At 33.6% G+C, this 141,932-nt stretch overlaps 13 protein-coding genes, 1 long non-coding RNA gene and 1 other non-coding gene across 15 annotated transcripts; 8 read left to right on the plus strand and 7 right to left on the minus strand.

Moving 5' to 3' along the window:
• The first annotated feature begins 3,566 nt into the window (after window positions 1-3,566).
• Window positions 3,567-5,816, plus strand: LOC133193217 (uncharacterized). The gene is made up of 4 exons (XM_061329183.1): window positions 3,567-4,255; window positions 4,348-4,557; window positions 4,668-4,768; window positions 4,907-5,816. Exons 1-4 carry the CDS (start codon window positions 3,682-3,684, stop codon window positions 5,666-5,668), a joined length of 1,647 nt encoding a protein of 548 aa, XP_061185167.1. The 5' UTR covers window positions 3,567-3,681; the 3' UTR covers window positions 5,669-5,816.
• Window positions 5,817-5,995: 179 nt separating this feature from the next.
• LOC133198019 (uncharacterized) lies at window positions 5,996-7,421 on the minus strand. The gene is made up of 2 exons (XM_061334172.1): window positions 7,084-7,421; window positions 5,996-6,874 (listed from the first exon to the last, which is right to left on the minus strand). The coding sequence occupies exons 1-2, from the start codon at window positions 7,126-7,128 to the stop codon at window positions 5,996-5,998; spliced, it is 924 nt and encodes a 307-aa protein (XP_061190156.1). The 5' UTR covers window positions 7,129-7,421.
• On the minus strand, window positions 7,166-8,037 carry LOC133198025 (uncharacterized). Its single transcript, XM_061334186.1, has 3 exons — window positions 7,481-8,037; window positions 7,214-7,369; window positions 7,166-7,181 (listed from the first exon to the last, which is right to left on the minus strand). The coding sequence occupies exons 1-3, from the start codon at window positions 8,035-8,037 to the stop codon at window positions 7,166-7,168; spliced, it is 729 nt and encodes a 242-aa protein (XP_061190170.1).
• Window positions 8,038-8,705: 668 nt separating this feature from the next.
• LOC133193318 (myosin, essential light chain, adductor muscle-like) lies at window positions 8,706-13,982 on the minus strand. The gene is made up of 5 exons (XM_061329269.1): window positions 13,857-13,982; window positions 11,053-11,199; window positions 10,681-10,848; window positions 10,267-10,353; window positions 8,706-9,054 (listed from the first exon to the last, which is right to left on the minus strand). The coding sequence occupies exons 1-5, from the start codon at window positions 13,882-13,884 to the stop codon at window positions 8,996-8,998; spliced, it is 489 nt and encodes a 162-aa protein (XP_061185253.1). The 5' UTR covers window positions 13,885-13,982; the 3' UTR covers window positions 8,706-8,995.
• Window positions 13,983-14,794: 812 nt separating this feature from the next.
• On the minus strand, window positions 14,795-21,546 carry LOC133193377 (dynein light chain Tctex-type protein 2B-like). The gene is made up of 5 exons (XM_061329318.1): window positions 21,394-21,546; window positions 17,409-17,542; window positions 16,966-17,035; window positions 16,356-16,419; window positions 14,795-15,139 (listed from the first exon to the last, which is right to left on the minus strand). Exons 1-5 carry the CDS (start codon window positions 21,462-21,464, stop codon window positions 15,092-15,094), a joined length of 387 nt encoding a protein of 128 aa, XP_061185302.1. The 5' UTR covers window positions 21,465-21,546; the 3' UTR covers window positions 14,795-15,091.
• A 6,502-nt stretch (window positions 21,547-28,048) lies between these two features.
• LOC133193185 (guanine nucleotide exchange factor DBS-like) lies at window positions 28,049-65,850 on the plus strand. Its single transcript, XM_061329157.1, has 26 exons — window positions 28,049-28,511; window positions 36,808-36,894; window positions 38,393-38,507; window positions 39,013-39,103; window positions 39,416-39,529; window positions 40,935-41,051; window positions 42,427-42,686; window positions 43,500-43,614; window positions 43,936-44,058; window positions 56,020-56,211; window positions 56,558-56,749; window positions 56,991-57,218; window positions 58,176-58,336; window positions 58,589-58,655; window positions 58,922-59,037; window positions 59,340-59,409; window positions 59,635-59,730; window positions 60,247-60,339; window positions 60,643-60,771; window positions 60,896-61,099; window positions 61,983-62,075; window positions 62,202-62,280; window positions 62,434-62,512; window positions 62,679-62,877; window positions 63,498-63,705; window positions 64,046-65,850. Exons 1-26 carry the CDS (start codon window positions 28,088-28,090, stop codon window positions 64,120-64,122), a joined length of 3,729 nt encoding a protein of 1,242 aa, XP_061185141.1. The 5' UTR covers window positions 28,049-28,087; the 3' UTR covers window positions 64,123-65,850.
• Window positions 65,851-68,095: 2,245 nt separating this feature from the next.
• Window positions 68,096-76,196, minus strand: LOC133193266 (heparan-sulfate 6-O-sulfotransferase 3-B-like). Its single transcript, XM_061329227.1, has 2 exons — window positions 75,670-76,196; window positions 68,096-72,402 (listed from the first exon to the last, which is right to left on the minus strand). The coding sequence occupies exons 1-2, from the start codon at window positions 76,146-76,148 to the stop codon at window positions 71,808-71,810; spliced, it is 1,074 nt and encodes a 357-aa protein (XP_061185211.1). The 5' UTR covers window positions 76,149-76,196; the 3' UTR covers window positions 68,096-71,807.
• On the plus strand, window positions 75,172-75,246 carry Trnah-aug (transfer RNA histidin (anticodon AUG)). Its single transcript has one exon. It is a non-coding gene; the product is annotated as a tRNA-His (tRNA).
• A 6,774-nt stretch (window positions 76,197-82,970) lies between the features above and the next one.
• LOC133193310 (F-box only protein 36-like) lies at window positions 82,971-89,611 on the plus strand. Its single transcript, XM_061329262.1, has 5 exons — window positions 82,971-83,118; window positions 83,328-83,439; window positions 84,049-84,221; window positions 85,355-85,489; window positions 88,174-89,611. The coding sequence occupies exons 1-5, from the start codon at window positions 83,005-83,007 to the stop codon at window positions 88,240-88,242; spliced, it is 603 nt and encodes a 200-aa protein (XP_061185246.1). The 5' UTR covers window positions 82,971-83,004; the 3' UTR covers window positions 88,243-89,611.
• A 108-nt stretch (window positions 89,612-89,719) lies between these two features.
• Window positions 89,720-92,884, plus strand: LOC133193355 (mitochondrial fission 1 protein-like). The gene is made up of 5 exons (XM_061329299.1): window positions 89,720-89,858; window positions 90,237-90,369; window positions 90,565-90,644; window positions 92,095-92,200; window positions 92,512-92,884. The coding sequence occupies exons 1-5, from the start codon at window positions 89,814-89,816 to the stop codon at window positions 92,598-92,600; spliced, it is 453 nt and encodes a 150-aa protein (XP_061185283.1). The 5' UTR covers window positions 89,720-89,813; the 3' UTR covers window positions 92,601-92,884.
• A 3,497-nt stretch (window positions 92,885-96,381) lies between these two features.
• Window positions 96,382-101,594, minus strand: LOC133193299 (SPRY domain-containing protein 7-like). The gene is made up of 5 exons (XM_061329250.1): window positions 101,453-101,594; window positions 101,215-101,331; window positions 98,328-98,488; window positions 98,010-98,112; window positions 96,382-97,676 (listed from the first exon to the last, which is right to left on the minus strand). The coding sequence occupies exons 1-5, from the start codon at window positions 101,592-101,594 to the stop codon at window positions 97,579-97,581; spliced, it is 621 nt and encodes a 206-aa protein (XP_061185234.1). The 3' UTR covers window positions 96,382-97,578.
• A 675-nt stretch (window positions 101,595-102,269) lies between these two features.
• LOC133193206 (leucine-rich repeat-containing protein 63-like) lies at window positions 102,270-109,244 on the minus strand. The gene is made up of 11 exons (XM_061329176.1): window positions 109,182-109,244; window positions 108,245-108,944; window positions 107,792-108,026; window positions 106,888-106,976; window positions 106,227-106,312; window positions 105,787-105,870; window positions 103,999-104,150; window positions 103,605-103,688; window positions 103,339-103,483; window positions 103,146-103,240; window positions 102,270-102,953 (listed from the first exon to the last, which is right to left on the minus strand). The coding sequence occupies exons 1-11, from the start codon at window positions 109,200-109,202 to the stop codon at window positions 102,734-102,736; spliced, it is 1,911 nt and encodes a 636-aa protein (XP_061185160.1). The 5' UTR covers window positions 109,203-109,244; the 3' UTR covers window positions 102,270-102,733.
• Window positions 109,245-114,778: 5,534 nt separating this feature from the next.
• LOC133193277 (guanidinobutyrase-like) lies at window positions 114,779-119,118 on the plus strand. The gene is made up of 7 exons (XM_061329237.1): window positions 114,779-114,953; window positions 115,941-116,066; window positions 116,568-116,752; window positions 117,298-117,498; window positions 117,797-117,941; window positions 118,126-118,220; window positions 118,774-119,118. Exons 1-7 carry the CDS (start codon window positions 114,794-114,796, stop codon window positions 118,873-118,875), a joined length of 1,014 nt encoding a protein of 337 aa, XP_061185221.1. The 5' UTR covers window positions 114,779-114,793; the 3' UTR covers window positions 118,876-119,118.
• Window positions 119,119-126,898: 7,780 nt separating this feature from the next.
• LOC133193416 (uncharacterized) lies at window positions 126,899-128,094 on the plus strand. Its single transcript, XR_009721935.1, has 3 exons — window positions 126,899-127,020; window positions 127,094-127,164; window positions 127,498-128,094. It is a non-coding gene; the product is annotated as an uncharacterized LOC133193416 (long non-coding RNA).
• Window positions 128,095-134,131: 6,037 nt separating this feature from the next.
• LOC133193239 (monocarboxylate transporter 12-like) lies at window positions 134,132-139,697 on the plus strand. The gene is made up of 5 exons (XM_061329203.1): window positions 134,132-134,214; window positions 134,628-134,771; window positions 135,086-135,229; window positions 135,952-136,938; window positions 139,317-139,697. Exons 1-5 carry the CDS (start codon window positions 134,166-134,168, stop codon window positions 139,487-139,489), a joined length of 1,497 nt encoding a protein of 498 aa, XP_061185187.1. The 5' UTR covers window positions 134,132-134,165; the 3' UTR covers window positions 139,490-139,697.
• The last annotated feature ends 2,235 nt before the right edge of the window (window positions 139,698-141,932 follow it).

Raw genomic sequence — 141,932 nt, forward strand, 5'->3', positions numbered from 1 at the left:
AAGCATCAAATATATTTAGCATTTTAAAGTATTCCCACAAAAAAGAGTCCAAAGAAAACGGCAAAATTCAAGATAGAAAATGTAGCTCTATATGATACACTTTTAATACAATCTGTACACTTGCCTATACTTTTCTATGCATTATTTAAAATTTATTTTTCTACTTTAATTTTCAGTGTTTAATTGTAAGTTAAATATAGTTCAAATTCATTGAAATGAAAATCAATGGTGTCGGCGAAGGGACCGCCCCAGTAATTTTTGCCAATAAATAAATAAATAAAAATTTAAAAAAAAAAAATAAATAAATAAAAAAATAAAATAAAATTATTTAAAAAATTGAAAGGCGATATCTGTTTAAATCGGATTGGAATTTATTATCAATAAATTATTTGATTTAAAGACAAACGCAACAAATATCTAAAATAATAAATTTAGTAATTATTTATGTATGAATGCTGACCAAAAAAAAGGGGGGACGTACACACTTTACGTGCTGATACCCTCTGGATCTTTGTCACGTAATAACTTCACATTTTATCACAAAAATGTGAAGTGCAGAAAAAAATCATAGTGTCATTTGTAAATGTATTTAAAACAAATTCACTTCTTTTTAAAATTTTTTTTACAATTTAAGATTTTTTTTTAAGAACTAAGTTCATATCCGTAAACTAAATACATTTTGTTTTTATATCTTAAGCACGCCCATGCATGAACTTTTTATAAAATCATAAATTAATTAATACATATCAGATGAAAAACAAATTGATTTGTAACAACAACCATTTAGACGTAGTATTAAGCAAATTTTAAAAACTTATATGCATAACTTTTATATATTTTATCAATAGGGATTTATTCATCATAGCAATGGAAAAAAATGACGTCTCATTTTCCCATGTGCACATTTTAACACAACCACAAATAGATCGACCGCTCCTGCGGCCGATAATTAGCTTTGGTATTCTGTATATATACTGATTATACTCTCATTATTATAGCACAGCAAACGTAGTTGTGTTATCGTGGAATCACCTTCTGTCTGCATATACTAAGTCTGTCTGTCTGTCAGTCTGCACGTCTGTATATATTTTTTATCCACTGATGATCCGGTTCTGAAACTACTAATTCTTTTTTTTTTCAAACTGTAGAATTAATTTATACTATTTGAACTTGTGTCACCTGATATATTTTCAGACTGGTGTGTCACTGAAAAGAGGGTATTGCAGAAACTTACATCGAAGACATTTAAATACGCATGAAGCATTTAAGAAAGAGAACTCGAAATGAAACTGCGAATTTTAAGAAAAGTTTGCTAATTTTAAAATTCAGACCAATTCATATCAAAATTTATGCAATCCCAATAAAAATCAATTCAAAAAAATTAATAAGAAAAAAATACTACAGTACTGCCTATCTGAGGTAGTTAGCTTTAAAGTTCAATTATAACTATTACACCCGAGCAACCGTGTATTCATGTGAAATTGTTATGCATTTCCACTTTATATATTTCTAGATAGAATCGGTTAATTTCGATCGGTATTGGTCCAAAATTCTATAAATTCATATATCAGTATTTCTTGAGTTTTGCAAGTTTATTTCAATTTCTTTTTAAAATACAATTATTTAATATTTCTTTCCAATACGTGGCATGTTTCTTAAAGATTTTATCCATATTTTAAACATGTGTTTTTCATTTTCATATTTTTATTATTTACAAGATTTAAATGTCTGACTTTTTTGACAGTATGCATTAATTAAAAGAATTTTTTTAAAGCTCTAAAAATCTTCTTTGCAATCAAAACAATTTTTTACATTTTCTCTGAAAAAAATCAGATGAACTAATTATTAAGAGCTTATATCGGTCTATCAATATTGAATTCATATTCCATGCAATTTTTCAAAAAGAGATATTTTAAAGATCTGGTAACTATGAAATTCTGGTACAGAAGCGACATACCTTTTTAACTGTCCAAACCCAACATAGTGTTCGTTAGTTAGTATTTAACGTTCTTGCATTTCGGAGGGGTATTTTTTATTATTTTTTTTTAATGTGCCTCTCTAAAACAAACATTGGAAACGACAGTTTTGGGAGAAAAAAGGCTTTTAATATTCATATCAAATTAATACTGTTTTAAGGAGGCGTTTTTTCTTTTTTGTTTTTTTTGTTTTGTTTGTTTGTTTGTTGTTGTTGTTTTTTTTTTTTTTTTAGAACAAGGGAAACAACGGGGATTCCTTTTTAAAAAGCACAAAATTTGTCATCTTGACTATTTAACATATCATTTAATGATAAATTAGAAATTGAGATGAAGTTTAAAAATACAATTCTATTTTTTGTGGTAAAATCGTTGTATCTGCCAGACTGTAAAAAACAAGCATCGCTATCTATTACTCTGAATTGTTATTATTTGTTACTAACAAAATAATTGTAGCACATCTTTTAAGAAGAAAGATATTCTTAGGATCTCATTACATAATTCTTTTGACAGAAAAAAGAAATTCTTGTTTGGACATAACTTTGTAATCGGGAAACATTTAGAAATTAATACATAATACCACGGTAACTTAATCTTGAATCCAAAGATACGTGCCTTGACCCTGTACCATGGTCATTTTGGCGAGATGAAGGTCACTGTGCTCAATGGTATTTCCTGACATTGGGGGCTTACAAATATTTAACACTTCATGCACTTTGATATGGAGAAAAACATTAGAAGAATGTACTATAGGTACGAAGTATGTTTTCAAGAGGAGGATGTGTAACATCCCTGCACCACAGTTAATTGGACAAGATCAAATTCAGTGGATTTTAAAGTGTACAATTCTTGTCCATAACATAATTTTTACAATAAAATAACTTCCAAGGATCATATTTGCCGGAATGTTGGTTTTGATCATAGAATATGTTATATGATTCTGATGAAAGGTCATTTATACAGGGTCAAGGTCACAGTTCAGAGAAGTGGCAAATTTTGAAGACCTCAGAAATGCAAAATTCTAAAAGACAGAGCTTTTTATTGGAAGAGTATTAAGAGGTCATATTTGACATAAGGTGAATCCGTATGTCATGATTCTATGTCATAGTTAATTGCATAAGGTCAACCAACTGAAAAGTGAATGTTCTTTAAGCCATGATATTTTGATGCTTGGACTGTGGATGGTCTTAATATTCGGACTCACACAAAAAAGGCATGTTACAACCTTCAACTAACTATTATAATTCTATATTGCCGTCATATTGTATTGTCATATTGCAAACCTTGTATTTACTGCCACCTGGTAAATTAAAAAATTACAAAATGACATTGCTTGAAGATTCAGGCCATTGGAATTCTTTTTAAAATTTTTATTTTTATTGTGGCGATAATTGTATACATTTACAGAGTGTGACCCTCTGAATTTATTGTCATCTTGTCAAGCTGATCATGGCACTAAATCATACTGCAATAGTGGTTTATCGAGTTTTCTCAGTATTTAATGCCCTGTTCACACGGAGAGTTTAATTCGAATTAAACGTAAGTTACTGCGAATTAAATTTGATCCGCGTTCACACAATTGCATATTACCTAGCGCATAGGGGGCTTTTTGTTCTAGCACATAAGCGATAAAGCGGAAGTAGGTTCAACACCGGACAAACAAGCTTGACACAGTTCATTGTTTTCACGTGTTCTGCGACGTATAATAATGCCCGTAAAACATTGCTGTTATGGCGATTGTAATAGCGACTCGAGATATATCGGACGGAAGTCAAACATGGATGGTGTAAAGTTTATTCCCTTCCCGAAACCGAAAACGCAGCTTGAAAAATGTCAACGTTGGGTCAGGCTGTGCGGAAGGAAATACTTCACTGTTGAGAGCATTCGGAAAGAGACCTATATTTGCTCAAAGCACTTCGTCGGAGGAAATGGGCCTTCGGATTCACATCCAGACCCGCTACCAGCAGTAAGTACAGAATTTGAGAGAAATTTGCTGTCGGCAAAGAAAAAACGAAAACCACCAACCTCAAGACCGTCACCTAAGAAGCGCCCTAGAAAGTGTTTGATTAATGACGAGGACGAATCTCAAGACAGCGCTGATTCATGCATTGAATCATTCATTTTAGAGACCGTTTCAAATGAGCATGATTATACCTGCTTAACTTCCAGTAGCACTAGTGTTGAACATGGACATGAAATATTTGAATCTACAAGTTATGTTCAGGCACCTGAGGTTGAGGAGATTTGGTTTGATGCAGCCAGTGAAGTTCCATGTCTAGCAGGTAACATTTAAATATACAATAAGATGACAAATTTTTTTCTCAACATATTTCGAAATAAGTGTAAATAAATTTTTTTTTTAATGATATTATAGGGGAAGAAGAAGTTACCACCACAACTTCTACTGATGCTCTTGTTCAGACAACATGTGTTTCAATGTCGGATGTTGGAACCCAGACATGTGTGCATTTCCAACATATTCACAAATATGCTGACGAGGAATTGATGGACAGAAACCAAATGAGTAGAAAGTTGTTTCTGTCATCAGTACTGCAGGATAGCAACAGCTGCAAATTTTACACAGGTACATGTATGTGCCACTGCATGTTTTAAAATTAAGGAAAATAGCACAAAATTTGGGTGCATATAAATTATGATCACATGCAAGTTTTTTTCTTTTAAATTCAATTACAGGCTTAAATCTGTCCATCTTCCTGTTCTTATTTCAATGGATTAGACCAAAAGCAGAAAAGCTGAACTACTGGAGGGGACAGGATACAACAGATTTCAAAGGAGTGAGTCCCCCCCCCCCCTCTTAAAAAATCGATTTAATTATGCTTTTCCATACGTTATAAGTAACTATAAATGTATTTCAATTTATATAAAAATATAAGTACTTGGTATTTTTTATTCTATTTAATCCAATTTTGTAGGCTCGGAAAGCTGGTCCAAAGAGGAAACTTTCACTGAGAGAAGAATTTGTGATCACTTTGGTTCGTCTTAAACGTGGGTTAGATGTAGAAGTGTTGGGTGATTTAGTTGGTATTCATCCATCGAGTATCAGTCGGATTTTCACAACATGGATAAATTTTTTGTATCTGGAGTTGAATTTTTTAATTTCATGGCCAAATAAAGAGCAGATAACAGCTAACTTACCAAAAGCATTCAAATATTTCCCAAAGACCAGATCAATTATAGACTGTACAGAATTTTTTATTCAGAAACCAAGTTTACCATCCTCGCAGAGAGTAACCTGGTCTAATTATAAACACCACAATACCCTGAAGGCACTTATCTCCATTTCTCCCACAGGATCATTTACTTTCATTTCTAAACTTTTCACTGGTAGTATTTCAGACCGACGTATTGTTGAGGAAAGTGGTTATCTTGAATATTTAGAACATGGAGATGATATTATGGCTGACCGTGGATTTTTAATACGAGATCTCTTAGCCAGAAGATCATGTACTCTGAATATACCGCCTTACTCTATGGGTAGACAGTTGAGCAGTAGAGCAGTGACAAAGACAAGACGGATTGCAAGTGCCCGGATTCATGTGGAGCGTGCCATTGGAAGGTTAAAAACATTTAAAATTTTACAAGGAACTATGCCTTTAAGACTACATCCTTTATTTGATCAAGTTTTGGGTGTTTGTGCCTGTATTTGCAATTTAGATTCAAAGTTAGTCAAATGAAATGTAAAATCAATCTGAAGCATGTTTAGTAATTATAAAATCAACATGATTTAATGATCATATAATTTATGAAATATGTACAATTGTATTGATCAACTCTTAAGTAATCTTTATATTTCATTATTTCATACATTCATGTATAATTGCAAATGAATTAATGCAAGCAGAGTTCAACTGTTAAGTCTATCATCAATTCAATCTTACATTTTAAAGTATATAATTATTTGCTCAAATACCAGGTATCTGACAATATAATAAATGAAAAACTGAAAAATTATGTATTAAGATGAAAAATATATAAAATAATATACAAGGAAAATATATTTGTTATTGTTTTAACAGCACAGGAAGAACATACATCTTGTGAAACAATACAAGTTTCTGTGCCATGCTAGAGAAAAAATTTTTATCAAAATGAACATGAGAGACATGAATTCCTTTCTGTGTGTATATAACCAGATCAGCATTTTCATAACCATAAAGACCTAACTGTCCCTGTATTTGTGCATAATATGCTGAATCTGGAGTTACAATCCAAGTCCCAGAGCTTTTGTCATAAATACATTTTGACTTGACTGCCACATCCTTTGGCTTTTCATTACGCATAGAATAAGGGCATTTTATTTCAACTATTTTTGGTGGGTGAGGAGGAATGCATTTACATGTGCATATGCCATCAACACTGCATCCAAGTACTGGAAACTCTTCACTTATAAGAAGCCCATTTTCTTTTACTCTCAGGCATCTGTGTTGGCGACGCCGTAATCTGAAGTACATGTCACGGGCCACATTTTCCTTTTCCCTTCCCCATTTTAATGGCGCGGGTAAGGCGTGATCTTCCATTCGATTTTCACCCATCAAGCTTCTCATAAATGATTTTGATGGTTCTTTTTTGTCATCGATATACTTGTTGGCTTGTTTAAAGTTTGAAGCTGTTAAAAGACCAACCCTCATCTCATACCATGCTTCATTTGTAGCTTGTCCTTGGGTATATTCATTAATGTTGGATATATCTTCTTTGGAATAGTTGATGGAATTATAAAAATCTTCAACGTCCATGTTTCCAGCATGGCTTTCCATGAATTTCTTTGCTTTGTAAGAAATAGATAGTTGATCGAGGTCTTGCAATTTTGGATCAGGATGACTTTTGTTTGGAAAATCCTCAGGGTTAATCAAAATATCAAGAGCCTGGGCATTTGCAGCTATCTAAAATGTACACGTTGTATATTATGTTGGGGGAAAAACAGATTGCAAGGAAATGATTTAATTGGAAGTACTTTTTTTTATTACTTATTAGCAAGTTGAACAAGTTCTGTTACTGTACAAATATATATATATATATATATATATATATATATATATATATATATATATATATATATATATATATATATATATGTATATATATATGATACCTCTTGTAATTTAAGGCCAAATTCCCTCTTTTCTTGATCTTGCATTGTTTGTCGTTTGTCCAATGGCCTTGGGTCAAACAAATCAATGTGGGGTTTCCCTGGTACATGTTGCTCTTCTTCACAAACATACCTGGCTTTCGTAACAGTAAGATGTCTTACTGGCAAGGAGATGTCATGCTTACGAGCTCTTTTTTTCCACTGGTTTTCCCCATCAGTGCATGACTTGGCCTGAAATGCCTCCAACTCATAAAGAGCTGCAGCTAGGTGTCTGCATGCCCCATCTGACCTACAAAATTAATGTATAATATTATAAATAGAATTCATTAAGTTTATCATAATTTTAATATTAGTTTAATACATAAGTATGAGAACTCCAAATATATGTATATTAACTTACCCTCCCAAACACTCACAATGCCCTGTGATAACATCACCATCTTCTTTATCAAGTGAAAACCACAATGAATAAAAATCTTTATTGAGATATGTTTTATCTCTCTGTGTTGGTTTCACTTTAGCTTTGAAAAGACAAATTTTATCAGTTTCCTGAAGCGGGTTAAACAACAGACTCTCTACATGTCCGTCATAAAATAATCGGTAGTCCTCAAAGGATTTGTAACCCTTCAGTTTTCGTCCATCGTAATCAGATTTGTTAAATATTAAATAATTAAAAACATCTATGAGTCCGAAATCTGGAATATGCGCAAAATCTGACGTATACCCATCCATTTTTAAAGGATCTTCATTTGGAAGGCCGGCTTTCTTCAGTTTTGATTGTATGTCATTATAAACAGAATCTCTACGAAAATCTGGGTCAACAGGTAAATCCAGCTGTTTAACAGCGATTGCGATCTCCCTCAAGGTGCGTTTGTTATAGCCCGACACCGTAACGCCCCTTGCTCGCAAATAATCTTGCAACTCAGGTAAACGACAGGTATTTAAACACAGTGACATTTCAATCGATTAGTATGTTCTGTCAAGCGAAACCACGTTTGTTTGTCCGGTGGAACTCTTCTGTGTTTTAAGAACGATAACTCTAAATGCTTGTTCAATGCAAGGGAAAGATAATTGGCAAACGGATTAGTAAATTAATGCGAAGTAAAATGATGCGAATTAAACTAATGCGAATTAAATTGCGTTCACACGACAGCTAATGCGAAGTAAACCTAATGCGAATTAAAATTTTATTTATGGCATTAGTTTAATTCGCATCATTTTACTTCGCATTAATTTACTGCGAATTAAACTCTCCGTGTGAACAGGGCATAAGGTTCATTGATTCTCTGATAAAAAAGACAACTCTTACTGGAGTAAATGACTATTATTCCTTTATAAAATTTTCAAAAGGCAATTTCTGTCAAAGTTTGCCCCGCAAGGTATGTTGAAATTATGTATATTCTAATTATAAATTTGATTTCTTTGGAAAATTATTAGAGCTATTTAAAGCAAATTTTTATTTGAGTGAAATTGAGAGATGATGAACCTTAACTTCAACAAAGAAAAATAAAATGGAGCACTCGGTCTTCCTTCATTCCTATTTGGCTCCAGCTTTCGCATTTGAACACTGATGTAGTAGTGGTCGCGATCTTGGTATATCTTAAATCGTTTTAAACCACTGTATATAACATTACCATACAAAGATTTTATTCAAAATATAAAATAATTATACAAGTATATACAGTTGTACTTTATACGGTATTTAATAAATACACTTTTGATATACATGTACTTATTTCTAATCTACAAAAGTCAATGTTGATAGACACTGTCTGTTTGATTTTTTGTACAGGTAACAATTAATGTACAAAATAATACAGAGTATAATTGTTTATCTCTGGATAACTGGCCCAACACCTCAAAGATCCCTGTCGTTTACTCTCTATCGTTGTTTCTGTCCAGAGTCCCTCGCCTTTCAATATGTAAACTCGGGCTTACCCTCCGGGGGCCCTTTCATGACTTTCTTTATAAATTCTACAAAGACAAAAAATAATCACTTTTAACGACACCAGGTCATGTTACGTGTTTCACAAAACGACGAAGTTTGTTTGTTTGTTTGTTTATTTATTCCTTAAGGCATATGGCTTATCAGATTACATAATCAGTAAAGTGGCATTTATAAACGTTTTATGCGTTATTATGTTCTCTTAGGTCTCGTTTTGTTTAAATACTATTGAATTTCATTTATTGACCTTTGTCCTTTTTATATGGTCCCTATAACCTTGACCTCTGACACCGACATCAACTTCAGAATGTATAATCCTGATATGTTATTCCTTTCTATCGATTTTCTTCTATATAATACAAACCCTATTGTAAAATCTACGACAGTAACCTATCAATTGTATTTATTAGATTCTTTATCGTTATCTCTAACGGCTGATCCTGGTATTACATTTGACCCATCTTCGCTAGCCAAATGTTTCTGATCCGTTATCTACAACATTTCCGACCGAAAATCTTGGCTAGCAAAGATGCATTTCACCCGGATGATGATTTTTTTTTTATCACATTTAATGTTTCCTCTGTATAAGCAAACCTTAACGTTTGACCCCTGTAGAGATCTCTGGCACTGACATTTGACCCTGACGATGACTTACCACCATATTTAATGCCTCTGTATACTCTTGACACTTAACCGCGGTTGAAATCTCTCTCAGAATGACGTTGACGTTCCCTCATATCTAATGTTTTCTCCGTATATAGCTTTGACATTTGACCCCGTTGAGATCTTCCTCTGTATAATCTTGACATTTGACCCTGTACAGATCTCTGACGATGACTTACCATCATATTTAATGTTTCCTCTGTATAATCTTGACATTTGATTCCCGTTGGGATCTCTCAAGGCTGACGTTGACATTCCCTCATTTTTTTTATTTTTTCCCCTGTAAAACCTTAAAATTTGACCCTGTACAGATCTTTGAGATTGACATTTGACCCTGACCATGACTTACGGGTCCTCATATTTAATATTTCACCTGTAAAACCTTAACATTTGTCTGAGATTGACATTTGACCCTGACCATGACTTACCCTCATATTTAATATTTCCCCTGTAAAACCTTGACATTTGTCTGAGATTGACATTTGACCCTGACCCTGACTTACCCTCATATTTAATATTTCCCCTGTAAAACCTTGACATTTATCTGAGTTTGATATTTGACCCTGACCCTGACTTACCCTCATATTTAATGTTTCCCTCGTAGTCCACATCCAGGTCGATGCTCTGTAAGATATCTTCCAGCTCCTCGTCCGTCAAACGGTCGCCTGCAAAGCAATCTCACACATTTGATTTACCAATCTAGTTTTGTCACAGAAGTATTTAGAAGACTGTTTTATATAAAAATATTATCAACATGTATCTTTACATTATGTGCATATTGATCCAGCCTAACACATTTATTTGTGTCCAGAAACAATAAGTACGTGTAACTGTTCTACAGAATACAAAAAAAGAAGAAAATTCATAAGGAACATTTTAACAGGGTTACTCTCTCTCTCTCTCTCTCTCTGAAAGCTAAAAAACAGCCGGAGATTCTAAGTAACAGGTACCCCCTAGTGATAAGACGAATCAGAGACCTTGCCCTCACTTACCCATTGATGTAAGGACGTGCCTTGCCTCACCCAGGGAGATATAGCCTTGTCCCTCCCTGTCGAAAGATTTGAATGCCTCCATGAACTCCTTGAAAGATCCGGTGTCCCTTTCTTTTACGACCTGTCGAACAATGGATAGAAACTGCTCCATGGTGTATTGTTTCTCTCCTACATCGGAAAGAAAGAGTTATAGCTAGTGGTGGGGATCAAACAGTAAAGAATTGTCAAAAGTACATTGTAGTGAACACGAGTAAAGAGGAATTGGTGTTTTTAGGGGGGCATTGGTTAAGATTCAAACTTATTCGTCGATATTTCACATTGAGGGTTGGGGTGGGATGGGGGTTAAGTTTTACCCGCTCTCGTTATAAGTACCTGTTCTCTTGGTTCCCCCATTTTTGTAGATAAGTGCATTTGTTGGGTTGAATCCACAACATCGAAGTAGGTCACCCAACTTTACGGCATCAATCAGTCCATCTCGACCGTCCCAAAAGTCAAACAAATCGAACACTTCTTTCATATCTGAAAAAGAGAAGTCGAACACGTTTAAAACTAATAATCAGAGAATAAACAAAATCTGAGTTCGACATATTCGGGAAAAAAGTCGCCATAGCACACTGCATCGAAAATAAATAAAGTACAAACACCTCAATGTTTTTTGTTTGTTTGTTTGTTTGCTTTTTGGTTGTTTTGTTTTGTTTTTGTTTGTTTTTGTTTGTTTTAATCTGACTCCAAACATGAAATTGCACATGGACAGAACATATATATAATTTTTATGTGAACGGTGAATGACAATTTGTTAAGTTGATACTTAACCTGTCTAAATGACTGATTAATTCATTTAATTATACTAGTATTCTTCACTAAAATAAGACAAAAATTCTTATTTGGATCCTCATGCATTAAATTTTTATTTATGCTGTGTATTTGAGGCGATGCTACTATGTTGAAAGAATTTTAAATATGCGAGGTATCTGATTAAATACATAAACTTTTAAAGTTGATTTAAACCTTTCATTTTCCGTCATGTTACATCGCAGTGAATCCAAGTTCTGATTTACTGCAGAGAGCGCGCGGTGTAGGAGTCTTATCAGATGCACGTTCTCCGCGCGGAGGCTAACTGGCTTGTTATGTAATAAGATGAAGAGCTTTCAGACAGAAAAGAATCTACCTTCTGAGGATTCTAAAAATTCTGTCAGTTTATTTTCATTCGTTAAAATTCATGTCAAGGCGATTTGCTTTTATTTTATATAAACTTTACTTTTTCGTTACATTTCTCCAGAAGTAGTTCCAGCTATATACATTTAAAAGAACTAAATTTTATTCATTGGAATTATTTAGGAATAGTGGGTTCAGCCTCTCCCCTTCATTGAGAGAGAGAGAGGGAGAGAGAGAGAGAGATCAATGTCTGAAAATTGTAAACGTCTTTTACTCCACGTGTTCTTTATTTCACGATTTTCTTTACGGGCACATTTCATGGTGGTTTTTAATTTCGCGGACACTATAAATTTTTCATTATTAATATAATTTAAAAGAAATATTCCTTAAAAACAAATAAAGTTACGTTGAATTATATATAATATTTTAGGAAATTAACTTTAAACAGCCTTTGTTATTTACGAATGCCGGATAGGCTCATTTTTGACAAGACAAAAAAAAAATATTTAACTCGTTATAACGAGATAACTATCTCGTTATAACGAGTTAATTTTTTTTATCCTGTCAAAAATAAGTCTATCCGGCTTACGTAGTTATTGACATGGCGTTTCCAAATGTCAGATTATCAATGCCAAGTTAGCTCCTTCACAATAGGCGCGGATCCCGGATTTTTTCCAGGACCCCCCCCCCCCACCCCTTCTAGATCAGCGCATGCATTAATATGGAAAATTAATATGGAAAATTATGTTTTGTAAGGTATATGGAAAGTATACTTGCATTTAGTGTATGAATATTGCAGTTATATATAGACAATATTCACGGTGGCATAATTAATGTTCGCGGAAAATGCTTTGATCGCGAACAAAGTGAAATTGAAACCATCGCGATATATATACATGTATTCCTCTTTTACAGCATATGTCGATCGCATGTTTTCTGGTAAAAAAAATTTCAAGTATATATTGTCAATCAATTTATGCAAGTGGACGACAGACGGACATAGCATTTTTCTTTCTACTTAATAAATATATCATTTTATTTGAAAGGATCAACTTTGCTATTACAAGAAATTAAACGCGCAATTTAAAAAAAAAATTATCAATGAAAGACAGTCAAATCATGTGATCGGTGTTTGAGAAGTTGTGTCCAAAGAGTAGAAATCGAGTGTTTCCTTTGTAGGTAGCCAAAAGGACAGACTGACCTTAGGCTATTCGAACGCACCCCCACCACGAAGATAAGTAACAGTTTCAAGACCAGGCTTACTTCGTTTGATTTTTAAAAGCAGAGATTTATTTAAGAAACGCTCTATTATTAAATAAGCGCGTCTTGTCTTTTAGATCAAGTCCATCTAAAAACTTCATAAACCGTGTTTACACTAGCATGTTTAAGTTCCCGCGAAATCAAAGAGCGTCTGGAGTCTGGTATTGCTGGAGGTACGTGACTGACCCCCGTCCCGGGGCCCCTGGTGGCAGGATGCGAGGGTTATCAGACCTTTTCTATCTAGTTTGTGAATGAAGAATTGGCATAAACATGTGTTCAGAATGTTTTATAAAGATACAGATCGGATGTTAAATATTACTCTAATTCATCCTTTGGCGGAAAAAAAAAATTCGCACGCAACCTCCTTCCTTACAAACGGGCGGGGGTGGGAGGGGGGACATTCCAGTATTAGTAAAAGTACATGCTCTATAAATAATAATGTTAATTCTAAAATCGTTATTTCGTTTCGTTCGGTTATTAAGTCTTCATTCGAGAATAAAAAAGTTGTTCTCAATCGCCAATTATCCCCCCCCCCCCCACCTTTTCCTTAAACAAAGGTGGAGGCGGGAGAAGCAAATGCAAAGCTACAGTGAAAAACATTAGCTCTATTCTTCACAAACTTCTCATAAAAATACTTGATTTTTTTTTCTTTAGAAAACGTTCTTTACACTTTCTTCGTTTTAATCTTTATTTTCTTAACGAACGATTTGTTAACATATTCGAATATTAAAACACAGTGAAAAGTTGACTAAATTAATTACCTTCAATATCGGGGAGATCAGTAGTCATCTTGTAGATAATAGCCTCTTTAATTCTGTCCACCGGTATCCCCTTCTTGCCTGGCGAGAGCTCCCTCTAAACTAACTGTGACGGAGGATAACAAGTTTCTCATGCAGAGAGGGTTCAAGATTGTAAATTACTCAACCAAGTTAAATTTTTCAAACGTTCAAAAAACACATCTGCTTCCAAATATCAACACTTAAAAGTCGGGCGGCGAGTTCTTACTTTTAAGTGCGTAGAAACCCTATTACATAACAGAAAAGAAACTTATTTCCAAACTACCCTTATGTCCTTTCATCCACATTGACGCTCTTTTTTTCATGGAATATCAAAAATCACCCCATTTCCGAGGTTTATTTAGAATGTGTTTTTTTTTTCATGTAAATTTATTCACGTTATTTTCGTGGAAATTCAGCAACCGTAAAAAATTAGATTCACCAAATAATTCGGAAACATATAAAACCAATGGTTTTATATGTCTCTGGTATAGTGAAGTAAAATAGCAACCAAAACATCAGATATTAACTTTATGCATATCTGCAAATCATGGGTGGATGATTTTCAGTGTTCCTAATTTTTTTCAGTAGTAAAATATGCTGAAAAATGACAAACTTAGTTTAATATATGTGAACATCACTTCCTCTCTTGGTCAAGGCTAGAGTTATCTTTTCTATTCCAATGCATTGTCAAAATTATCTGTATTGACAAAGCAATTTGACCACACTTCAATAAAGGTCCAATTGTCTGTAGCATGACAACTAAAGTTCATGATTTTGTAAAATAAAGTAAGAAGTTGGGCAGAAAAATATATTCATCTTTTTTAGATCAGTGTCCTTTAAGCTATAATATATCAGCAAGGAGTATTAGACAAAACAGAGAAATCAACCAAATATGTAACTGAAAATACAAATTCAAACAATTAATAATTTACATATTTAATAATTCATCAATAAACAATGTAAATTTATGGATTGTGTAAACAGTGTCATGACATTGTAGAATCATAAATTTCCCTTATTTAACAGAAACCAATAATTAAACATCACTAAACACCGAAGAAGGTGTCAGAATTCAGTGTTTTAAACACCTTTTCTCACAATATTATACATTTAAATACAATAGTAATGTATAAACTATAAATATTTCTTGTTCATGCTATAATCCACAGTCACAACATCATTATTGAAAAAGTCTGTTAGTTTCTTTATCACACAGTTCAGTAGTAGAAACATCCAAATGCTGCTGCCACGCAAAATATAGAATCCTGAAAAACATTAAATTGTCAATGAATAAATTAACTTTGAACATTGCTACTGTGCTAAAAATAACCTTTACCTAGTCACTGTACTACCTGATTCGTATGCATTGTACTAACCAATGATATTTATACATACTGTTAACCAATAAGATTTATGAATCGTATAAACAAATGAGATTTATGCATTGTATCAACCAATAAAATTATGCATTGTACTAACCAATAAGATTTATGCACTGTTTTAACCAATATACTAACCAGTAAGATTCATGTATTATTATGCATGCACTAACCAGTAAGATTTAGGGAAATTTTAAGGAGTGACCCTTTGTAAGAGAGATAACTCTTATTTAAAAGTAATATCTATCTTGACCCATGTCAAATCTTGTTTCTTTTTACTCTTTAACTTCACTGGTTTTCATTTTTTTTTATCAACACCATCTGTTGATAAATTGACTTTAAATATAAAAAAAATCTCTCTCTCTCTCTCTTAGTTAGAAGATGACTGTTATCCTTTACTGCATCACAATTGTATAAGGGGAAGGGGGGGGGGTCTCTCTTAACAAGTCTAAATCACAAACAACAGCATTGTATTGTTTTGTATCTTTTCACTAATTTGTGAATCATGAAATTTGCTCTTCAATTGTCATATGATTTCACTTTATTGGCATGCTTCCTGGATCAAACTTGTACTCGTTTAATTGATTGCTTACACATATTACATACTAGTGATGGGAATCGATAAGAATTTCATAATCGATGATTGGGCTGCTGTAACTTACTAATTATCAATTATAATCGGACATTTACAAAGTCTGTCAAAAATGGTAAGAATGGGTGAATAGCGACTTTCTGTGGTGGTCCAGCTGGTTTTTCGTTCATTTTGCAGAATCCAAAGTACGTCCATACCCGGGATTGAGCGTTGTTACCCGGGTATGAATACAATTGTCCTTTCGTCTGCACCATTACAATACACAAATAAGTTAATAGATAAGTCGCAGCTGGAATATTGGGCTTAAAAACTATTACGCTTGTAAAATAAAAAAAAAATAACCTGATTAATCGGAATAAACATTTTGTAATCGAGCGCTTGGATTATGCCAGCAATCGACTGATTTCCGATTATAGTCGATGATTGGAACACCACTATTACATACAACTTTAACAGGCAAATGTTGACTCATTCATACATGTTCCTCATTAAATTGGATGCCTCACTTACATTCATAAATATATCCTGAGCATAGCTGTCTGTATCTGAGTCCCAGAAGCATCTACATCCCATTCTACAATGATAAATGTAAAAATAATTTAAGAATCCACCTAATGGTCTTTACAGCTCAAGATAAAAATATTTAAAATAACCAAACACAGAGTTATTGTTACTTAAATCTCTTTCTAGTGATAGGGGAAGATTCTACATATTACAGATTATTTCTTAAGGTCTCTTTGACACAATATATAATAGATGTATAAATATCTTTTATTCTCTTTCAACAAAGTTGCAAAGGGATAAAGTAACTAGCCTGTAATTTCTGTGTGTCCCTAACCATGTAGTGGACACAATAGATGGGGAACTACTGGGTATTTGACCTTTCACCTCATGCTTGCTGTAGAGGTGATAGATGATGAGAAATCAAATCTTATTCATTTGAGATCAAAGGGGAAAAGATCGAAGTGAAATTTATGATATCTTCTTAAGAATGTGGACACAAGAGTTAAACAATTGACAAGTTTGAGTCAAACTTGTTTAAGTGGTTGACCAGAGAGAAACACACATCTATTCTTTTGAGCTTCACAAGTTAAACGCTGCAGAATATTGCCATACTTACTTGACCCCCTCTCCCCTCTGCTCTCCAATAACCACTTGAACAACAAACTTATATCTGTCATATCCAAGATCTGAAAGTGATAAATCCTTTATTAAGATTGTATCTAAGATCTCCTATTATTACTTTCTTTACATGTATGTGTTTATTTTAAACATGAGCACAATAGTAGTAAAGCATCCAAGCTATTATATATATACATTTCATTTCATAAATTAAAGATCTATTTTATATCAACCTTTGTCTGATATTAACTTTTAGTTTGATATCATCTGATATTTGTCCTACCTTTTAACTTTACTGATATCATATAAATTCTGTCCTTTTAAATTAAGTTTGAAATCACCTGATATCTGACCTATACCTTTAAACTTTACTCTGATATCATCTGATATCTGACCTATACCTTTTAACTTTAGTTTGATATCATCTGATATCTGATCTACCTTTTAACTTTAGTTTGATATCATCTGATATCTGTCGTGTCCACTCTGTGGTTTCCTCTGAATCATAACTTTTCCCACTGAGGTGCTCATTCAGTACATTATGTATGGTTTCTTTCACAATCACTGGTCTAAACCTACAATACAACCACATATTCTGATGTGTATACATAAGAAATAAAGTTCCCCCTTTTCAATGACATACTTATTAGTTCTGAGAATTTTTCCCTAAAAAAAATCATATGAATCTAATTAATTATCTCGTGTGAATTGTTTTTCAATTGTGTATATATAATATATTTGTAAAATGCTATGACAGAAGTAAAAGACTTAAAACATGCCACAAAGAAAGTACCCTGTAATCAAACACTAGACCTGAGAAACATATCTCAGCAGGGGAGGGCATATGTTACCCTTGTTTTAATATTGTAAATGATATATTGTATTGAGTTGTAAGAATTGTGTCAGGTTTATTTTTAACTCCGTGGAGGTGTGTGGCCTTGAGAATTTATCTTGTTTTAATCATGAGAGGCAAGAACAAGATGCCCAATATATCAGATAAACCTAAAAAAAAACAGATTTACATAGAGTAGACTTGTCGTTAACATATTTTTTATTCAATCAACAAAACGATGTGAAATAACAAATAGCCAGATATACTTTGTAACAACCATTGCCAAATGTATCCTCATTCCTCAAGTACTAAGTACTACCTATATACTATCAGTGTATGGTATTAGTGATCAATCTTTGTTCTTGAGTCTTTGCTGTACGTGTTTTGGTATGGGTAGGTTGAATGAAGCTGTTGAAAATTGTGGGCAAAAGTGAAGTAGACAACAGTGAACTGAGCAAGTACTAAAATAAACACCTATAGCTAGTACACAGTGCCAAATATTAAGGTTACATTGTTCCATAGTTGAATAAATAAGTTGTCATAAAACTCATTCAATTGAAAGTAAAACTTCAACATTAAAGCAATGTTTCTAGAATTTTATTGGACAATGGGACTGTGACAGTTAGTCCCCACTAAAAATTGTGAATTGAGAGGCGCCAGGGTAACAGACAGTTTAAATTTATTTTAACTATGGCATTTTCTATAGCATTTAGATAGCATTTAATTTTTTATAAGCAAAAGTTGTTAGCTCAGGAAAAACATCAATTTGTTTTGATAAAACAAAAACCAAAGAGCAGCATCAGGTATATCTCACAGTGAGTGGACTGATATTTGAAACACCATCAACAGGTGTGATCCTTGCAGTCTAATTAAAATTACATCCTACAGCAAAACAAATAATAAAATGTAGACTAGTGTCTAATTCTAATTAGACTGGTGATCCCTGAGACAGTGCTGAGAGAGCATGACCAGCACTATGAGTTTTATTTCACACAAAAATCATCAACTGATGTTATCTAGCTCACACTGGCTGAGATAATGGCATCAGCTATAGATCTTGCACAAAATGAGACAGCATTTATCTATCTTAAACTCACAGAAACTAAGGATTAAAATAGCAAAACATACGAAGAAATTTACATAATCTTGCAGTGATTGGCAGTCGTATGTTATTTTGTATTTTAAAAGAAAATTTAGATGATAATATTTCTAAGGAAATGTTCAGAATAGGCTATTTTATACAATATTTTAGACACTGGTAAAGTGGTTTGCAAAATAACAATACTGAATGTGTCAAGAATGAAAAATTGAATGTACCTGTTTAAGGACAGTGGAAATCTGTAAATTTTTTTTTACAAAAAAAAGTTGTTGGTCAAAATAAAACATACTAGTGTTTGGAGCAAGCCAATGAGAAGTGGTGACTACCATGTAGAGCAACAACGTGCAATTTAGGGCCTATATATATTGGGACCCACGCCTCATTTCATAGCAGCAATTAAGTGCACTGCATGTGCCGTACCGCCAGTATGTGTGTAAACTGTGAATATTTTGTAAGGCTGTTTAAAGTTAATTTTACGTTTAATGTCACCCGCGCGTGTAGGTTTAGGAGAAATCCGTCTTTGAAAAAAAAACCAATCAATTCGGAATTTCATATATCTGTTCCAGTTTGGTTCTACATTTAGTGACTTAATTCTGCATCCCGTAGTGACAGAAAATGTGCTTTGATACCGCAGTTGGTGTCTTATTAAAAGAAAACTAGTGAATTAAACAGTATGGGATCATAAATGTAAGAAAAAAATAGATGGTTTCATGATTGAAGTTAATGACAAAGTCTAGTTTGTTAAGTTTTTTGTCAGTCTTTGTATTACAGACTCTTAGTTCGTGATTATATTGGCTGAACTATTCATTGTATTTTGAGAGAATTGCAAAACTTTTTACATGTCCGAAAAATTTTCAATAAAGATCTAATACTGTTAACTGAAAAACTAAAAATAAAGTCCATTACATGTGCATGATGTTATTTATAAATACAACAAACACATAAAACAAAATTTTATCTAGACTTTCTGTCCTGACAACATAAATGCTGCCAACATAAAACAGAATCAGAATGCAATTAGTGAACTTCGATCCCGATCCAGTGTACTCAATTACATTAGCGATCTATATCGGGATCGAAGTTCGGTTTTTATGTACTGTTTCCATCTTAAAGTACCGGTAAACTTTCAACAGTCATTCTCTTAAATATTTAGAGACTTCTTTACATAAAAATGCACTTGTCCAATGGGACAAGTGCCCAGCAATATTCACTTGTCTGTATTTTTTTTTCACTGGTACCGGACAAGCGTTAATGTCGAGCCCTGTACTATGAGTAAAAATACAGCATAATTTAATTTCAAGATATTTTTAATTTAAGAACATATTAAATATTGTCATCATAATTTTAATTGTACAGTAGATATCGATCAACTATTCCCACTAGAAGAAGCATTTCCCTACAGGGTACCATGGACGTGTGGCTATATAAATCCAAATGACAAATGAGGCCTAGTTAAAAGCCACTCTCTTGCACATTTAGTCTACACTGTTTGCTCACAAAAGGATTCAAACCAATATACATACTAAGGAAAAACTATGCTTGGGAAATTAGACTTAGATGTCATATCCAATATTCTTATTACTCAATAGTGTTTTTTTTTTGTGTACTGAATAGGTTAATTTGAATAAATTCACAATTGTTTAAAATTTTTGTTTGTTTATTTTTTTCCTCCCTCCCTCATAGGTTTTGAACTTTAGAGGTGACGTTAAACGTAGAATTTACTTTGAACAGCCTTAAAGAAGAATTTTCTATAATTTCAAATTTATCCATATTGGCATTTACAATGTGGCAATGTGAAAATATTGTTTAAGAAAAACCTTTATGTGTTATTTTCAATTAAAAAAGTAAAATCTGCCCACTCGCCCCAATTTTTAAGCAAATATTAGGATGAGAATCTAAAGTTTAAATTTATGTGGCCTAACATGTGAAAGAGTTAAAAGTTATGCCTGTTCATATTGTAATGTAATGGAGTAGAAACTGTGATATTAAGACTTCATATGGGGCTGTTTAAAACTGTTGAAAGATAAAGAAATAAAGGAAGGTAAAATATATATTTTATTTTACTGACTGATACACTGTACCATGCTTTTGGCGAGGGAATACATATTGTGAAAAATAATACCCAAAATTGCACATGGAAAAAGTTGTGGTAAATCAATTCTTCAATGGGTGGACCTGTAGCTCTATGATACATGTATGGTTGTTCGAATATTTTAAATTATTCCCAACAGAGCTGCAGTTCTGCATGTAACATGTGCATGACTTTACATAAAATGTGATCCCAATCTGCCACTTCGTCCGGCTTGAAGTCTCTTGAAGTTATCTTATACACTTGGAAAAATCCAAAGCATCAAAAATATATACCTTAAACTATGACTGAGATTTTTAACTGCAGGTACTGTATTCTTTCTTTAATGAAGCACTTGCTCACTTATGTTCACCAGTTGCCCTACTTTTACATCTTTAAATGAAAAAAAAAAACGCGGAATACTAACTTGTGCTGGAAGTTCGGTCGTATGATATATGTATTACTAGTGGTCGTGTCCTCAACAGCAGTGTCAGTCATCTTAAAAACGTGGTTTTTGTTACCTCTTCATCAAAACAAGTGAAAATGGAGTCCCTGACAACGTTGCATTGTGGGAGAAACCGGAAGTGCGACTTCTCAACTTTGACCTCGCAGGTGTTTTGAACTTGAAGTAGGAGGAAGGTGTGTATTCATAGTAGTTGAACGTTAAGATGTGTTTAAGTGACAAATTTAGAGACAAGAAGAAATATCGTTGAATATTTTTGGTTATAGCCACGTAACCCAGGATCATTTATCAAAGTTCAAGTGAGTTTTCATTCATTATTTTGCCAGGTATACGTGTCATCGATTTTCCCGCTACTGTTAAGATGACATCGATTTGTTCTAGGATGCTGTGAATCATTATCTTATTTTTATCAATGAAAGCATATAGTTTTTAGTTGTCAGGAATTGTAATATGATTCTTGAAGAATCTCAATTTGAGCTAGTAGGCCTAATTAATTACCTGCAAACTTAAGTCAAGCTAGACGTGTTAGTAAAATAAACATTAAGTGACATACAGTGCTACCTCGGTATATTGCCAACTTTTGTCCAATACAGATTTTGGCATTAAAGCGAGGGTGGCAATATAACGAATTCTGCCATAAATTACAATTCAGTTGGTTATCAAAACAAAATAAATATATTACGTAATTTATTTCAGTTACAATCTATTTATGTTACATGTGTACAGGGACAGCTCTCATTTCTTTTTTGGGGAAAAAAGTCATTAATATTGTTTTTTTTTTCTTTGTTTACAATATATTGACTGAAAAGAAATAAAATACCAGAATATTGAACACATCAATTTCCTTTCGTCATGCTCCAAGAATTTAACAACCAATGACAAAAGATATCAGTGGCTGTTATGGCCTCTTCGTATAAAAAAAGTTTTGAGAATTTTCATTAATTTCATCTGAATTGAAAGTAGATTATTTTAGCGTCTCAAGAATTTCTGAATCAGTTAAAAAGTTCGTTTGTTAAAGCATCATGACTGACGAATGGTAAGTCGCATGTCAGAATGGTTTCTTAATCTAAGGGGATACAAATTAATTCTTGCATTTATTGTGGTTTTGTGCATTATCCATGATAAGCAATAATCGGCTATTTACAATCAAATAGATCGAATGTTGATCAATCTTTTTTTTTCGTAATCCAAACTTGTACGCTTTCTCTCGCCTGACGTTTGCATTATTGTGATGAAATAATCTTCTATCTTATAAACACACGCCAAAGACATTGCTACTTTTGAGTTTTATACAACGATTATCTTTAATTTCGCTAAATTCCTTGTCCAGCCAGTCACGCTTCACCGCAACCACTGTCAAAGCACGGGTGTGGTGTCCAAATTACCGACACGCGCTAGATAATTGGCATTGTAACCGAGTGTTTTCCTTACATAATTTGACCTTTTGTTTCCCAAAACCAGTGGCGGATGGCAATAAGCGGGAATGGCAAAATAACGGGTGTATTAACACAGGGGGAAATCCGTTCTTCGAGAATTCCTGGCAATAAGCGAGGGTGGCAATATAACGGAGGGCAATATACCGAGGTACCACTGTACATGTATTTGCTAATATTAGCTGAATAAAGGCTGTTTAATTGAATTGTTCAGGGGTTGGTGAATGTGTTAACTATATAATAACATCATAATTTGATCCTTTATTAATTCATCATGCCAGTCATCATTTTTACTGAATTCATCAAATGATATCTAATTCATTACATTGAAACATAAGTAATTGAAAGTCAATTTTTGGAATTCCCATGAAAAGCAGTTTTCATTTGAATGGTGATAATAGATTTGATACATCATTTGCACCTCATTAAAGGGGGGCAACTTTACCCCCACACACCTCCTGCCCTCACTTATATGTTTATGAATCCTATAGCCTCTCAACAAGATATCCTTTAAATTGTTGGTTATCAGATCTGTGGAGTTTTAAGACATACAAGGTGACCTTACAACTACTTTGGAATAAGCTGTTGTCTGGGAGGTGGCATGGAGAGGGTGGGGAGTGGGGAAGCTTGTCAGTTCTGAATGAATGTGTTCTCTCTGAATTTCTTGAGCTTCCACTGAGAATGAACTTTCTAAATAAATAATGTCTAAACCTAATGAGCTTAATTGTTCCTTATATATACACATGTACTCTAGTCATGATTAAGGCAAGAAAGTTTTCATGTTCTCTAAATTTGTAACATTGAAATCTTTTCTCAGGTATTTAGAAAAATGCTGAAATTAACATTCAAGTTCAAGGTCACAATTTGTTCTCTCACAATTTTATGGTGATGTACTACCACTAAACACTGCTAAAAGGACATAATTGCAGTTGTGTTTTATTGTATAAATTTTCCTAAGAGAGATAAAATTCTACATAGTTGGACAATGATTCTATAATAAAATGAAATTTATGTACATATTTACATACATGTTTTATGCATCAGTCTCCTAGGGTTCTATTTATAAACATAATGTCAGTCACCTGTGCCATGCTGATGTCAGTGAAGGTGAAAGCTATGCTACCTGTAGGCTTATCTGGGAATGGTTTCTGGGGTTGCAGCTAGAGTTAAGAATTAGAAAGGAAGGGTAATGAATATGTAAACAAGAGCAAGAGACATTGCAATAATTGCTGGAGAGATAACCATGCAATAGAAAACTATTATGTGAATATAACCAGGTGCGGATCCAGGATTTGAAGTTAGAGGGGGCGCAAAAACTAGGCAGGGGGTCTGGGGGCCGCAGCCCCCAGAAGCTCCTGGATTCTAGAGATTTTTGTAGGTAAAAATGAGGTCTACCAAGTAGAAATTTTTACATTTTCTCGACTAAACTATGATTTACGCTAACTTTGACAATTTTAAGGGGGGTGCCCCCCCCCTTTAAATCCGCCACTGATAACATCATAATAGTACAGTAAAACTTGTCTAATCCAGACACCACTTGTTCCAAAGAAAGTGGCTGGATTAGACATCATTCCGGATTAGACAACATTTAAACAAATGAATTTACTGAAATGGACTTAAAGTTAACATTAAGCAAGATTTTGGATTACACAACACCCAAATTAGACAAGTTTCACTGTATATGTTTTATATTAAACATGAACTGTTTGTGCAAAGGTATCAATTCAACATAATAATACTTACAGATGATTAGTTGGTGGGGAAAGTGAAAGAAATAATTTAGAAGCATAGGTCTTTACTGTCGAGAGGGGAACCATCCAGCTACTTCTACCTCAACTTTAACCAAATAAATCTAGGTTACCCAAATGACGAATAAGGTCAAAAATAAATTTTAATTGTGCAAAATATCATATATGCAAATTAAAGGTTGATTTAATTTAATTCTCTGTTTTACATCCCTTGGTGAGAAGGTTTTCAGAAAAATCCAGACCAAGTAAAAAAAAAATTTAAAACAAATGTTGGTCTTGGGTCTTCTTTATAATGTTGGTCAAATTTTGGGTTCTTAATTTACCTGAAGGATTCAGACAACTTTTTATTAGTTTACATATAGACTTGTACAAGGAGAAAAGGTCTCATAACTTTTAAAATTAAAACTGATTTAAAAAAATCAGTATGAGCTAAAACAATTAATTCCACTTAACATACATTATAAGAATCTACATCACTGATAGATTTCTGACTTCATGTTCCTAAAACTGTAATAAAAAGTGTAAAGCCAAATACTCAATACACATTTACATACATAGTTTACATTTTAAAGCCACATGAATGGATATATCACTGTAAACTTTAAGCAATGAATATTTATTCCATGTGCAACAAGATGCATTTATTTGTCATGTTTAAAATGGGGGAAAAAATTGGGTGGGTGTAAAGAGAAAGGGCCGGTCAAATGAAGTGAATAGTGTGAAGATGAATAGTGAAGAAAGAAATGTGCCTTTGATCCATTCCTAAGTGATTCAGACACTTATGAATATGTCTTCACGGGAGACAGAATATGACATATTTTCATATTAACAGCTAATTGTATCTATTTTTTATTTAATGAAAAATATATATATCTATAATATTTGTGGTTGTCTGGTCAGAAAGACCAAAGCTGTTTGATTTGTTTTGTGGATTCTGTCCTAAGTTTTCAGAGGAAATGAACTTTTGGTATTCACATAATTTTGTTCAGCTCTTACGCAGGTAGGTTAAGGCTTCCCATAGAAAATCACAGTGCACTCTGTCCCTTCACTCCTCTGAACTACCAAAATATGACGTCATAATGGAAAATGACGTCAAGTCAATGCCAACTTGAGGTGTTATGACGGGGAGAGTGTCATGAATTTTACACTTTATTTTAAATTGCATGTAAAATGCTAGATAACTTTTGCAAAATACAAGGGTCGTTAAAGGTTTTTTAAGTCTTATATGTCTGAATATTTTAAAAATACATCGCTTACGTACCCTTGATTGAAATTCATCATGTTCAAAATGCTTTCGAAAAATTTCCTTTTGAAATGTACCCCGTGGTTTGAGGTAGAATTTATTTTGTGTGTATAAAATAGTCTGGCGCAGGTGATTAATGAGGATTAATCTGAGATTTTTTGTGAAAATCTGTAAGAAGAGGTTGTTCTCTAACTGAATCTTGCTTGGGAAAAATGTGTGATGGCTTTGTTTTAATACAGATTACAATATTTTGTGGAAAATACCCTCAAATTTGTAGGTAAGTTGAATTCCTCACGATACATTTTGTACCCAAGTAATACTATGACTTTTCCCAAGCACATTTCGGATACACAAGGAAACGATGAGTTTATTTATATAACAAAATGTTAATAATTATTGTGTTAATCAGTTGCGCCGAAGCGATTTATGTGAAGCACTTCGAAAAATTATAAATGACCGTCACGTGATCAACAAAGTCATGTGATATCATAACAAACATGTTAATATAAAGCCGAGGGAACCCTCTATACAAATTGGATGTACTAAAGTACAAAACTTAGAAATTAAAACCAAAACCGACCTCGCAGTGAAATATTATGTTTTGAGCGCATTTTAAAGCTTCGGGAAGCCTTAACATAGCTGCGTACTTTCAGCTAAACAGGTTTTATCTATGAAAGTCATGAAGTCATCTAAATTAGTCACCATATTTTTTCCTTGTTCAAGTTACTTAGATATCTATAGGTAAACACTTTATCAAATAAAAACTAGATTTTTGTAATATGTTTTCCCTTTGAATTCAATGGTAAATTTATATAAAGGTTATTAATATTAGGTTTGGATTATTTAAACATTTTAGTTGATACCTCAATAGGGCAATAGACATGTTGGTATTCTTTTTATGAAAAAAGACAAAGGTTACTGTTGACAAGAAAGACGGACAGGAACAGAATTTGGCAGTGTGTCTGTCTTGTAGAGAATGGTGAAGTGGTAAAGTATGATGTGTGAATGTCAGAAGTTCGAAACCTCGGAGTACATTGCCTTTAGCAGTAAACAATAAGCTTGGGAACTTGAATATCAGAGGTAACATTATCATGTCTTCTTGCTGATTCAGAAAATGTTGTGCTGAATCTTTGCTATAAAGTTAAAGAAAATGAAAGTATTCAGTTGCATTCTGATTCTACTATGTGGCTTGACTTCATATCTGATTTAAAAATTTCTAACCATAAGCAATATAGTGACTGTGACAATTTGATGGAACGTGAAGACAAGTTATCTTAATGTTGTTTCCCCGTTAACATGGATAAGACAAGCTATATATGTAAACTAAATCCGTGCTGATACATTAGATCAATGATATAAATACAGCATTATTCAGAGGTACTGTAACATGGCCGTATTGATCAGGACGTCAGCTGTCTAGCAGAGAACAGAATAGGAACCTCTCTGTCTAAAATCGCCCCAAAGTAACACAGATTTTCATGTCCCTCACTAATGTTACAGATCACAATGCATCACAGATACACCTTCTCTCTTGTCATGTAGTGCAGACATAAAACTTTTACAAGACATTTTAAATTCATTTGTCATTCTTGACTGGAATTGAAACGTTTAAGTTTACTGTGACTTTAGTTTTCCTCTGTGACTGACTCCCTTTGGCGGCCTGATCTCAGAGAAGCTGTTTGAACTGAGATTCTGAGAAGGACTGGCTGCTATGCTTGGTTTGTCACCTTGGGAGTCAGTTACCTGTAATGGCCATCAGAGCATGGAGGAATGAGTCATCACAGTAGTGTGTACAGCTTTCAACATCAGTCAGTCAACATCAAAAAACTAAAACGGATATTATGTGCATCCCTGAAAAAGTTCTAAGATTTTATATTTTGTGCTTATAAATAAGGATGCTAGTGCAATCTCTGGATATAAATATCTCGCCTTGAATGACCATGTTTTCCAGAAATTCTTGATGCTGCAGTTTCATTGATTTTTTAAGCATTCAACAGTGCACACAATGTATTAAGTAAAAAGCAATAAAATTGGCAACATTTGTATGGACACAATTTTTTGGGGGACCAGCAGTATTACCATGAAGGATACATTTATTGTGCCCATGTTTGAGCATTGAGTCTTAGTTTGCATTACATATTTTAAAAAATTGGGTCAATGTGTTGTGAGGATCAAGGATTAATGAAAACAATGCAGACCAAACCTTAACTTCCTGTTGATAACTTTTTATTACCATGGCAACAGGGAAAAGAGATGTAAATACAGTGAAGTCCAAGTCATCAAAATCTAAAAAGGCTGGAGGGATACAAGTGTCAAAAGTGGAACATGACATTGACGAATTCCTGGAGAATTTCCGAAGAAAGAGTTCTACTTTGGACCAGCCGCTGAGTTGCGACGTTCATGACACCCTCAGACTTCCTCCTAGGAGTTACAGCTCGTCTCAGTGTTCCACAGATGAGTGCACGGACGAGAGTCCAGACAGATCCTATTTTACGGCTCCTTCAATGTTTGTGAAGGGTCACCATCGCCAACACAGCAATACGACAAGTGAGTCTGAGTGGGGACCCGACTATGATGAAGAAAACACTAAAGAGGAGATCATCGAGAAACTCAATGCTCGAGTACAGCACTCAAAAAAGGAGAAAATGGTTGAGCAAGGTAATGTCAAAGAACTGACTCAGAAGGGAAGGGGATGCTAATGAATGCTGAGAAAATACTTTCATAATGTATACATATACTGTGGATCTTTTATTTATTTTTATTAAGTACAAAGAATTTTGAAATTTTTTTGTTCGGGGAGATAACTCCCATTTGTTTACAATACATGTACTAGTTGATCCATCATATAACCGGGAAGGGGACAGATAGGTGATAAAATTACCATAGAGGGAACATGGTTTACCTATTTCATCTGGCCAAATAGTGCTGTGCGTTTATACCACAATAGATTGCAAGAAATATGGGATCTGTATTGCCTGTGCTAAAGTATTGAAGTACTGAATTGGTCTATTGCTTCTTAGTTATTTTTGTAAATTTAATCCAAAATTCAAATTGGCTTAAACCACTGTAGCTGTGCAGCATTTTGGTTTTTGGTAGACTTGATGTATAACTGCTTTTCCAATTTTCACTTTACATATGATGCTACCTATATTGCCGTCAGTATTATTGCTAATCATAATCATAAATTTTTAAATGATTACATATTTACACCAAGGTCCGCTACCGTATATTGTAGGGAGAGGTGTTTTTTGTTGTTATGGTTAGAATTACCAGACACAACACTGAACTGTCAACAGCTTGCACAGATGATTCAGGAAAGGTTTATGGAGATCCAGGAATTAATATATTGTCTCTGATGCTGAACATTAATCTAGTGATTTATTGTTTATCTTCCCAGAGGCCTGAAAGCCTGGAGAGACTGGATATAACAATCATACAATGTCTGCTTATTGTCAAGTCTTTTATTATTTAGAATTAGGATTCATTGATCAATAGCCCACAGTGGAGTTTATGATGAAAAACAAATTTATTTTAAGTTGATAGTATGCTGAGCTTGTTTTGAGTGTAGGAGCCAGTTATTAGAAAGTTCAGAGGAGACCAGCTAATGAAAATGAGAGGGAAAAGGGAGTTGATTAAAGGTAGCAAGTGGGAAAATACCCTTTGAAAGTCCTGTTTAGAAGTTTGGTAATCTGAATTAGTCTTTTAAAGAACAAACATACTAGTGATAATTATCATTTATGATCATTTATGATTTGTTTGATTTTATGGATTATCTGAGCCACCTTCATCTCTTTTTTTAGGTCACCTTAGTCACTTGGGTGACCTATTGCTGTCACTGGCCAACCGTCATTGTCCATTAACTTTTTAAATGATTTCAAATTCTAATCTGGAACTGTTTGGACAAATTTCAACTGAAATCAGTGTGGAGCCTCTATTTGTATTATTGGGCTACAAAAGTTGTGAACTTACTATCCCCCCCCCCCCCCCACCACCACCACCACCACCGCCATAGGGGTGGAATTAAAATGGCATAAAAGAATGCAACATTTAAAATTTTAATTTCTTCTTTACTAGCAAGCATAGACTTACATAAGAGACATGGTGAAATACATAGTTAAAACCAAGCAAAGGTGCCTCATTGATGAACCCTTCCCAAAGTGTCCAGGTTGAAGGACAAGGCTATATGCAATTAATTATGACTATTTCATGTTTAAAAATCTTCTTTTACCATATATAGCAAACAGGTTCTTTGAGACAAAATGAGTTTATAGCAATGACAAGCAAATAACTGTTATTCAAGGCCCCAGGGCAGAGCAAAATGCACAATATAGTAAAAATGCATTTCATCTTAAAAATAATTTCTCATAGAGTGGCATGCATCTAGGATCTAGGACAGAAAGTTGTGTTGAAGAATTACTTAAATGCTTTATGGTTCAAGTCCTGTACTTAAAATGTACTGAGGTTAAAGTTACATTGAACAATAGATGCTGCAGTTCCTCTGGTTACCGTTAACACCCGTGAGCCTCTTGTTAAAGTTTTGCTAAATGCTTCAAATTCTTTGATCCTGTTTTCCCCATGTTAGGAAATATTGTCACAGATTTCTATACCTGGTCAATACGACTATTAGCTTGTCTCAGCTCCCAACACATGTTGAACTGTCATGTCAAAAATTTATCTTCAAATGAAATAAATTAAAATTTAATGAGTTTTCTTCGAACTATGATGTATGTCTGTTGTTTGGTTTGGAGTTAAAAATGGTACACATGTAAACATTAGGATAAACAAGTCGTCATGGTTATTCGTGATTGTAAAATCCTGGACCCCTATACCAGAGATAAGCCATTAAATATGTAGTACAGAGATTGTGGGAAATTCCTGAATGAAATCATTGATCGAAAGGTGAATTAACTCTTAATGAGCTTGATCAGGTAAGATGCTATAAATAGCTTACCGAAACTTTGCTTGAAGTTATTTTACAATGTTTCAATTGATAAAAACCAGGATTTGAAAAGGGGGGGGGGGGGGGGACTGATTAGCAGGGGTAAGGGGGCTGCCTCATATATATGATAATTTTTAGACCTAAATACTGTACAGGAACTTTGAAAGTTATGAAATTTATGTGAAGGTACTGTATATTGCTCATCAAAAAACTATACAAAATATCAATCAAAAATCAATATAAAAGATTCATTTTATAACCAAAATTTAAATCAAAAAATGAACCTCCTCATGTATATAGTGTGAATAAATTATTGCAAGCAACTTTTGCAGCATTTAGAATTTTAGCATTTTTAGTGTACCACCTGGATCCCATGAATGGGGTCAAAAATACATGATATTTCATGTACAGTCAGTACATATGAAATGTATGGGGCTGCCTAGAGGCAAAGCCCTGGTGGGGGGCCAGGGGAAGAAGCCCCAGGAAGCTTCTGGATTCTAGAGATTTGGGCAAAAAAAAAGGGTCTTCTAGGAAGACTTTTTACTATTTCGTGTAGACAAAATGAACGATAAGAATTGCTGTAATAAAACTACATGTACTTATATTTTAAGGTCTATGGAATCAAGCCCCTAGTAGTCTACCTTGCAGAAATAAAAAATAAGGCCTTTTATCCATATTCGTTTATCCACAAATTCCATTCTTTTCAAAGATAGAATAATTCAATTAGGAAACAAAATCAAACTGGAGATCGATCACTTTATTTTCGTGACATCTTATATCTTATTATTGTGAGATTATTATTTGGTATTCATAAGCGAGACAAAATTTTCATGTATTTCAGTCAATTTGGTGAGTGTCAAGATCACCAAATGAGACACTGTCATTATCCTCAATTATACAACCATCTATGTTTCTTTTATGATCGCATTCTGTTTACATCACCAGTTTTCTTCTTATAAGACATCGACTGCGATTTCACAGCACATTTTCTTTCAATATGGGATGCAGAATTGTGTCGCTAAATGTAAAATCAAACTGGAATGGATATGTTAAATCCTGAATTGTATGTTTTTTCTAAAGATGGATTTCTTTTAAACCTCCGCTTGCGGGCGACTTAAATGTAGAATTAACTTTAGACAGCCAAATTTTACAAAAATCAGGATGACATAGCTCTGGAATGACGTAATAAGTGGTACATTTTTAGGACTGAACAGGTGTATATGATACATTAAGTACAGGCATAGAGACATATGTTTTGCTCTGTTAATTTCTGATTTTATGTTCAATAGTTGAGAAATCCTGATGCACATGTAGTGTTTACATTGTTTACTTTGTAATTATAGCTTTTGACCTGTGAAATCAGCTCTCTCCCACCTGCACATTATCAACTATAATAACATTAACGATTATCATTAATTAATATAAATACATGCATCACATTAATTGTCACTGGTCATCTGCAATGTTTAACTCAATATGTAGGTTAATGATGACATTTAAACCTTTTTTATCCTCCAACCAAATTACACACCTTTGAACTATCTGCTCATGTGTTACCTGTAAGGTGTAAATACAAATGCTTAGTTTTTTGCTGAAGGTGAGATTTTATCAAATATTTGTTTGATGTGGATAATTGTAGTACATGTTTTCATTTTGCTTTGAGGTATTCTCTTGTCAGCTATTTACATCTGTGTCTTATATTTATCTACCTTGTGTATATATTTTTCACCTGTGTTTTGTACCTGGCTACTTTGTATGTATATATTTACTGTGATGGATTAAGAATCGAGGTATTAAATTCTGGGCCTGGACAAGGAAGATATAATATAGCTATCAAAAGTGTAATTAAAGTGATATCATGAAGGAACAAATATTCATGGACTGTTTTTTCAGGCACATGTATCCATTTACCTGGGCAGATAGATATTGAGAGGTTTATTTGCAGGTAACAAGATATGCAAGCACATGATGTGAGGATGTATATACAAATGTATTTTGAAAAAATTTCACCTTGAATGTGAAAAGATATACTGAGATTTCTAGGGGATTTTTGTGAAAATTAAAAAAAAAAAATATGCCCATTGGTGGAAATGCAAAATCATGAAAATGGATTATTAGCATTGTATGAAAAATGTCTATGCTCCACAAATTGGACATCATAATAATGATTGAAATTTGTACAAAAAAGGTGGTTAATTCTAATTCTGTTGTGATTTTAAATGGACAAAAAGTAAGTATGTGCTGAGTGTGCAATAAGGATATCTTCAATGTCAAGGTCATTTCTTTTAATTCCTCCTTGCTGACCCCAAATCTTGTGAAATGATTTTTTTTTTTAAATTTTCATGGAAAGTGGAAATTATTCAACAATTTTATATTGAAGAAGTTAGGAAATTTCTTCTCATATCAACAATTCTAACTTTAGGGAAAAAAAACTATAGTTATCAAAATGAATAATGGTTATTTTCTGGTAGCTAGGTGTCTCAATCTCAGGGGGACAAAGATATTTGAGATATCTGAGCTAGGTTCAAGATATCAGAGTTTATTTCAAAGTTGGGATCATGCTTGTTTTGACATTTCCTTGTATTTCATATATAAGTGTTTGAAACAAGAATTTCATTGTTTAAAGGTTTAAGTGAATAGTGAGGGCAACGAGCTCTTACTGCAACCCCTGAGTGAAGAGAAAATTCAGACTATTGCACATTACTCCTATAGATTTTTTTTTTCTGCAGTAAACTCAGTACCCACAATCCTCCATAAATTGCATATGGCTGCCCAAACAACATTCTCAAGATAACCAAACAAAAGTTTAAAAAAAAAAAGCAGTTACTCATTTTGCTAAAATGGAAATACCTATATAGTAGATTAAGCCCCTATTCATTAAAATTTTTTACTTTTTTAAGCTCCGTTATGCAACTAGCGTACAAATGAGTTGCATAGTTTTTAGTTAATTAACATATAATTATTACCTCCAAATGTTACAGTAATATCTTTTAAGCATGTAGACTTCCTAATGTAATAAAGAAATGGGGGCGTCTTCAGTCCTGAATATCTTATGTGCCTCATGATTAAAAAGATGCAAATTAATATTTAAAGCTTTCAAATTAGAGTAATTTTTTGCAATTTTAGATGAAAGTGTTTACCACCGATGGAAGACCAAGATTCCATATTTTTATGTGGTGGATCTAAAGTTTTTTTTTTCAGTCTTAATATAATCTGTTAACCTAATCACTGTATTATTTGAAAGGTTTTCCACTTCCTCAATAGATTATGTGCACGTTGATAGGTTTATTGATTCAAGAGACATTTAAATAAGAAAACAGAGAAACCTTACAATTTCCCTGTGGACTTTGATAGTTTTATAGGAGTCTGAGATCCAATATATAAATATAGGGCTGTCAAGAAACCAGGATGATATTGGAAATACATTATCTGTATCCCTGTGTACAATGACTCAGAATTATTTATTTATGAGAACTAATTCTGGTTAAGTCCAGTTCCTAGAAAAATATCAGAAGTAGATATAACTACGCCATCATGGTGTTTGATATAAGTTAACATGTGATTGGTGTTGATTTACTATATTGATTTAATAAATGTCTGTTAAGTGCTGTTTTTGCTAAGCTTCCCATTCTGACTGTAGAATTACACAAGGCCATCATATTTCTTCCTTACTGTCAGTATGTGCTATAGTAGACTTCATATTGTATGTATTGTGTAATTGTCCTGGGTCTTATACTTCACTCTTCATCTTTGTTTCCATACTGAAAAGGTTTTAAGTAATCACGAGTTCAGAATCCTTGATTAGTAGGTGGAGGATTCAGATTTGTTAATTAAGCACTCAGGAATTGTTTGGGAGTAATCCAGTGTTCAGTATGTTAGAGGAATACTCTGAGAGCTTGGGACAAGGACAAGGATGTCCTTTGTAATTTTAAATAATTTTAAATAATTTGGCATAGTGACATTATAAGTTTCTTGTTGATTTGGCATTAAGTTGGGTAAGCTTCATCTTTGAAGGGATGATGTAGAAATAAGAGGAAAAATAGCTTAATTAGTGTGGAACTATTTGTGTTAGTGCTCAAGAGGGAATGGGTCGCTTGGTCACTTAGGGTATTAATTCAAACTTTAATGAAAATTTTTGTGAAAACTTTAATGATAAATTGTTCACTAATTGATATACATTTTGACAATGATTAAAGATTTTATCCTCATACCAGTTTATGTACTGTCTAGATCTTAGAAAAGCACCCCCATCTTCTGAGAGTATGGGGAATACAAGCTTATTGTTTCAATGAAAAATTATCCCACAACATTAGCTCCAATCTATTAATTAACCGACTCCATTCCTACATATATCTTTATCAAATCTTCATCATGCTAATATGACTTTAAAATGACCTTTACTCAATACAAGGTTCTGAGATCTACAGACAATTAATTGCTAACTCATTAACTTCTAAGTCTTGACTAGCTAGACATCACTTCAATCTTAATTATCCATACACAGATTGAAAAGTCTGAGCATCATGGTCCCTTTTGCCTGAATCCTTAGTAACTATTTTATCATGTCACTGAATTTTTGCACATAAAACTACTCCTCAAGGGAAAGCAGGGTAGGAGTGATGGGAGCTGAGTAGCTTGAACTCTCAGGGTGGGAGTGATAGGGCTAAGTACCTTGGACTTTCAGGGTGGGAGTGATAGGGTTAAGTAGCTTGGACTCTCAGGGTGGGAGTGATAGGAACTGATTAGCTTGAACTCTCAGGATGGGAGTGATAGGAGCTGAGTAGCTTGAACTCTCAGGGTGGGAGTGATAGGAGCTGAGTAGCTTTGACTCTAAGGGAGGAAGTGATAGGAGCTGAGTAGCTTTGACTCTCAGGGTGGGAGTGATAGGAACTGAGTAGCTTTGACTCTCAGGGTGGGAGTGATAGGAACTGAGTAGCTTTGACTCTCAGGGTGGGAGTGATAGGAACTGAGTAGCTTTGACTCTCAGGGTGGGAATGATAGGAGCTGAGTAGCTTTGACTGTAAGTTTGGGAGTGAATAGGAACTGAGTAGCTTTGACTTCTAAGTTTGGGAATGATAGGAACTGAGTAGCTTTGACTCTAAGTTTGGGAGTGATAGGAGCTGAGTAGTTTTGACTCTCAGGGTGGGAGTGATAGGAGCTGAGTAGTTTTCACTCTCAGGTAGGGAATGATAGGAACTGAGTAGCTTTGACTCTCTAATTGATAAGAGCTGAGTAGTAGACTTTAAGTTTGGGAGTGATAGGAGCTGAGTAGCTTTGACTCTCAGGGTTGGAGTTAGAGGAGCTAAGCAGCTTGTACTCCTAGGGATTAGTTCAAAATTAGGGAAGTTAAAGAACTTACCTAAAGGGAATCAGATGAAGTGAGAGATGGACAGGTCTAGATACATATTATACTTTCATTTTTAGCTCATCTGAAGGAAAGGCTCAAGTGAGCTTTTCTGATCGAAATTTGCCCTTTGTCTGTTGTCATTGTTATCTTCATTTCCTGAACCACCAGGCCAATTTCAACCAAACTTGGCACAGAGCATTCTTGGGTGACGGAGATTTAAGTTTATATAAATTAAGGGCCACACCCTCTTCCAAGTGGAGATAAGAATTAGTGAAAATGTAATGGCATCTCTTTAAGAACCTCTGTGCAAGAAAAGATGAAAGTTATGTGAAAGCTTCATTACATAGCATTTTTTTTTTTAAATTATAAGCCAAGATATTAGGGTTGGGCTGAAATCGGACATCCAAATTCTACATCATGCATGTGTACAGGAAAAAAAAATCTCCTCCAGAACAACAGGGCCATGTTGATCATATTGATATTGAGCATCCCAACGTTGTGTGGATTCAACTTTTATTAAGTCATAGCTCTCTTAGGGCTAGATTTTGTTTCATAATACGAAGTCAGAATTTTTGTGAAATTAAAAAAAAATCAGCTAATGACAATTAAAAGGGTTAAAGTGTCTCAGGTGAGCACTGTGGTTCATGGGCCTCTTGTTATATTTACAGAGAGTGACTTGATGGAAGAACAAGAATGTCCGTACAGTGTACTAGATGTAGCCTCCCTCATACAGTCTCGATATGCTTATATCACAGGTAAGTCAGGACAGTGTACTAGATGTAGCCTCCCTCATGCAGTCTCAATATGCATATATCACAGTTACATCAGTACAGTGTACTAGATGTAGTCTCTATCATACAGTCTTGAAATATATATATCACAGGTAAGTCAGTACAGTGTACTAGATGTAGCCTCCCTCATACAGTCTCGATATGCTTATATCACAGGTAAATCAGCACAGTGTACTAGATGTAGCCTCCCTCATACAGTCTCGATATGCTTATATCACAGGTAAATCAGTACAGTGTACTAGATGTAGCCTCCCTCGTACAATCTCAATATGCTTATATCACAGGTAAGTCAGCACAATGTACTAGATGTAGCCTCCCTCATACAGTCTCGATATGCTTATATCACAGGTAAGTCAGTACAGTGTACTAGATGTAGCCTCCCTCATACAGTCTCGATATGCTTATATCAAAGGTAAGTCAGTACAGTGAACTAGATGAAGCCCCCCTCATACAGTCTAGATATGCTTATATCACAGGTAAGTCAGTACAGTGTACTAGATGTAGTCTCCCTCATACAGTCTCGATATGCTTATATCACAGGTAAGTCAGTACAGTGTACTAGATGTAGTCTCCCTCATACAGTCTAGATATGCTTATATCACAGGTAAGTCAGTACAGTGTACTAGATGTAGTCTCCCTCATACAGTCTCGATATGCTTATATCACAGGTAAGTCAGTACAGTGTACTAGATGTAGTCTCTATCATACAGTCTTAATACATATATGACAGGTAAGTCAGTACAGTGTACTAGATGTAGTCTCTATCATACAGTCTTAATACATATATCACAGGTAAGTCAGTACAGTGTACTAGATGTAGCCTTCCTCATACAGTCTCGATATGCATATATCACAGGTAAGTCAGTACAGTGTACTAGATTTAGTTTTATCATACATGTAGTCTCATATGCATATATCACAGGTAAGTCAAGTTTATTGTGTACTAGATGTAGTCTCTCTTGTACAGTCTCAAAATACATTTATTGTAAGTGAAGTTCAGTGTATAAGACTAAGCTTGTCTTGCACAGACAAAGAACTTATTTATCACAGGTTTATCCACAACAGTGTAATTTAGTGGTATTATACAGTTTTAAATTAAATTTGGTATCTCAAACATTTATATCTTGAATACTATGGATATGTCAAAGTGTGATTGAAGTCCCCACCATTTTTCCTTTATATATTTTAACCTATATATCTTCTCTCCTCTGATATCTGGAGTTTTTTTGAGTTCAAGATAACAAGGTTTGACTGTATTTAATTATGGAGTAGGAGGAAGATTATTCATTAGAACATTCTTTTTGTGCTTGATAAAACTATATGCTTTATATAAAATTTCCATTTATTATTTTTAAAAATCTAAATCTTATTTCATTTTAAACAAAAAAACTAAGAAGAACCCATGTGTATAGTATACTATTGAATTGAACTTAAATGCAGATTTCACTTTTATTCAATTCAGGTGGAAAAGCAAAAAATGGTGCCTTGATTCTGACATTTCCAGAAAATCCTCAGCATCCACAGATACCTGACGAGGAATACCGAAAGCTTGTCAACTTCCTGTGCTGTGTTCCGACGTAAGTTATATTCTGAAGGATACAGACCTATCACAGATTGACAAGCCTTGTGTCACTTCATATTACATCTGAAGTAAAACATGTTGAGATTTGGTGAAAAAAATCTTATATGATTTTAATTTTATTTGGACATTTGTACATGTATATAGCAAAAAAATAAAAAATGATAATAATAATAATAATATTAATACAGTCAATCCTCAGTAATCCAAACTCCAGTAATCTGAATGCTTCACCTTTGGGACAGAATATATCTACAAATTATAAAAAGTATGTTTCAGTAAGCTGAAGGTGACAATTTGCACAGGAACACAAGTATCCTTATTGACAAGGACTCCTCTGTACACCGATTTCTCATTAATTGTTTAAAAAAAAGAAAGAAAACAAAAGAAGACATTAGTGTCATAGAAAAACTAATTTTGTTTGTTGAAAAAAATCACATATTTTTGAAACTGATGGCAGAAGATTCAGTGTATACTGTATAAAGTTTTTTTCCTTGTTCCAGGTTGGCTGAATCTGAGCAGGGTTTTGTAATTGTGTTAGACAGACGACAAGCGAGCTGGAACGATGTCAGGGCACTCTTACTAAAAATGTCGGTCAGTGCTTACAATAAAACTAATATACAGGCATTAAGATTACATCTGATTCATTATTTGTGTACTCAAACTGACTGGCAAACAATCCAAAGATTGTGAAATTTCCGAAAAGTTTGGCACATATTACGTATTTTAAAGAATCCTTCTTGACAAAAAACAATAATCAAAAACTCATTTTTGCTAATTATTTCCTAATTTTGGAACTCATTGGTTTTTCATAATATAAAAACAAAGGAGGTATTTGAATTATCCTGAAAAACTGACATATTGCATGAAATTGTTGTCTAATTCTGAGATTGTTGTCTTTGGCAGGAATTTTTCCCAAAACATATACAAGTTGTGTTCTTGCTGCAACCAAAAGGGTTTTTCCAAAGAGCATTTGCTGACATGAAATCCAAGTTTGTGAAAGAGGAACTAGAATTTAAGGTTAGATGACTTAACAAAATTTCCTTCTAAACAATGCCTAATACCTAGTACTTGCATGTACTACAAGTTGCTTATCTGTAAGTCTGAGTGTTTTAATGAAAAAAATAAAATTGTTCTTGTCAAGTGAGGTACATAAACTTTTAGATAAATTTACAATACAGATGCAGTGCCGTTATTTCTTAATTTTTTTTTATGTTTGCTTCTAAAGTTATGGGAAAAGAGATTTTTTTTGGCTTTTAAACCTAGCCATTGACAAAATCTTTTTTATTCCCTGCCCTGAATATGGCAGGGGAATATTGTAGTGCTTTCCATCCTTTTGTCTTTCCATGCTTCTGTCCTTCCAATACTCTTTACATTTAGCTCATTTTCAAAGAAACTGTTCAAAATATTGCGAACAAAATTCATACAATGGTACATATTCAAGAGAACTATTCAACTGTGGCATACTCTTATGACCTTAACCTTTATGACTTTGACCTTCTGATGAACTTCACTTTTGAAGATTTTATAATTAAACTCTATACAAATATACATACAGTAAAACTCAGTCATAATGAACTCACTGATAAGGAAATCTCAGTTTTAAGGAAAATTTTACTAATCCCGTAGAAGACTTTCACTATATGTTCTTTACACAGATATAAAGAATCCCAGTTATAAGGAAGCAAACTGAGGTCCCAGTGACTTCCTTATAAGCAAGTTTTACTGTATATTAGTGGAAGCAATTCAGCTGTGTCCTTATTTTCTTTTTTTGACCTTTCCATTGACCCTGATCTCACTATTCCTTCATTTTGCATTTAACTAAGTTTCAAAATAAAGTGCTCAAGATATTTTCATCAAACTTTGTATACTGATACAAGCTTATGAGAGAAATAAAAGTATGTCATCATTTTTTGAGCTTGAAATTTCCTATGACCCTGATTTTCACTTTTTCTTCATTTTGCTCCAAGTTCATCTTATCTAAGTCCTTAAAGAATTACTTCACAAAACTCGGAAAAATCTCAGAGCATTTAATCATACATACTTATGTACTGAAGGTTTAAATTCTTGTATGAAAAATATGAAAATTATTCCTTCTTTCATCATATTTTACTATTAGTTCAGACCATGGAATCAAGGTACATTTTTTTTCTTGCTGCAATACAATGTACCGGTACCTAAGGAAGGCATTCATGTCATATGGACATATTTGTAGAGAAATGAAAAATGTGTTAAACAATTTAACAATTAAACAATAATCTTATCTTTGAAATTATGTACTAGTTGAACTGCATTTGAGCCATTTAATACATGTGAAAGGTCATAAACTTTAAATAGACTGAAATTTTATTTGTTTTGTCTTATTTTAATTTTTTAAATATTTTTTTTTCTCTTAGCTTAGAAAGTAAGATTATTTACCTTTCAGGTTGTGTTATGTAATGAGCCGAGTGAGATGTTTGACTACATAAGCGAGGATCAGTTAACTACAGATGTGGGGGGTAAACTCGAGTTTGACGCCAATGAATGGACTCAACACAAATCTGTATGTAATTGTAGGAACATCACTATAAATGTAAATAATTATTAGTCGGTGATTGGGAAATTGTACTAATTTTTCCTCAAGCAAGTGCATAGCACTCTTAGTTCTCCAAGTTAAAACTTATATTAAGGTGCCACACGGTAATATATCCTAAATAATGCATCCATGAGGGTAATTTATCCTAAAAGCACCTCAATGAATGAATGGTCTCATCTCCAGCTGATTTAACATGCAGAAGTAAATAATGAAGTGAATGTTGCATTCATGAGTGGACAATTTTGCCAGTATCTTTATGTTGGTAATGATTCATTCATGCATAATTGATCAAGATTGTTTTTCAAGCTTCATAAGTAATTTACCAACAAATTATATAGACCCAGTTATAATCACACTAATATCTGATATACATCATTGTACAGCTGAGTCATTCTGTATGGTGTAGATTACTAATAACACTGATATCTAGATATGATTGACCTTCATCTCGCTGTATATTTTAAGTTATCACCTGGAAGGAAGGGGCACCTGTTCCCGCTATATTACACTTTATTATTTCATTAAGATTATTCTAAGATATTTTCTGTAATCTTTGTTTATACACATCAGACACAGCTGGGGGAACTTGTTGAGCTCTTAGAGGATGTTGATAAGTGTGAATAGATTACCTTAATAGATTTCCTGTGTGTTAATTCAAATTCAGAATTAGTTAGATATCTATATATTATTATGTACTATTTGTTTTGACACAGATAAAAAAAGAAATTGATTTGATATACATGATTCCTAAACTATAAAATACTCATCTTCCCATGTTTTCTGGTTAAACTTTATTTTTTTAAATTTTATGCTACAAGAGTTCTTGAAGCAAAATTTTGGGTGTTTGCAATTTTATGTAAAAGTTTTTTTTTATACCCGTATACCCCCAGCTTGAAAGCAGGGGACAAGGGGTATATATTGATGGAGGTGTTTATCTGTTTACCATATCACTTGAGGGTACTCATCTCTTAATGTCCTCAACTCTTGCTATACCACTGAATAAAATTTGATGAATCTTTCACAGAGTCTTTATTACATAGTGCCAATTAGTGCACCTTCTATTTTTTAATTCAATTGGACAGATATTTGGGGTTTCCAATGGCAAAAACTAAACTCTGCCATTATACTCATACGGGAGCGGGGGATATCATTTTGTGAGCTTAGTGCTTACAGTATCTCTAGTTTAGGAGGTACCCCTGGTAATTTTTTCCTTCAGATGAGTGGCATATCCTGCACCCAAACCAAATACACCAACACATACACATGCAATGAACAAATTGTATCTGGTAATTATGACTGGTATCACCTTAAATTTATCGTTCCCTTCTCTCATTTTCAACAGGCTGTAGAGAAGTTTGCTTCCAACACTGAGAAGATGGGTACCGCGGTCAAGGTTTTAGTGAAGAAATATGAGGAAATAGAGATTCCTAACGATGTTCCCGGGATGGAGAAACTGATCCAGGACCATATCCAGGGGCGTAAGGAAATCCTCGACGACCAGGCCTCCACGGTTACCCACGGAGAAACGCTGCTGAGTTGTATTAGGGGGGATAACTCTGAAATCCACTTTACTCAGGCTACACATGTTAGAAGTCTAGAGAAGTATGTCAGAATTTTTGTCTGTTCTATTCTATTGTTCAGCTCTACTTCTAAGATTTTTTTTGAAATTATTTGGAAGAATTTCCTGGAAATTAAGATATACTATGATCAATCTGTATATGAAATAACCTAAATCCATTTTCAAAAAAACTCTTGAGCAGATTATAATGAAAAAAATATGTTGTACGCTTATATATACATTATACTATGTTGGGAAAACAGCGAAAAGAATATTCTTATAATGGTATCTACGTAGTATATATGCAAGAAAAATAGCTACTTTTGTACATTTTTAAGAGAAAGAATTTTTTTTGTGATTTACAGAGTGAGTAAGTCAAAATGATATATATATACCATATAAAGGGTAATTTTTCATGCTGTCAACTTTTACTAATTTTCACTTGTTCAATAATTTCACAAAAAATAAGCTTGTATCTAAAACCACAGCAGTAAAATTTTATGACAGAAAGTTTAGATCACATTAATTTAGGCCATGTACATGGTCACATATTTTCCGCAGGAAATTGTCACAGCGTACTTTTAAGTACATTTAAGACATAGAAAGGCAGTTAAAAAAATCTGTGTAATTTTCTACCCATGGATTGAGCAGAATTAAATTATAGTTTTGCAGAATAATGACCCTGTGGTAAAAAGTACGTTTACAGTATATCCATTGTCTGAAAAGGAAGTCGACAGTCTGACTGGATATTCAATAAAATGATGGTTTTACTGAATTCCTGATTTTAATCTTTAAGGCAGCAATCTATTACTCATATATTGAAAACAGGACTTTTGAGTCAATCCTTGTACTTGCAGACTTCTGATAAAACTTGAGGAGATTAAGAAAGAGTTTGAGGGATTCTGGGCTCGACATGAAAAGCGACTCAAACAGGCACTGCTTCTACGGCAATTTGAGGAAGAATTCAAATTAGTAAGTAATTTAAATACACAGGCACTACTGCTTTGGCAGTCTCAGGAATATGCACTTGTAAAAATGAAGATAATTGTTATGGAGCAGGTTCAAAGAGTAATAAATAAAAAAATAAAACGTTTATTAAATCAAGTCAAACGATATAAAATATCTGAGTTGTGTACAAATAGGTGAGAAAAATGTTAAGTTCTTTTTCTTTTTTTCTATGAAATTTTTTTTTTAGACAGTTGATTTTAGACACACAATTTCAATTACTTTAAATTATAAATCCTTTAAAATTCATCAAGAATCCTTATTTCACCACCATTTTAAATTTTCCAGTACCAGTATAATGTGGAACGTAAGCTGGAATGGCTACAGACCAAAATGTCCCAACTCGGAGACTCTCTGGATAAAGTCGAGGAGCTGTTCCAGGAATTCGAGGAGTTTGAGAATGAAGCACAGGTAAGATTTCAGGTTGGCAATCACAGGTAAAAGTCATGTGGATGAGGTACAATTAAGTGTAGATTACAGGTGAATCCATTAGGTGGTATGTTGTAGGAGTTAGTGCCCTTTGTACAGAATACAGTCTATAAAACTAAAGAGCGTTTAAGGTTTATACCTATAGACAGTTTGCAATTATACTTAGTCTTTTTGTCTAAATTAGATTCTTTTTCAAGATTGTTTTTCACGTAAACAAAATTAATTAATTTCCTTTTTGTACCTTTGTCCAGCAACGACCCCTTCAGGTCGTTTTACACTTTAAGGTGAGAAGTTCCTCTGTGAATGAGAAATTTTCTCACCTGTATTACCTGTCCTTGGGACTTTAATTAATTCTTGTTAAGAGTTTACACAGTACACTCTTCCTACCTGTTCACAGTGGATTATAGTTTGATTTCTTAATACTTTAATCTAATTGAATTACCTGAGAATTTGATGAATAAGTTGCCCACCAACTAACCTAATTTTATCTGTCAGTTAGAGACCAAACTGCTCGGATGTGGAATACTTCTGTCCAAATTTGTAGGTCTGTATTTGATTCTTTTCACTAATCACTAGAAATTTGATGCTAATTGGGGAATAACTTATATAACTGAATGTATGTATGAATGTTTTATAAAATAACAAATAATCATTAATACCAGGCATTCAATGTTTTGTTTTTTCAACTTTTCAATGCAATAGAATGAAATGAAAATGTGTATTTGTGTTAAAATTCCAACTTGCTGATCAGTGTAGAAATAATTGTTAATATTGGTAATGAGAGTAAAGAAAAAGTTGTTTCACTGAGATAAACACATGACCCTTATTTATTATGACAGATATAAACTTTATTTTTCCCCAGTGCTTGTTTAAGTGTGACAAGAATCAGCAAACTTGTGAATTAAGCTTTTCTGAATGTGTATACTTTTTTCCTGTGCTGTAATAATGATGCTCAAGTATAGATTGATAGGCTTTTGTAGGTAATAGTTTTGAGACTAAAATTGAAACATTTTTTTTTCAAAATAAAATGATTGGTCAATTCTTTATAATCTTAAAACTGATCCAGAAAAATAGCAGTCTACTGCTGTCCTCTGGCTTTTATATATGACAATTACATGCTGTCACAAACTGTGGTTGAAAAACAAAACAAAAAATGACTGGAAATATGTTGGATAATTAAGCTGTTTCTTGTGAAATAAAAAAGATATTATCAGGAGTAGAGAAAATGTATTCATGTAACTTTTATTTTCCCTCTATCTAAAAGAGAGTGTGAACCAGAAAAAATAAGAATTTGTTAAAGTCTTTGTGATTGTTCAGATGATGGACTTATTGGAGTATTTGTCTTGCTTTGGATTAAACCCTTGATATGAGTCTGATTTGAATATTTATTCAATCCATACTTCTAATGCAATAGAGTTTGAATGAAAATTGCTCTGTCATTGTCTGAAATTATGGCTGTTTACAAGTTTATATGTAAATTGCTTCTTTATAGAAATAAAAACAACAAAATAAAATGTCCACATCATTATAATAATGATTGAAAAAGTCTTTAATATAATTTGGTACATGTGAAAAAGGCACCTGTCATCAATATCTAAAGGAGGTTATCTTTATTTCTAGCTGAACCTTGCTATCCTATAATTTGTAAATTTTTTAATCCAGAAATTCATTAATTTTTTACTGAGTACATGTAATTGAGATAAGTCACGGATCTGCATCAGCCATGACACATTGTCCTATAAATATACTTAACTGCTAGGGAGAAGTGTATATTTAAGTAACTTACTTTGTCTATATGTGACCAGTAGCTAGGTATGATATCTACCTCTGTAGAAATCACCTGTAGTATTATCAATCCACCACCTTACCTATAGTGTCCCTTATCCTCTGTCTACACTCCCGTAATCTGACAGTTTGTGTGACTCGTGACAACTCAAGATAAACAGAAACTAGAGAGTCTTGTTTTCTCCCATCAAAATTTCATTATATACCATTTTAGTCAGACTAAAAGGATATCTGTTACATTTGGCATATAGAATAAAAACTGGTTGTCTCTCCTCCTAGATTACCTCCCTTTATCTCTCTGATACAGGGTCACAGGAATGGCTCTCAGATTACAACTCTGTTTTTCAAAAGATTTGTTGATTTGTTTTATAGGTCTTCAAAAAGTTTTTTTTTTTCTAATTCTTTTACGTACGCATTCATTTTGTTTCTAAATCAAGAGTTCCCTTAATTTCAGAAGACATGACTATTAAAATAATTACTATGGATTTCTGTGGTCATCTGAGGATTGATTTTCCATCTTGTTAATTCACATTTCTTTACTTTTTATTCTCATATAACTCCAGAGCACAGATGTAAACATTTGTTTTGAGATGATAAGCTTTGAAAAGGTGGACTTTTTTGGTGATTACAATTACTCAGAATTATGAAGATGAATGAAAAGAAGAAGTTTTTGATCATCAAGGACAAATGCTACATACAAAACATTGGTTGCATATACTGGTATATTATTTTTGGTTGTACACACTGCATATATCAAATCTCTAAGAGATTAAGAAATTGTAGACTTTCCATGATGTTCAAATTTCTTCCTTTATGTCATCACCCTTATAAATCTATCATAATACAATTTTTTTTATCACTTTATAGGACATAATTGTGAAACTTTGAATAAAAAATGAAACTTTATGCAGCTAAACTTATTCATTTAAATTATTTGACAAAAGTTTGTTTGTATCATCTTTCCCTAAAAATAAGGAAGATTTTGAGTAATTGTTTCTTGAATATGACTGTAAGTTAACCAGTAATGCACAAAATTTGGGCCTTAATATACAACTGTATACTATTTATCTATCACATACTTATACATATATTTACTGACAAGCAGTATCTTTTTGTAAGTGTTTTTTACAAATTTATTTTTTAAATCATGAGAATCAGTTGAATCACATGTAGGAATCGAAGTACACAGTCATGCTTTGATTCTTTTATGATTAATGGATCATAATATTTATATACAAATGTCTTTGTATTTTGAATTGGAGATTTAAATATATATACATAAGGACTGTTTAATTTCCTTTAATCTTTAGTACAAACTGTTGATGTATTCAGTTATTGATAATCAATTAATCAATGTAATTGTATATTGCATACTGAATGGGCCCTCAGATGTGTTAAAAGTCATAACCACTCAAGCTGAATTATGAAAACTTATGAAAGTGTGTTTCATTATTGTGGGTTTTACCACTGCTTACAAAAAGCTAATACAACTTGATTGAATGGGCCTTTACAACATAGATTGTACAATGTGAGGATAATTAATCTATGGTCTGTACATGCCTGTTTTGGATTCACACATTGTTTGTTGCTGATTAGTCCCTCATTAAAGAGTTGACGATCGAGTCTAAGCATGCAAGAGACAGGATCCCCAATCCTTGTTTTTGCGATAATTGAGTTCTCTGTAGGTACAACCCAAAAGATTACAAGTACGCTTTACCCATTAAGTTCCTTGTTTGGACTAGATATCTACCATATATCTATCTTAAGAATAAAAGGGAAAGAGATTAGGACCATGTTGGGGTTGTGTAACAGCTTTATGGTCGGTATGGTCACTTTTGAAGACCCTCTTGATGGTGTATATATGTTTTAGCAACTGGTGGGTGTAAAGAGCTAATTGTCTTTTGATGTGATTAGAGATAATGGTGTTAAGGTGAGAGTGCCCCAGGGTTGAATTGTTCTTTTTATGTGGACCTTAGTTTCTTGTAAAAATAGATTCCACAACACTTCTTTGGAAGATTTTGGTCAATTTAAAAACATTAAATGTTCTGTTAGTTTAAATCATTTCTCAGTGGAGCATTTCAGGTAACTGCAAATCTTCTACAGGATATTTTTCTTGTCGTTACGTGTACAACCATAACTAGTGGATTCCATCTTGGGTTGACATTGCTCCTTGAGGACATCCAGGATAAATCTGTTACTGGCACATGCAGTTATACCAAGTTTGACATAATTTGATGGAGTAATAAAGTTGTTATTTGATCTGGATACACAACAGAATAACCTTACACAGCCACTATAGTGATCCATCAAAGTTTGTAATTCATTTGACATGGGATATAATCTAGTGAAATCATGCCCGCATTGAACTGCAGATAAACTAAATTCAATTTCTTTAAAAACATTAAATGTTCTGTTAGTTTAAATCATTTCTCAGTGGAGCATTTCAGGTAACTGCAAATCTTCTACAGGATATTTTTCTTGTCGTTACGTGTACAACCATAACTAGTGGATTCCATCTTGGGTTGACATTGCTCCTTGAGGACATCCAGGATAAATCTGTTACTGGCACATGCAGTTATACCAAGTTTGACATAATTTGATGGAGTAATAAAGTTGTTATTTGATCTGGATACACAACAGAATAACCTTACACAGCCACTATAGTGATCCATCAAAGTTTGTAATTCATTTGACATGGGATATAATCTAGTGAAATCATGCCCGCATTGAACTGCAGATAAACTAAATTCAATTTCTTTTTTTACGTGTCATAATTTCTTGTTGGAAGTCAGAGGACACACTTTTTATGAGTTCAGAGATCAAGTGATAATTGTTTTTACACATGGAGAAGTTTTGCCGGAGGACAGTGATATATTCACTGAAACTATTGTATCATGACTGACATAGATTATACCCCTGGACACTGTGTATAATCCCTTAAATGTTAAGATTTCAGGAAACGTTGTCATTTTTTATTTGCCTTGGTGATGTTCCACTGATTTTTTTAGAACAAAATTTTGATTGTTATTTTTTTGGTTTACCTTCAGTTATGATCTTTATGCAGTCGTAGTTGGATATAATTTTTTACCCAAGATTTACGATCCTAATTTTTATTTTCTGTGCTACTCTACCTGGAATGTTGTAGTGTTGTATTGTTCTCAAGCTGTTACAGTGATATAGAAATAGGTAACCACGCAGGAATCATCAATTTTAAAGGGCTGGTTACGCAAAGAGAAATAAAAGACAAAAAGAATTTATTGCAGTGTGCATGTACAATCTGCTGAACACAAACTCAGTCGAGACAAAAGAGACGAGGATTATACATCGGTTGTTCCAACACGTCGACTTCTAGTGCAAATACTGTTTCCTCTTTTTCTATTGTGCTTTTGCCATCAATGTGGTTTTAAAGAACTGTGGATTGAATTGAACAGTTGATTTTTATGATAAGCAAAAAGTGTTGAAAGAGTGCTGCAATATCAAATGCATTGAAACCGGTTTCTTCAAATATTTATCAAGTATTATTGATTTAATTGCTTTTTGTAATGTTAATTGGAAAAGTGGGTTATTCTCTCTGTGCACTGTGTAAAACACTACAGTCATCATAATACTTTGGAAGTAAGGTCCATAGGAATCTGTCAGTAGAGGATTTACTAGTTAATTAATTTACAAAAACTGTTAATTAACTATCAAAATGCCTCTGTATCGTCGCTGGAGATGGTCCACCTCCTGTGTTCCGAATTTATACTCTCAGGTGAGTTTATTTTTTTTACGTAACCAAACAAAATAGTTTTTTATCTAGGTAGCTAGTGAGAACTTGTGTATCATTTCCTGCGAACTGATCAGGGTCTCTGTACCCTTTCTTTGTTCCTTACATACGATCAAGCCCACTCGCTAGACTGTTTCTGGTGACGTGATTCCAATCCCATTATGCAGATGCACATTGTGTGGTTATTCATTTCTCTCACCAAGCAGTTGTAGAAGCAGTGTCACCATTCAGCTCTTTAGTAATTCAAGCTGTTCTGACATGCAGACAGGGCAATAGTGAGAAAAGAGAATCTCATTTATAGTTGGAGTCTCTTAATCGATCATCCTACATTTCAAAGATTTAAAAGTGTAAGTTAGACTTGTCAGAGGTCGTCATCCTCATTGAACTGGATTGTGAATACGATTATATCCTGTACTTTATGCAGATAAAAGACCAGTGTTGTCTCCTTTTACCTGAGATACCTGTGACCTATTCATAAAACGGAAATGAAAATAAAGCACCTGTGCGTGGAGGGGGGAGGCCGAGTATTGTCCTGAGTCATCAGTGTGTAGAAATGTTCGCGTCCCTCACACAAGTTTTTTGAGAACTTGATTGTTTTGTGGATGTGTTAATGCTGGATATTACACTTGCTGGATTATTATGTTGCCAAGTTGGCATAGGAAAACTCAGGTAATATAGGTAAATGATATGTCGACAGACAGTTTATTTTGTTAAACAGACAAGTGTTATGGAAGTTTTGGACCATTTTTCCTCTGTTTGTATACAGAAGTGTACTTCTTAAAGAATTGAGTCAAAGCACATGTTTCCTCAAACAAGGGGGCTGTATTGTCAATAGTATATTGTCTTACATGGTTCATTTATTAATTATGAATGAAACACCTGCACTTTATGATGGTCAAGTATAATAAGTGTATAAGATTATTAATAAATTCATGGCTACTTGAATGACAAGGTATAATTAAATAAAATAACATGGATCAATTTATTAGATAGAAGAAAGGGAAATCTGTTGTCTATTTACATAGACTGAAGCCATTAAATCTGGACATTTGTACAGGTTAACACAACACAGTGTTTATATTTACAAACAATTCAGGTAGATTATGTGTGTTATGCCACTGTTTACCTATTTACCATGAAGTGTTCAGAATTAATCAGCTTAGGGGAGATAACTTTGTACTTGACCAGTCAGGCAGTGGAGAGATGACCATCACTGAGTGACCAGTGGTCATTGTCCATTAGATTTCTTGTCATTACTGGATATTAGTATAAAACTTCTATGGTGGGTGTTGCTCAATTCTCTGTAATACCTTAACAGGTGGACGGTCACTGACCTCACCTGCAGAATTAAGCCCTATAGGGCCATATTGACCTGTAAAGTACCCCTGTAGGGCCCATCAGACCCAGGGTTAATTTGTCACTAAATACACATTTAACACAGAGATTATTCTGATCTATGACAATATCATCATACACCCAGGCTCTGGGCTAGGAGGTGTTGTACATAATACCCCTTTGTGTAAGCTAAAAGGTGGACACTTGTGTATTCAGATATCTGTTTGATCCTAGTTGATTGTAAATAAAAACAAAAGATATATCAAAATCAATATAAAAACAACAGATATATCAAAATCAATATAAAAACAACAGATATATGATGTCAGAGAAAGCAGTATTAACTAAAGTGACATTAATTGTAAAGGAGCGCCATTTATCAAGAAATGAACTGTAGGCAGTTTTGTAGTGTAATACATTTATAATTTTTTGACCTTTTGACTAAAATATATTATAATGAGACATAAAATCTCTTTTTATCTAACACGTTAAGATATGTAAATGAAATATTTTGTTTTCTAGATAATCTGTGGTGTGCAGGTTATTCCTGGAAAATCCATATATGATTCATAACAAACTCTGTTTTTTAGTTTATACCCAAGACATTATTGATAAAACAATATCATATGTTAATTCTGTCTTTAATTTCCATTAGATATTGTAGGCATATAGCAATGGAATTGTCTCTCACAGCAGCAGGATCATTGAATAAATGGTTTTTCTGACACAATTTTTACTGTTTCTGGTTTTATTCCTAGCCATTAATTCAAGGCGTATATAATTAATTAAGAGAAAGCCATTCCATATATAAAATAAATTTCTCCATCAAATAAGTTCTTTTCATTTGAGGACCGAGCAGGGAACTTTGATGCTATTGTATCATTGCAATAAAAACAGCACAAAAATATACTTCAAATGAATCCAGTGTAATAACTTAATTAGTGTAGATTAATTAGCAGTAGATTTAAAACCAATGTAGGTAAGAATTCAATGAATAATTGCCATCCCTAGTCTCGTTACAAAGAGTGGTATAATACATGTACTAGTGCTACACAGTTCCTAAACACCAGAGAATTCAGACTGTGGAGGCAAAGCACCATTACAGCTAGATAGGGGGATCCTCCAGTCTAGTCTCTTGTCATTATTTGAGCCTATGATGGATGGACTGCTCTAGAACTGTGGACATCCAGTGTCATCAATTTGAAATAATAGCCTAGCTACACATTTTGCTAGATATATTCAAATGCAGAACAAGTATTCTTTTAAAAAGGAATTATTGAGGATCCCTCATACTGTGTTTACTTCTTTTAAAACTATAAACTTAAAAATGGTGAATGCATAGAACAATTCAATAACTTCCTGAATGAGTTATCTTTCCCTTAAGGAATTGTATAAACAGTTTTTGGGACTTTGAGAAAATACTGTACGATAGAAAGTTTACATATTAAGTTTATCCGTACCTGGCATATTTCCCCAGGATAAATATTAATTGATTAATGAAGTATTAGTAACAGAAATTACTGTTGTCTACCAACAATGGGAAAACACATGCAAATATTCTATTCAATACCCTTGTACAATATCTTGGTCTAATGTGATATGTTAAGAATACTCGAATCAATTTCAAATTGTGTCATTTACTGTAGATTTTTGTAAATGCCATCTTACATCAAAGGGTAGATCACTCTAACTGCGTAGAAGTGATTTAGAACTCTTCAATGCATAGTAGTGACAACATCACAATTGCACACCAGTATTCTGAATTATATTTTTTTAAGTACTGAGTTTTCAGCCAATATACTGTAGATCACTAAATTTTCGCGACACCTTATGTTCGCGAGATAGTCAATGTCTTTTTATAAGCGAGACAAAATTTTCACGAATTTTAGTTATTGCTCTATATAATCATGAGGATTACTTTAATATGTGAGAATGAAATTTTCGTGAGCACACTGTCTTGCGTAATTATGCAAAAATAAAGTTTTCGTGAATAAAAAGTGATTTACAGTATTAGGATGGAGAATAATCTTTGTTTATTTGTTGATGTTAAGTTAATTATGATGTCATAATGGTAAACAACAATCAAAACCACATTGTTTATAAAAGAAAATGTTGGATTTGCATAGCACACTCGAGAACAATATTTATATTGGGTACTGGGAACAGTTATTGTCATGACCTTCTCTGGATATGACTTCATGTTAGAACTTGTATGATATTTTAGCAATTATATTGACAAGAGTAAATGCATTGAGAAGAAAAAAATCATACAAAATGATATGTAAAAGGTAGCTGTGACGAGTTTGTTTTTCCTGGGAAAAAATATGCAGTGCACATTTTTTGTGCTGTAAAAAACATGTACCAAGGTCTGTATAATTAAGAACTAAAACCCTGATTTGATGGGCTTTTACAATTCTAAAAATTTCTGTAAGCTTGGAATTTGGATTGCATGACTTTAATTGTCTAGACAGTAATCTGACTGTGTGGGGCCTGGTATCAAATGTTTAGGTTTCTTCGCAATTTCAATGTTAGCTTATAAGGATTCTAAATTTAGTATAATTGTTTTATTTTATTTTTTGTTACGGGATATTTAAATTACTCCAAACAAGTATTTGTATTTGAAAAATAGTTGCACATTGTACAGTACTTTACGAGGGTCATTCAAAAAAATATGTAGAAAATGTCGCTCTTTTATAAGAAATTCGAGATCCACACATTATCATTTTGCTGCAGTTTCATTTGAATTTATCATGATACATTATTTTAAAATTAACGTTTTGTCACCACAGAGCACTCTTTTCAACGTAACATCAAATCGTAATGTCATGACAGTTTCTCAAAAATGCACTACCTCTTCATTTTTCACACGGTCTGTGGCACCCAACCCCAATATTTCTAAGTTTAAATTTGCTAATAATTATTCAAATATTAAGATAATTCATCAATGTCTTCATTTTTTACCACGTAACTGCTTTCACTAGTTCCACAACTGTGAATCGCATATCCCTTTCCATGTCGTTACGGTTTTCACCAAGTTTTTACTGATAATTCACTTTCTTAGAGGCAGTTCATCACCAAAGACAAAGTCACTAAAACTCAAAAAAATCTTTTGACATTTATACACACTTGCAAAGCTAATTTTTTATTTATTTTCTGCTTCCTCCAGCTTTTTATGAGTTCGTTATGGAAATTTCCGACTGTAACACAAAACTCACTGCTCTGTGACTTCATTTTTTTTTCCTCTTTCAAAGAGCACTATTTGTCTTCTGCAATGAATTTCTGTTCAAAGAAACAATATATAACATCACAATTTGGCACATGAAATAATGTAACCATACTCAACTTGAATGTTTATTTTCTATTAAATTTGAAAATCATTTTAAATAGATATTTCAGATTATAGACTTTTTATTGTGTATTGGCTATTGCCATTACAGTACTAAATTTTGACTGTGACCCCATTTTTGTAGTTTTATATTTTATATATATATATATTTTTAAAAATCATGGTATATTAAAATTTTTAATTCAAATTATTCTGATATATTTTTGAAAATTTCTACCAAATTTATTCATAATATGAAATTGAAATTAAAAAAAAATTATGGCAGAAGTCTATAAATTTTTGGATTGACCCTTGTACTTCACTGAGTCTTGTTCCACTTAATATTTAAAAGCAAGTATTAAAAATATTTTGTTTTTTTTTTTAATTAAAAAAAAAAAAATAAAAAAAAAAGAATTATTTACACATGCTAACAAATACTGGATGGAAGGGTCTTCTTTATGTCATGTCTACTTTGGGTATTTATGTCCTTGAGTGTCTCGTTAGCTAAGGAAATATAATGTCCAATCGTGAAAGGCATTGCTTAAATTTGCTTCCTAAGACAAAAATAGGAATCTACCCTTAGCCTTCCTTTAGTTTTCCAGAGATATTGTTAAACATAATGGAGCAACCTTTTGGGGGAAATCATTATACATTAAAACTCAAAAACTTTTAGATCTCTGATATTATAAACCAAATGTCTGTTTTGCATTATACAGGAACATAAGTACTAGCAAGTTTAGTTATTGTATATCCAGATATATGTTATTTTAATTTTGCGGGGGTAATGACTATAATTAACACATTCAATCATGAAAAAGATACCTTTTTAAAATTGGGAATGGAGCCCTTCCTATTCCCTTGAGGGGCCCCAAATGGGGCCTTTCAATGGCCCCGACATAGGCAATCAAGAATTCTGAGATAGATACTTAAGATATACATTTTGGTGAGTGGAAAAGGGGGGTGGGGGTGGGGTTTGAGGGTTATGAGTGAGAGGTGGATAAGCTCCAGGTATTTCAGAATTTTAAAGTTGACTACATTGAGCATGGAGTTTATAATCTTGATTATATTTTTAACTGATAAATTCATGTCCTGATTTTGATTGTGACAGTGGATATCTACACAATGATCACAGAGTGTTAAAAAACCATTTCTGCCTGATTGAGTAATAGATCTGACAATGTCTAAACAATACTGTCAAACTTCTTAAGAATTCACAAGGACAGTCTGTAAATTCCAGATCTCAAATTCTGTGTTTTAAACCCCACATAGTAGTTTTGAAGAATGAATGAATTTGTCTTAGGTGGGCAGAAAATAAGAGAATCGCAATATACTAGTCTCATTCATGATTATTGACTTAGTCTTGATTTTGAGTTTCCTCAGTGAGGCCCGAGTTTTTACCGAGTGTGACATAGTAGCATCATTGATTGATTTTCTTACTAATGTTTGTTTTATTTTTGAGGCATTAATTCAGAGTTGAGTTGTTTTTAACCGAAAGTTTTCATATTTTAAAGGTACTGGGGTATTAGAATTGTTATCTACAAAATATTAAAAATTCATAAAGTCAAGAATTACATTTTATACATTGATTCAAAAATTTGTTCATGCTTTGACAAATTTTTAATTATACAGCCAAGTAAATAATTTTGCTTTTTGTTGTCACACACTAACAAAAACTTTTTGTTGAATTGATAATCTTTGTCTTTTCTAACTGTCCAATAAATTTTATTTGCAGAAGGACTTGGAGCAGGCAGACAGAATGCGTGGGACAGGGGACCAGCTAATTTCCCAGGACAGCTATGCGGTAGATTCAATCCGCCCAAAGTGTATTGAGCTTCAGCGAATGTGTGACCAGTACAAGTCACTACTGAGGAGACGGAGGGAGATGCTCAATAAGTCACATGATCTCCAGGACAGAATTGATAAGGTCAGAGGTCAAATTACTTTTAGTTCCTTGTTCCATAATATTGCTCTCCATATACCTTTCCATTTACCAAAAAATGTCTCGAAAAATAAATTGCTGTGAACCTCTTGTTGGCAGGACTATGTAATGTCAAAAAAAAAAAATTCCTACGTAATACAAATGATATTCAGAAATTTTATTTCAATTTTAATTTATGAGCCCCCAAAAGAAGAATTAAAGATACATCTACAACCTGATTTTGGTTTTTAAAGGCTTTGACTGGTTATAAATTTATTTCCCTTTTCAGTGCTTTTTTATCAATTGTCAATTAATATAGAACTGTTAAATGACCTAGATTTTTTTGTTACAGGCCAATAAATGGTGCAATAAGGGAGTGGAGCTGTTGTCTAACCTGCCACCAGAGCATTGTCAGTCAGCAGAGGACACACGGTCTGCCATCGAAGACATCGAGAACTTCATGACAACATCCAGTCAGCTCCGACTGAACAATCCCAAGGAGTTCCGACAACTGTTTGAGAGCATGATAACTCCCGAAACCAGGGTAGGTGATGGTATAAATTGTGTTTAACTTAGTATATGTATTAAAAATCATTGTATGAAATAGTTATATTTTCTGTGAGAAAATATGGTTGAATTGATTAAATAATAGTTAGCATAGTGTATCAACAAGACCCTAATGCCTGCCCATTAGATTTTTAAAAATAGGATTTTTTTTTGAAAATGTTTTAAAATATTGTTTGCACATAGATTTCAAATTTTTCAGAAAATTATTTTATTTGTAGACGGTAGTTCAAAAAGTTTTAAAGAAAATGGAGGACGTTAAAACGATGTTTGAAAAGAGACGACACAACTTCCAGGCCAACATCCATAACCGTCAACCCTCCAGCTCCGGGCCGATTCGAGCCGTTCATCCTGGGACAGACAGGAGTTCCGCAGACCGTCCTGAACGCTTACCCAAAGTCCCAAATGAATCTAACAAACAGATAGATATATACAACAAGTCTGCCAGAGTGAGTTTGTTTGCTACCGTAACTTGTAAAAAACAAAACAAATCCAAACTTGACCATACTTGAACAGACATTTATTAGATAATGTAAGTAGGGTTTCTTTTACACTGCCTTAGGTTTAGACTTTGGACAATTATTTACCATTTCCATTTTTGAAAAAGGTTCATACACTAGTATGATTTGTCTTTGTATAATTTTTTTTTATGTTCACGTTAATACTAATACTATAGAATATTTGATATTGACATTTATCAGTTACTCAGTAAAATGACTAGTAGAAAGTAATACTTTCTTATCTTTCTTGTGAGGGCTCTACTTTTTGACAAGATTCATCTTCTATCTATTGTATGCAAGCGGTCAGTTATAAAGTTTGAATTGATGTCATTAGTTCAAAAGAGTGCTGGCCAAAAAATCCTCAATAGTTGAACTCTTACCGTTTTAATGTGAAGAAGTTCGGCTACATCATGTATATATCGTAAGCCTCTTAGGGGAATTATTTTTTATTTTATTGGTAATATACAGATCAATGTTTGTTGGTTTGTTTACAAGTGTACGCAAATTTAAATGTCTAAAATAAATATCTTTATTAAAGTGTTAATACCCATGCATGGTGTGGTCAGTGTGAAATATGGTTTTTGAAATGAACATTAATCAGTCATTGAAGTGGGATTTAAGTTTATTAAAGTCCACTCAGCAGGGATATATATTGGACCAGACAGATCCTCTAGTGTTTTTGATCAGTTTCTTATGATAAAGCTGTCTCATAAATTTTCTTCTTATTACTTTTCATATCAATTATTGACATGCATACCTATACATGTACCAAGGTAATGTCTGTAAGATTTTCATAAATCATGGACTGTTCCTAAAGACCATCTATATATATTCAGATACTCTAATTATTTGCTTTAATGTTTGATTAGATATCAAGTTGTATTATCTACTGTGTGAATTTTACAGATACGGACAGATATGCCTTCTCATTCCCGCGCTTCTCAGCACACTGGCACCAGTGTCAGTAACATCTCTGACACAGGAAGTGAGAAAACGCGGAGCTCGTTGTCTTCCATGTCGTTAGGATCATCAATATCAGATATTGACACATTACTAGCAAAGCGAAGGTTAGTTAAATTTGTTTTATCAAAACTGTTTGGATTTGTAAAATGTATAACCAAAAAGATATTTAAAAAAAAAACTTTTAGAACTTAGAATTTTTACTGGTAATAGAATTACCAAGTAATCTATCATTATAGAGGTAAAACTCTTTTGACTATTTGAAATTTATTTTATATGACATATTTGCAGTGTAACAGAAAATGAATATATTTGAGTCGTATTTATTTTTTAAACATTTTTGATGTTCATTTTTGTAGACATGTATTGAATGAATTGATTGAATCAGAGAAAACCTATGTCTCACAGCTGGCAGACATTGTACATGTAGGTGGATTGGATTATATTTACATTGAAGTTCCTTTTACCTCCTCAACTTTATAAAATTTCAGTTCTTTGTTATAAGTATCAGATCAAATACATAAGGAAAAGGAGCATCACAGATGAAAAATTAATGCCATAACTGTCAATTTTTTAATAATCAGAGACTCCAGTCACCTGCTTATCTGCAGAGAGTGCTGTTTTTAATCAATCATTCATCAGATGAGATGATTTGCATGACTGAATTTTAATTTTTTTTGTTTTTCTAACAGGATTATGAACGTAAGCTGGACGACCCAGATATGAGACACTTGGTACCCGATGCCCTCAGAGGCAGAAAAGAAATCCTATTTGGGAATTTAGAACAAATCTACAGGTTCCATAAAGAGTAAGGATCTCCATATTTTATTCTTTTATATCTCCAACAATTAAATTAATTCTCTTGTAATTCTGAAGCTAATTCTGCTTATTTATTGACTTTTGTGTGGAGGAGATACATGTATTTATCAGCTTTGCCTGTTGTCAAATCCTTTTGATTTCTGTGAATAAAATATTGTTTTAATTAAATTAATTTATTTAATTGATTTCCCAAGATACTGATATGTGATTATCCAGTGATTTCATCTAGTGAGTGGTTGTCTAAATGACTCTAAGATATGGGAGGTAACGCTCATTGACTTTTCTTTACAGTAAATTTCTCCATGAATTAGAGGACTGCCATGATGCCCCAGTTAAAGTGGGACAATGTTTTACAAATAGAGTAAGTACTCAGTCACATTAATTAAATGTGAACTACCTAATGTTTGCAAATACAATAAAATTATTGTCATGTTTTAGTAAACTTATGATTTACAAACAGGCTAATCTTTTAACTTATTTTGGAAATGATGAATATTTAATTAAATTCTGTGAATTGAAAACACTGCTCATCCTCTTAATTTACCTGAGATAGAGTGATGTTAAATGTGCCTGATTGATTTTCCAGAAGGAAGAGTTCCATCTGTATAGTGTGTACTGTCAAAACAAGACTCGCTCAGAGACTCTCAGGAATCAGGTTGGAGATCAGAATCCATTCTTCCTGGTGAGCTAAATAGAGATATTCCATATTTAAAAGTCTTATGATGAGCTATACATTCATGGCACACATGACATATACCTCACTGTTAAATTCTTCTAGAAAAAAATATATTATTTTTTTTTATGTCAAAGTGTGAACTTAACAGTCTGGTATTACACAGATACATGTATCTTGCTGAAATGCTCCCAGTACGCAAAACAACCCACCACACAAAAATTTTCCCAGTATGCTTAATAGTTAATGAAATACTGAAATTTGCTTCCAAGAAGTTCTAATCAGTCACAAATTTCATTATTAAAATTGTCTGGCTAATGTTTTAGACAAAAAAAATCTTTATTGTGAGCTTCCAATTGTTCAGACTAAATTGTTTTACACACATGTACATATACGTAATGCCACTGATTGCACTTGAAAACTTTTACAAATGCTTATAATGTAGTTGATATTTGAGGTCTCTAGCTAATAAGTAACATAAAACTTTAAATTTAATTTATTTTATAAATTTTTAAATTTTTTAAGGAGTGCCAGAGACGACTTGGACACAAACTTCCACTGGGAGCCTATCTACTGAAACCGGTGCAGAGGATCACCAAATACCAATTGTTACTCAAGGTAACTAAACGTGTCATCTCATGATTATCCAGTAACTCTTTGATCTCTATGATGTCATGTCTCTATGATGTGACATCTCCATACAAATTGAATCACATCTGTGCTGGAACTTTTCAAAGCATCACCAAGTCTGATTTGTAAGAATAAGTTGAACACAATCATAATTGGAAAAACTTACCGTAAGGGAGGACCATAAATTAATTTTTTTTTCCCCCAATATGCTCACAGGAGATGTTATGCTTGAGAGATTGGTTTGCAGTGCTTACAGTGATGTTATTCACAATGATTGATTTCTGTTTACAGGAGATGTTACGGTTCAGTGACCATGATCAGACCTGCGAGGCCCACCTACAGGAAGCCCTGGATTGTATGTTGGAGGTCGTCCGCTACGTTAACGACAGTATGCACCAAGTATCCATTGTAGGCTTCCCTGTAAGTCTATGACAATCTTAAATCCCTATAATCTCAGAATTAAAGACACGGTTACTACCAACACTAGATTTCAGGTGAAGAAGATTGTGATGTCATTTTTACAGGTGCCATGTTTATTTTTCAGGGTAACCTTTCTGAACAAGGAAAGCTGATCATGCAGGGAAGTTTTCAGATGTCGACAGAGCACAAGGGTAAAATCAAGGACTTGAGATTTAAACCAATGCAGCGACACATGTTCCTTCATCAGAAGTCAATTCTCCTGTGTAAACGCAAGGAAGACACAAACAGCAGTGACAAAGTTGTCTACAGCTTCAAAAACCTCCTGAAGGTCAGGGTCAAAATTCAAATTATCCTTAATCTTATTGTCAGTTTAAAAAAAAAATTCTATCTATGTCAGATTTTAATCAGAGCATCCTCACTTTTTGGAAAACAGATCTTTCATACTGAGACATTTGCCCACAAAATTATGTTCTCATCCACAAAATTATGTTCTCATCCACAAAATTATGTTCTCACCCACAAAATTATGTTCTCACCCACAAAATTATGTTCTCACCCACAAAATTATGTTCTCATCCACAAAATTATGTTCTCACCCACAAAATTGTGTTCTCATCCACAAAATTATGTTCTCACCCACAAAATTATGTTCTCACCCACAAAATTATGTTCTCATCCACAAAATTATGTTCTCACCCACAAAATTATGTTCTCATCCACAAAATTATGTTCTCACCCACAAAATTATGTTCTCACCCACAAAGTTATGTTCTCACCCACAAAATTATGTTCTCACCCACAAAATTATGTTCTCATCCACAAAATTATGTTCTCATCCACAAAATTATGTTCTCACCCACAAAGTTATGTTCTCACCCACAAAGTTATGTTCTCATCCACAAAATTATGTTCTCATCCACAAAATTATGTTCTCACCCACAAAATTATGTTCTCACCCAAAAAATTATGTTCTCATCCACAAAATTATGTTCTCATCCACAAAATTATGTTCTCACCCACAAAATTATGTTCTCATCCACAAAATTATGTTCTCACCCACAAAATTATGTTCTCACCCACAAAGTTATGTTCTCACCCACAAAATTATGTTCTCACCCACAAAATTATGTTCTCACAAACTTAAACCACTCAATGAAAATTGGCCCCTATTATTTAAAATAAATAATGTTTAATCTATTTTTGTTCTACAGTTGTCTCAGGTTGGATTGACAGAAAATGTAAAGGGAGATAAGCGAAAGTTCGAGTTGTGGCTTCGTGGGAGGGAGGAGGTGTATATCATTCAGGTAAAAACATTTGCTTTCATTGAGAATTTATATAGAGTACATGTACTGGTTTATACATTATCAGCTTTCTCTTACTCTGTTTGACTGGACTTGTTTAGCTGATCATGAATTTTTCCATGTTTACAGGCCCCCAGTCTCGCTGTGAAAGAAATGTGGGTCAAAGAAATCAAAAGAGTGTTAATGAACCAGTTTGATGAAATCAAAGGTGAGGCATGAGAAGCATTTAGTGTTTAATTATGTATGTCACTAGGTAATAGAAATGACATGCTGTGAATTATGTGGAATATTTCTAGATTATTCTTCTATATACCTACTGTAAATGATTTAGTTTTCTAATTTAAGATTCTTTCTCTTGTAGCTGTGAATCACATGCATAATACTAGTAACAATTACCGAGTCCCTGATCAGGAGCCTAGCAATGGACACAGTTCTCGCAGGTAAGGGCCTACATTATCTAACTGTAAATAGGACTTAAAAATTGCATAATTATTCAAATGACAAAATATTGATGAGATATTGTAACATTTTATCAATCTTGTGATTTGATTGACAATTTTCACTCTTGTTTTTCAAATATCTACATGTATCTCTGTCTTTCTTTAGATATGTAGATAATTGGAGGACCCACAACCACATGATATTCAACAACATTTCCACTGTACCCCAGGGGCTAGAAATGATGTCTCCTGAGTCCCCACCCCGGGGCCCAAGGGAAGAAGATGGGGGTTGGGATACTGATGATTTTTCTGAAGGAGAGGAGGCAACGTCTCATCAAACCTACTCACCACCCACACAGAAACAGGTAAAACATGACACACACCTGTACAGAAACAGGTAAACCACAAAAAAAAAAAACTGTACAGAAACAGATTGAAAAAAGACACACATCTGTACAGAAATAAGTAAAATTATACATGTTTATATATATATATATATATATATATATATATATATATATATATATATATATATATATATATATATATATATATATATATATATATATACAAGTAAAAATGATGTATCTGTACATAAATATGTATGACATGATGCATATTCATACAGAAACAGGTTTTAAAATTAAACAAGTACATGTATATACGGTAAAGAAATAGAGAAAACACCATACATACTGTCTTCAGGGACATTTTTTAACCTTTCACCATCATTGCAAGCGGTCACAAAGAGTGAAATTTGTCCCAGCATACTTAAAGTACATTTAAGGCATGCAGTGACAATCTAAGAAATCCGCATAATTTCTACATGTGGATTGAACAGAATTTGTTATTTCGCAGAATTATAACCCCATGGATAAAATTAGGTTTACAGTATACAAAAACCAGGTAAACCATACATACCTGTACAGAAATAAAGGTAAAACATGATCTAAGTAATATAGTCTTTATTCTCTTGAATTTTTAGCCAGTTTACATGCAGCATTTCCGTTCCCTTGGTAACTACACAGCCAGTGACCCTTCAGAGTTGACCTTGTTAGAGGGTGATGTAGTCAAGGTTATAAAGACGGCATCCACAGGGTGGTGGTATGCCCAACACACGATCACTCAACAAGAGGGGTGGGTCCCCTCTACCTATATGGAACCACTGACAGACAACTCCCTTTCTAGTATCAGTAAGTTACCTCCCTTTTAGGGGAATATAATTTCTTTCTCTCATAGGGCTTGCTTTTCAATATTTATAACAATCACAAATGATTCTGAGAATTTTTTTTTCAAAATTGCAGATTAATTTTCTTGTAATAAGATGCAATTGAACTTAGTTGTCTCAAATACCAGGGATATGTTGAAGTGATTTGGCAGTACCAACAACTCTTTATGTTTTTTAACCTCGTTATTTTGAATTCTCAGACGTCTCAAAGATTTATCTTGGTTCCATTTAGTGTGAGATAATGAAAATTGACTGTAAATGCATGCAAATCAATAGAAGTAATACCAATGTATCCTTTTTAACAGATTCCAGTCCCCATGACTATAAATCCAGCTTAACCAGTGTGTATACTGCTAGTCCTGTGGACGAATCGACTGTATAACCAGAGTTACTCCCCTTTGCATTGTTGTACATTAATTGCTTTGAAATCCTTGTCAACTTATAAAGCTTGGAAATTTCTGACATCATTTGCTGCTGATAAGAATAACTTCAGACAGATGGAATATTTATTTACAGTTTACATGTATATCTACCTGCAAGGCAGTAAAAACAGTTCCCACATCTGTGTTTAGTTTTAACCCCATGAAAAAGTGAAATGATTTTAGACGACAGACTGAAAGTCATCAGATTTGTCTGTCTACATTTCTTTGGAGATGTGGTGTAAAATTTATGAAAGTAATCTATGAGTCTAACTTGTTAAACTGTTTTGAGGACCAATAAGTCATGGAACCTTGAAATTCAAAAGCAAGTATCCTTGGCCTTGGGAGTCAAGCTTTGTGGAAATGACATTGACCATTCATTGTTCTGAGTTGAAGATCGGAGAATGAGAGGGACATTGTAGGGGTCAAATTCCCAACGGAACATGGACACCAAAATGTCTATTCCAGTGGAGGCTCTATATACTACAGAACCTCCAGTCTTTCTAGTCGTACAATACTTTTGTTTTTGTTTGCAATAATCTCATGCCTTGTTTCATGTTTACATTCCACTTATTAACTACGCTCTAGTTGTTTTACAACATTCCAGAATGCATTTATTTATAGAATTTTACCAAATGTATTCCTCATTTTTATTCAACCTCAGATGTTCATTTTATATTGTATCCACTGTTAATGCTTTTTATAAAAGTGTAGAAGGCAAATAATTTTTTTTTACCTGGTACGTTCCTAAAAGTGCTTGGATACGAAAAAATATTTAGGAAAGACATGTAGAAACATAAAAATTATAGTTCTATTAATCTTCCGTTTTGAGGAACTTGGTTAATATTTTGTATTCATAGTTATGTTTTCAATCAAATACATGATCATGTATATTTTTATTCCATGCAGTGATGCATTTATAGGTCTTTCATCAATAGCTCCATTCAGTGTTATGTAATAAGCTACTGTACGTTACTATGCATCTCTCTCTCTCTCTCTCTCTTTGCTGTTTCCTGTGATACATATACAAGACCAAGTGCTGGTTGTAGCTCATGTAGAATGTATTATAAGAGGGAAAGTTTGGCTTTTATGAAAAATATTAGAAGGAAAAACAAAATGAATCGGTTGTATGATATTTTAATAAAAGCAGACAGTGCCATGCCCATACATCGTAAATAGAAGGTTGTCAGTAAAATTTTTATGCTCTTAAAATTTATTTTGCATGTCAAAATTATTTTTTACACCACCAGGCACATGTTGTTGTTTTTTCATTGGCAGAAACTTTTTTTGCTGTTAAAATTTGTTCTGCAGTACGTTATAAATATATATTGTTGCTATGAGATAGTTTGACATTTTATTAATGTTTATCATGTACATGTATTAAAGATTTACAAGTTACAAATATATGTTAAACTTTGGAGTAAAAACTTTATTAGAACAGTTAAATGGCTGTAAATATTTTTTTATATTAGGGACATTTAAAAATCTAATCGTGTCATACTGTTTGCTTGAATATTACATGCATTCCAGCAATTAATATTTTATCAAAATTTTTTGTATATGTATGTAGACCATGTTATTTATTACATTGTTTATGTTTTAATAATATATAGTATATGTATATGTCAGTTGTTATGGAGATTTCATTATTTCTGAAATTTACAAGAATAAAATCTAAACAGTTGTCTCAACATTTGTTTGTGTTGGATTTTTTTTTGAGACAGTTCATGTTCATATTGTTCTCTGATCTTAACTTATTTTGTCAAGTGTGAGCCTGTAAATGTTCAAAGTTATTGTCAGGACACACAGGGTGAACAGACGGATGGACATGACCAGTCATTTCTGATATACTCCAACCCTCATCCTTTGTGAGGATATAGATGGGTCCTTATTGACCATTGCTTCTCTCCAAATGTTTCAATTACTACTGTGGAATCATTATATTTCTTGAGGATTCAGATTTTGTGGGTACCTCTTCTCCACAAATTCACAACTTCTGTGAATTTAGAAATATAGAGAATGTTTTTCAAAGTAAGACACTGGCCCAAAACTTTACGTCCCCTCAAACCCATAAATTTTAGCAGTCTCACATAAATTGGCCCTGGCCCAAACACAACAAAATGATTCCAAAAAATGTGTTCTTTAATTAATGAGATTTATATTTTAGGATTTGTGTGTTGATTTTTTTGTTCTCATTTAATGTAATCAATTTAGAGTATTACATATGTACCCAAACTCCCATCTTCGCTAGCCAAGGGCTTCTGATACGCTACTCTCCTCATAAGCCCTAGGGTTTATGAGGAGAGTAGCGTATCAGAGACCCTTGGCTAGCGAAGATGCCAAACTCCAAATTTGTCCAAAATGATTCATGATCTTCAAAAACCCTAAATTTTAAATACACCTTAAAATCAGTGTTGGCATTCTGTATATAACTATAAATTTGTCTACATTTCCATCTTCCTTTGTTATGCCCCGCCATGAATATGGCCAGGACATATAGAGTTTGTCATGTCTGTCTTCTGTCCTTCCGTCCCGCTTTTGCGTTTAGCTCAGTTCAAAGCTCAGTTTCAAAGAAGTTATTCAAGATAATTTTATCAAACTTCATATGCTGATACATACTGATGTTAGCTTTTCAAAAGCATCAACATTTTTTGACTTTGACCTTGACCCCCACTTTTCTTATATTTGTGTTTTTTGTGTTTGACCCCCACTTTTCTTATATTTGTGTTTAGCTCAGTTTTAAAGAAACCATTCAAGAAAGTGTTATCAAACTTCATCTGGTGATATATACTGATGAGAACTATCAAATGCATCAACATTTTTGACCTTGACTTTCTTTTGACCTTGACCACATTTTTCTTAAATTAGTGTTTAGCTCAGTTTCAAATAAACCATTCAGGATAGTGTTATCAAACTTCATATGCTGATACATACTGATGTTAGTTTTTCAATTGCATCAACAATTTTTGACCTTGACCTCACTTTTCTTAAATTAGTGTTTAGCTCGGTTTTAAATAAACAATTCAAGATATTCGTTATCAAACTTCATATACTGATACATACTGATGAGAGCTATTCAACTGCATCAACATTTTTTTACCTTTCCTTTGACCTTGGCCTCATTTTCTTAAATAAGTGTTTAGCTCAGTTTCAAATAAATCATTCAGGATAGTGTTATTGAACTTCATTTGCTGATACATACTGTTGCGAGCTATTAAAGCATCAACAACTTTTGATCTTGACCTTTCCTTTGACCTTAACCTATCTTTTCTTAACTTAGTGTTTAGCTCAGTTTTTAAGAAAACATTCATGATATAATAATCAAACTTCATATGCTAATACATACTGATGTAAGCTTTTCAACTGCATTATCATTTTTTGACCTTTCCTTTGACCTTGACTCACTTTTCTTAAATTAGTTTAGCTCAGTTTTAAATAAACCATTCAGGATATTATCAAACTTAATATGCTGATATGTATTAGTGAGAGCTATTCAACTACATCAACATCTTTTGACCTTGCCCTTTCCTGTAACCTTGACCTCACTTTTCTTTGGTTTGCATTTTGCTTAGTTTTAAAGAAACTATTAATATATTTTTATGCAAGCTTATGCACTTATACATAATTTGGTGAGAATTTATCATCTATATCCAATTTTTTTTTTAGGTTTCAATTTCAATTTTAAAGAAACTATTCAAGACATTCTCATCAAACTTATACATTCATACAATTTTTCATGTTGCATTACATGTACTAATATACACTTTGCAGGCATTCATGTCCTATGGACATATTTCTAGTTTTTTCCGTTATTGAAGTAGTGTAGATGTAACTCAAGCTGTTCTGAGGAGGTTTATACACCAAATACTGTTCTCAAGTACATTCTCCTTAAATTGTTGGACACCATTACTATAGAACTTAATAAAAACCTCGAGATAACTTCTTTCAATTATTTTATTGTTCAGGATAACATTGAACAACTAGAAGTAAGATCTAACTTGCAATAAATTATTCACTGATCTGAATTGCACAATAAACAATGTTCAAAACTATTCTCTTTCACACAAACAAGAAGACCACAGGTAAATGTTCATCATCCATAGTTTTATAATTTAGACATAGTAATACTGTAGAGTTTAATAAAAGGTAGTGTAAAATAATTCACAATAACCATTTCTATATTACTCAAATTCCTGATTTGTAGTTATTGACGTTCATATTGTTTTAATAACATTAAATGGTGAATCATGCGAATACAGAACCTTCACAAACATAATCATTACAATATAACAGGAAGTTAGATATGTGATGGACCAGCAGGTCTACGTTGTAACAGGAAGTGAGATATGTGATGGACCAGATCTGGATTTGAACTCTGGCCCCCTGAACTATACATCAGCTAACAAACCTGCCCAACTGCCACAAATTTAGTGTATACTGTATACCACAAATCAATGTAACAGTGCACCTCATTATCGCAAAGATGAAAATGTACTACAGATTCCTTACATAATATCGTGAGGTCTTCATTTGGAGAAATGGCTTGTTGCTATCAACTTGCAATAACATACAGCAAACATAAAAAGACTATAGTTTTTGCAACCACTCCTGCATGATCTGTAAATATTGTTCGAAGAAAAGGAATATGTGAATTTTTTTTTTTTGGAAACTTTACTCAATGCCACAGTGTGCATGGTGTACTTCTTAATTTGGCAGTCAGACAGGTTAGATGGTGGCCAGATAGCTCAGTTGATAGAGCACCTGACAAGTGATTCAGGGGACCTGGTTTGATTCTGGTCTGGTCTGTCACATATCTCTCCTCATCACTATAAGCCTTTCTTTCTGACCAACTTAAATTCTGTATGAAATTCAAATCTAGCAGAGTGAGATTCCAGATGTTTGACATGATTTTATGTGAATATTAATTTCTCATGAATAATAAGGAATCTACAGTGTAAATTTTATCAATACTTGATTTACAGGCCTTCAGATAGCTTTAATCCAATTGATACTAAGAATATGATATTCCTGTATGTCGGTGGATTCATGCAATCTGAAAGTCGGTGAGTTAATTCAGGTTCTGTAGTAATTTGCATAAAAGAACTTATTATATATCATGAAAAAATTCTTAATGAACAGCATTAAGTAGACAACCGGGATAACCACACATAAAGCCTACTGTGAAATCACTTATTTTCATGGAGGTTTAATTTTCATTGTTTTGTGGTATGAAGAGATCCATGAAATTATGTCCACCACTCAATGATAAAATTTCAAATTAAGACAATACCACCCTTCTGAAATCACAAGAATCAAATCCCCTTGAACCAGGACTTTTTATCAAAACACGAAAATTTAACCCCATAAAAATTGGTGATTTTACAGTATTCTGTATTTCCATGACAACACTATGATGCCTGTATATATAACAGTACAGACAATTTGCTGTAAACATGTAAATATATCTATTACATGCACAAACTATCAACATTTTCTGTATCTTAAAAAACAGTTAAAACATATACTCTAAAAAAATATTAGCTGTGTGTGGATGTAAATAATTGATCAAATTTTAACACACATCAAACCTGTACAGACTGTATTTATAAAATTATAAATACAATGTATAAATAAAAATACAGTAATACAATGCGAGTTAATCGTAAAAATTTAAGTAAAATGTTCACTGTTCTGTGTATATTAAGACAAGCATAATTAACAAAAATCTTTTAAAATTCTCCCTCTACCATAAAGCAGTGGCTCCGATAAAAATTAAGAAAGCAGCATCAATTATTGGTCCCTGATTATGATAAGCTTGGTGCATAATTTTGGTTCACGTACACTTTCATGAAACTATTACAAGCCATATTATGATTTTACTCTTAAAACTAAAAATGAAAAGCTATCTCTCTCTCTCTCTCTCTCTCTCTCTTGTTTAATCTCAATACTGTCAGATCATAAGAAATCACCAGGTAACCTGATGGGATTATACTGGACAATTATTCTACACTGATAACAAACATTATTAAAATACCAGCATCTTTCCTCTGGTTACCTCAGTAAAATCAGAGGTTCAGAAAACACGGCTTTATACTATTGTATTAGAGAAATATGCTCATCTACAAGTAAACGTAATCCAGTCCAAAAATATATTCACCATAAATTGTCCTTCTGCTCTACACTCAAAGGAGTTAAATAAAATTTTAATAATTTTTAAATATGATAATGCATAAAAACAAACCTATCTGACAAAGCCATAAAGTCCCTCACAGAATGCACATATCTACTGTCTTGACCTCAATGATCAAGTGACCCCCAAACTTCTAATTCTTTAACCTTGACCTTTGATACAGTGACCTTAAAATCTATAGATCTGTTTCATGAATCTTCCTCTAACTGTGTAAGGAACAGGAAGTCACAAAATTTAAGAGAACACACTTCAACATCGAAAGACATTTCAGTAATTGACCATTTCTACTATGATCCCAGATAACATGACCTGCTTTCCTTTAATCAAAGTGGCCAATCATAAACTCTCTATCTTCTTACTTTTGGACCAACCCTATACTTCAAAATACAAAATGTATTTTATAGTGTCGGAGTGGTCAAAAAAATTAGAAAGACAGAGTGTGGGAGGAACCCATGATTTATAAGGCTACCTTTAAAAAATTGTTTGCCCTCTCCTGACTGATTGACTAAAAATGGCCCAACCCAAAACTTTTTTAACCTCCAGAAAACAGTCATCTTTTTAATTCACTCCGAAATGTTCTCATCTCATTAATAAATTTTATAAGTTCATATTCGCAGGCATTTTGGAAAAAAATTCCCCTACCTACCTATCCAATTTTTGTTTATCCTGAGTCAGGAGAGGGCAAGCAAACATTTTTTTTAAAAATGGCCCTACTGAAAAAATTCAAAATAAAATAGAAGCAATTCACAAGAAATTTGAATGATTTCAGATACAAATTAATTTGAATACACATACTGAATTATTTATCTTAAATCATGCATTTTTTAGTTTTCTAAAAGCTACTCCCTACATAAACAAACAGAACTTCAGTCAAACCGATTACAATGTAACCAGCATATAATGGAATTTGTTGATAGCAAGATCGTACTCAATCTAAAATGGATTTACAATCAGGTTCATGTAATAAACTAAATTTTTTTAATAACAACAAAATTTTGGCTATGTTGGCAAGTGTTATGCTGCAGGGCTCTTATTCAAGTTAAGGATACATACCACAAGCAAAATATTTGATGTGTGGAGTGGTAAATATTTTTTGACTGATTCTAAATTGAAATGACTTAAATAATATATTTCTAAAATGTAAAGCAATCGTATGATTTCTTTGATGTTCTGTGCCATTTTCTATACAAATTTTTGCATATATTTTATCACATTATAATAAAATCTTACAAAATTTCCACACTTACTATCGCAAAAAATATTCAATTACTATTATGAACATAACTCTATGAAATATATATTGATGATTTCGAAAAAACAAAGTTGGTTTGTCAATTGTGTTATTTATCCTTAAAACAGAGCATTGCTGTATTCAATTATGTCATGGCAAAAAATATTAATGGATGCAATACATATTTACATATTTACTTTTCATGAAATGGATTAAAGTGACATCCATTATTCTGGAAAGATAGAATTATCACTGAATGACTCATTCATGGCCTTGACTCGCTGAAGGAAGAGGTCCTTGGCATACTGATATAGGGCAATGTCCAAGGTGTTTAATTCTATGATCTTCTTCCACTGCTCAGGAGTAGGCTTTGTTTTCATACTGTGTGTCATGTTTAATTGATTAAAATCTCTGATAAATTCTATATGAAAGACATGCTCAAATAGCTTCTGAGTTTCAACCTGGAACTCTGTCAGTCCAAAAAAAGACAGATTACGCAGGTTTTCTTTGGCACTTTCTAACATCAGCGTGTTGCGTTCCTGTTCCGTCATTCCCGTCCTGTTGTAACAGTTAACCTTGCTGAGATTAGCCAACATTCTAGTCTGTCTGTTGTTGGCTAAATTAAATGGACACTTGATAAACTCGTTCAGTGTCACGTCTTCCCATGTCTCTGACTCGTAACAAAATGGCACTTCCTCCAGAGTAGCCTGACGTCCATTACAGTTGAGTTGTGCAGTTTTCCAGGTAGCACCGCGACGGACATGTTTCCACTCACTCAGGTATCGACTAACTGGGTCACGAAGAATTGTCACATAATGATATCTGTAATAAAATTATAATGATTGAGGAATGAGGATGCACTGTGATGATGACTTTTAAACTCAACTGAATTTCATGCTTCAATTCATTCAAAATATATCTGTCAATCATGTTGAGCATATCTTTACTGATCTATGTTTCAATACATTTATGGAAAAACTAGATGTGTCAGCATGCCACTGCTGACAATCAAGTTTTAAATATTTGAAAGTCCAAGGATAGGAAAATACTACAGGGTAGAAATGAGACAAAAATAAAATATCATACTACTGCTTATGTTTTCTTGAATTAGTTGTCAATACCAAAACATAATTAAGCTGCAAGAAATTGTTGATAAACTACAAACACATACCAAGACTAATTGTGTCAGTGTAACACGAATGCCCCCGCTGACATGTAAGTTTTAGATATAAGAAAGTCAGATGTTTTCACACTTCAGAATAATTTTGACTTCTGTGACAAAGGAATACCGGCACATGATAATTGTGTTCTAAAGACACTTAGGTGACTTATCCTAATACATGACTGAGAGCCTACATCCTTATCCTGCTTATCAGATGAAACTAATGGGACAAAAAACTGAAGTTCAGGGATCTCCCTAAATCACTTACATAATAATGTTGCATCACAAGTTGTGCCAAAAGCACTAGAAATCACCCCAGTGCAGATCTCTTTAGTGTTTAGTTTACAAAGAGATACATTAATTTACTGTAAACATTTCTCCTTCATTTGATCTGCCCATAATTTCATTGTAGCAGTTCTTTTCTGACATAATGAGTCAATAGAGACTTTACTGACTTCCCAAGTCAAAAAGTGATATACATCACTGTCAGTACACAGTTCACTCAAAACAATTCAATTCACCAGACGATTTAAAGCTTATTTATATTTTACAGTGGATAATCTCTATGCAAATCCATAGACTTGCACACAACATTATCACAATTGTTACCAACCCTAAAACTGTAACATCACTTTCTAAGGGATTGGTGAAAATTATACAACAATTATACTGACAGTTAACTTTTTACCCTTAAATCTTTGAGTGCTCCCTTTCCCCCCCCCCCCCCCCCCCTTCCCCCTTTTCAAACAAAAAGGAAAATTCATTAGTCCTTTTATTTACTTTTATATTCAATATCTTGCTGAAGAAAAAATGCTCACTCTTTTACAGGAAGTCTACTGATCAGAATACATGTATTTAGATTCTGCTATGAATTCAATTTTTTCAAATATGCTCAACTGTACAATACTCCCAGTTTTTAATGAAACAAGTGAGTTTCATTATAATCCTTAAATAGGACACTGCCAAACTTATACAGGTTAATTCAAACAATAGAGTTCAAATCAATTATTGTGTGTAATTTTCCCTAACACAAAATAGCCTGACATTTGGCGAAACATTATTGAAATTAAAACTTCTGCCATTATCAAGAAATTAACATGTTTACCATTTTCTATCGAATTGAAAAGAACTATATGTCACTGGGTTCACAAGTGTGTGAAAGTCAGTCAACATATTGGGTCTCAATAGCTCAGTGGTTAGAGCACTGGCACGGTACACCAGAGGCCCTGGGTTTGAGTCCCGGTTGAGACTTGATTTTTCTACACCTGTGACATTTGGCACCCAGTGTGGGGCATACCCACCATTCCCTAGGACCTATTCTCTTTAGAGAAGTGGACAGGCTTTCGCCTACATCCACTTCTCTTCGAGAGCCTTCATGTTTTGATTCTGGAAAACGTGTAAATCACGAACCGGTGACGGTCTACACTTCAACTGACACTTCGTCTAAAATACGTCTGAATGTACGTAATAGACGTGTTATATTATCAATTTTAACATAAATACACACAAATGTCACAAGAAAACTGACCTTTAAGTATTGTTAATCCATTTTCACAAGTTCTCCATCCCGGATTTAAATTATGTGCAAGTAACTCTTGAAGTATTCAAAAATCTCTAATTCGGATAAAAATGGAAACTATTTTTACAGAATAATAATGAAACAAGAGAAATCGTCTACTTTGTTTAAACTAAGGAGACAGTATTTCCTCAAGTTTCGTTCAAATTCTTTTGATCTTTGTTTTAAATTTTTTTTCATTTCTCGGGAAAGGAAGAGTTAATATCGTTTAAAAATAAAAGAAAATATTTTTTTAGTATTGTCAGTGAGGAAGTAATGAAGTATTTTTTAAAGCTCAAATTTACATTTAAATTGTATTAAGATAGTAAAAATAAGTATAGGTAATAATATTAATTTTGAATAATATGCTAAATCAAAAGTGAATTGTCAAAAACATTTTTTGAACATTAAAATGCGTCTTCGCAAATTTTTCCAAGTTATCCGACTTAAAATTTTCAATTTTTTTTAATAAGCTGTGGTAGATAAACATTAGTTTAAATCCGGGATGGAGAACTTGTGAAAATGGATTAACAATACTTAAAGGTCAGTTTTCTTGTGACATTTGTGTGTATTTATGTTAAAATTGATAATATAACACGTCTATTACGTACATTCAGACGTATTTTAGACGAAATGTCAGTTGAAGTGTAGACCGTCACCGGTTCGAGATTTACACGTTTTCCAGAATCAAAACATGAAGGCTTGCGAAGAGAAGTGGATGTAGGTGAAAGCCTGTCCACTTCTCTAAAGAGAATACCCTAGGACCATGCCTTACAGCATTTCCTTAACTCATAGAATTCGAGGACAAATTTTTACAAAGAGGGGGAATATGTCACCGGGTTTACATGTGTATGAAAGTCAGTCAACATATTGGGTCTCAATAGCTCAGTGGTTAGAGCCCTGGCATATGGTACGCCAGAGGCCCTGGGTTTGAGTCCCGGTTGAGACTTGATTTTTCCAACTGTGACAAATATATGGCAAAAGCATATTTTTGACCCCTAAAAATTCAAGATTTTAAAATCTCTATAAATGTACACAATTGTATACATATAATATATTGTTTGAAAAATCTGAATTGGTTCAAAATTATTATTGTTTGGAGGTAGATTTCTCCTTTGGGGGCAGATACTGGTCATTACAGAATATAGTCCTTTTGTAAGCAACAATGTTTAACCTGATATCTCCTTTAAATTAAGTATTTCACCCTCCCCTTTTACCTGAATGAGCAGAATAATCACCTTTTAACATCAAATTCAAATGTAATGCAAGATACAAGTTACAAAGGTTTCTTAACCCCAGTGATGAAAATTAAGTTCTATAAATGTTAAATTGACTATTTACTGGAGTGAAGAAACCTGTATCTTGTTGGTACCTTCTCTTTCTGTGCATGTTCTCTTTCTTGTCCATCTGTTCCTCCACACAGCTCTTCAGTTCTGTCCAGTCAGCATGAAGCCCGCAAACCCACCCAGTGGAATACCGACTGAATAACCATAATGTTTTCTTGCTAGTTAAGCAGTCACATCGCTTTATTCCCTTCACACACTTACATGGTTTATCTATGTCGAGATTCTTAACGAGGTGTCTTCCGAATGTGGTCCCACCTGTCTTTTGTATATGTAGAAACACTATAACATCTTCATCTTCCAGGTCAAGAGTGTATTCACGATTAATAACATAATCAGCAAACTTGTTTGGTATTAATTCCCCGTTTTTATACGTCTGTACGTATCTTATTAAGTTGTCCGAACCATGCGAACGATATGTTCTACCTGTGTATAAAACACACAGGAATGTGGTGATGGAGACAAAAGCTGCCACAATAACAAACCACTTCCTGTGACACTTGGACATTGCTGGCTCATTCTTCTATGTCATTTTAAATAATTATTATGTAGTAAAATATCAAAACAAAATATATGAAATGAATGAATATTACAAAAACCGGAAATGACAACAACTTGTTAAGTCGTGCCAGTACTATTCGTTCTCTTGTCTAAGATGTAACGATTTCGTAAACAAGCAGTTATCTACTGATGTTAAAAAGTTCGGTCTTTGATATGGCGTGGGAGATTGTTGCATAGAGTGTTGAAAAGTCATTAGTTTTGATGCTGTCTTTAATTTATCGTGAGATACAAATGATAGTGAATGGACATCTACAAAATTGTTATAAACACTCTCAAGTAGCAATATTAAGGCCTTGTGGGCATCATCGCACTTGCTGCTGATGCTGATGCGCACAAGTTGATATTATATAAAAATTGCATGTAATTGAGGGTACACTAAAAGAAAATTACACCAAGAAAAACAATGTCAACGAGACGCGATAGTTTTCGGGGGTGAAAATTTTCAATGTTACCCTCAAAACATGCAATATTCATATTATTCTGAATGATTTATACAAAAACATTTATTATACTTCATGTAATTAGTTGAATCTGATTCGTCGAGAAAGATTTTTTAATATATAAATATGCGCCTCGGTTGACAATGGTTTTCTTGGGGTGAAATTTTTCAATGTTACACTCAACTACATGCAATATTTATCATATTATACTGAACGTATTATACGAATACAAATAACATTATTTACATTTGCAAATATTTTTCTTAGATGAACCTATTGAAGAGAAAATATGTTCAATTCTGTATGAACTTATTAGGGGGTCAGAGGTCATGGCGTGACCGAATCACACAGCGAGATGATATCTTGTCCACATATTTCTGTCACAGTGACACTGGTTTCGGAACTTCTAAGCCGTTAAAGCGATGAAAAAGATAAAATTATTGAAACATATATGTTTATTTCGTTCAAAATATGATCATTAGTTCTTTCTCCGGTGTGAAGAATGTTTTTAATTAGCCTAAAATCACGCTTACCTTTTTAACCCGAAATTCCTTTGAAGGTATGTAAACTGAAGACGATTCCACCGCGTTTGACTTCATATATTAAGAACTCATACAATAATAGTAAGATTATTCTCAGTAACGATCATTGTTTTTTTCATTATGAACTGATATTTCCTAAACTGGACTGCTGAACATCAATGGAGGTATTCAAATGTTGGAGCGAGGCGAACTCTCAAGACCAAACAGCTTCTAGGTCATTGCGCGTCACAACATAGCAATACGGCAGGCCGTTCGTGTAATAAATGCAGTTCTTTTCAGAATATTCATCTCAAATGTAAATAAAAGTAATAAACAACAATGTTAAAAAGTTCACTGGGAAATGAACTTGGTTGGTACGTGATCAAATCTTCTGAGAAGCCCTTCGGGCTTCACAGGATTTGATCACGTGACCAACCAAGTTCATTTCCCAGAGAACTTTTTAACATTGTTGTTTATTTCTTAAGTGAACCTTGCGCACATACATTCTGCGCAGTCACTATTTTTTGGAATATCACCCGTCGTCAAGCAATGTTGACTGTTGCTACGCTGGAGGGCGTGGCTTCATCATTCAGCGGTGTTTTTTAACAAATGTTTCTCGACGAATCAGATTTGACTACTAGTAATTTACATGAAAGTATAATATAAAATATTATTACCCGCTGAATAATGAAGCTACGCCCTCCAGCATAGCAGCAGTCAATGTTGCTTGACGACGGGTGATTGACTGCGCAGAATTTATGTAATATGTATTTGTATAAGACATTCAGTATAACATAATAAATATTGCACATTGTTGAGTGTAACAATGAAAATTATCACCCCAAGAAAACCATTGTCAACCGAGGCGCAGCCGAGGATGACAATGGTTTTCTTGGGGTGATTTTTTTTTCAATGTTACACTCAACTACATGCAATTAAGAATATTTATATAATAGCAGTGAATAGCTAGTGCGCGTGTAGATTCTGTGCGGTCAACATTTTCTGGAATATCACCCGTCGTCAAGCAGTGCATGTTGACTGTTGTTACGTTCTGTCATGCTTGAGGACGTAGTTTCATCATTCAGAGGGTAATATAGTAAACAATGCAGACACTCTTTTTTCCTCTCTTTCGTTCCTTCCATCTATACATAACATACATATTTCCAGAAGGAAAAAAAGTAACACAGAACTAAAAACCAAAATAAACACAGAGGAAAGAGAAATTATCTGACTAACAAAAAAGGAATAAAGGAAGAGAGAGATCGAGAGAGAGATCGAACATATATTGTTTAAGATGGGTCAATGAGAGGTTAGAATAATTTTTGTGCTATAATTGTCTCCGAAAATAAAAACAAATACCTAACCCCCACCCATTTAAAATGTTCTACCGTTTAAAAATTATATATTGTCACGGGGATTCAGTTTAATTTGTTCTAGGAGCTGTCCTGAGATACATTCATCATTCTTACGAATGACATGCATAGACTCCATTCGTCCATTTTTTAATTCACCATTATTTTGACAATTCGCGTATGGTGATCATGTCTAACCGAACTGCCGAAGAATACCGGACTGCAGATAGCAGCAATCAGTGGCCGATTTAGGGGTGGTAAGAGAGTAAGAAAGGTATGCCCCTCTGTTGTCATCAGAATATGTAAGTGCAATTAAGTATATATATATATATATATATATATATATATATATATATATATATATATATATATATATATATATATATATATATATATATATATATCAGTACTTAGACAGACTTTGATCTAAAAGTTCGTCTTTCATTGTAAAGTATGGATCAGTAATAAAATATCTGATTTTATACCCAGGAAACATTTTTTTTTTTTTTGCATTTGATTAGTTTAGCCTATGGAAATCCATCGAAAAGCTTTAAAATGAAGTGTTTTTCCCCAGATAAAAGATAATGCATTATTTGTATTGATTATTAAGATATGCATACAAATGTATTTTTATTTCTATTGATATTACTGAATATTCAAGCTATTATGGTTGGATTGAAAGAACCCTTTTGAGAATCATGCGCGGATACAGGAAATTTTTTCCAGGGAGTGGGGGTCATACCCAATAAAAAAAATCCACCTCCATTTTTTTTTTTAAGTGAAACAACAACAATCACAACAAAAAAGTAAACATGCATGTCTAAAACTGGAAAACCTTTTTTGTGCATGTGTGTGTGTGTGGGGGGGGGGGGGGCAAGTTGCTTTCCTTCAGTTATCTGATTCACAGGCACCAGACGTTACTTATTTTTCTTTTAATAAAAAAATATTTACCCCCTACCTAATAATTCAAGTGAATTTATTATGTAGGGGGTTTATTTTTTTTTTTATTAAAAGAAAAGTAACATCAGGTGTCTGTGATCTGGTTATATATAAATGATTCTCCTCAAAATTTTATCTGGGATTTTCGGGGGGGGGGGGGGGGGGATTTTCTAATGGGTCCAAGCTAGGTAATATTTTCCTTACTTTACTAAACAAATTTAAAAAAATTAAAACCTAGATAAACGCATGAGAATTAGATCCATTGCACTTTTAAAAATTGTATCAGCTCTGAAATATTTGATCAGACACAAGCTCTTTTAAAAAAAACTTACGCCCTCTCCTTGAGTGCAATCTCTTCGAATTCCCTGTAATCACACTGCTCAACGTGTTATCGGCTATTCGGTTGTTATCGGGCATTCGGTGGATAACAACTTTTGACAGGTTATTAAATTATTGGAAATAAACACTATAAAAATAGAAACAGAGGCTGTTGATTGTGCTTTTTGTGAACAAGAATGAATACAGATACAAAATAAAGCCCCAATATATCCTATTATAGTATTTGTAAGTCTTGAGAAGACTTTAAAAGTCAAATTGTTATATTTTGCAAGTTTTTGGCCGATTGGCATTGCTGCATATAGCCCCTCTCTTCAGAATCCTTATATTTACCTTACATTAATTATTGTCCACAATATGACAACGTCAGAATCTCGCAAAGATGTGATTAAAGGGTAAAAATAGCCCTTTTTTAACTTTCAGGATGTTATCGGAAATGCGGTTGAATGGTTCACTTTGTTATCGGAAATCTCGGTTTTAGTTATCGGAAACAAAGGTTGTCATAGGTTAGGAAAAATCTACAGAAACAACAGAAATCTTCATTAAATCTAAATATTTAAAGTGGCAAGAACACAATTCTAATTTTTGGATATCATTTGTCTCTTTTTAGAATATGTAACTTTAAGAAAAGGAGTGTTTTTTGATCATGAATGTTTTGGCATATCTCATAATCACCGAAATGTGTATGATCTTGACCTTTTCGAAAATATCGTATTAGTTAATTCTCTGAATTATAAATCTCTGTTGTAACCAAAATACAAATGCCAAATTTATTTATTGAGATTCTTACGTTGCATTATGCGCAATATAAAAGCATTGCAATAATTGCTAAATTCACAGTAATTCACTCTTAGTTTTCTGTGTGTTGCCTTCCAGTTACGCACTGTTCTTCGCTTTTGTCTCTGTTTTCCTTGCTTCGTTTTTATTCCTTGACTTTGCATTTTTGATCTCCCCTTAACAGTCGTTGTTCCTTTTGTTAGAATTAAGTACATACATGTATTAGTTTGGTATAAAGCAATTAAAGAATCTAAACTCAAGGGTGGTTAAATGAATTTTCCAAAAGGGTGTTAGGCAAAATATGACCAAGAATTCCAACTTTTGAGAAAATAAAATGACTTTACTAGTTTACAAAAAGCGTTACTGACGGAAAGAAACTATTTTTAATGAAATATAAAGATAACTTATTCAAGTTCAAAAGTCTATTGAAACAGTGTACATTTGGAGCAGAGTAATCACGGAACTCTAACAACATCACATGTTGTTTCAGGGGCAAAGAAGGGATAAGCATCCCCTGTCGACCGATCACACCCGGGGAGTGCTCTTTGTCGTTATCGGCCGAATGGAAAATCCGTAGACAATTCAATGTATAGGTGGAGCTCATATTCGGATTTACGATAGGGGTGTCGGGGAGGTTCGGACCTCACCTGGAATTTACAGAGTTATATTGAATATTTATTTGTTTGTTTGTATGTATGTTGTTTAACGTCCCTCTCGAGAATTTTTCATTCATATGGAGACGCCACCACTTGCCGGTGGAGAGCTGCAAATTTTGTCCTATACTCGGCACTTACGGCCATTGAGCAGTGAGGGATCTTTTTCGTGCCAGCACCTACTGCGACACGGGGCCTCGATTTATACGGTCTCATCCGAAGGACCGGTCTCCACGTCCCACAGTGGGATTCGAACCCGCGACGTAAGGATCAACTCCTTACTTCGCGACTCTTGGAGCAGACGCTCTAACCACTGCGCCACGCGGGCGACTTGAATATTTATAGTGAAGCAAATAAAAAAGAAAAAGAACCTTGGCACACCCCCTTCCCCATTGAAAACGTGGATCACTGTTTGTAGAAAAGGTTAAACATGTGAAGAATTGAAGTGAATCGACCAGCGTTTGGGAAATGACTTTAACGTTTTGTTTTTTTTTTAATCAATTTTATTTATTTTTACTGAACAATGTTTTTGTACAAGGATAGTCTCCTTAAGTTTAATACATACCCAATTATAACAAGAAAGAAATATTTTTTCGCGGTATATTTGCACCTCATTCGATTTCCTCTATTTCAAACCTTAAAATGATTTGATACAAACAATGCTATCGCTCTGTATTGGACAAAACAAACTTTTAGCTCATTGGGGCACTTGAAATGACGATGTTTTTGCAAAAATGACATAATAGATCGTAAGACCTGACTAACTAAAGAAACTATAGATTTGTTGTACACATGCACATTTACGTCTGAAACCGATGGAAGCCAATAGTGGCTATCTTTAAAGGAAAACAGAAAAATGATTGAACAGATAAGTAGTTCTATCATAAAATCATAATTATTTACATGTATATCAAAAAACTAACAATGGACAGCTAGAAAATTTTCAAAAATCACTTAAAAAACATTACGTTTGTAATTTTCAAGGATTGACAGATTATAATGGACTTTTTTCCAATCTATTTCTAAAGGAAGGAAACTTTTTAACCTGAGTTTCCGATAACTTACACCCGTAAAAACCGAATTATCCGGCAACATCAACCTTGTTGACGATAACATGTTTTCACCTACCGAGACATTTTAGATGCCTGTTAACTAACCCTTAATTTGGATTTTTGATTTCAGTCTGCTTATCTACAGGTATATGATTGTCTATAGAATATATAAACTATTTTGTTTAATACAAAAAAAATGAAATTGACTTCTACAAAAGCTAAAATGTGATGACATATTCCGAAATTTTTATACAATATCATTTGAAAGAGTTGTAGATCTTTTGAAAGAGAGTGATTTGGTTTGTATTTTTTGCTGCTGAAAGTATAATCATATATCTGCCAAAGATCACAAACTTTGTTTGGTGGAGTACACAATTATCGTTGAATTAAGAAATTTAAAATCACCTACGTTTTGTAAACATTGCTTTTCTTGCACCGAATGCCCGATAACAACCGAATTGCCGATAACGCGTTGAGCAGTGTGGTAATTGGCATCAATATAATTTTCAAGACAGATTATTATAAAAAAAAAATTTGCTCTTGCTTAGCATCATCGTCGCAAGCCACGGGTTTTGTGTCCATTCTATTTCCACAAACAGAATGGACACAAAACCCGTGGCTTGCGACGATGGCTTAGCATAACATTATATCTGTCGCCCTTTAAAATTCTCGACTAACTTCGGTACAAGTTCTCTAGTACTGTTCTGCCCATGACAACAAATTAGCGTCAAAGATGGCGAACTTTTCTCCGGTTTGGTTAAACGAACACAAAGCCTTGGTTGACTACACTGACGTCGCAATTGCACCTTCAAAAGACTTCTATCATGTCTTTGTAACTCCAAAAGAGGTGATTTATGTTGAGTTTCTGTGATTTATAATGCACACAACTGTTATACGTATGCAAGATGCAACTTGAAAGTAAACAACGAACTTTTGAAGGTTAAGGTCAAATGCTGTATGACGCCGTCTCTTGTATTTTCATCGTATTTCCGCCATTTCTTTCTTTTTATTGAATAAGAGCATTTAATTTTTAAAAGTTTATATTTATTTATATAGTTCATTTTCCGAGTTTGGAAAATAGTGCCTCCCACTAGAGCAGACTCCCATATTCCTCCATACGAATTTAAGAACACATATGAAGAATTCAAACATGACGATCGATGTCATAGTAAGTCTGAAAAAAAACTTAAAATTATCTCATTCTTTCTTTAATTCAAGAAAGACTCAGATTAGTGAGAAAGACTGTATATTAGAAGTACACTTTTATATACATGTATATAACCTAAAACATTTTAACAAAGAAATTATAGATTTGTTGTATCAAAATAATCCTAATCTTCATGAACAATAGCTGCAGAACTGTAGCGTTATGGTTCTATGTTTCAGTCTTTGACCATAACACTACAGATCCCGTAATGCAAATATGGTGCAATTTACGGCGCAAGATTTTCTGCATCCTTTGGAGATGTATTTCACCACTTTCCAGCATTAATCAATCAACTACTTTTCATTCCCTAATTATAGACATATTCTATAACCAGTCTGTATATTTTATCCATCTCCTTATCCTTTCTAGTCGTCTCTTCAGACCAATAAACTCGCTTGTGTGAATTTTATGCTAGCATAAAGCTACAGTTCTGAAGCTACATGAACAATAATAATTCTAGATAGTGCAAATTTAACTAAGCCCCTGTTTGTTATTACTTAGCCCCTGTTTTTATGAAGAAATACACTGATGATATAATTTATATTGATATCTTTTTTAAAAAAAAAAAAGGTGAGATCGTCAGATTAGCTGGTGAACCAACATTAGACTATTTACTTGGTGTAAGGGATGGGAAACTAGACTATATTTGCCGTATTCCAAGGGAAGCACAAATCCGGATTATACTTAACTTGGATCTGGAAGACATCCAGAGATTGGGAAGAACTTGTAAAATGTTCAGAGAGGTGAGGGAGCATTATTTCAACAGTCAATTCAAATCCTAATATATAATCACAGTAGCCAGCATATTTTTAATTTTATCAACATTTTCAGTAGGAAATTTAGAAAATAAAATGTAATGCTTATTAGCTCTTCTGAACTTAAGATCCAAAAAGCTGAAATGCTATTGGCCAATGTGTGTGCTGACTGTGTGGAAAATGCTTCAACTATTTGGAATGTGAGCCATATCTCAAGAAATCCTTGGCCAATATTTATCAAATGTGGCACAGAGTATCCTTGCACCAGTGATCCTTAAACAAGAGGAGATAATATGGGCAATGTAAAATAGTTGTGGTTACTAAAAAATCTCAACAGTCAGTGGTCATCAATTTAAAAATGAGTATACATGTACATATTTTACATTTAAATTTTTCAAGGCATCGGGTATGGTCTCAAGGTCACTTCAGTACTGATCAAACACCATGAAGTGAAGGATCAAATTACCCCTTTCCTGTAATCTCCCCCCTTGGAGCTTTGCTCCTGGGAGCCTGCTTATGCAAGTCTATGTTCGGCCTCTTCAAATGAATCAATTCATCTCTTCACTTCTAATTAATGGAAAACCCTGATGTCAATAAACCTTGATGGTTGATTCATCTTGGGTCATGTCAATATAAAAGTAGGTCACAATCACCTGTAAACTTGAAATTTTTTGGCTGTTCATTTCTAAATCTTTTTAATGAGTTCAAGAACTATAAAACCTTGTTGATTGATGCATCTGAGGAGGGTTTAACAATTCAAGAGTAGGACACAGTGACTTACTATTAAGATTTTATGGATATTAATTTTCACATCTTTTTCTTGAATTTTTTCCCCTGTTCTGCAATTTATCTGAAGAGCAAATTCTAGGCCCCTGGGCCTCTTGTATATAAAAGTGGAATTATGCATAAAAGCCCTTAGAGTGAAAAAAAATCCTGTATTTCTCATGTTGTAGAGTGCTGGTAATTTCCTTTCATTAAATTATTGAAATTGTAAATGAGATAATTCCCACATTCAATTAATACAGTTCAACTTCAATAGAAAAGTGAAAAGAAAAAAAGAAAAGCTTAGATTTCATTTTTTAAGTTTCTGTATCTTGTTTTTATTGTGACTTGTTTTGTAGATCTGTAATTCTTGTGACCTTTGGGAGCGAATTTATCGTCGTTACAGTGAGACTCCAATTACACCAGAACTTGAGATGTTGGCTGCAGAGAGAGGATGGAGACGTTTATTCTTCACCAACAAACTGCAGCTTCAGGTAAAATCCAAATTGAAGTCAAAATGTACTGAACTACTGCACTAGGTAAACACCAAAGTAGTCTAAACTCAATTCAGATTAATCATTTACTTAACTTTAAATTAAATATTTAAATTAGACTAGTTCTTTTGGTTTTGTTAAGATTTATTTGTGTAACAGGAAAAGAGAAAATGTATGGCTGGACCGGGAATAGAACCCGGGACCCCTGCATCATTAATCAGGTGCTCTACAGATTGAGCTACCCATATTCATGCCCCAAACCATTAAATTCCTCCCTCCTTGAATTGTCTTTGCTCTCTAAGACACGACTCAAGTTCTTATTGCCCCTGGCAGGACTAATTCACCTGCAAGTCCAGGAATGGTCAACGGCACCAAATCTGTAACAGGAAAGGAGAAAATGTATGGCCAGACAAGGAATCGAACCTGGGACTCCTGCATCACTAATCTGGTGCTCTACTGACTGAGCTATCCATGGCTTAAACAAGAACTGCGAACGATAGCATTGTTCTCCCGCCTACCTCCAAGTCAATTTTCAAAAGTTAACATATTTGGATGATTTTTCATATCTAAATAAATATTTATATGAATTTTCATTAAACATTATTTCTTTGGGAAAACAAAGAGAGATAACTCTATAATTTGGGTAAAACTTGTGTTTTTCACTATAGAATTCAACGGAAAATATTTTTAAAACATCTTTCCCCCCCTGTGAAACAAAAATTCCTTTTTACAGGTAATATGGACTGTCATTTCACAAATTCATACCAAAGCTTTTTGTGTTTCACGGGGGGGGGGGGGGGGGGGGGGGAAATATGTTTACAGACAAAAACTACAAAAATGCTTATTTTTTCACCAATTTCAAAGGGTTTTACAACTAAAATATTGGAATTTATTAATAATATATGTTTAATTTTATTTGCGTAAAACATAAGAAAAGATTTGAGGAACATTTATTTATATCCAAGGATATTTTAAAATGTGTTGATGCCTTAAAGCCCGATTTCAATGGAAAATATCGTCTACCCCCCTTATTTTAATAGCTGGAACTAGGGGTAATTAACTATTTAACACTGGCATTAGAATTATCAGTAGGAGTGAAACGGTTCACCGCGGTATCGATGCACCGCGGTATTTTTTCTCGGTTTGATACACGGTGCAAAATCTCTAATTTTCGGTTTGGTTCATTTTTCGGTCGGGATCGTTATTCAGTTGGGTTTGAGATAAGGTGTAACACGTTACTCAGTATAAATAAGTATAGAAAACGTAAATTTTTGATGACTGATAGCTTGTAAAATAATTTTTGACAGTCAAATAATTTTAATCAATTTCTTCTAGTCAATTTGCAAATAAAATTCGTAAAATATGTGACTAGATTTAGAAAAAGAAAGCATAAAACAACGTTGAATTTGTTTCCTTCTATCAAAATGTATCGTATCGAAAATAACCGAACCGAGACAAAATTATACAATACGTATCGATTCGTGAAGGAGGTGTATCGTTTCACCCCTAAAATTCAATTACCATTGAACTGTTCTTTGAATTCAACAAAGATTCAACAGTCAAAGTGTCATTAGTATTGAATTAAATGGGTGTAAAATGTAGGCGGGAATCGAGAGTTAGCGTGTGTAGTTCTTTACATTTTTGTATTAATTCAAAGTTCTTTTTTTCATGAACTACTACCAGTGGAATATGATTATTTTTCAGTCATCTTCCAAACAAAGACACAAAACTTCACAATAACTTCTGTTACATTTTGTAAAAAAAATCCCAGGAAAAATTAAGGAATGATCCACTTAATTCCAAAGATGTTCAATTTATTTTTGCTTAAATGAAAAGTTGATCATTTGTTGAAATATAAGTATATTCATTAATTGTCTCTCAATTTTGAGAAAGTCATAATCATAAATGGAACTCATTACTGAAGGCTAGCATATTTCTCATAAATTCAATACATGTCCTTGTAATTTTCAAGAATGCATTGAAAGACCTTTTCTTAGCTCATGTTTCTTTCTTCTTCTTTTTTTTCAAACCACTTGTTTAAGCATCAGAAAGTTAAGATTATCACACGAATTCATGACAATGAATTCTCATTGTTGCAAAATTTTCTGTGATTTCTGAGATAATCTTGTTTTTGATTGGCAGTGTATAAAATTGATTTTATGGTATTCATTTTTAACTGGGTTTTGCGTAGGAAAATCCAGTTATTGAAATGCTGAAAACAGCAGGTGGGTGGCTACCAAAAGGGTACATATCATTTGTCCAGATAGATCCTCCTCTAGTTTTTAAGATAAAAAGTTTTTTATTTTGCAGATCAATTGTACATATATCAAGAGATGTGCATAGTACTGGTACTTGGATTTTGATTTTTAATATTTTATGAGAAAAATACCAGCTGTTATGCAAAAAATGTTCATAGGGTACATTGATATTGTTGGAATGTCACTACCTTAAGTTTTCAGAATTGAAATTTTTTTTTATAATTCATTGGAAAATACCAGAACTTTGTCCAGACAAAAGAAAATCCAGTTTGCTTTCACATTAACAGCTTTCCCCTTGTTTCAAAATGCTATGTCGGAAAATATGACCAACAACAATTAGAAAACTTACTTAAAATGATGAAATACTAGGTCATAGTATGTAAACTGAATATTTCTCATGAGCTTGTAACTTGTGATATTTTACAGATGCAGCTAAGGAGACTTAAGAAACATGAAGGTGGACACGCCTTTGTTACCGAGATGGAAACGGCCTAATTAGCAGTCCACGGAAATCTGCTCACCGTCCAGCATCTATTGTGATAACTTCTATACAATCAAACCAGTTCAAACTTCTGGTTGACTTATATGTGTAATTTATTGTGGGGTAATTTACATGTTTTATTTCAAAAATGCAAATCCATTTCAGATTTCCTGAAAGCTGATATTGACTTTATAGTGTTTTTTTTTTTAAATTTAAATATTTTCATTTTTTTTTCAGTCAAAGCTTGCCATAACTTTAAATAAAATTTAATTGTTTACTCTTAATGTGAGAGTACTCATTCCAGTACAAGTTTTTTCAATTTTGTTCTTTGGATATACACTTCTTAAAAAATATTGGGTTGTGAGCAAAAATTATGTGCATTTATTCTTAGTACATCACATGATCTGTTTGTTTATTGTGCCCTGCACTCGAATTGTATGAGTAATGTGTGTTGTTTTCATATAATACTGGCCAACATTATACTGCTTAAAATCAGTGTCTTAGATGCCTTAGATTTATATTTAGACAGCATATTTCCTTTCTGTATATTTTTTATTTATTTATTTTTTTTTAAAGAAAAATCAGTTATGCTTTGCATAATTATTACTTACAATTTAATTTGCCTTAATGTAAAATTCAAATTGTTGAATACCCTCAATGGAATTCTACCTAGATTAATGTCAACATTGAATTTTTAAAATAGTTTTGTGATTTTTTTTATTGTTGTTTGTGCCTACAAAATTTAGATCAGATTTTTATTAAATTTACTCTCTGTATGCTCAATGACCTAGTGCCATAAGTTTTAGTTTGGAGGATTGACTATGAGAATATTAAATTATACTTTTTTCTTAAACTGACTGTTTGTTTAAAATTATTCAGCATATATAGTTCTTCCAGGGATTTCAACTTGTTTAAACAGGCACTGCAGTATGATTTGAATTTTATTATATTATTGTGTTAAAACCCTTTCTGAGTAGCTTTGGAGCCTGACTTAAAATTTTATACTTATTATAAATTAAAATAGTCAGAATAAAATATCAGGTACTTTTTTTTAAATCTCATATTAATGTGGAGTTGTTTGAAACCATTCAAACCAATAATTAAATTAATTACTTATGCCAAACCTAGCATTTTCATTTAAAATGTTTTGAAATCAAGATAATTGGACAACTTAATCAATAAATAAGATGTTACCTTGTGTAAGTACCTGAAACTGCACATTTTTGATATGCAGTTTAGAAGGAATATTAAAATGATACTTATTCAGAATTTCTTGTGGAACAGAAAATGTTTTAAAGTTACATAAGAATGTGACGTATATTTATGTGTAGATAATATCATATTATAGTTACCATTAATTATCAAATAAAGATTAGAAGTCAACAGATCTTACTCTTTTTTCCAAAAAGGACGTTGTTTACGAAATATTTCAAGTATGAAATGACAACGATATATCGTGTTTTTCGGAATCTTTCTAAGTTTAACGATTTTAGAAGGAAGAAGTTAGAGGCGTTCCGGTGACGTATGACGGCGACGACATCCGAATTTTCAGGAAAACGAAACAGAACTTTTATTACCCTAAAAAATGGAATCAATTTTAAACGAAGTAGTTGATTCAGCAGATCTTAAGGTTTGTGACAAATTGCGATGGTGTTTTAAATGTACAAGAAAAAATAGGGAAGAAAAACATATTCAGAAATCCAAATTTCCTCTGACGGAATTAACTCGATGTCGACATAGTTGTATTGAAACACTGCTGAGTGAGTGAATCAGTCATTTTTATAAAAACTACAAATAGTAACTTGTCCTCAGCAAGGCATATGGCATTAAATGATACTGAATCTGACACATTTGTTCAGCTATCAGTATTACTGTGATCTTTTCCCCGTTTATTTGACATTTATCTCGGGATAGAGAATTTCTAGAAAAAAGTATACCTCATTTATGAATAGTGTGTAGTATAATTGCAGTAAACAAATAATACCTGACTTCCATTTTCTTATCCCAGAAATTTGAGTTGATGTACAATGACCAGCTTCGTCGAGGACAAGTGAGCGAGAAGGCCCAGTTTGAGTATGCCTGGTGTTTAGTGAGAAGTAAATACATAGATGATATGAAGAAAGGAGTGGCCCTACTAGAAGGTAGTGGTGAATGTTTCTAAAGCATGAAGATTTACACAATTTACACAGAGCACCATTATTAAGTTTAATAAAATGCATACATATGCCAAAGATTGTCATTGAAATCGTTATACAGTATTATAAAGTCAGAATGAAGTCAGTTGCCCTATTTATAACTCTATATGGGGTGATTTTATGTTGTTGTTTTTTTTTCAGATTTATTCAAGAAAGCATCAGATGACAATTCTCGTAGAGATTATTTATATTACATGTCAGTGGGCTACACTAGGATAAAGGTAAGGTTACGTGTGGTGTGTCCACAGGCACCTGGATCACGTACATCTCTGCATTACCCCCCTAACACCCCCCACCCCCCACCTCCACCCCTTACTGAAATAGAATTAAAGAGTTTATATTTTTATGTGATTTCCCCATCAATTCTATCTTTATGTCATTCTGTGCCATTGGTTTGTACTCATTTTCATTTCACAATTTGGCCATATACAAATATATAAATATATATAAAAATACACAAGGTAAGAAAAATAATTAATGAACAAAGGGGGATGTCCTTATTTTGAGACATTTTTCCAAATATTAAAAGTTAACCTATAAAATTTTGCAAACATTCTGTCAGGGAGATGTTCTCCTACTAGTCTCTTTAACCTAAACCCCACCCTTAGTGTTTTATATGCCATAATCAGATGAACACATAACATTTTCTCGATTGACAGAAATACAGGAGTTTCTAATGTACACCTCTCTTTTTTGCTTATCTGATCAATGAATAATTCACTCTGCTGATTAGTCAGATGAAGCAAATTGAAGCGACAACATTAAATCCTCCTGTATCGGTGTCAAAGAGATAACAGAATGATTTAGAGATTGAATTGATGGGGAAATCACATATATTCGTAAAAATATAGAATCATTAATTCTATTATGGTACTTTAAAGGGGGGGGGGGGTAATGCAGAGATGTACCTTATCAATGCTTCAGGTACTTATGGTTTTGTCTTCTTATTAATGCCAAGTGATATTACACATCAGTGAGATATACTAGTATTAAGGTGAGACTATATGAACTATTGTACAAGTTTTGTTGGGCATTCTAATTACTTACATATAAATATATAGTTTATTTCAACAAATTTTAATATAATATAGTCTATAAATAGCCCCTATATAATCTATACAAATGCAAATGGTTCATAACACTACATATTCACTGGATTTGAAGCCGTATTCACCGGAGGGTCAGTGCACGTGCAGCGGCATTGTGATGGCACAATCAATACCCCAACGTTAACGACGGCTAGAGCCACTGTGTATCTGAGCAGGAAAAATGTTAGGCAAGACTATCGCAGGATTATTTTCCAAACATTTCGATGTTTTACACGAAGCAAAATGAAATCACGGAAGTCATAAGTTGTATAATCTGTATGTTTTTTTTTCTACGACAGAGGTTCGTTAATGAAAAAAAAGTATCATCGTGCAGCCTTCAATGTCTTATTTATTCAAATCTGGACTATATAATAAAACAAATATGGACTCTCTAGGTGGTGACTATAGTTTGTTATTCCTCAGAAAAATATCAATATTGACCTCGGCTTCGCCTTGGTCAATATTGATATTTTTCTGGTGAATAACAAATCATATTCACCACCTAGAGAGTCCATAATTGTATAATATAATATACATATGTAGTTAATTTAGAATGAAACCAATCTCATGATTTTCACTGCAGGAATACCCCCAGGCTCTTAAATATGTCAAAGCCCTACAAAAAATAGAACCTGGGAATCACCAAGCTTTAGAATTACAGAAATATATTGAAAAGAAAATGACCAAAGGTGAGGTTTCTAGTTAAGATATGGTAGTACAGTCGAACTTCATTATCTCAAAAATCTGAATCTCTAATACCATGGATATGTTAAAGTGAGTTAAAAAATCCCAACTGCATTTTCTGTACGTATTTTAACACTGATATCTTGAATTATATGATAAATTGAAGTTTTTTGAGAGATAATTTTTTTCCTTTATTATAAATTTTCACATATTAATACAAGTGACTAAGTTTTAGTGCTAAATGGCACATTTTTCACAGGATGAAAAGCATAAAGTGTATCGAAAAAAAAGTTGTAAAATCATCTTTCTTTTACAGAGGGTATACTGGGTATGGCTATTGTGGGCGGAGCTGCTCTGGCGATAGGGGGATTGGTGAGCCTCGGTATAGCTCTGTCTAAAAAGTGAACAGGTTTTTTAAGGACCAGTTTGTGTTAATATTAAGGGACCTTTATTTGAATGAGGACAAGTGTCTGAGATTGTTCAGTTCAGATTCTCTGAAGTTTGTTGATGTGAGTGATAGCGGTACTTGGTGACAAGAACTTAGGGAGACTGTTGACCAAATAGTTATGCTTCTGTTTACCATAATGCGTTAATGTTTTTAATTTATGTTTGTTTATTTACAAAATGATAAAAAAATTGTTTGAAAATGTACCATGTATTTACATTGATAATGAGATTAATTGATTAAAAATGCTTCTACTTGTATAATGATCATAATTGTTTTAGCTAGTTTATTTGGCAGAGGTAGTTCCTGGTGGTTCTAGGATTTTTCTCACATAGAGACTAGTCAAACATTGAGGTCTTGAAGAATAAAGCACATAACTCTAAACTGATAAGTCTAGTGGCAGTAAAAACAAGATATGTTTGTGAAATACTGATGCCCCCATATGGCAGTCCATTAATAAGGCTACAGACCTGTGGAAATCTGTCGGTCCTGTTGACAAGACTGGTAAAAATTGTCTGGACCGATTACTTTCAAGAAAACGTTGGTCCAAATGACTGTTTGAAAAAAATTGAGTGTGATCCAAATTTTAAAAAGATCGGGGTCGGATTGCGCAGGTGAAGGTCACAAAACAGAAGAGATGGCCGCATGGTGACGATAGTCAATTTAATTGACATGAAACATGTCATTTTATGATTTATGTTTCTTATTAAAGACTCTATTCCTAAGAAAAGAAACTTGTGAGATTGAACGCTGTTGAAAATAATAACGTGCATATTGGAGCAGTTATTAATTTTCCTTTCTCAGCGTCATAATAAGGTACATGTATCTGGTCTGACAAAATGTACTTCGTCCAGTCCGACAGAACATTTGACTTTGTCAGACCAAATGTCTGACAGTGATTTCAAAATTTCGACAAGTCTGGCGGCAAGTCTTTCAAAAGTACTTGGTAGGTCAAGCTCCAAGGTCAAGGTCAGGAGGTCAAAAATGATGGTACCATAAGAAGGGTCTTGTCACAAGGAATATTACACATATGAAATATGTACTCACAGAGAGAAATGCATTAAATTGTACTTGCACAGAGTAGTGCACATTGATGTACTCATAGAGAATATTGCACTAGAATGTACTCACAAAGAGTAGTACACTATGATGTACTCACAGAGAGTAGTACATTTAAATATAAACACAGAGTGTCACACTAAAATTACAGAGAAGATTGCATTCAAATCTCTCATAGAAAGTAGTGCACTAACATGTATTCACAGAAAGTTGTGCACTAAAATGTACTCACTGTGAGTAGTGCACTCAATGTACTCATAGAAAGAGTACACTGAAATGTGTTTACAGAGAGTAGTGCACCAGAATATACTCGAAGAGAGTAGTGTACTAAAATGTACTCATAGAAATTGTTGCACTAAAATATGTTATAGAGAGTAGATCACTAAAATGTAGAACTAGCACAGAATGTACTAGACTCATTCGAATCTACTAACACAGAATGTAATTGACTCATTAGAATGTATTAACATAGAATTTAAATAAAACTCTTTGAAATGTCCTCACTGAAATGTCCTCACACAGAGTGTTGGTCTAATAGACTCATTGGAATGTACATGTATTAACACAGAATGCACAGAGTCTTTGGTACATATATAGAATGCAAAAGACTCATTGGAATGCATTTACATAGAATGTAATAGAGTCATTGCAATGATGAACACAGAATGTAATAGAGTAAATTGTAATGCTCTAATACAGAATGTAATAGAGTAAATTGCAATGCTCTTATACAGAATGTAATAGAATAAATTGGAATGTACCAACACAGATCATAACTGACACATTGAAATGTCCTCACATGGAGTGCAATAGGCTCATTGAAATGTTACCCAAAGAGTGTAATAAACTCTTTAAAATGTCTTTACACAAAGTGTAATATACTTTGAAATGTCCTCAAAATAGAATGTAATATCCTTACAATAATTGAAATAAACTTGTTGAAATGTACACATTCAGAGTGTAAATAACTCAAGAAATGTCTGCACACAAAGTGCAAAAGACTCACTGCAATATACTCATGCATAATGTAACGGACTCATTGAAATGTCTTTGCAGAGAGCGAGTGTGATAGATTTATTGAAATGACCTCACACAGTGTAATAGACACATTAAAGGTGTTTGGACACAGATTTGAAGTTAATATTTTCTCAAATTTTTTGTATAATTTCATGACTTATATGTTGATATATCATTTCATACTGAAATATAATAAAAATCTTATTTCATCTCGAAGTTATTAAAACTTCGGATTTCTGGACGCGTTGGATTGACACATCCTTGCGCTTTCACATATTTTAATTTTATTCTTAATACTTAAGAAAAGTGGCAATTTTGTTGTGTATTAATGAAAAATATTAAAACTATAACCCAGAAAATTCAGAGTAGAAATGTTCGAAAGCAAAACCCACTCACAGCATTGTTAAGTCCTTGCTCAGTGGTATGTGCAGAATTTAACAATTGAACACACCCGCTGAATTGTAAACATAACAATAACAGAGCTCGAGCCCTGCTTACAAAAACAATTTACGTTTCATGGGTGTGTTCAATTTGTTAAACTGTACACATCATAGAGCACGGACTGACAATACTGATGAGTTGATTTTGCTTTCGAACATTTCTACTCTGAATTTTCTGGATTATAGGTGTAATATTTTTCATTAATACATAACAAAATCGCTTCTTTTCTTAAATATTAAGGATAAAGTTAAAATTTGTGTAAGTGCAAAGATGTGTTAATCAAATGCGTCCCGGAATTCATAGTTCCAATAATTTCCAAATAAAATAAGTTTTTAATTATATTTTCGTGTGAAATGCTATTGCAATATATAAGTTGAGATATTATACAGAAAATTTGAGAAAATATTAAGTTCAAATCTGTGTCTAAGCACCTTTAAAATGTCCTCAGAGTGTTCCAGACTCATTAAATGTCCTTACACAGAGTGTTACAGACTCATTAAAATGTCCTCACACAAAGTGTTACAGACTCATTAAATGTCCTCACACAGAGTGTAATAGACTCATTAAATAGTCCTCACACAGAGTGTTGTAGACTTGAATGTCCTTACACAAATTGTTACACTCATTAAAATTTCCTCACATGGAGTGTTCAAGACTCATTAAAATGTACTCACACAGAGTGTAATTGACACGTTGACTCATTAAATGTCCTCACACAGAGTGTAATAGACTCATTAAATAGTCCTCACACAGAGTGTTGTAGACTTAAATGTCCTTACACAAATTGTTACACTCATTAAAATTTCCTCACATGGAGTGTTCAAGACTCATTAAAATGTACTCACACAGAGTGTAATTGACACATTGAAATGTCCTCACACAGAGTGTAATTTTGTTACACTCAGAAAGATCTTGCTACAGAAGGTACTAGGAAATTCACTACAATATCCAAGGAGAGAATGTTATTCTCTTTTGGTAGGATGATTGGCCAGTACAAGCCTGCTCCACTACTTTCCATAAATGTAACTATAACACTGTAATTATGCATTTTATTCAGAATTTATTTGATTTAACTTTGCTTCCTTTAGATTACACTGATTGAGGTGAGCTTTGTAATCTTTGATTATGTTCTATGTATTTGTGAACATTCATTATGCAATAAGAAATTATTTCAATATTTCTGATGCTACGTTAAGAGATGTTTCATCACAGATTAAGACCAGGTAATGCTGAGTGTCTTTATTGTTTACTGTGCCAGTATATTTTTACATTGATCATATAAAGTAAAGCAGAACCTATACATCTTACAAGCTGTATACAGATATAATCGACTTCTTCATGATACACTTAGTACATAGCAGATAACCAGTAGTTTATAGCATAAATGTACAAAATACAGTGTCATTATAACACATGCTCTGTTTACGTAAACCTCAACAGAGCCCCAGATCTGGTACATCTTAAATTTGTACCAAGATTATTATCTATCATACATACAGAAACTTCATGATTTTTACAAATTAAAAAAAGTTTACCGGTATATAGCATGTTTGTTATCCTGGAACATAAATATCTTTCATTCGGAGGTCAAAAATTGTAATGTTCATTAGTTTTATTTATCTTGTTTGACACCACTTACTTAGATTTCTATTACAGCTGATTGTCAATAGAACTTTATTCAAGATGAATTTAAACTCTGCCGAAGCAAGAACATATGTTACATTAATCTGTGGTCAAAATGATGGAAAAAATTGCAAATGTACACCACTTAATACAGCTATATATTGTTTGCATACATATGTTTATATATGTTACATTTTGTTTTAATTTCACCAAAATAAAAAAAAAGTACTATTTGTTAAAGATTCACTTTAAAACAGAATTAATTACTTTGAGAATTGTAAAAATGATACATGTACTATGTGTGACAAAGTTTGCTTATCATATCACCTGTCATGACTAAACTGAAACATGAACCATAATTCTAATCTATCACACAATTAGAAATTTGACAACCTAGGTACATTATAAGTAAAGCATATTGCACTTGTCTCTGTGGTAAAATATATATTCCATCATCACAATTGTTATACGGAATGTCCATATAAAGCTATGGGGTGTAATCTTTGGTGCCTGTTCTTGTAAATGCCACACTGTGCCAAAGTAGAACAAACCAAAATGTCACACCGCTTGAACTTTTGAAAGAATATTTCCTTGTCACCTTAGCAATAACTTCTCTCCAAAATTATTTCACAGGATCATTCAAATCTGTTCCACATATTATAACTTTCAGCATTGCTGAAGATTACATCCTCCATAAGAATCAAATTTTCAAATGCAAATACATGTCACTAAAACTCCACAACTGTCACAAAAAGAAATCTTCAATGATGTCACAACAATGACCGTTCTATCATGATGTCACAACAGTGACTGTTCTATCATGATGCTGTCAAATCCATCAGGTGGTTGATGGTAGAATTTGTCAAACTGGACATCAATAACTGCTCCCTCATCCACTGAAAGAAATACAAGTACAGTTATACACTGCATTGTCTCCTGTTGCAAAAGATGCCTACATGCTATACTATAGCACTATAATAAAGTGGATTGGAGTTTACATAAAAACCCTACAACTATATGTACCATGGACCTTTGACAATTTGCAGACAAATTTTCAACTGGAACTTGCAATCTCTCTTAAATTATATGACATGACTTTGCAAATTTTGATTCAAATTTCTGTTAACACAAGTCCAATCACTGCATTTTCATATAAATCCTAATTTCACATGTCATTATTTAAATACTTTTTATGGTAAAATCATGCAAATAATTTTCAAAAAATGTACCATAAAACACTGGATACAAAGTCCCTTTCATTCCTGTAAGTGGACAAGACAAAGGGTGGCCATTCAGGTAGAAGTTTAACTGGACATGATCATATGTAAGACCCTTTAAAAAAGATGAGAAGGTTACAATGGTACAAAATATACTGCCAGTCCGGTTTATCGAAGTGGGAAACAAATTAACAAAATCTCAAAATAAAATGGCTGTTCCTGGCTAGAAATCCAATTATGAATTATCTAAAGGGAACAATTACTTTACTAAAGAATTTTATTTCTCTATGGCAAAAAATATTCTGGAGAAATTGAAAGTCCTCCCCTCACCAAAACATCTCCTTCCTGAGGAGTTTCTGAAAGCTTCCCTCTCTGTTGTTTGTCATGGAATAGAGATCCATCATGTCTGAGGACCCAGGACTCTGTGTTGTCTCCGAGTGGCACTGTGTTCAAGTTGCACCTTCTTGTGGCCAATCCTACCCCCCATACACCTAGTATTGATTAAATACATCATCTTATTTCTATATGATCATATAATTTAAATTCCTTCAACAAATCTTAAAATCTTTTTAAGAACAACAAAACTTAAAGCTGAACATAGCTCGTAAATAAGCATAGCCATATTAGTTTTCCATCTCCCATATCGGCACTGGAGTATACCCTTTGCATTCATTACACCTCATTGCTTTCTTGTCACAAGTATCTTCCTGGAATGGATGACACATGTTCATGTTGGTTATCTTACATTACTGTTGCTTACATTTTATTGCAGTTTACGTGAGTTTGTTTGTAAACTGCACTGACCTGTCAACTGATGTAAGTTTCTTTGGTAACTTTCTCTTCTGCCGTGAAAGAAGCACACAGTTACTTTTGATGCTACCAAGAGTTTTACAAGAGCTATGTAGAATACATCTGTCTAAATTGGTGTCTCCACATTCCTCCCTCCTTAAATGCCCCAACCCCCAAAAATATCAACCTTGTTAGCTGCAGAACTGTAGCTCTCCAAGAAAAAAATATTGACAGACTGAAGAGCTACAGTACCATTCATAGAAAAAACAGTATAATATTATTTATTGTGTACAGAGTTGAGTTCAGTTCTTGATTTATTTCTCCAAATTCTAACCTCAACTGCACAAAAGCTTGATTTCAAAAAATTCCTTAGACCTCTATCAACTACTCTCATAGTTGACATCTACACAAAGTGTGTTGGATTGAATTGCAGGGCTAAATTGTCTATAATTGGGGCCATTCAAGGGCCCCATTCCCAATTTAAAAAGATACCTTTTTCCCCATTGAATGTAATAATTTTCCAAATAGTCCTTTCTCCCAAAAATTAAAGAAAATATAGTTGGATATATAATACCTAAACTTGCTTTTTATATATTACTCTGTATTGCAAAACAAAAATTTTGTTCATAACAAAGACCAGAAATGCAAAATATCATGATTTCAAATTATCATGATTATCCTAAAATTTCCCAAAAGGTCCCTATTTTCTGAATATTTTCCCTGGCCCTATTCCCAAAAAGTGGTGTGAAAGGCGTGAAATGTCTTACTGGTCATACAACCTTGTCAACCTTGGCTGCTCTAAACTATAAATCCTATTTATATTTTAGTTGTTTTTACATACATTCAGATCTTGTTTTCTTGAACTTGATGGGGCCAAGAAAATCCACGGATGCACACTATTGAGGTAAAAAATTGGTTGGGACTTCTAACTCTCTTCAACATATCCATGGTATGTGAGATATCAATGTTTGAAATACTGAAGTTCACCTGTATATATTTAAATTTCCATATATTTTTCCTCAAGATTGCTAATTAGAAAACAGTTCATTTTCTCATGAACTGCCATGGATGAGCAAGAATATCTCCATTGTGACATCATATGGTACTTTGCATAAAAAAAATTAGTGCAAACTAGTTTGTTTCAAAAATAATACATGTAGTTGAATGACATAAATTGTTGGCATAACCATCAGATAAATGTTAATATATGAATTTTATTTTTGATAATTCATGGGGTACATGAACTACGAGTGCCGGCATATTTATCATACAGTGCTAACACACATCATGAAATAATGCTGGCATGAATTCTCAAAATTTAAATTTATTTCCAAATTTGTATCATTTCATTAGACTTTCCAGATTGAATACTGTTTGTTATCTTCATATTTCATTTTTAAATATTTTTTGGATATATATTTTTCACACTGGGAGCAAGCCTAATCTCAGCGTGATTCATCGAGACTAAAAATTTTGAACTGAAGTCTCTTTAGGAAGAGACGTCAATACAAAAGTTTTAGTCTTGATGAATCGATCTCGCTGAGATTAGGAGCAAGACCATTCTGTGATCCATTCTGATCTACTCAGGTCCGGCACAATCTCTTGATTTAGCTATATAGCTTGATTTAGCTATATAGCTTTATTAAGCTATTCAGAATAGCTTAATTTAGCTATTCTATCACACTTTTTTCTTAAATGTTTTATTTTCTCAGCATGCACAAAAAGTCGCACCTTGGTGCAGTGGTAATATTCAACCTTGAACTCTTCTGGAAATAATGCATGTAAAAATCACTCATCAAATTGCGTCTCCTTAATAGACTTTGTACTCGAAGTTCTAAAAGTTTTGGGGCTATATAAAGCAATTGATACAGTTACTTCTTCATTGAAATTATAAAAGAGGCCAATTATGGTCAACAAGATAATGGATTGGTAATAATTCAGTACAATGAGAAGCAATCATACATATCCATGCCTCAACGCACACAAGGTGGTGTACAGTTACTCAAACAATGGAAATTCATCTTTTGCTTAAAAGTATTCAAATGCTGCAATGTTAGAACTATCTTTGATTTAGGTTGACGTTGTTGTTTTGATAGCCCATAGTACATATATGAATAGTCTAATACTTGCGACTTTTTGTCTTTTTCTTACAAAAAACATTTTTCTGAAAAACTGCACATAAATAGCTTTATCAAGCTATTTTGAATAGCTTAATAAAGCTATATAGCTTTTTCAAGCTATATAGCTAAATCAAGAGATTGTGCTGGACCTGCTACTTGCATGAGCATGTCCCGGAAATGTGGTGGACCACACAAGAATTCGAACCTATTTCTCCTGAACTCTAGACAGGCACTGTATCAACTTTTTGTTATCGAGGTATCTGAAATCCGGTGAACGAACTTACCGAAATGCCACATTGACAATTTACCTGTACTTCGAATTTTCACTTCAAAATACGCCTTATCTTGTGCGATGGGTGCATTGGAAAGTGCTGCTCCTGTTCCACAGATTCGTCGACCGTCCTTGACAATCACTACATCATTACCTATCAATAACAATTTGATTAAATTAGATATTTATAAAAACGAAAGCTGGTTACAGTAGGTCATGATTTTACCATGTTTCTTCTATAGATCGCACCAGAACTAACAAATGGTAAGTTTTACCCATAACTGAAGTGTCAAGTTTCACCGTAGGAATTTCTTTTAAAGGTATATGTCCTGAATTAAAGCCTGGACCGTCCCAACAACATCGTAAACAGCAAAAACAAGCAGCCATTCTTACAACTTCCGGTGAATGAAACTTCATTAAGGCGTACTTAAAATTATTCATATTTTGCTGATGTTTATAACAGAGTCCTTCATACTATGCGTCACGATTAGAAGAAGTACCTCGATTACAAGATAATAATGCATTTTGTTTCAATGTCAACAAAATTTTAGAAATTTAAATTTCAACTTCACGAAATTTTTCTTGTTAAAAATAATAAAAAAAGGGCTGGGGTCTCTATGGGATGTATTCAAGCTCCTGTCAATTTTCTATGATACATTTAATATTCTTTAAGATATATTCTTATTAAAGATTATCATAAAAAATATCATCATCAAGGGCTCTGTTGTATTTTAACTTACTCTTTCTATGATATCAATGTATATATTGCTATAATTAAAGATATGTCATATTCATGATATTATAATTCAATATCTGCATTTTTTATTCTGTGTACATAATGCCAAAATCCATCTTCCTAATTCAAGTCCAACCTGATTTTTTTCTCTTTTTTGTGCATAACTTATCTAAATCAATTTTCATCTATCTGAGATATAGTAAATAAATTGATACATATATATATATACTGTATTTACCCATAATAAACATATATTCAAACCCAGCCTGCATGTTTAAAGCAGTTAATTACTGAATAATTAACGTCATATACTCTCTGCAGGTTTTTATTTAGTAAACAAAATCAAAGATATGTGCCAATTTTTGTAAAAACTAATTTTAATGAATAATTAATGTATAATTTTCACAGTATCATTAATCAGCATACAATCTGATATTGTATAAGTTAATATGCACTCTCAATGTCTCTGACATCAAATGCTTTTACACACATGCATAATACACATAATACACAGTGACTGTAAATATTGACCAGCATTCAAAGCATACTGCACATCATTGCAATTAATCATAAATACCACAGTGTATTAAATGTTATGCATGCACTAATGTGATTTTTTCAAGGCACTTTTTGGTGACAAATTTTTCAATTTAACAGCAGCACTTTACATACAGCTTTTTTTCCCCACAGGAATTTTTACTGATCTTATTTTCTTCTGAGCAAAATTCTTTCCAAAGATCATCAAGATCACTCCATGGCTGTCTATAGCAAAAATATCACAAGGCTTTCTCTGAATTTCATCTTCAGAGTTATCCCCCCTTCACTCCTCTTCCTCCTCCTCGCCTCTCGGAGTGGACTGCACCCCATACAAGATTTCTGACAGTGTATCTTTACTGTGTTTGAAGACTTGTAAACAGCTTGGTGAGCATGCTCGGAAAAGGAATGGCAGGTTTTTAATCCCATGAAGTTTACTAACTGGGCGAATAATTCGCAAACCGGGACCATAAAGGGCACCATGACAACAGTCACAAACTGAGCGGCTGTAAAGGTGTATATATAAAAATTACCTTGTGCACTGAAAATTTATACTTCTTGAATGATCGATAAAACTCTGATAATCGATTGTTAATGAAAACAGAACCGAATTGCTCATTTCTTCCATAAACTTACAAAAACTAATGAATATTTTAACAATTTTCTTTTGAAATATTTTATATGATTATTTTACTTACTTGGCCAGGACCTTTTTGACAGACTCTGGTAGAGAATCCATGTCACTGATTACCTCCCCTTCTACTAGAGTTAGAGCACACATGTCAATCAGCCTCTACAAAAGAAATCATGACATTTGATACTGTTTTGAGAATCCATGTGGATGAAACCTTATATATAAAAGTAAAGAATGATGTGGTACTCAATCATTACCTGTGGTTGATTCTGGGTGTTTTCTTTCCAGAAGAGTGGGTGCATGAAATTATTCTTGACATTAAGATAGAACAAGTCTAGGAGCAGTGCTCCACATGGCATGGCTGGAAGCTGATTTCCTTCCATATTCAGCTCCCGCAAATTTCTGTAAAAAGAGAAAAGTATACAAGTAAATATATATACATATGTAACAGACACATGTTCTGACTTTAAATACACATAGGAACACTTAAACAATCAGTAGATTTTTATAATCCTTATCTTACCTCATGTTGGCTATCTCATTCTGAATGAAGGTCAGCTTGTTGTAGGAAATATCTAAATGAATCAGTTTGGGCAAAGCGAACAACCTAAACAAAAAGGTATTAAAATTCCACTGTGAACAAATTTTGTTTATTCATTTATTTATGTTAAACAGCTCAAGCAAAGATGTTAACTCACAAAATTGAATGTATCATAAACAAAAACATGATTAATGTTAATAAGTTATCAGAGTTGCATATTAAAAGTTATATCATCTAAATTCATATATTTTTTTTTTTAACTTTATATGAATGCAGAGTCTTATTTGAGGGAAAATGACCAAAAAAGAAATAATGAGACATGAAAATGCTGAGTTGTGACTCTATCATATACAATATAAGAGTGTAGATGAGGTACCCCATAGGAATGTTGGTGAGGAGACAGAAGGAGACCACCAGAATCCTCAGGCTCCGCATACGATGGATGTCAGAAGGAAGTTCCCGGAGGGGATTGTTTCTCAGTTTCAGGATCTCAAGCTGTCGAATCTCCAAGATTTCTCGAGGAAATATCTGAATGATAAAAATAAAACATTGCATTATTAATGGATCAAAGACATGTTTAGTAAAGAATGTATGCACATGGTACTGTTTTGAAATATAAGCAATACTTGGTGAGGGTAAGAAAATGTGATAGAGGGCAAGACTTGATGAGCTCTCTTTGCGATTTCGACCCAAGCCCAAATATCACTTATATTTCTAGAAATTATCATGTATTTTGTTTATTCTGCAACACACTTTTACATTTGAGCTCCAAAATGAGCTATTTTCAACAGATTTAGGCATGTCTCTGCAGTTGAAACTATGACACCATGGTGCAAACAATGCACTAAAGATGATGTCACAATGCCTATAAATACATCAGGCTATATTTCAGTATTGAAAGAATATATAGCTTTGGCTTATTGGGTTACCTCTATTTGGTCACTGCAAGCGGTGGTTGCAGAATAAATACATATTTATATGTACATTCCGACTGACACTAAGTGGAATGGATGAAATCATGAGAAATATACCCTCCGTTTCTTCCACTTAAAATACTTCTGCATTTCTTCCCTGCCTATTCAAATCTATTCTTGCATCCCAACAAATCTTCATCATTTCTTCCCTGCCATTCCCCCATCTATTCTCATGCCCCCAGAAGTCATATCCACACTTTGCAGAAGTTGACGTGGGGTCAAACATTTGGATGTGTGTGTTTAATATTTTCTTTCAACGTATGGCCAGCCTGATTCTAGGACAATCAAAAATTAAAATGCAGATGATTTTTTACTGTCCAGAGGCAAATTTACAAACAAGAAAACTACAAAGGCTACTGTTAGAATTCCATGAGTTTTCCACCAGAGGTGGTGGCCAAGGGACATAACTTTTGCAAAGGTGGATTCAAATATAAATCTGCTTCATTTCTTTTCTAGAATTCCCCCGTATATCCTCACATTTAGTCATTTCCAATAAAACTGCTTCATTTCTTCTCTGCCATTCCCCCATCTATCCTTACACCCCCAATAAATCTGCTTCATTTCTTTCCTTCCCCCATCTATCCTCCCCCCCCCCCCCAATAAATCTGCCTCATTTCTTCCCTTTCCCCATCTATCCTTACACCCCCAATTAAACTACTTCATCATTTCTTCCCTTCCCCCATCTATCCTCATACCCCCAATAAATCTGCTTCATTTCATTCCTGCCATCCCCATCTATGCTGACACCTTCAACAAAGCTCTTGATTGCTTTTTATCACCTCCAGTAGTTCTACTATTCCATTATGTTACAAAATGTTTTGATCCCAAAATACATTATAGATTTTCTTTTCTTTGTAAAAGTACAGTTGAGCCTTGTTGATCCAGACACTTGTGTTCCCAATCAAAAGGCCCAGCTTAATGAAGTGTCCAGTTTACTAAAACCTATCTGTTATAATTGGTAGATATAAATGTAAATTCTGTTCCCCACAAATTTTGTCAGGAAGCTGAAGCATTAAGATTGACGGTGTCTTGATTATATATATAGGCTCCACTGTATATAAATACACATACTTCAGAATTCAATTAGGCCTAAATGTTGCCTATAAAAATTTTAAGCACTCAGATATTTTGTGCACTACATACCATGTGCTTGAACTGAAACATTACTTTGAAATTATATATCTACTCACCGAGAAATCATTGAAGGACAGATTCAGATAGGTGACAGTTCTTACTAGGGGTGAAATATCTGGCATTTCTGATATAAAATGTGCCTGGAATGAAAATTATTGATCCTTGTAAAAATCATAAATGGCAAACTTGAAACAGGCCTTGATTTTAGTATACCATTATGTCTGTTTTGTCCGATAGGTCTACTAAATTAATCTATACTTTGCAATTAACTCCTCTAACACTTAAGCACAGAGCAATTTCTTATGCTGTTGTTTTAAAATGAATAGCTGCCAGTTTTAAGCACTTAGAGAAGTGACAATCCAATGTAAAAACAAGATCTTAAATCCAGCTGCCTTTGCATCAGCTGATATCTTTTAAAAAAACAAATATGTGCATCATAAATCACTTAACTGCTAAGCATGATTGACGTGTTATTGCCCGTGTATTTCACACCCACCTTCAGACTGAGAGCTTTACCACCGTTTATCAGAGCATCTAAGATGGCAAGTTCTGAAGGAGATATGGCATTCTCCGAGGGTGCAGCTAAAAGCAAAATGATAAATGGAGGTTTTCATGAGAAGAAACAGATTTTAAAAAGATCTGCACAGTACTGATTAACATTTTTTGAATTTTCACAGAAATCCTGATAAGTAGGTACGTGAACAAAAACCTTAGATTTTTGTAAAAAGATCTTGATTAATGTGAGAATTAAAATCTAAAGAGATATCCTCCTAAAATCATTATAGACAATAGGAAGACAATAATATTGTTAATCAGCTAATCAATCAATACAAAGTATGTCTGAAACATAGTTATCCATTTCTAAATTTACAATCAGTTGTAATCACAATATATTTTTTTTTGTTTTGTAATGTTTAAATTCTGTTGTAAAAATATTCTAAGAGGGAAGATTTTTACCATGTGTTCTACCCAAATTAATACAAATTGAACTTATTAAAAGGTTAAAATATTGAAGAGCAAGACTATGGGTGAAAACTGTTTCACCTGCACTTGGAAGTATATGACACCTTAACTTATTTACTGATTAACTGATAAGCAATTCTGCATCCAGAGCACATCCTATATATACTGGTACATGCATTGGTCTGGTCACTTACTGAAAGGTGAATGACTACGTTCCGCCCCCTGGAAGTATCTAGATGGAGCAGAGTGAAACATTGAATCCATTGTTGGAATTTCGGTATCCCTACAAAAAGTACAAAGACTTTAACATCTGTTTTCAGTATTCTAATAAAAGACCTTTATATTTTTTTTTTTTACAAATAGTAATTAAAGTTATCAAAGAATAAACTAATGTGGGTGAGATGAAGTTGAAAGAATATTTTACAAAATAATGATGTTAATTCAAATATTATCCTTACCAAAAAGAAAGACAGAGTCCTTAATAAAGCAGTGATAGCATATGAAATTCCAGCCAGTTTACACGTACATGTATACCCTAAATTACATTGTAACTTATCCACTGATAATTTTCAAGATATTCTTGATTTACAATTATAATACCATCATAAGTTCGAAGACAAAAGTCAGCATTCATTACCAGGAGTTTTGAACAGATATCACATGATGGAAATCCTTGTGTTATTAAAAAAAAAAGTAACAATTAAAATACAGATTTAACAGATATTTCCTCAAAATTTGTTTTAGAGGAGGAGAACAGCATCATATAAAAATGATATTAAGGTATTATAATAGTTGCACAAAGGTCCTTCAATTATTGCAACTCTTAAATTAATTACACAGGGAGTAAGTAAATAAAGTTTAAAACTACATTGGTTATGTCCTTAATTAACTAGCTGAAATATGTTTTGATTCAGGGATTTTAGTACGGTTTGAATTAATAGTTTGATGTCCTTATTTTTTTAAAAAAAAATTTCACTAAAACTATTGTATGGTAAAAATCCCTAACCAAAATCATATCTCATGTTTGACTCTGGAGTGCTCACTTTCTTCAGCCACAGAGAAACAAGACCAATCAAGGTATAATACTGTTATACATACTGTCGTTCTTGAGCTGAGCGACTGGCAACATCAAAAGTGTCATCCTCGTAGAGTATGATCTCCGTGTGAGGGACATTGTCATCAGCGTATGATGGGCTGTACTTCCTCAGAGGTCTGATCACTGACTTGACTTCAGTGTTCATCAGATCTCGGACATGCTGTTTTATCATAGCTGCCATCTCAATGAGTAACTGTTTCTGAGGGATCCTTGGCTCAGATGGGGGAATGTTTTGCCCTATTATTTTAAATATTATGTTAAAACCTTAAAAACTTTATGCTGTCTGCTACTGAAGATAATTGTATGTATCAATAAGCAAAAATATGCTATAATTGTATAGCCCCTCTTACAGTAAACATAAATCTTCAATGATCCAAATTTCTTTTAATAAACTTTATAGGAGAAATAGTGATAATAAACAATAGTTCATCATTTACTTCAAAAAAATTACTCACCTTCTGGAGTCATTTCCATCACTTTAACCTCCTCTTGAATAGCAGGATTGATATATTTCTCAGCCAAAAGATTTGTTAACTTCTTATAGTTGTGTTTTGAGTAAAATATTTCCTTGACTTTACGAACTGGTATGTTCCGAAGTTCTGAGAGATGATACACAAAATTGTCCAAAGTAAAAGCTGGAGGCTGATGATAGCGAATCTCGTCAAAATTATCCATCTGTAAAATCTCCCCTGGCTTTTTGGGGAGTCTGGTAGGGAAATTGTCTGGTCCTCGTGGTTTAAAAGGTTTTACTAATGATTTACCATCAACATATGTACCTAAACTAGTTTTCTCACGATATATTGGATCAAGCACAAACTTCTTGTCATTTTTACGCAGGTAAGAACCATTACTGTGTGGTGATATTCCATAATTTCTGTAGTATGTCCCCCTAGTGGGATGTGATTCTGATGGTGGGGGAGACACTAGACTAGGCACAACACTGGGTGTGGGGGACTGAAGATGTCTTTGACTGATGTCCATCTCCTGTTCAAAGTCATATATTTCATAGAATGGTTTGTCTGGAGAAGGTGGCAGCTCGGGTTCAAGGGGAGGTAACTTGGGTGCCCTCGGTCTACGCAAGAGCTTGGGTCCTCCCCCTCCCTTGCCCTGGCCCTTAATCATCATGTTCTTTTTGTTTTTGTTTGATTCGACTAACTGAAAATAGAATTATTAACCATATACAAGATACGTGTCTACGGTACCTACGTCATATTCAACTCTGATGAAATCTTTCAATTTGTCAACTTATAATCGCTGAAGCAAAATACAGTATTCAAACACATGTCAAACTACAACAATGGTATAACCAATTACAAGTACTCTGCATTCATTAAGTCAAAATGACCAAGAAAACACGAATTTACTCCGAAATCTTATAATGATAGTTTTTACCGAAGGGCCGTTTGCCGCCATTTTGACGCTGCACTGTCTCCATACCAACAGGTGCACAGTAACTCGTTCTAAGCTTTATTCGGATATAATATTTTCGCAAAGTGAGGTCAATAAAATTTAATTTTTATAACAGAATACTTACAACTTTTTATTTCACATTGTCAGAAACATTCTATATATTAAAAAAATGCCTAAATTTAAATGAATGTTGATCTTGACGCTGAAGGTTATAATTTCAGACACGGAACGACAATCAACTGAGCGTTGTAGAAAGTTTCTATAGGACAGTAGACAGTACCCTAAAATTTTGTGTCGATCCTAGTTTTGGTTTGAAATTTAAAAAAAAAAATATTAACGAAAAAAGACGAAGAACTTAAGATCCATCTCTCAAAGCTTCTGCCATCACTTGTCTCGAATCACTCTAAGAGTAGTAATATCACTGCACTTCTATTCCATCCCAAAGCTAGACCGGAAAGAATTTCTTCTCAGTCTTGGCATCTCAAGATTTTAACATGGCTTTGGTTTGTGTCTAATGAAGTCAAATATCTGGATTTTAAATTAATGTTAACAAGTGAAAGTGCAAGCTTTTTTTTTAAGATGCTTTCCAATTTTTATGAATTTCACTCAGTCTGAGGTGGGCTGGGATGGGGGGGGGGGAGTCCTTTCCCATCTTGTAACGGTTGATCCCTGCAGCTTTACCTCTCTAGAGAGGAGTGTGAATACTGGAGGAAGAGGCTGTAGTGGTGAAAGTAGTCGGGGAAGCTGGTGGAACTTGGAAAATACACGGGATTTGAAGTTGGGATAGAATGATATTTGGAAGATGGAACCATAAAATATGGAGATAACGAACAATATTGGAGCTCATAGTCCATTTAAACAATACAAATCGGGAGCAGAGCAAACACGCACCTCCAAAAACATTAGAGGCGGGATCAGATGCCATCTAGACTTCAATTCTGAAAAAATCAGTCTGTAGCCTATTGTTCTTCCAAGCCCAACTGATGACAGAGGATTGATAGACAGTGTCTTTGTAGTAAATCAGCAGACTAAAAGCATGTGTCTGCATGCTCAGAAACTTTGAAAGATAGAAGATACACTGGTGGCATGATAGAGTTATCAGCATAATTGGCATCTTGGAAAGAAAGGTAAAAAAGTCAACGATGTATCATGTTGTAAATTGTGAATTTACTAGGGGGAGGTAAATGCAAAATTTACATCTTATCATGTTGTAAATTTTGCATTTACCTCCCCTAGTAAATTCACAATTTACAACATGATAGATGAGTAGAGAAGGCCTGAATTACGTCAACTTTGTGAAAGAAGCCTAGAGATGACATAAAACTAGTACTGAAGGAAGTGAGCTTTTGGGAACAGCAACAGATTGGCAGATGCGGCTGACTTGAGAAAAGAGGCCTGGTACGGTTATCTGGCCAGTGGCAGCAAAACAGTCAATTCTTTTGTAACAGTGTCAAAGGAAGATAGGAGCGAGGATGCATTTGAGTGGAAAATCTTTAGTTCCATGATCTGACGAAGAACTGTCAACTGAATGGATAGGAAGTATGTGAGATAGCCATTGGTATATAACATTAGCAAAAAAGAGACTGATATAGGAAGTCTGTGAAGGGTAGCAGAGAGAGCATCCATAGTGCTGAGGAGGAAGTCAGTCAAGCGGAAAGTTCGTAACTGAGATAGCAGCATTGATGGAGAACCAGTGGTTCCAGGCTTGGACGTTCACCCCCCAGGAAACGCCCATCTGGGGTAGCACCAAACAGTCGATGAAGGAGAATCATGACACCCCATTTCCAACTACATGTATTTACTTCTGCCCAAGACATTGATTAGATAAATTACATGTATACCCAAAATATGGAACACAAATAGCAACAGGCATTATATCGTCCAAAGTAATACGATGCATTCCAAAACATTATGTATGTGAATTTCCAAAGAAACGATTACTGCAATACAAAAGAACTGAAGTACAGTATTTTATTTCTTACGGAAGCGTATCAGTGCCACTTGGACATTTACACACTTTAATGTGTAAAATTTACACTTTTATTTGTAAATTTTACGCTTAAATGTGTAAAATTTACACTTTAATCTGTAAATTTTACAGATTAAAGTGTAAAATTCACACATTAAAGTGTAAAATTTACAGATTAAAGTGTAAATTTTACACTTTAAAGTGTAAATTTTACATATTAAAGTGTAGAAATTAAGAAATAAAAAGTGTCAAAATGGCACTAATACGCTTCCGTAATTTCTGGACTGAACGATTTGAGTTCTTTTACTTATTTATTCAAGAAGACACCACGTCGGCGTCCCAGGTTAAAGTTTTTGGAGCAGATTTCTTTTCAAGTACTTCTATGCCCTATATTAATCAGAGGTACATGGGGGATGCTTTTAGTGTGTTTCATTGTACCAGTTTAGGTTTCAATTTCAGCTAAAGAATGACCAGGTTAATGTTTTTGGAGCAGGTTAAAGTTTTTAGAGCAGGCTAAAGTTTTTGGAGCAGGTCTCATTTCCAAGTAACTATAAGCCCTATGTTGACCAAACTTGCATGGATGATACGTCTAAGGATTTATACTACTGAAATTGTTTCGGATGCTGGATCTGACCTACATTTTCCGGATGAGTAACCAGGTTAAAGTTTTTGGAGCAGATCTCATTTCCAAGTAACTATAAGCCCTATGTTGACCAAACTTGCGTGGATGATACACCTAAGGATGCACACTACCAGGCTTGCTTCGGATGCTGGATCTGACCTACATTTTCAGGATGAGTAACCAGGTTAAAGTTTTTGGAGCAGATCTCATTTCCAAGTAACTATAAGCCCTATGTTGACCAAACTTGCGTGGATGATACACCTAAGGATGCACACTACCAGGCTTGCTTCGGATGCTGGATCTGACCTACATTTTCAGGATGAGTAACCAGGGTAAAGTTTTTGGAGCAGATCTCATTTCCAAGTAACTATAAGTCCTATATTCTCCAAACTTGCACGGATGATACATCTACGGATGCATACTACTGGACTTGCCTCGGATGCTGGATCTGACCTACATTTTCAGGATGAGTAACCAGGGTAAAGTTTTTGGAGCAGATCTCATTTCCAAGTAACTATAAGTCCTATATTCTCCAAACTTGCACGGATGATACATCTACGGATGCATACTACTGGACTTGCCTCGGATGCTGGATCTGACCTACATTTTCAGGATGAGTAACCAGGGTAAAGTTTTTGGAGCAGATCTCATTTCCAAGTAACTATAAGTCCTATATTCTCCAAACTTGCACGGATGATACATCTACGGATGCATACTACTGGACTTGCCTCGGATGCTGGATCTGACCTACATTTTCAGGATGAGTGACCAGATTAAAGTTTTTGGAGCAGATCTTATTTCCAAGTAAATGTAAGTCCTACGTTGACCAAACATGCATGGATGATACATCTAAGGATGCACACTACTGAAATTGTTTCAGATGCTGGATCTGACCTACATTTTCAGGATGAGTGACCTTGTGAAAGTTTTTGGAGCAGGTCCATTGCCAAGAAACTATAAGGCCTATCTAAACCAAACTTGCATGGATAATGCATCAAGGGACGGGCACTCTCAAACTTGCTTTGGATGCTGGATTTGACTTACATTTTCTGGATGAGTGACTAGTTTAAAGTTTTTAGATAAGTCCATTCCCAAGTAACTGCAAGCCCTATCAGACCAAAATTGCATAAAATGTTGCATCTAGGGATGCACACTACTAGATTATTAGATTAGTGTGGGACTTTGCCTTATTTAAAGATAACATTCGTTGAGGTGAGCTCTGTCATCTCTGATTACCTATGTTTTTAACTGCAATTAGCAAACTTTGAATACTGAGATAAAATTTCCTCTTTGTATATATATTATTTTTTTTCTGGGGGGGGGGGGGGATGGGTGGAAGACACATACAAGTTCAAGAAAATTTGCTATGATTGAGTTGGCGAGTATTTTCAATGCAGCTTTAAAATCGTGACGGAGTAGATAATTGCTGTTTTTAAACATTGGAACTGTAAAGGATGACTGCACATAACGTCGGAATTTGGGTCTTTTTCGGTCGCTTCTGTCGCTTTTATAACTTAACCTAATTACACTTTTGTTCATTTATTAAAGAATCTTGTAAATTTCGAACCAACTTTAAATGTTAAGATGATTTTAGACTGTGATGCGATAAAATAAATCTATTTTTTTGTCCTTACCGCTTTCCAAATATAGAGAACTTACACTTACCTGCCCTTGATTGAACATTAGGTTGATAAAAATATGCGCAAGAGGTGGAACTCACATTTTTTGTTTTTTTTTTTTTTTTGCTTGTTTAACGTCCCTTCGAGAATTTTTCACTCATATAGAGACGCTACAACTTGCCGGTGGAGGGCTGCAATTTTAGACATGTTCTCGGCCTTTACGACCTTTGAGCAGCGAGGGATCTTTTTCGTGCCAGCACCTACTGTGACAAGGGACCTCGGTTTATAGGACCGGCCTCCATGTCACACAGTGGGTTCGAAACCGCGATGTAAGGATCAACTCCCTACTCCGCGACTATTAATCTATGTCTATTAATCTCCAATTGACAGAACTTTATTAATGCAAATATACAACTACTGTTAACCGGAGAACAACAGACAAACATGCACTGACTATGTATAAAGTCAGTAAAAAAAAGTGGGCGTCATATCATTATCGCATGGAGATTCAAGATGGCACCCACCTATGAAAACAGATTCGTACTTCGTAAATACATACTTTTATTTAAGGAAGCTCTAAACACTAAAGAAAAATGTTACTTGGACTTCGAGAACATTGTATTATATAAAGATGTACATATTGGATTTGTCTAGTTCATTTTCAACAAAGGATACCTGCCATATTTCTCCAGGAAAAATTGAATTCTTGCAGAACAGAAATCACTGTCATTTACTTATATTTGGAAAATACATCCAAATAATGTTTTCAGTTACTCTATTTTGGTGTTATATAATGTTAAGAATACTTTATTCACTTTCAAACTGTGTCATTTATTGAAGATTTAAATTTCATTTATTTTACTGAACATCGAATTAAGTTCAGATCACTCTAACTGCATAAAAATACCATTGAATTAGAACTCTTCAGTGAGCAGTGTTTAGAGCTACCTTAATCTAATTACGTAAAGTTGCAGATTGAACGTTGACCATTCCTGCAATTCAAAAATTCAAAAGAAAAAAGCTCTTTTTGACAGTTATTTTGGTTTATTTTGAAAATTTCGCATGTCCTTAATTAAGTGTAGTCATCCTACGTATTCGATTCAAAGTAAAATGGGACATAACGAGGACCTGTTTAGAGACCGATTATTGTAACTGTGGTAAAGTGAAAATTGCTTGATAAATTAGCTAAAATTACTGGAATTTTAAATAACTAATAAAACTTAAGCTGAAAGGTGTCCTCCAACCTTCTTCCTCCCAACAACTGGACCCCACCCCGAGTGAAAAAAAAATTGTGTCATTTCAGACAAGTTTTTGGCCCTAATAGGATTCCGTATACAAACATTTACTAAGGTACATAAGTTTATCTGACTGACAGGTCACAGAGATGAAAAGAGGTTTAACCAAATTAGCGTATCTCGGTCGTTCCCTGTCCACCAGCGCAAGACGCGGAGGGAAGTTTAATGAACCTCTTTCAGGGAATGAAATGCCCCGATCCGGGGGGATAGCATCTATGATGCGTCTCCCCATTCAGAATGACTCACAAGGTAAGAAGAGGGTACACTGCATTTTGGTAGGTCAATACAGATACGGTCATTCATTATCGCCATCTCAAACGCGCACCTACAGTGGAAGAGAATAAGAAGCACTTTAACTTTAAAACTTGCTTGATAGGAAATTCTGAAGATTGAAATTTTATATTTTCTTCTTATGCTTTAAACTTTCTATCTAAAATATGAATCAGTCAGCTTTACAATACTAATACACTTGCTTCTTTAATTTAGTAATTTTTTCATCATCATTTTTTTGTAGCTATGCAAACTGTGAACATATCTTTTTTTATCTTATAGATATCATTTTTTTGTTTTATTTAGTTAACGCAAAAATGAGATAGTGGGTAGTTTTTCTTTAATATTTCAGATAGAAGTAATAGACTGATTACAAAAGATAGTTATATATTAAAGTAGTCCGATCCCCAGTATCTGAAAATCAGGAGTTGAGTGACATTAAAAATGCTCACAAAAATGTCTTTGAAATCTCAAAGTAATATATATTTACCACTGGTATTTCTTCAAAGTTCATTATTATAGTTAATCATATCATGTAGGGAAAATTATCAGATCTCAAATATATTTTCAGGGAACGCGAATAAAAGCACCCACTATACATTTTCTGATTGAAAATTGATCAACAAATATATTTTAGGATAAAAAAAACTGTAGGTATCCAGGTATTTGCCTGGGAGAAAACTGCTTTTTACAAGACCGTTTCGAAGACTTCAAAAAACCTTGAATCATATTAGGATGCATAAAATGAAAATTGTTGCACGATAAGATTTTAATTTCAAGCTTTATTTTGAGATTTTTTAAAATTAAATAATAATTTTAACATATTTAAGAGTTATCGTTCCTGGCCGGGGAGCGGATATCCTCAAGCAAGACAAGAAGTGAACATCGAAGAAAGACTGTTATATTTGATATGAATTTAAATTTTAAAATTAACAACAGACTAAAATTTCTTTGCTCTTTGACAAGGTCTGGGGGCCTGTTTTGTGGGGATACCTATGGATATCGGGACGTCAAACAGGTCTGGGACAAGATTAGGTCCACGACAAATCCGGAGCGAGTCTGCACTCATCCGAAAGGTCAACATCGCCACAGGTAAGTGCACACGTACTTTTTATGTCTCTTGGTTTATTTACATATTGAGTCCTTAGCTGCAGAATTATAGCTCTCTTGGAATAAAAATTCGATCAGACAAACGACACTCTGATATATATAGTATCAGGGGGTGGGGGCACTTTTTTTCAAAGATAAAAATCTTTTACTGTTGAAAATGTTGCCCCCCCCCTCCACGTTTGGTAGTCAAGCCATCCCTTGGTAGAGAATTAATACAAACTGTTAAAATTGTTTGTGAAAAAAGTTGGACCCCCCCCCCCCCCCCGGAATAGGAATCTTGAGTTGGGGAAATTTATTCCTTTTTTTTTTACTTGTCAAAGATTTTCAGGTAAGTTGTTAAATAATTTTTCTCTTTCTCTCTCTCTCTCTCTCTCCCCCCCCCCCCCCGGTTCAAAAAAGATACTACGTGTCTGGTTTTGCCTTAAAACGGGAAGGGGTACTTAATGAAATTACATTTTATGAAAGTTATTACTTTCTCAATAGGAGCCTCGCCTTTCGACTCCTTCCAGGTGGCTGATGTCGGTGACGTGAACTTTAATCTTTACCACCTCCCCAAGGCCTGCGAGGACATCCGTAATCATTACCGAAAGTTGATCAGCACTGGCTGTATTCCTCTGACAATGGGAGGAGACCATACCATTAGTTATCCAATACTCCAGGCCCTGAAGGTTAGAGAGAGGGGTTTATTTAAAAAAAAAGATGTATGTCGATATCCTTGTAAATTGTTAAAAATTTTCTGATATTTAAGCATTTTTCTAAACTTTTTTTTAGGCATTTAAAAAATATTAAATTAATATGGTTCTGTGAATAATTATTTTGTTATTCTGAAGTAATAGTATCAAATTATTGAAGAGCTTACCCCCTCCCCCTTTTCAACTCCACACAAGGTTCCGAAGTATCAAAGTACTGAAAGGACTGTTAAGAATTAAAGTCTTTTCGAAGTCTATACATTTATTTTCAGCAACTAACAAATTTAAAATAACATCCTATTTAATTTCCCGCAAAATTTCCTGCTGAAAGATATAAATGGTAGCTTAAGCCGGTGTGAAAAGTTTTTTAATTGATGAATGACTTATAACAAACAGAAATTCAGAGTAAATCAGGTGAATGGGTGAATGTGTATATGTATATGTACTTGGGTCGCCATCTGTGTATGAAATCGGTTGAATTAAATTTCAAATCCACGCTATGAAAGAATGTCTATGCATTACAGGAGAAATACGGACCTGTTGGTATGGTACATGTAGACGCCCACTCAGACACCAGCGATACGATGCTGGGTGAAAAGATTGCTCACGGGACACCCTTCCGACGGGCAGTGGAGGACGGATGTCTAGACCCTCACAGAGTGATTCAAATTGGTTTACGAGGATCAAACTATTCAGTGGAAGACTACGACTGGGCCAAGAGTCAGGTAAAGATCGCAAGAATGGGAATGGGGAAGACATGGGAGGCGGGACGACGGAAAAGAAATTCTGAAGGATCAAAACTGGACGCTTGATGATTGGTGAAAAATGTATTTTGCACATCACTTTGAGGACTTAATACTATTAAATAAACTGTGCGATGAATTTTATGAACTCAAAATTTTAAAAGCTTAAATCCATTTGATCAGAATCACTCACGACTGTTTGCAAAATTATCATAAAACCTCTAATATCTTGAAAAAGTAATTCTGCTTGGTCAGTTGCAGTTTACTATCATATATTTAGGGATTTCGGATAGTGACAGCCCAGGATTGTTGGCACAAGTCCCTGGCCCCCCTTATGAAGGAGGTTCACGAGATGATGGGGAATAAACCAGTTTACATTTCATTTGACATTGACGGACTCGACCCTGCGTTTGCTCCTGGAACAGGTTATTTATCTTATCTCACATCTCGGACTCATAAGTTAAAGCTCGCAGTATCATTCCTGCAAACACCGAATACTTGTTTAGATTGGAATTTTGATACACAGATAATTGTACTAGTAAGTGAAAATTGGAATACAATTTCACATCATAATGATCAGGTATTTTGGTATGGATCATTAATTGTCAGGTACCCCTGAGATTGGAGGACTGACATCTATACAGGGGCTGGAAATTGTCCGGGGCTGCAGGGGATTGAATGTAATCGGGGGAGATCTCGTAGAGGTAAGTCAGGAACAGATAAAATGAAATTGTTTCCGAGCTACAAAGGCGTGAATCTGATCCAGGTAAATAAAAACATCAATGCAAATTGAAATCAAGCTTTGCACTTAATACAACAATAAACAGAAAAGTCCTGATTTCTGAGATGAGAGTGGGTGTTGTACAAATCCTAAATCTGCGCAGAAAGAAAATATATTATTAAAAAAAAATAAAGCCAAAAATTTCAATCAAGTCGATCAGAACCCAGAAGCGAAGTTATTTTTACGAAAACTGTGCATTCAATGTACCTTTAATTGTGGAAGGACTCCGTTGCAACGATCCAGTTCACATTACGTTGTATTTTATATTTCAGTTCTTACGATAATAAAATTTCAAAAAAATCTTTGTATACCAACATACTCGTGTAATACATGATATCTCAATTTACATTTCGAAATTCATGAGAATGTTTACTAGAAAGTCATTTTTGGACATTTATTAATGGCATTTTTTATCATGACGTCATGGCTGTGGTATATTATGATATCAATCATTTGTTATTGTTTCTGTTGCGCAGGTGTCCCCTCCCTACGATATGAACGGCACCACGGCGTTGACGGGGGCTAACCTTCTGTTTGAGATGTTGTGTGTTCTCCCAGGTGTCAAGTACCACATATAATGATAAATTCAAAGCGACAGCAGTTCCATACCTTCCTTAAAACTGTCTCATAAATAAGAACAGTGAAGACTTACTACCGTGTAACGGACTACTTTACTTAGTAACCAGAACCTTTATATCATGTTTTGAAAGGATAAAGTAAATAACAACAAATGCTTAGTAATTCTTACTGGAGATTTCTTCAACCTCATGGAGACATTTAAGTAATTTGTAGATGAAATAAAATTATATGAGCATGTGTAACATCAGGTCATTTAACAATATAAGTTTAGTGCGGTTTTTGTTCTCTCTAGACTTTTGTACACCTCCGGATCACTTCTACATTTTACGTAGCTAGAAATCTCCACTTCTGCTGCTTCTCGACCATTGGCTCTTACATTCACTGTAATTTCTAGGTCACATTTAAGCCGATGGTCGGGCGTCCAATTTTTTCCCGTATTGTCGGCTGAAAAAAAACATGATCGGCCGACACTAGTATCGGGCGACGCGGAGTAGTCACATTAATTTTTAAGAACACCGACGCCTTTAAAAGAAAAAAAAATTGTAAGTCGGTTAACCGTCGCCCGATCACCGTTCGCTGGGGCGCAGTTTGTTTTTCGCCGTCGTCCAACGTTTACGAAAACCCAATTTCTAAATGTCGACAGACTGACGACCGACTTTAAACTGTCGGACAATGATTGAAGGTTGATCGACGGACTGTTTAAACGATTGCTTCAATTGAAGGAATCGGCTTCCGACGCAGAAAAAATTATAACTTGGCCCGACTGACACAAAATTGGTCGGCCGACGAAAAAAGAGGTCAAAATCGGGCAAGACAACGATGAAGGTTTGGTTAAAAGCATGTACAATTGGCAGACGAGAGAAGAGAGTTATTTTATTTTCGAAGCCAGATCTCAATCGACACGGGTAGGAAAAGTGTAGATTTTGATTAAAAATCAAGTGTGAATTGAGGTACCCCCTAGAATCCAAGATGGCAAGTCTCCAATCTTGACTTTTTTATGTACATAGATATACGAATTAAAAAAGTTGCTTATTTCGGCAGTTATAGATTTTTATTTTAATCAGTGTATGTAGACAGACACAGAAAAACAAACAAGAAAGGTAAAAAAAAATCAAGATTTTTATAATCCAGGCCAATATTCTTGATTATATGGTATGGAAAGTCTGTATATTTCATGGCCATCCCAAGATGCGATCTATTATGAAACGATAAGGGTTCTCTTTGGCTTCTACACAAAGCATCTTATAACCAAAATGCAATACTTGATATTCTTTCATTTAATTTGCTCTCTTTTTACACCTTAATTCAGTTTAAACCATGGTTTTGTTCAACAAATAGTGCAATATAGGCATGCAGTTTCTCACGCCATGTTATATTATAAAAATCCACCCAGAATTCATCTTCTCAAGTCAATCGTTTTTGATCTACTTCGCTCAAAATAATGTGAAACGAGTGGATCAGAAACTTGGGAACATGGCCAAAATTATGATACAAAAGACCTTTACATGGATGAATTGCATTGAAACAACTCCACTTTTGTAATCACTTGTAATCAAACATCGCATCCAATATGTATTATAGCTTTTCATCAAACTTCATAACTTAAAAAAAAAAATAAAATAAATATTCTTTTTACTGTTTTCTGATATTTTGAATAAGGGTAGATATTTACTAAGTACAGTAAGTAGATCTAGAATTGTTAATTTAATTTGAAAAAAAATCTCCGAATATCATCCAGCGAGATACAGATTTGCAAATGAAAATGGGTAAAGATAATGAACAGTGATCGATCTCGTAAAAACTTCAAACAATACAAATCTGTGAACAGGGCATAAAAACGGACCCCTGGAAATTCCAGAGGTGGGGTCAAGTGTGTCTGAGACTAATCGTCATGAACTGATTCTGAGTTGAAAATTCTAAAACATGGCAAAGGCAGTTAAGGAATTAAAGATATTAAAAAATAAAACATAAACCATGTGTTCAAATGTAAAACATTCATCCGCTTTTCATTTTATACCCCCGTAATCGAATATTCGGGGGTATATAGTTTTTGCCCTATCCGTCCGTCTGTCTGTTTGTCCACAAAAACTTTAACCTTGCCCATAACTTTAATTGGTTGAAGCTATGGCTTTCATATTTCATATGTGTGTTCCTTTTGACAAGACCTTCCTTTTGGAACCAACATATTTGACATCTTGACCTTGGATTTTGACCCGTTTTGGCAAAAATTTACCCAACTTTAACCTTGACCATAACTTTTGAAAAGTTGGTGCTAGGGCTTTGTGGCAACGCACTTTGAAAAAATTACGCACTTTGAAAAAAATTTTCAAAGTGCGTTAAAATTGGGACAAAATCAACGCACTTTGAAAAAATTTTTGTAAGTGCGTTAAAATTTGGACAAAATCAACGCACTTTGAAATTTTTTTTCAAAGTGCGTTAAATTTGGGACAAAATAAACGCACTTTGAAAAAAATTTTCAAAGTGCGTTAAGAGTGTACATCAACATTTTTAACCATGGAGACACGTAACGCACTTTGAAAAAAAAAATATGTGTAAAACAAAAACTTTGGACTGAGATTTTAGTAATAGACTGCATTATTTTGTTACATTTCTTTAGAAAAAACTGACGAATTGATCTACCCTCGAGGACAAGACAGGTAGAAGGTCCCTCAGCAAAACTCTTTATCTTTCCTATCCATATATGTGTACAAAATGTATATACATAACTGGTATGACATTGATATACTTTCTCTCAAGAAAAAGAATATACATAAAATAGATGAAAAATCTGAGAGAAACTTTCCTGAAAAAAAAAGCACCCTGTTATATTAAAGAAGAGAAACCCAGGGACCATATCGCTGATCTAAGCAACAATAGGCAATTAACTATATTTTACAATATTTTACTTTACAATATCAAATACAATACAAAACAAAATTGTATAAAATGCATAAATAATTAATTTTTCATTCATGAGGTCAGAAACATGTGGGGATATCAATGTTATTTTAGTTCCTATACTTCGAACTCAAGAGGGGTGGCAATACTTTTCAATAATAATTTTGATTTTAAAATATGCCTGGAAAAGGGTGATAAAGATGGAAACTATCACATTCTAAAAATATGTATAGAGGGTCATGAGGTTGTTTTATGCACAGTATATGGCCCAAATACTGATACACCAAATTTTTATGAAAATATTCAACAATCCATTGAAGAAATAAACTGTAACAGTATCATATGGTGTGGAGATTTTAATTTAGTGTTAAATCCACAGTTGGACTACTATTATTATAAATCAATTAATAACCCAAAGGCTAGAGAAAAAGTATTAGAAATAATGGAAGGATATAGTTATGTAGATCCCTTTAGACAACTCCATGAAACACTTCGAAGGTACACATGGAGAAAAAAAAATCCTTTTAAACAAAGTAGGCTAGACTTCTTTATAATGTCTGAGTCATTGTTACCTTGTCTTAATGCATGTACAGTCGAACCAAGTTACAGGTCCGATCATTCTATGATATCAATGACTTTAACTTTCAATGATTTTAAAAAGGGAAGGGGCTTATGGAAATTTAACAATTCTTTACTTGGTGATAAGCAATACCTAGATTGTATCAGAGATGATATTTTAAATGTGAAAAAGCAATATGCACTTCCTGTGTATGACCTTGATAATCTTGATACTATTCTAGATGAAAATCTATATTTTACCATTGATGATCAGTTATTTCTAGAAACTCTACTTATGGAAATGAGAGGGAAAAGTATTTCATACTCTGCATATATAAAAAATAAACAAGTCAATGAAGAAAAAGAATTATTAGAAGAAATTAAGGTATTAGAAGAAAATATTTCTGAGCACAATGTAGAGGAACTAAATGGAAAAAAGCAAAAATTGGAAAAACTTAGAAAATACAAACTTCAAGGAATATATATAAGAAGTAGAGCAAAATGGGTGGAAGAAGGGGAAAAACCATCTCATTATTTTTGTGGTTTAGAATCAAGAAATTTTACTAGTAAAATAATTCCCAAACTTGTTAAAGACAATGGGCAGTTAACTCAAGACTAGTTTGAAATTTTGGATGAAACAAAGCAATTTTATGAAAAACTTATACTCTACAGCTAACAATGAGTTAAATGAATATGATCTAAATTCTGAGCTAAATTTCAAAGATATTCCCAAGTTATCTTTAGATGAACGTGTGTCTTTAGAAGGTAAAATTACATTACAGGAAGCTTCTAAAACACTTAGCAAAATGAAGGCAAATAAATCACCTGGTTCTGACGGGCTCTCAACAGAATTTTTTAAGGTCTTTTGGCGATATCTTGGAATTTTTGTTATCAGAATTATGCTTATGAAAATGATAGTCTGTCAATCACACAGAGACATGGAATTAGTACCCTTTTACCTAAAGGAGAAAAACCAAGACAATACATTAAAAACTGGCGCCCAATTACACTTTTAAATACTGTATATAAAATAGCCTCTGGTACCATTGCAAATAGATTAAAGACTTATTTGGATAAACTTATCAATCCTGATCAAACTGGTTTTATTTCTAACAGGTATATAGGGGAAAACACTCGGCTAATTTATGATATAATGCAGTATATTGAAGAGGAAGAAATTCCTGGTCTTCTACCACTTATTGATTTTGAAAAAGCCTTTGATACTGTTTCATGGAATTTTATACAAAAGACATTAACCTATTTTAAATTTGGACCTGACATTCACAAATGGGTAAAATTATTTTATCATAACATTACTTCAGCTATTAATCAAGGTGGCAATCTCTCAGCATCCTTCAATATCCATAGAGGCTGTAGACAAGGCGATCCCTTATCACCGTATATTTTTCTACTTTGTGCAGAAATTCTAGCTACACAAATAAGAGAAAATAAAAGAATTAAAGGAATTACTGTATGTAATAATGAAAAGAAAATTTCACAACTAGCTGATGATACCTCAATTATCCTTGATGGTAGCAAGGAATCACTTTCAGAAACAATTAAAGTATGACAACATTTCTCTGAAATGTCTGGACTAAGAGTTAATTTTTCGAAAACTAATACCATATGGATTGGATCAAAAAAATATAGTCAAGATATCCTTTCTAGAGATTTTAATCTGAAGTGGAATCTGTTTGTGATATTTATCCTCAAGTGAAAATTAATTTTTTAAAATATATGAGTGTTATAAGTGCTCTTAAGGCATGGATGAAAAAAGTTAATTTTAAAGAAAATGTTACTAAATCACAAAACCCTCTGGTTATGTCAAATATACACATCCTTCTAGAATGCAAAAAATCAAGGCAATTTTATAATCTTCTCAATTACAATAGTACAGAACCTACTGGTAAAAGAAAGTGGAATGAAACATTTGAATTGAATGACAAAGAATGGAAAATGATTTTTAAATTGCCTTTTAAAGTTACAAATAATTGCAAACTGCAATGGTTTCAGTATCGAATTTTGAACAGAATTTTAGCTTCAAACTCATATTTATTTAAAATAAAAATCACAGAAAATAAGAATTGTACATTCTGTCAGGTGGAAGAAGAGACAATTGAACATTTGCTTTGGGAGTGTGATAGTGTACAACATTTTTTAAGAGAATTTGAAGATTACTTTGAAAATAAAACTAATCGTCAAATACCAATAACAAAAAATAATTTTATTTTGGGGTTCTTGGATGAAAAGAAAAAGATACCAAATAATCTTTTTCTATGGCTTAAATATTATATCTACACAATGAGGTGCACAGGGAAGACACTTAATGTAACTGCTGCAATATCGCTTATGAATACATTTTATGAAACACAAAAATATATTGCTTATAATAAAGGTGAAAAGGATATGTTTGACACCTGCTGGAACTGTTGGAATCAATTATTTCAATGACTCTGACAAATTTATATGTGTTTATATTTTATGAATGCATGTTTGCAACCCTTTTTCTCTCCTCCTCCAACTCTTTCTCTCCTCTCTCTCTCTCTCTGAAATAAAAAAATACACATTCTGTATATTCTTTTAAATATATGTTTAACTTGTATGAAATAGCAGAATGTGTAAAACAAAAATAAAGAATTATAAAAAAAAAAAAAATTTTCATACCTCTTGATGCTAATCATATAACCGTTAAAAAAAGAGCCATTCTTTTTCATGCTTATCAAATAACTATGAAAATACCATCATATTATACAGGAAAATTATTTTTAATGAGCTTACAAACTTTTCTCGTATTATATTATGTAGCCCTAAAGGTCAAATTTGAAGAAAAAAAAAAGAACTAGAAAATTCTAAATTCAGTAAAAAGTGTAAGGAAGTCCTTAGTGCATATTGAATTTTAGTTCTTAGTGCTTTTAAAATTGAAAGTCCATTAATGTTCATTGCCATCATACCTCGATTAGGTATCGGAACCGAGGGGGTTGGGGGTGGGGGCTTAGCCCCTCAAAGCTTTTTTTGCAAAGATAGACATAATATATGCATTTGCTAGAGCATTGACCAATCCGTGCACTTTTTTTTTCAAAGTGTGTCAATATGGTCGATATTAACGCACTTTGAAAAGAAATATTTTTTTCAAAGTGCGTTAACTTTGTCCCAAATTTAACGCACTTTGAAAAATGTTTTCAAAGTACGTAATTTTTCAAAGTGCGTTGTAACAGGGCTTTCAAATTTCATTTTGACAAGACCTTTCCATGGGTGTAAATATTTTTTACCTTGAACTTAGAGTTTGACGCATTTAAAAAAAAAATTAGCCTTGGCCATAACTTTCGAACAATTGGTGCTAGGTATTTTATATTTTGCATGTGTATTTCTTATAACAAGGGTTTCCCCTGTGTACCATTAATTTTGGCCTTGGAGTTTGACCTACTTTTGAAAACTTTAACCTTCGCCAAAACTTTTGAACAGTTGGTGCTAGGGCTTTTATATTTTGCATGTGTATTTCTTATGACAAGAACTTCCCCTGGGTACCATTAGTTTTTACCTTTTGACCTTGACCTTGGAGTTTGACCTACTTTTGAAAACTTTAACCTTCGGCATAACTTTTGAACAGTTTATGCTAGGGCTTTTATATTTTGCATGTGTATTTCTTATTATGAAGTCTTCCCCTGCATTACATTAGTTTTGACCTTTGACCTTGGAGTTTGACCCACTTTTAGAACCCTTCAACCTTAACTATAACTTTTGAATGGTTGGTGCTTGGGCTTTCATATTTACCAGGTATATCCATTGACACAAGTCCTTTCTTTAGGTAACAACAGTTTTCATCTCTTGACCTTGGAGTTTGACTTGCATTTGAGAAACTTTAACCTTCGCCATAAGCTGCCATACGGGGGCATCAGTGTTTCACAAACATATCTTGTTATTCAAGTAAGCATGATTTATTCTGATTTTTGGAAATCCCTTCAAACCCACTAATCTACACATCTCTGTTTGCAAGTAAATAATCATAAATTGCCAACGTAATCTAGCTAAGCGCCAACACATATCATCCCTGGGAATTGATAAAAACTCGACATTGTATAATTCTTCCGTTTATTCAGAAGTTTTAAACAAATAATAGAGTCTGTTATTATTTGTCAGGAGGTTTGGTGCTAACTGCACATTAACGCTGTGGACACGGCAAGGTAGGTACAGTCTAAATGATAGAAGTAGCAAACTAGATTTTATATACTTAATTTAAATGTAAATTAGACTTGGTTGATAAAAGTAACACAATTTTAAATTTCCGGTCATAAAAAGATAACGACACGGAACTCAAAGGTGCAATTTAACTTCATTCGGTAGTCAATTGTGCTGGTGAAAATCTTTGACCTACTTTTCGAATTTTAATTACATTTACAAATCCTGTCCCTTAGCGGGATTTTTTTGACAGGTGGAATTGAAAAAGGTGTTTGATTTCCATGTAGTGGTTTCTTTTATTTGCATTTTTGTGAAATTATTTATCCTTTTATCTGTGAACTAATTCAGGACGGATGATTTTAATCACGCATCATTTTTTTAATGTTAAAAATTACCTGAAGTACAAATGTACTGTATATATAAAGGGACAAAAGATTTTATATCGACCTACTTAAAAAACACTGCCCTAGAGGATATACATCATGGAAGAATGTGCGGAATTTCTATAATTGGTAAGTAGAGCGGATACACACTTAGCTTTGTATAATTTCAAAGGAATTGATCATTGTTTTCTAATTTCTACAGAAAAAGTAAGGAAGAAAACTTGAGAGCATCCTGGAGCTTGGTTGGAGGTCAGTGACCTATAGATGGTTCTGGTTAGTCTTATTTAGTTATCATTATACGTTGTATAGGGTGAGGATAGCGGCAGGTGGAGCTGGTAGAAATCTTTCTCTTTCTCTCTCTCTCTCTGTATAAGTTCATCCTGTTCATAAATGACGGGGGCGATATCAAATTCACTTGGTTGAATGCAACTTCGTTACGCATCATTTAATGGAATATTGGCATCATGCACAGTTCTCTTGAAATAAAGGATTCATAAAAAAATGGTTCAGAATCAATTCAGGTGCCATTAGCGGTATATTATATCTTTAAAAGTATTGTTAACTACTTATTATTATATTTTATTACATACTTCGTAATTAATACAGGTTTTTGTTTGCATATGCGATATGCCTGACGTCACTACAGTCGTATCAGCTTCCAGGGCTGATGCAAATCCTACAGGGCTGATACAGATACTGCAGGGCTGATACGGATTTATATCGCACCCCTTGGAGATTAAAATACTTTTAAAAACAGTACTTATGATAATACACTTTTTTTGGTTCACATTCTCTTGATTTGAAATCACTGTTCTATATGATATAATAATTAAGTTATTCAGTGATTATTTATTTGTATTTGCTCCATTAGATGTGTGCTGTATTTTATTACTAAGTATGTAATAACATAATACAGCATACCCTTTTTTATATTACATTTGTAACCCCGACCAATATCGGCCCTCTGGCTAATATTTGATGTGTCGGGCTGATACAGGATGTGATATGGAAAAGGGCAAGTATTATTCTTTATTTATTCTCTTATGTTGATTCAGTTAAATTTATATACTGTGTGCTAATTCTATTATATATTGTATTACATATGAAACGAATAATATATTGCAACCATTTATATAAATTTTAATTTTGTCTTGGAAGAGAGACACAAGTTATTTCGGTAAATTGATAAGGTGAAATATTGTAGCATCCATTCCGAAATAAAATATGTAACTTTTTACACTGTGTTGATAATTAAGCCGACTGGCAGAAACAAGCATCTGATTCATGTACAGAGTATAGACTGAGACTTTCCTGGCGTACTCCGAAGTTAAGCTTAAAATGTTATGCTAGGGCTATCTTTAATGATAAATGCTTATAATTAAAAAAGAAGTTTAGGTTCAAGTTTCGGAACTTTAAGGTGCTCTGAGTAACAAGCAATGTCAGGCATCGTGAGCACTTTACCTCTTTATATAGAATAGAACTGAGACTGGGCATAATTAATGTATCTGTGATATATATTTAATAAAATTAACAAATAAAGAATTTGGCAAAACATCTCATTTAATTCGACACGCAAGAGCATGCTCTACGTATGTACAATTTCTAAAACGAGGTAAATTGTTGACAAACAAGTTGATGAAACAAGAATATCAGCAGTCTCGTTTAAAATAATCATTTCGTAAGTTCTATGGTCGATACAATGACCTTGTCAGCAAATACAATTTATCACTGAGTCAAATGCTGACTGACGTTTTTCATACTAATTGTTAGGCCATTATATTTACACACTGAATTGTCGACGGATTTTTCCGTTATTTCCCGATCATGACAAGGAGCACACGGCGTATATGACCGGTCGGCAGGGGATGCTCACTCCTCCATGGCACCTGATCCCACCTCTTATGTTTTGGAGGTCCGTGTTTGCTCTGCTCCTATTTTGTATTGTTTAATGGATTTTGAGCTTGAATACTGTTCGTTATCTCCATATATTTCATTTTGTAAAAGCTCAGTTTTTCCCCAGGAAGTTAACAGAGTTCTTACAAAATAATTTTCCGAGCAGGCTGTCTATCTAAATTGAAAGAATAGTAGTAAAACATTTGCATGATAAATTTGGGTCGCATCCCGATGTTACAACTCCAGAACTTTCAATATCAAATGAATCTTAAAATCTTATGAAAATGTAATGAAGGCAATTATTAAATCTTTTGATGGTCTCTCTCTCTCTCTCGAGCCAAATGACTCGTCAAAATTGAAGAGGGTAAGGAATAAATTTACTTTTTTGGCTTTTACTTGATGAATTTACATTTCAGTATGCAAGTTCACACGGGGCCAGACACGTAATATAATATACGAATTCACTTCGGTCTTACTCTGTTAACATTTAAATACGTGTTGACACAATTACCCCAGACATCAGAATAGTGGAGTATTGAAATCGATTGTTAATTCATATATGGATATTTCATTTTAATACTGCTAACAGTTCACTGCAAGAGAGAAGAATATATAATACATTTTTATGCCCCCCCTCCCCCATAATTGAAGATTCGGGTCATATAGTTTTTGGTCAGTCCGTCCGTCTGTCTGTTTGTCCGCAAAAACATTAACCTTGCCAGTAACTTTTGAACAGTTCAGACTATGGCTTTCATATGTGTATTTCTTGTGACAAGGCCTTTCTTTGGATACCAAAGTATGTTACCTTTTGATCTTGACCTTGGACTTTGACATATTTTTGCAAAATTTTTTACCAAAGTTACTTGAACTTGAACGATTGGCACTAGGGCTTTCATATTTCACATGTTTATTCACTGTGAAAAAAAACTTTCGTTTGTTACCAACATTTTTGACCTTGACCTTGGAGTTTGACCTATTTTTGAAAATCTTTATTCTTAAATTGGTTATAACATTTAAAGGGTTGAAGCTAGGTCTTTCACATTTCATAAGTGTATTTTTTGTGACAAGGCCTTTTTTTGGTACCAACATTTTTGACCTCTTGACCTTGACGTTAAAGTTTGAACTACTTCTGAAGAATTTTACCAAAATTTAATTTTGGCCATACCATATGAACGACTGGTGCTAGGGCTTTTATATTTCACTTGTGTATTCCTTGTGGCAAGACCTTCGTTTGGGTATCAAAATTTTGACCTCGTTAGCCTTGGAAAATGACCTACTTTTGAAAGACTTTAACTTTGGCCATAACTTCTGAACAGTAGGGGTTGAGGCTTTCATATTTCGCATGTATATTCATTCTGACAAGATCTTTCTTTGGAAAACATTTTTGACCACATGACCTTGACTTTGGAGTTTGACCTACTTTTGAAAGACTTTAACCTTGGTCATAATTTCTGAATCGTTGGTGCTAGGGCTTTCATATTTCACATGTATATTCCTTGTAACAATACCTTTCTCTGGTACCAACACTGTGTACCATTTGACCTGCATGTGATTCAACGTGATTTGGTGTTAAGCACAGGGAATTAAAATTAGATTAAATTTTCATAGAAGGTTTTTTTTTATTTTATAAAAATTAGGTTTTCAAGGTGAATGCATTCTGAAATTCAATTTTTTTTCTCTTTTATTATTATTTTTTACCGCTGAAATAATGTCATTTATTTATTTTTATCTATACGCGCTTGCAGAAATACTTCACAAAGCTTCCCGAAAAAAAAAAACTTATGTGATTGTACATGTCGACATCTTATTGTATCAGTCCGACCACCCGATCATTTATTTTTCGCTTCATTTTTGTCAAATATATTTTTATACTAGGGTTATCGACCTTTGCTTTCCCGTCGTCAGCCGGAAACGATACCGTATTTACTTCAAATGCTATCTGTGTGTTTACCATTAGAATTTCCTCAGGAACAATGGAGACATGTGTTGTGAAAGTACGTTGTCCTTGTGACCAACCCTTCAAGTTTGTACAGAACATACTCGAAAGTCATGTAGTTGTTATTTTCAGATTTAACATAAAAGTGTATTTCCTTCGATTAATAGTACTATTAGGAATATTTATGTGAAAATGAAATAAGCATATTGAGGAATTTATTCGACTTTTATAATTGCTAACTAGAGCTGAAACTAATTTTCGAATATTCGCGAATGAAAAGTAAATGGCGAATATTCAAATGGAAATATACCATTCGAATATTTGGTAACATGATTTATTCTTTTACTTTTTTTTGTTTACTTTGTTGATTAAATCATTTTGGTACTTAATCTTTAATGATAAAAACTTATAGTATGTAATAAGTATTTAGCGCTACTCTAACCTTTCGATGCTCCACATGTACTGTTGACTACCTCTCGGGATTTTATTAGTGTTAGAAAGTACTGGAAATATGATTAGAAATTTAAACAAAGAATGCACATAATTTTTCTCAGTGTAAATCCTTTGTTTGTTGTTTAATGTTCCTCTCGAGAATTTTTCACTGATATGGAGATGCCACCACTTGCCGGTGGAGGGCTGCAAATTTATACCTTTACTCTGCACTCAGGGCCATTGAGCAGTGAGGGATCTTTTTCGTGCCAACACCTACTGCGACACGGGACCTCGGTTTATAGGGTCTCATCAGAAGGACTGGTCTCCACGTCCCACAGTGGATTCGAACCCGCAACATAAGGATTGGCTCCTTACTTAGCGACTCTAGAACAGACGCTCTAACCACTACACCACTAAATCCTTTTGAATATATACGCTCAAGATCTTTCATTTTCATATTGAGTGTAATTCATGCCTATCAATTTCATCACCGATCATTTGCATGGCCTTGTCATTTCAAAGCATTTTTCTATCACGGGTGTCAAAAATCACAAATTTTTAATGTGTTTTCTTTTAAAAGGATATAATGTGTTTTCTTTTAAAAAGAAATAATCCTAAAAACTACTGACTTTTGAAACACATTTATTTACACAGACAGACCTCTTAAAATGTTATAATCATGTTCAGTAATGCGTAATGTGAATACCCCAATAACGCACGTGGACTTTCGCACTTCCAACTTTTTCTACAGCATATACCATTTTGACTTTTCTGTATTTTCCATGCATAGGTTTTTTTAAAAAAATAAATTTCAGCATGTAAAGATAGTTTCTTATTTTAGTACATAAATTTACACGTTTTCCCACCAACCTAACCTTGCATGATAAAATAAGGTCTATGCTGTAAATAGGGCGAGATCTGCTCCATCGAAAAAATATCTTGTTTTCCATTTACTTTGAGTAGAAGCTTCAACATTTGGCAGTTTAACGTCATGTAACTGCGTCATTATAAATTTTATTATTATATACATTTACAAATTTTCTTTGGTCTGCAAATGTTATAGGTAATTATAACATTTTTAGAAAGATATACTTAAAATATAACATTGACAAATATTTGAATACAATCGAATAGTAGTCCTGAATATTGGAACATTGATTTTTTGTATTCGTTTCAGCTCTATTGCAACACAGCGTTAAATCATAGGTCTGTGGATAGGATGCCCTGTGATTAAATAAGCTGGAGATTGTTGACCCTGAGTTGTTTTCTCCCACCTTTGCAAGTCCCATGTTTTTCCCTCAATACGGTGATCTTGTACTCCCTTAGATTGACCATTATTTCTCCACCTTGAACAAATTACTCCATTTTCAAAAATAGACTTGTCAAGCCCTCTTTTAGCAGAAATCCTAAAAAAATGCCTTTTTATACATATAACCAACAACTGTTGTTCCTCTAGTTAAACAGTAAAAAAAACTGAATCGGAATAAATTATGGAAGCCTCTTTAGGACCTATCAAAAGTATTTTTGAATTCAATATAATGAATTGTCAAATTTGTTAAACAAATTTAATTCGTTATATCATTTTTATAGTTCATTATAATGAATTCAATCTGTCATAACAAATTTGTTGAATTCATTATAAATCAAAATTTAATTGTTATATCAAATTACATTCATTAACATTAATTCAAAAAATTGATATAATTATGAATAAAATTCAATTTAACATATTTGACAATTTGTTATATCAAGTTTTTGAAAGGTTCTAAATGGGCTTTGGTATAAAAAAGGATTTTTTTTTAGTGTTTTTTTTAATTCTTTTCTGGTAGTGTTATGTGCAGTGATCACTTAAGTAAGAGTTAACCATTCTTTCCACTGTTTGTGTGATTGATCGACTTACACACTTCACATTAATGTCAACATATGATCATTACAGAAGTGTTTGTTTGTACTTATATAACTTTGAGCTTGCTAACTAGTAAGATGGTAGATCTTTCCTGTATATGCTTCATCATACTTTCCTTTCCTCCGGGAACTTAGTCCTGAGTCATTGCTTGGTTCCTGTAAGCCAGTACCTCATAAGGAGGTTCATGTATCCCCCTTCCCCTCTCTCTTCCAACTTTCAGATTCTCTAGCAGTTGAGCCAGCAAGTTGAGTGGCTCCCTAGTCCCCAGTCAGCCAAATTCTTTTCTTTTACAAGTATATAGACATGTAAATCATTACTTCTTGACAGCTGTATATATTCACTGTGAATGAAATATAAATATGTGCTTTAACGAAATTCTGCATAGTCAAACAATTTTCATGATAAGAAACAGACATTTATCAAGACTAGTGTGGTATTTTAGATTCTGACTCATGCCCCTGGGTGTTCATTTGTATATTGATGTTTTGATCTTTGCACCTTTCTGATATTTTAGTGACATCTTGTCTCAAATTGTAATTCTGATAGTTGCAAGTCCTTTATTTTTAATGCACATTGGAAACAAGGATTTAAAGTAAAATAAACATTTTTTTCCCCTTCATCTTTATTGGTTTGCTTCAATACATGACATGATTGAAACATCTATTACGTAAATTATACACTGTATATGTTAATAAACATAGTTAAAAGTGGCTAGTAGACATCATGAAAATAGATATATTTGTATAGCTCATATGTAGATTGAATAAATTCATATTAACCACAGTATTCCAGAGTATTTAAACTCCACTCATTGTTGATATATACATGTTAATTGTACATCTGTGTATTAAATATGATGAAAAATCCTGCTATTTTTTCTTAACAGTCAGCCTACACCGTGAAATAGTTTTAGTGCTATTTGCTTATGGTGAAATAGTTGACATTTGATTTCCCTCGCATTTCTATGCCATTAATGGCATTCTATGCCACTAATTGTTGATTTTGTATAGTGTAGATTTAGACACACTATGCCACTAATCATTGATTTATATGTATTGTAGATTTAGACAGTATGCCACTGGTTGTCAGCTAAATAACATCTGAACCATGTCAGGTCTTCCGATTGACAGAGGCTGGGCCTTTGTTGTGGTTGTAGGTTCGTAAAAAAAAAAAAATATACTCTTATACTGTTTTATTCCTGTATAGCGAAATTGTATAGACATTTATTTTATATTATTGGACTGAAATGTGTTGGAATTGAGCAGTATTGTGCACAAAGTGTATGATTGCATTGTAATAGCTAAAATACTTTGATGACATTTTATAAGTGTAGTTATTTAGAATCTGTCAGGTATAATTTGTTATTTTAATGGTAACTGGTCTTTCACTTACAAAGGTATGTTTCATTTGTCACAGTTAGTTTCAGTTTAAAAGTAACAAGAAATTGATTTTAGAAGCAGTTTTTTTTAAATATCAGAGTCCAATCAGAAAGAAATAAATATTTTGATAAAAACATCTTATTTTTGGTTTTATATGTGCTGCTCTCATATGTAATGTATTGTATTGTAGGCTTTTTTACTTCTTCATTCATCATGGTAGGAATTGCTAAATCATATGGGATAATTATGGCAGAGCTAATCAGACAATTCCGGATCCCCACTGCAACAGGTGCCCTGGTCATGGGGATCTCTGGGGCAGTTTATACCATCTTAGGTGAGTCATAACATCTCGAAGAAAATGATTAATATCAACTCAGGGTGTATCATTATAGAAAAGCAGACCTGTCAAAATGTGCCAGTAACCAGTACTTTTACCCAGCTGAAATCATGATTGTACTGACCAAAATATTCGTTGGAGAAAAATTTAATTACACATTTAATTAAAATTGCTTCCACAATGTACTTCCTATTTTTGATAAAGTACCGCCTGTTTCTAATCTTTTTGAAAGCCTTGAGAAAAGCCATGATGTCACTAATAAAATCAGATGATCAGTACCTTCTTTTTTTCATTCTTGCTTTTTCTCCCAGCTCCGTTTTGTGTGGCATTTGGTGAACATTTTACCCAGAGGAAAATGGTGATCCTTGGCAGTGTTGTGGGATTCATTATGATTGCTGTTGCCTCCCTCCTTGTCAACATTGAGTTCTTCATCTTTTTCTATGGTGTAGGGACAGGTAAATCTAAGAACAATTCTCTATCCTGTTGCTCTGGCCATTAATCTGTCACTAAAGGTCTTCTAAGGTGTAAGCACAGATAAATTAGGCAACAGTATCATCAGTAATGTAAATCTGACAACAAGGTTTTCTGGTGTAAAGGCATAGGAAATTATGCAATGGGGTCATTTATGCTTTAGACACAGGTAAATCTTGCAAGAAAATTGGACCCAAAAAACGAGAATGAAGAAAAATACTCATTTTAACTTTAAGTGACTCATTTGAGTGTTAGACTAAATTAATTACAAAGATATCACTTGAAAAAATATTGTAATCATCTAGGAGGAAATTTATGCATGATGTGATCATATCAAGGAAAATCTAAATTTAAAATTGACAGTAAATCGATCCCTATAACATTAAGCAATAGTAATTTTATGGCAGATCTAATCAGGATACCTCTCTCTAATATTTTTAAATCCCTTCATGCTGATAAGAAGAGATAAAGTACATTTGTCTGAATGTCAGATAAACATATTGCTAAGATATTGGCAAGTAGATTTTAGGGCAATTCATCTAAAGTAGGACTTCATAAAATATTATGTAATACTATTTAAACATTGTTTAAATAAATATAAAAGAATGATTGTCACCACAGATCAACTAATAAAACTCCCTTATCTGCAAAAATGTTGTAGAATCAGATATTGTAGTTGTTTTGTAACTGTCACCTTTGTTTTTAGGACTGGCCAATGCCTGTTTCTTTGGCAATGGTCTGGTTATGGTTGGGACGTACTTCAAGAGGTGGCGCTCACTGGCAACAGGAATAGCTTTGACTGGTGCCAGTGTGGGGACCTTTGTTTTACCTATTCTCCTTGAGGCACTGTTGGAGATCTATTCACTCTCTGGTACTATACTGATCGTGTCAGCCATATATCTCAATGGCTGTATTTGTGGTGCCCTTTATCGACCCTTGTCATTTTATGCCAAAAAAAGTTCATCAGATCAGGAGCAATTGCCCATAGTAACAAGAGAACCTGATCCTATAGGACTAAATGACTCAGGAACAGAGAAAATTCAGACTGAGAAAGCTAAGATGGCAGATGAGCAGGATGTGGATGAAGAAGTGAAGAAGAGTCTTCTAGAAGAAGGTCAGATGGAGGAGAATAAAACAGAGCAAGTCAGTGAACCACAAAGTCCTCCAGCAAAACCTGTCTGGACGTTTCACATCTGTGGACGGACATTGACATTCCCGGTGATATTTCACTTTAGTGTGCTGGCATTGCCTGTGGTAGTGTTTTTTACTGTGTTCAGTTTTCTAGTGTTCATTGGGTATTTTAACTTTGTCTTGTTTTTACCAACGGATGCACTGGAGCGTGGAATTACTCGATATGAGAAGGCTGCACTTGTCTCATATTCTGGGGCTGGAGACCTGCTTGGCCGGATCTTAGTTGGAGTTATAGGGGACCTGACAATAATTAAGCGATATAAAATCCTAGCCACATGTTCCATACTATGTGGGGTGAATATCCTCCTGTTTGAGATTGCTGGCCAGATTTACTGGTGGATGTCCATACATGCCTCCCTGTATGGGTTCTTTGGAGGATGCTATGTGGCTATAAATGTCATTGTCCTCATTGACCTGGTTGGGCTCGAGCTGATGCCAAAGGCCCTGGGTGTAGTTCTATTGATTCAGGGATTGGGGGCTGCCATTGGTCAGCCAATAGAAGGTATGTCTGCATCATCACATACACTGAAAGTATTTACTGTTTTCCATTTCCCAGTAAAATCATTTCAAGCTCACCTGAGCAGAAAGCTCAAGTGAGCTTTTCTGTCATATTTTGTAAGTAGTCGGTCTGTCCATCTTTAAACTTTTAACATTTTCAACTTCTACTGAAGAACCACAGGGCCAATTTCAACCAAAGCATTCTTGGATGAAGAGGATTTACATTTGTTCACAAGAAGAGCCCCTCTTTCAAGGGGAGATAACACTAAAGAATTAGTAAAAATTTAATGGTATCTTTTAAAAATCTTCTTCTTAAGAACCACTGGTCCAGAAAAAATGTAATTTATTTAAAAACTTTATTACATGGAGCAAATTTGTTCAAATCATGACCCCGAGGGGTAGGGTGGGGCCACAACAGGGGATCCAAATTTTACATAGGAATATATAGGAAATGTATTTAAAAATCTTCTTCTCAAGAATTGCAAAGCCATCAGGTAGTGTATATTGAAGTCTGTTCAAACCATGATCACTCTGGCTAGGGAGGGGCCACAACAGGGGATTCAAAATTATACATATTAATACATTGGCAAAATCTTTGAAAAAAATTTCCTTTCAAAAACAGAAAAACCATGTTGATTAGTTATATAAATACAGAAGTATCCTCAGGTAGTATACATTCAAGATGTTCAAATCATGACCCCCAGGGGTATGGTGGGGCCACATCAAGGGATCATCTTTTAAATAGAAATATAAGAAAAAATCTTTTTAAATGTTTTTGTCAAGAACAACAAGTCATTATAGTCATATTAATATAGCAGGATCCTGAGGTAATGTACATTCAAATTTGTTCAAATCATGTCCCAAAGGGGTAGTGCAGGGCCACAGTAGAAGATCAATCTTTTACACAGAAATGAATAGGAAAAAAATCTTAAAGGCTAAAGCCATGATCAGTCAAAGAAATGTGAATTTTAATGGAAGCATCCTCAGTTAGTAGATTCATGTTTGTTGAAATCATGCCCCCCTGGGAGCATATATATATAAACTTATATATTTAAACTTTTCAATACTGAACTGATTTCTGCCTTCTGGTGCTCAGGTGAGCGATGTAGCCCATGGACCTCTTGTTGGCAAGAAGGGATAGTTGCGTCGATAACCTCAACAATTTAAGACATTCTTTTTTGTAACCAAACTAAAGGAAAATTGATTAGTGCCCTTTCGAATAAGATGCTATGTAATCATGATGATGAGTCATTTCCGCAGTTATGCAATATTTGAGTAATTTAAAAAAACAAACAAACAGATTTTCAAATGCTATCTACATGCTGTATTAAGCATGACTAACCTAGTAGAATTGCAACCTTTTATCAAGACAAAAAATCAAATTTCAGAAATATTTTAAACTGCAGATTCATCATGATATATCACAATGCCTTGAAGTAGCTTTAAAGTTAAAATGCTGTCAATGTGTTTTGATTTTTCATACCCTTTACAAAATAAAGATGTATCCTTGTAATTATGGTTTGATTTCTTATATAAGACTTAGTACTAATTTACATGTACCTTACAGGCAAAATTCAAGATGTGACAAAGTCCTTCACAGCTTTGAACATCATTAATAGTTGAAGTTGGGGGGAGCTTATGTGATACTGTCAGCGTCTGCATTCTTGGTGCAGTTATCTTTTTTTAAGTACTTCTATGCCCTGCATTAATCAGAGATGCATGGAGGTTGCTTCTAGTGTGTTTCATTGTACCAGTCAAGGTTTCAGATGCTGTAATTTCAGCTAAAGAATGACCAAGTTAATATTTTTGGAGCAGGTTAAAGTTTTTGGAGCAGGTTAAAGTAACTATAAGTCCAATGTTGACCAAACTTGCACAGATGATACAGCTAAGGATGCACACTACCAGGCTTGCTTCAGATGCTGGATCTGACCTACATTTTCTGGATGAGTGATCAGGTTTAAGTTTTTGGAGCAGATTCATTCTAAAGTAATTATAAGCCCTATGTTGGCCAAACTTGCATATATGATACATCTAAGGATGCACACTACCAGGCTTGTTTTTGATGCTGGATTTGACCTAGACTTTCAGGATGAGTGACCAGGTTAATGTCAAGATGCATCAAGGGATGTACTTCAGATGCTGGATTTGAATTACATTTTCTGGATTAGTGACTTGTTTGAAGTTTTTGGTTAAGTCCATTCCCAAGTTACTGCAAGCCCCATCAGATCAAAATTGCATAATTGTTGCATCTTGGGATGTACACTGCTACACTATTAGTTTAGTGTGGGACTTTGCCTTACTTTAAGACAGCATTCATTGAGGTGAGCTCTGTAATCTCTGATTACCTAAGTTTTTTTTACATATATGTACCTTTTCTTACAGGCAAAATTCGAGATGAGACCAAGTCCTTCACGGCTTTGAACATCATTAACAGTGTCCTTATGATGGCTGCAGGATTGCTTCTCTTCATGTACCCTCTGGTCAAGCGGTTCCAGAACAAGTCATTAAGACAGGCAGAAAACAGGGAGGTTCAAATCCCAGAGGAAGCATCATGATTTACAAAAACCAGTTCATTATTGTCAGTAGGTACCGGGTATCCAGAATGGCCAGCAGTTCCTACAATTAAATGTCATGGACTTGATGAACAGAAAACATAAGGATAAGTTAGCTTTATTTTTGTAAATTAGCATTTAAAAGAAATGAGATAGAGATGTAAATATCAATGATTGTAGCTGCTTGAGGATGAAATGCATGAGTCTGAAAGTGCTTTGGGTGATTTATTTGTCATGTGGTTTACATGAATGCTGTGCAACAATATTCACCTGTTGAATGTTTTGTTATACAACGATTTAAAGGTAAAAGGGTACAGTTTAGATCAAAACATGTACTTAATCTTTACTGGCCCAAAATAACTTACATCATTCTATATAATTATATCATCAGTGATGTCCATTATCTTCCTAATATTGGCATTGCTGATATAATTATATCATCAGTGATGTCCATTATCTTCCTAATATTGGCATTGCTGATATAATTATATCATCAGTGATGTCCATTATCTTCCTAATATTGGCATTGCTGATGTTGCATCAGTTGCTGATAACGTAAGTTGAATGCTCGTTGCTATTCACTTCCAGTGGTGGTGATTTTGGTGAGATAAACTGCCATTGGTAATTTTGCAGAAGAAGCATACAGCTGATATTGTTTCTGGCTAGTAACTGTGAAGTGCTCAAGATATTCTCCCTTTCAAAACTTTATTTGTATAAAGTATTAATTAGTTCCAACTACGGTATGAGAATTAAGAAATTTGTATTTAATACATTTTTATCTAATGACCTTGAAATAAGATGTACTTTTCAAAAAATTAACAATGGCTGTAACTTTTACACCTGTAGAGACAGGACTTTCATATTTATGATATTACATAATCCTTTCAAATTATAAAACATTTTTTGCACGATGGGCAAACAAATGACACAGTTTTAAATGCCATAAATCATTGCACCCAAAAGTGGAGAATACATTTTTACAAAAAAATGAACTAAAGATTAACATTCCAGTATATAAATATTCGTGTCAATGATTCTCCTGTGTAATACTTAGAAGGATCATTTTTGTAAAATTTTATAGCATATTTTGTTTTTATTTGAGATAGTGACAAGGAAAGGAGTACAATGTTTTGACAATTACCCTCATTTATATGTAATTATTATACATATTAATATATACTTAATTGGCAAAGGGAAGAGTAGCATTAAAATGAATTATGGAGAAACTCCTTTTTTTGATATATGCATTAATTGCTTTCTTTCTTTCTTTTTTTTATCTGTCTCAGGTATTTAGAGTAAAGACTGCAATGTTTGTATTCATTTTGTGTTCTTTGTCAAAGAATCTCTATAAATACTGAAATATTTTTCAATGTGCATAGCATTTTCCCAAACAATCAATGTCATTTGATCACTTTACATTTTTGCATTAGACACAAATAAGTATTTTTATTGATTTTTTTTTTCAATTTTACCCCATAGATGTTAACAAGATGTATATTTTTAAAGATTTTTCTATTCTGCTTTTAGAAGTTTGATCTTGTTTTACATTTATATGGGAATCATATTTTTGTCTTATTCAATATACTGTATTAATCTACATGTATGTACAATAAGTATAAAAGCAACATAATATATTATGATATACCACTATGTCTTTAAAAGTTTAAGTTTTACATTATAAATTTGACTTTTGTTTATGTATTATATTTTGTAGGCACACAATTTTTTTACTAATGACATTTTCCTTATGAGAAAATACAGGGTACCCCCAGCGTTTGACAGCAGAGATGTCTTCACATTTTTTTGTTTATTTTGTTGCTTGACAACCTTATGTAACTATTTAAGGTTTGCTCATTGCTTATATGAAAAAGATTTATATGAAAGGCTTGCTGCACATACAACTCTATATTCAGCTTTTGCTTATGGTTCTTTATATTTTTATAAAAAAAAGTTTGTGAAGTGAGTTGATTCCGTTTTATACCATCAGGGCTGCACTGAAGATCATAGTGGTGTTTAAATTGATGAATGACTCTCCTGTGTAATACTTGGAAGGTTCTACAAAGTTGAACAAACACCTAGGCTAGCCCCTAGTGGAGTAACAAGCATTGATTCCCCTAGTATGTAGAGAGAACAAGCATTAATTCATAATGTATTCAGTAGACCATGTAGTCTAACCTAGCTAGTAGCTAAGCTAGCTTCTACGATCTTGAATGCAACTCAATTGGTTCAATAATTGTGTTTTCGATCTTTATGTTGATGTGTTATGTTGATGTGTAATATTGTCTGCATAAAGAGTAGTAGACAGGGCATGGTCAATCTTTAATGAATTTGGTTTCAAAATATAGGGCTAGCAGCATTTGGAAACTTTTTTTTTATCTTGATGAACCTCTTTTTTTTTCTTTTTCTTTTTTTTTTTTACAAAATTTCCCGATGTCAAGGCTTGTCT

Source organism: Saccostrea echinata, unplaced genomic scaffold (genome assembly GCF_033153115.1).
Source record: "Saccostrea echinata isolate AGI-Se365-2 ecotype Australia unplaced genomic scaffold, CSIRO_AGI_Sech_v1 ptg000001l, whole genome shotgun sequence".
NCBI classification, from domain to species: domain Eukaryota; kingdom Metazoa; phylum Mollusca; class Bivalvia; order Ostreida; family Ostreidae; genus Saccostrea; species Saccostrea echinata.

Excerpts from the sequence above, each read along its gene's own strand:
- LOC133193217 (XM_061329183.1), top strand. The coding sequence starts at position 3,682 with ATGCCCGTAAAACATTGCTGTTATGGCGATTGTAATAGCGACTCGAGA. Across the intron at positions 4,256-4,347 it reads TGAAGTTCCATGTCTAGCAG|GGGAAGAAGAAGTTACCACC; the intron begins GTAACATTTAAA and ends ATGATATTATAG. Across the intron at positions 4,769-4,906 it reads ATACAACAGATTTCAAAGGA|GCTCGGAAAGCTGGTCCAAA; the intron begins GTGAGTCCCCCC and ends CCAATTTTGTAG.
- LOC133198019 (XM_061334172.1), bottom strand. The coding sequence starts at position 7,128 with ATGCAAGATCAAGAAAAGAGGGAATTTGGCCTTAAATTACAAGAG. Across the intron at positions 6,875-7,083 it reads TTGGCCTTAAATTACAAGAG|ATAGCTGCAAATGCCCAGGC; the intron begins GTATCATATATA and ends TGTACATTTTAG.
- LOC133198025 (XM_061334186.1), bottom strand. The coding sequence starts at position 8,037 with ATGTCACTGTGTTTAAATACCTGTCGTTTACCTGAGTTGCAAGATTAT. Across the intron at positions 7,370-7,480 it reads CATTGTGAGTGTTTGGGAGG|GTCAGATGGGGCATGCAGAC; the intron begins GTAAGTTAATAT and ends TTAATTTTGTAG.
- LOC133193318 (XM_061329269.1), bottom strand. The coding sequence starts at position 13,884 with ATGACTACTGATCTCCCCGATATTGAAG. Across the intron at positions 11,200-13,856 it reads TGATCTCCCCGATATTGAAG|ATATGAAAGAAGTGTTCGAT; the intron begins GTAATTAATTTA and ends TCTCTTTTTCAG. Across the intron at positions 10,354-10,680 it reads GCACGTCCTTACATCAATGG|GCGACCGTTTGACGGACGAG; the intron begins GTAAGTGAGGGC and ends ATTGCTTTGCAG.
- LOC133193377 (XM_061329318.1), bottom strand. The coding sequence starts at position 21,464 with ATGACTGACACTGCTGTTGAGGACACGACCACTAGTAATACATATATC. Across the intron at positions 17,543-21,393 it reads CGACCGAACTTCCAGCACAA|GTTTAGACCAGTGATTGTGA; the intron begins GTTAGTATTCCG and ends GTTGTATTGTAG. Across the intron at positions 15,140-16,355 it reads CTCAGGATATATTTATGAAT|GATTCTATATTTTGCGTGGC; the intron begins GTAAGTGAGGCA and ends AATGTTTTTCAG.
- LOC133193185 (XM_061329157.1), top strand. The coding sequence starts at position 28,088 with ATGGCAACAGGGAAAAGAGATGTAAATACAGTGAAGTCCAAGTCATCA. Across the intron at positions 39,104-39,415 it reads CACTCTTACTAAAAATGTCG|GAATTTTTCCCAAAACATAT; the intron begins GTCAGTGCTTAC and ends TGTCTTTGGCAG. Across the intron at positions 41,052-42,426 it reads AATGGACTCAACACAAATCT|GCTGTAGAGAAGTTTGCTTC; the intron begins GTATGTAATTGT and ends CATTTTCAACAG.
- LOC133193266 (XM_061329227.1), bottom strand. The coding sequence starts at position 76,148 with ATGTCCAAGTGTCACAGGAAGTGGTTTGTTATTGTGGCAGCTTTTGTC. Across the intron at positions 72,403-75,669 it reads AACATGCACAGAAAGAGAAG|ATATCATTATGTGACAATTC; the intron begins GTACCAACAAGA and ends ATTTTATTACAG.
- LOC133193310 (XM_061329262.1), top strand. The coding sequence starts at position 83,005 with ATGGCGAACTTTTCTCCGGTTTGGTTAAACGAACACAAAGCCTTGGTT. Across the intron at positions 83,119-83,327 it reads TCTTTGTAACTCCAAAAGAG|TTCATTTTCCGAGTTTGGAA; the intron begins GTGATTTATGTT and ends TTATTTATATAG. Across the intron at positions 83,440-84,048 it reads ACATGACGATCGATGTCATA|GTGAGATCGTCAGATTAGCT; the intron begins GTAAGTCTGAAA and ends AAAAAAAAAAAG.
- LOC133193355 (XM_061329299.1), top strand. The coding sequence starts at position 89,814 with ATGGAATCAATTTTAAACGAAGTAGTTGATTCAGCAGATCTTAAG. Across the intron at positions 90,370-90,564 it reads AGGAGTGGCCCTACTAGAAG|ATTTATTCAAGAAAGCATCA; the intron begins GTAGTGGTGAAT and ends TTTTTTTTTCAG. Across the intron at positions 92,201-92,511 it reads TGAAAAGAAAATGACCAAAG|AGGGTATACTGGGTATGGCT; the intron begins GTGAGGTTTCTA and ends TTTCTTTTACAG.
- LOC133193299 (XM_061329250.1), bottom strand. The coding sequence starts at position 101,594 with ATGAAGTTTCATTCACCGGAAGTTGTAAGAATGGCTGCTTGTTTTTGC. Across the intron at positions 101,332-101,452 it reads ACTTGACACTTCAGTTATGG|GTAATGATGTAGTGATTGTC; the intron begins GTAAAACTTACC and ends TGTTATTGATAG. Across the intron at positions 98,489-101,214 it reads AGTGAAAATTCGAAGTACAG|GTGTATGGGGGGTAGGATTG; the intron begins GTAAATTGTCAA and ends AATCAATACTAG.
- LOC133193206 (XM_061329176.1), bottom strand. The coding sequence starts at position 109,202 with ATGGCGGCAAACGGCCCTTCG. Across the intron at positions 103,689-103,998 it reads CTCACCAACATTCCTATGGG|GTTGTTCGCTTTGCCCAAAC; the intron begins GTACCTCATCTA and ends CTTTTTGTTTAG. Across the intron at positions 103,241-103,338 it reads ACACCCAGAATCAACCACAG|AGGCTGATTGACATGTGTGC; the intron begins GTAATGATTGAG and ends TTTCTTTTGTAG.
- LOC133193277 (XM_061329237.1), top strand. The coding sequence starts at position 114,794 with ATGAAAAGAGGTTTAACCAAATTAGCGTATCTCGGTCGTTCCCTGTCC. Across the intron at positions 116,067-116,567 it reads AAAGGTCAACATCGCCACAG|GAGCCTCGCCTTTCGACTCC; the intron begins GTAAGTGCACAC and ends CTTTCTCAATAG. Across the intron at positions 117,942-118,125 it reads TGCGTTTGCTCCTGGAACAG|GTACCCCTGAGATTGGAGGA; the intron begins GTTATTTATCTT and ends ATTAATTGTCAG.
- LOC133193239 (XM_061329203.1), top strand. The coding sequence starts at position 134,166 with ATGTCAGGTCTTCCGATTGACAGAGGCTGGGCCTTTGTTGTGGTTGTA. Across the intron at positions 135,230-135,951 it reads TTTCTATGGTGTAGGGACAG|GACTGGCCAATGCCTGTTTC; the intron begins GTAAATCTAAGA and ends CTTTGTTTTTAG. Across the intron at positions 136,939-139,316 it reads CATTGGTCAGCCAATAGAAG|GCAAAATTCGAGATGAGACC; the intron begins GTATGTCTGCAT and ends CTTTTCTTACAG.